This window comes from Rhinichthys klamathensis, unplaced genomic scaffold (assembly GCF_029890125.1).
Source record: "Rhinichthys klamathensis goyatoka isolate OS25496 unplaced genomic scaffold, OSU_Roscu_1.1 h1tg000121l_1, whole genome shotgun sequence".
Lineage (NCBI taxonomy): Eukaryota > Metazoa > Chordata > Actinopteri > Cypriniformes > Leuciscidae > Rhinichthys > Rhinichthys klamathensis.
Window position 1 is genome coordinate 3,642,546 of NW_026606658.1, and position 144,179 is coordinate 3,786,724.

At 37.7% G+C, this 144,179-nt stretch overlaps 4 protein-coding genes across 18 annotated transcripts; 3 read left to right on the forward strand and 1 right to left on the reverse strand.

Moving 5' to 3' along the window:
- Window positions 1–10,322: 10,322 nt before the first annotated feature.
- On the forward strand, window positions 10,323–82,575 carry svila (supervillin a). 13 transcript variants are annotated; one of them, XM_056255564.1, is made up of 44 exons: window positions 10,323–10,669; window positions 21,324–21,384; window positions 21,955–22,040; window positions 25,645–25,705; window positions 26,209–26,357; window positions 27,735–28,419; window positions 29,142–29,225; window positions 36,875–37,645; window positions 38,130–38,297; window positions 38,860–38,894; window positions 40,262–40,326; window positions 41,190–41,326; window positions 42,139–42,234; window positions 43,295–43,580; window positions 44,421–44,489; window positions 46,710–47,109; window positions 48,876–49,098; window positions 50,569–50,701; window positions 55,006–55,056; window positions 61,552–61,620; window positions 63,256–63,306; window positions 63,985–64,153; window positions 64,279–64,374; window positions 64,532–64,618; window positions 65,158–65,335; window positions 65,513–65,685; window positions 66,578–66,733; window positions 68,544–68,680; window positions 69,593–69,740; window positions 69,880–70,025; window positions 70,395–70,570; window positions 70,922–71,069; window positions 71,202–71,395; window positions 71,473–71,555; window positions 72,139–72,287; window positions 73,603–73,708; window positions 74,082–74,289; window positions 74,371–74,504; window positions 76,956–77,111; window positions 77,348–77,491; window positions 78,433–78,554; window positions 79,358–79,513; window positions 79,920–79,940; window positions 82,472–82,575. In XM_056255564.1, exons 1-44 carry the CDS (start codon window positions 10,615–10,617, stop codon window positions 82,556–82,558), a joined length of 6,909 nt encoding a protein of 2,302 aa, XP_056111539.1. In that variant the 5' UTR covers window positions 10,323–10,614; the 3' UTR covers window positions 82,559–82,575. The 13 variants fall into 13 exon arrangements, 12 of the variants coding, with proteins under 12 accessions (XP_056111539.1, XP_056111542.1, XP_056111541.1 ...); XR_008807486.1 differs by having other exon boundaries at window positions 10,324–10,669; window positions 79,878–79,940; window positions 82,472–82,498; XM_056255567.1 differs by lacking the exon at window positions 55,006–55,056.
- A 3,313-nt stretch (window positions 82,576–85,888) lies between these two features.
- On the forward strand, window positions 85,889–128,005 carry psme4b (proteasome activator subunit 4b). 2 transcript variants are annotated; one of them, XM_056255577.1, is made up of 47 exons: window positions 85,889–86,366; window positions 88,498–88,638; window positions 90,111–90,227; window positions 93,345–93,398; window positions 96,234–96,278; window positions 96,592–96,741; window positions 96,872–96,935; window positions 97,022–97,096; window positions 98,363–98,485; window positions 98,586–98,678; window positions 100,325–100,590; window positions 102,323–102,509; window positions 102,663–102,752; window positions 102,850–102,914; window positions 102,993–103,143; window positions 104,726–104,824; window positions 104,910–104,979; window positions 105,057–105,124; window positions 106,758–106,973; window positions 107,103–107,260; window positions 107,390–107,485; window positions 108,139–108,194; window positions 108,314–108,370; window positions 108,487–108,542; window positions 108,670–108,768; window positions 108,854–108,916; window positions 109,374–109,469; window positions 109,563–109,694; window positions 109,800–110,009; window positions 110,320–110,456; window positions 110,540–110,593; window positions 110,693–110,822; window positions 114,210–114,291; window positions 114,432–114,585; window positions 114,679–114,745; window positions 114,830–114,955; window positions 115,646–115,798; window positions 115,898–116,002; window positions 117,440–117,531; window positions 117,635–117,766; window positions 117,856–118,150; window positions 118,270–118,398; window positions 125,016–125,171; window positions 125,271–125,433; window positions 126,358–126,491; window positions 126,608–126,747; window positions 126,983–128,005. In XM_056255577.1, exons 1-46 carry the CDS (start codon window positions 86,170–86,172, stop codon window positions 126,740–126,742), a joined length of 5,538 nt encoding a protein of 1,845 aa, XP_056111552.1. In that variant the 5' UTR covers window positions 85,889–86,169; the 3' UTR covers window positions 126,743–126,747; window positions 126,983–128,005. The 2 variants fall into 2 exon arrangements, with proteins under 2 accessions (XP_056111552.1, XP_056111553.1); XM_056255578.1 differs by lacking the exon at window positions 93,345–93,398 and having other exon boundaries at window positions 85,890–86,366.
- Window positions 128,006–130,007: 2,002 nt separating this feature from the next.
- Window positions 130,008–132,260, reverse strand: chac2 (ChaC, cation transport regulator homolog 2 (E. coli)). 2 transcript variants are annotated; one of them, XM_056255580.1, is made up of 3 exons: window positions 131,986–132,258; window positions 131,815–131,850; window positions 130,008–130,458 (listed from the first exon to the last, which is right to left on the reverse strand). In XM_056255580.1, exons 1-3 carry the CDS (start codon window positions 132,118–132,120, stop codon window positions 130,084–130,086), a joined length of 546 nt encoding a protein of 181 aa, XP_056111555.1. In that variant the 5' UTR covers window positions 132,121–132,258; the 3' UTR covers window positions 130,008–130,083. The 2 variants fall into 2 exon arrangements, with proteins under 2 accessions (XP_056111555.1, XP_056111556.1); XM_056255581.1 differs by lacking the exon at window positions 131,815–131,850 and having other exon boundaries at window positions 131,986–132,260.
- A 1,342-nt stretch (window positions 132,261–133,602) lies between these two features.
- asb3 (ankyrin repeat and SOCS box containing 3) lies at window positions 133,603–142,179 on the forward strand. Its single transcript, XM_056255579.1, has 9 exons — window positions 133,603–134,187; window positions 136,122–136,280; window positions 136,395–136,507; window positions 136,929–137,061; window positions 139,238–139,415; window positions 139,639–139,845; window positions 139,943–140,212; window positions 140,381–140,514; window positions 141,921–142,179. Exons 1-9 carry the CDS (start codon window positions 133,989–133,991, stop codon window positions 142,076–142,078), a joined length of 1,551 nt encoding a protein of 516 aa, XP_056111554.1. The 5' UTR covers window positions 133,603–133,988; the 3' UTR covers window positions 142,079–142,179.
- Window positions 142,180–144,179: the final 2,000 nt, after the last annotated feature.

A 144,179-nucleotide genomic window follows, 5' to 3' on the forward strand; every position in this document is an offset into this window, starting at 1 on the left:
TTTGAGTTCTTGATGAATTGGCCAGCTTTTTGTTATCCCTTTGTGCCCCTGGTTTGGGCCAGCCGTTGTAGCTTTGGCAAGGTCCAATGTCTGTTTTCTGCCTGCTACCCTAAAACTCTCTTGCATCTTACCGGTCATAAAGAGTTAACCTCTAACAAAAACACTCTGTGGTATCAAAGCTGCTCTGCAACCACATCATGGTTTTGGGCACATTGTCCTGTCACGTGTTTCTCAGTTCACTGGGCTGTCTTGTCCTTCCCAGACCATCCCATTTGGCATGCCTGTCTAGTGACTACAGTCTTTGTAGGATGGATCATCTCTGATCCTAGATTTCACTCTGGTGTCCATGTGCAAAGAGAGAAATGCTAAAGGGAGAGAGCATGTTGAGAGGTAAAGTGCTTCTAGATTATACATATCGATCTTACTCTGTTTCCATGCTGTCATATTTTTGAAATCTTGTCTAATCTTGATAAGTTATGCAGATAATGCTTTTCCAGAGATCTCTTTCTTGTTCTGTTTATCGTTGTTTCTTATTTTTTTAAACATGTCAGTGAGGATAAAGTTGTGTGTTCTAAAGCCTCATATGGTTTTGCAAATTTTAATGGATGCATATGAAAGAATGATCTTTTGTGTGTTGGAGTTTAACTTGTAATTGTTCCCACTCCCCTATAAATATGCATTGTCACTCAAACTTGCTTTGCCTAATACTATATTTAATAAGGTATTATAAGATTAATAAGATGTGACAGAGAAATGTTTATTCAGGGCTCCAAGGTTGCCTGCAAAAATACATTGTCGTTAGTATTTTGAATTGTGTAAGAGTGCCCTGCTTTGAGCCAAGAACATAACGCAGAATAACCTGCTGATTTCATAGTGATGATTCCTGTTTGTGTGAACACAATTGATTATGCAAGAATAATTCTGTTGATTTAGGAGTGGTTTGAGTGTGTGTGGTCATTACATTTAGTTATTTTCTGGTTTATGGGTAAAGCATGCAAAAACAGTATAGTAATTGGACTAAAAGTGAAAACACAACTCCTCAAAATAGAAAACCAGTAACCGGAAAACTGTCCTGCCACTTGTCATGGTAAAAATGTTTACATATATGGACAAAACTGAACTTCACTGATATGTCTTGGCTTTTGCCCAACTGAATTCATTATCAGTTTAATTGCTGTTTGAGGACTTTATTATTTATCTAAATGAGGACATACTTTTTATTTGTATAGTTTATAAATGAATGAGGCATTTATATAGCGCTTTCATATGTACTACTGTACACCCAAAGCGCTTTACAATCATATCAGGGGTTCTCTCCTCAACCAGCACCAGTTTATATAGTTTTAATATGTATATATTTTTAATTTATTTTCACTTTTACAAAAATATTACAAAAAGTATATGAACAATTATGTCTCCAAAGGAATGTTTTGTTTTATTTAGCTAGACAATGCAAGTATTTGCTGGAGAGGCTGTTGACTAATTCTGTCCAAAGTTAACTTTCCTCAAAGGTTACTGATAAATTGTTTACTTGACCTATTTGCACAAGTGAAGACAATAAGGAAAAAGAAAAGGAAAAATAGTTGAATTTGCGTGCGTGTGTGAGGGTTTGAGAAGGGGCACTAGGTGGAGCTCTGTATTCTTTCAGGTGATGATCTCAGCCATATTCAGCATTTCTCTGTGTTATTTGTGTGATATCTCTATCTCTCACTCTCATTTGCTATCCCTTGTTTCTCCTCACTCTTACAGATTGCAGTGATCTTAAACAGTCATGATCTGTTTTATCTCACGCTGACACCTAGACTCTGTCCTGCACACTGTCATCACGTTAACTCCAGAGATCCCTCTCTCTGTTTAGTGTACAGATCATTAGAACAGTAGTTTTGTTTTGAGAGGAAACAACTTGGACACCTTCCTTTCACAATGTGTTACACGTTTGCTTTGATCTAAGAGGCAGTAGAATAAAAAAGTTTTTTTTGTACAGCAGTTAGTCCCAGTCTAGGGATTTAGACCTACTGTAAAGAAAATCGGCCAGGGAAATGAAACACCCAATATTTGGCCACTTTCAGATTAACAACAAACAGCAGTTTATCTTTTCACTTGGTCAGTTTCAAATTCTACTCACAGCTTTATCAGTAAAATTTTTGAGCAAATGTTAAAATGAAAATAACTTGTTTTATTCAATCAGTATGTGCTACTGTTCAAATGTAAGTTTGGGTGCATGAATATGTATAAAAAAAATATTCAGCAAGGATTATTAAAGTACATTGATAGAGACAAATAAAACATTTATAATAGACACAGACATTTATAATATACCAAATTCCAAAATTTCAAATGCTGCTCTTTTTAACCTTCTTAACCCATGGTTTTCATATCCCTGCTTAATAATTTTGTGGAAAGCGTGATATATTTATTTCAGAAATCTTCGTTTTATTACTGCGATCTGCATTCATTCTTTTGCTGGCTCGCACATCACATCAGTGTGTCAAACTTCACTTTGTCCTTGAGCTTTTATATCACATGATCACTTTTCCACTACTCTCCTCCCTGTCTGTGAGGCCTGCTATGGCATGGCTGTGGTGGGAAAGCACCGTGCTATATTTGAATACCTCTGATGTCTGTCATCATAGATCTTTAGTTGCCACACAGTACTCCTGTAGAGGGGGTGTGACTGACAGTGAAGGGGTGTGGGTGTGTGTGTGTACCAATACTACATGGCCCTCTGCTGTCCTCCCTTCTTCCTGTTGCTTGTTCACTCTCTGACCTTCTCCAGAGCTGATACATCTCCTCTGATGAGCAGCGAATACATCCATCCTTAATATTACTCTGTATTTAACCCTTTCACTTTTGAAACGCAGTGACTGTAGTCCACTTTTCCCAGTGAGGTGCATCTGAAAACCGTTACTGCTATAGTAAGTAGTTTGGACATATATATTTTATATTCTTATATTGAACTAAGTATGTGTTTGAAATTTGAGACTTTTAGAATGGTGAAATATAAAAAAGCATGGAATTTGAATGAATTGTGTCCTTTTATAAGATTCAGTGTGTGTACATTTTAATGAACCCAGAATCCCAGTATCTGGTTTCTCTTTACTGTAAGTAAAGTGGGTCAGTATCAGTGACAGAGTGCAGAGAGACAGTGTCCATTAAGACTGAGTGAGCTTTGATATGAGACGGACACAGAAATACAGCAGAAAGTGCTTACAGACTGCAGAACTGAGTGGTCTTGAATCCTAAAGGGAATTTGTTACCTCCCATTACTGACAAATTTCTAAAACTTCATTCTGGGCAAATCATTTGTATTTTGGACTGTGTGAAGTTGCTGCTATAAATGCATTTTAAATATCATAGTGGGCAGGTCAATACTGTATTTTGCTTGTTCCACTGGGTGTCATTGCACATCCCATCTGAACAATATAGGTTAAGTCTGAAAGCTGAAAAATTTATATGGAGGTACGAAGCCATCAGGGCACATAGGAATCCAATCCGATTTGTTCTTCTATTGTGTGTGCAGTTGGTGGAAAGAAACAGAAATAGTCTCTGATGGAGTAAATGTATTTATAAATTTGAATTTTTACAGAGGAATACATGTTGTAGTCACTAAATAATATTTGCTTAAAGCTCACTTGAATGCCCTCTAGATCACTAGACATCATGTGCATTGAAAGCCTGTTTCAGTAGGAGGTGCTTTTGTACATAACCACTATTTGTGAATCATTGACCTTAGATTATAGATGCAGCCATATTGTTTTTCTGACCAGTGACCACTTTCTGTTGTGTATCCTTTAATGGTGTGTGTGTGCCTGTATATGTGTGCGGGCAGTAAGCCTAAATAACGATGCCTCATGCTTTACAGCTGTTCAGTGACCCCACCTGCTCTCTCTCCATCACTTCTCTGACCAAAATAGACCCACACAAATGGCAGATACACATTACAAACAATATTTTTTGTACAACATGAGGTCAGAAGAGGAAATTAGGCTTTTAGGCTTATACCCATGCAGTCAAATGTGATTAGGATGTGAAAACGCATTTTGTACTGCTGGATAAGCTTTTAAGCTATGTAAATATCTCCACACCGCAATATCATTTTCCATTGAGTATTTGTGTCTGTAGTCTTTAATAGCATGACTTGCGTGTTAGCTGTAAATTAGCTGCCTTATGCTAAATATACTCACTCTAGCTTAATAAGCTCAACTGGCTAACAATGACTTATCTGGCTTAAGGATAATTCTCTGTGCTTTCTATCACTGTATAACAAAATTCACATGCGTGATGTGTCACAACAGTGTTAAGCTCAGAGCATTGCTGAAATGTCAAGTTTGTATTCAAAAGATATTGAACGCAAAGAACAGAACACAGGATTGCTGAGATGCTTTTTAGAATGTTGAACTATTTTTAACTTGACAGCTTCTTAAAAATAATGCTTATTCTGTTGAATGCAGCTGGGTAATATTTTTGTGGAAAAAATATTAAGCAGCCCCTGAATTCCTTGATGAATAGAAAAAAACAAGATAAAAAGAAAAGAAAAAAAAAACAGGATTTGAAATGGAAATCTTTTGTAACACAATGCAGTGTCTTTAGACTATCACTTTATCAATTCAGTGTGTCCTTGCTGAATAAAAGTATTGTCTGCTCTGACCCCAAACTTTTGAACAATAATGTACATTATAGCACACAACTTTTTGGGTGAGTGTGGTCTTCTGTATATGAATTTACGGTATATACTTAAACTTGTTTATATTTTCTGTAAAGTAGAGTTGAAAACCCTGGCTGAAACTGTTGGCTTCATTTAGAAGATGACTTGTCATTGGTGCCCTAGATACCCAGTGAAGGTTATGCACTGAACGCATGCACGCACACACACACACACACACACACGCACACACACACACACACACGCACTACACGCGCACACACACACGCACTACACGCGCACACACACACGCACTGCGCACACACACACGCACGCACTGCGCACACACACACGCACTACACACACACACACGCACTACACACACACACACGCACTACACACACACACACGCACTACACACACACACGCACTACACACACACACAGAGACAGTAAAACCTCCTATTCCTTAACACATAAGGTGCATCCACATCAATGACACCGCACAGCCGTTCAGACATAGGAAGGTAAGAAGAGGTGACCCAGAGTCAGCCACTCAGAAAGCACATTCCCTTTTTAGGATAGAGAATGTGTGTGTGTTTGTGTGAGTGGTAATTTTAGGTAAATGTGATGTGGAATGAGTGGACAGTAGGCTTGCTGTGATAGTCGGTGTTAAACAGCCCCCCACTGTCATTAACATATTGTTTTTACAGTAATCAAAATCATTTAGTTTAGTTAGAGAACAGACATGCGATTAACAACTAAACGAGTCTGCTCAATTAGTGAGACGCGTCTGTTAACCGATGGGAAAATTTCCTAACCGTCACATCCCCAGTGGACAGTTTTCTGACCTCCTTGCATAGTACTGACCCTAATCAGGTGAGCAATGAGTGGTTGAAACCAGACTCCATGAGCGTTTACCAGTCACCTCCCAATCTCAGGACTTCGATCATATATTAAGCACTGTAGAAGTCATACTGGTTAAATGGAGCAGAATGCCTCTATGGGTCATCGGTTCATTCCTTTGTTACAGTCTGAGATTTCATTCTGCTACATCAATTACAGGGGTGAAGTGAAACACTGAGTAACTGATGCAGCGTGATTCCTTTGCATATTATTCACATTCCACCTAATGATTCAGGTTTCTAGCATAAACATAAATTGAATCTTAATGTGCCTGAGGATTCCTGCCATTAATCAGTTGATTCAGTTTTATATAGATGTTCATTAAGTTTAGTACCTGGAATGGCTTTCATCAAATGGGCTCCTTTAGATCTGTAAACTGTGGTAAGGTTATTCTACTTTATTTCTGAATGTATAGCTGGGAAAAAATATATATACACAGTATTTCTAAAACTGGACTCTCTTAGGAAAAAGACAGATACTAATCTAAAGAGATGCAGTTAAACTTTATTTTTAAAATCCAGTGCAAGATAAGGCAGCACCTTGTGACATACATTATGCAGAATATTTCAGACTTGTCTGGTTTCATTTAGAAGATAAGTTAGATCTATTAGAAAACCAAAAGTCAGAATAGCTTAAACTTCCTTGCCAGGATTTGTTTTTCTGGCATGAGACACTCTGAAAGTTGATATGTGTGGAAGTCAGAGCCAAGCTGAACATGAGTTATAGTATGTTAACTTTATCAAGAGAGCCCAGACACGCATGCAGCCTCTTTGGTTTAGTTCTCTGCTAGTCATATTTGACCCTTTCCATCTTATTAATTGTTAAAACTGATCTTTTTTTCTGTCTTTTCCCATATGTTACCATTTCTGAAAGCAGATTTCCGTAAATTTTTGCTGAGACTTTTGCCATTTACTGTTTGATAAATGGTAAATGCTGAAGCTAAAGTTCTACAAACTACAAACTGTGGCCTGCTTTTTTTATTTTTTTTTTATGAAATTTTCTGATACACAGGAAAATATCATGAGATTTTTAATATCTGGATTTAAGCTTAGACCCTTTACATGGGCTTTTGGATTAATTTGTCTCATAATTCCTCTTTATTTCTGTTTGCTTGAGTTTGTCACCATTTATCACTTTAATCTTTATTTACAACTGTAGCGAGCAGATGGTGTTAAACCAAGCCCAACAGTTTGAGCTGTAAATACTGAGCACATGCATGCGATGGTGTCATTAGATGGTGTGTTTTGGATTTAAGGGCTGATGTCATATTTGTGGTATTTGACATCTGAGTAAGCAGACTGGTCTCTGAGGATCTAGGCCTAGTAGATTACATTATGTGTAATGACAAGGCAGTGCACATGCCCTTCTCGAGAGTCACATGGTGATGTCATCCCTATTCAGCCTTTAGTTAGATCCCGACAAGAACTCAAGTGCTGATTATTTTGGATATTAGTTCAGTCTCTGGAATGTCTTTGATTTCCTGATCATGGTCTTAATCTTATCTCCATCAGATACTGATGCACCCTATCTTGAATTGGCCTATACTTATGTCAAGAACAACAGCAGCTGGTTTTTCTGGCCACTTGACACACTCATTGACACATTCTTGATTGTTGATGGGTCTCAGTCTCAGGCCATCCTTAAGGCTGTGTGTTTGTGTATGAGGATGATAAGTATTGCAGTGGAAACATTGCAGTCAGGATAATAGGCCAGAAATAGTGCAGGGCAAATGCCATTCTGCATGTACATGAGTGTTCAAATGCCCTGCTTGCTCGATTGCACACTGAGGTTATTTCTCTCTGCTGCTGTGTACTCTCCCTACATTCCACACTGGCCTCATTCTCTAATGTCTCGCCGCCTTTACACTGCCTCCCTGGGTCCTTTCTTTTGTGTTCCCCTTATAGTCCATTTATAATGTTAGTCATTTGGGCTACATTCACACAGCAGCAGATTATGTTTGTCATCCCTGATTTGGAGAGTGTATTTGACGCATCTGTAAATAAATACATTTGCCAGTCCCCAAAACTGACTGTGTCAATTTAGCCTCTGTTATTTTTTTGTGATATGTTCATGGTTGTTGTGTCCTGCAGTGGACTGGCCATCCGTCCAGGGTGTTTCCTTGGCTAAGGATCCAGCATCATAGTTATCTTACATAGGATAAGCATTTGGAAATTGTTTTTTTTTTCACATTTGCTTTGTCACAGATTTTTGAATGAACATTAAAGGTACAATATGTAGGAATTTTTCGCCACAAGAGGGCGCAGTTACTAACAATAACAAAGGCGAAGCTTGATGACGCTATGAGGGAGAGTTGAACGATGGGAGATGTCGTTTTCACCATCCAGAGATGTTATGGAATTAATGAATCATGATCACGGATGAGGTAATTTATTTGTTTTTGTATTACCTGTACGTCTGATCACAATATTTTATGTCACCATAATGAATTAACTGCAAGGAACGCGAAATGTTATGCTATATTATCCTGTTACAGCTATTTGTCAAATGATTTGTTGGGTTAATGCTGCGCAGTTTTACATGTTTATGGTTAATGCCGTGTTGTTTTACGTGTTCAAATCAATCGTACTCAAAGTAAATTTGAACGAACATTTGCAAGTAATGGCTAAATATTGTTTAACAACACATATCCGATTGTATTTAATTGCACTGCCATAATCTCGGTCAAAACACAAGTGATAAAAAGCATTACCAAAGTACAAAGAGCAATATAACTGAATTTTCATCAGCTTAACGATCACTTGATAGTTTTTGAGGTGAATCAACATATGCATAATGATTGATCTGTCACGTCATATAGGCCTATGAATCTCGCATTGTTTATAAGTGATATTATTGACAGTTGCATGTTTTGCAAGGAAACACAGATACATCCTTTTGTTTTATGTACATTTGCTCACCTGTCTAATAAAGTATATGCAAGAGCGGTGTTGCTCCAAATTAGTCGCGGACGTGGAGCTCTCGGCATCTCGAAAACGCCACGCTGATATTGATCCTCATTTTAGTTCTCCTTTTTTGTCCCAAAGTCTGCTTGCCATGGTCCATAATGTTTGAACGAAACAAGAACAGTGTGCAGCTAAACGTTACGCACTACACAGTTGTCCACGTCTGTCGCCATGGTTACGTCATTTTTCCGGGACGGCCACTTATTTAAAATTGGAATTTCTCTGAATTAAAAAATCTTTGGAGACTTTTGGGATATTGTAAGTACACAACTGCAGGAAATATATCACACTGTGCAAGTGAATTTTGGATATTTTATTACAAAATTCCTACATATTGTACCTTTAAATTTTTGCTACGTAACCTAGTTTCCATAAATGCTCTGGTAACTCTTTTGCGTTGTGAACCACTTTGGTATGTTCATGCATGGCTTATAATAGAGAGGAGAATTATGATATTACAGGCAATATTTAAAAGGCCCTTTGATCTTTTTTTCAAGTTGCTTTAACTAAAGTTACAAAAGTTTAGCTTAAATCTTTATTATATTATAATCTATGGTTCCAAAGTTTGGGGTCCGTAAGTTTTTGATTTAGAAAGAAATTAATTCTTTAATTTAAATGAATACAGCAAGGATACATTCAATTGATCAAAAGTGACAGTAAGGGGATTTATAATATTAGAAAAAATCTTTTTTTTAAATAAATGCTTATTTTTTAACTTGGAAAAAATGTATCTTGTGTATCACAAATTTCCACAAAAATATTAAGCAACACAAACTGTTTTCAAGTCAACATTGATAATTATATTAAAAAAAAATCTGTTTCTTGGGCACCAAATCATCAAATTAGAGTGATTTCTGAAGGATCATGTGACACTAAAGACAGTAATGACTGCTGAAAATTCAGCTTTGCCATCACAGAAATAAATGACGTACATTTTAAAATACATTTAAATGGAGTTATTTTAAATTGCAATTATAATATAATAATATTAAATGCTTTAGCTCTCTTCCACTATCCATTATTTGACCATTATATTTTCTCTCTTTATACTATTAATCCAGCAGACTTCAGCAGTCAATGTCTTCCTCATCAAACGGGTGACTTTATTACATGAGAATTTCTGAGTTTGGCTGCTGGTATGGATATTTTCTCATCTAACAGATGCACACGGTCAGAGTCATTCTTTTGAAATTCACCAGTAATCCTGAGAAGAAATTCAAGCAATGAAGGTCCCCCCCCCCCCCCCCCCCCCCCTCCCGTACACTACAGGGACCAGGATAGTAAAAATGAAAAATCGAAACCTATTTAACACGCAGCATCATCTGTTGATATTGGTAAAACAGAACGGGAAAGACCTGATGTGTCCATAATTCAAGTGATTTTTCTAGTCCACACATCGTCTATTATTTTGTCCCTCCTTTGAGTACTTAGCACAACAATATGACTTGGCAAGTTATGTTCTCCATGGCAGAGATCTTGCTTTTCCACTCTCTCCTTCTCTAAGTACCACGAATATGTCATTGCCAAGAGACGATTGGAATTTCTTGTTCCTTTGAGGCAATTATCTTCTCTTACTTTCTCACCCTTTCAGCTGTCCTAAAAGCTAAACACACATCCACTGTATGCAGCTGCTAGTGCACACAACCGCTACTGTTTGACTGTTGCTGTCCTCCATCTCTTTCCCCTTTCTTTATATCTTTCTCTCTCTCTCCCTCATCCCCCAGCCTCAGTATTGTTAATCTGATTAGCAGTGAGTAGCATTAGCACCGTAGTTACCTTGCTAGCATTTAGCAGTAGCCATGCAGACAGCGAGAGGCTCTCCGTCAGCAGAGTGTCATAGTGTTGGAGAGATACTGTTCTCCTCCTCCCCTCGCAGCATTTCTCTCTCTCTCTTTCTCTCCACCTCCCTTCTCTGGCTGTCCCAGGACTGCTGCAGCTAACTCTGCATCACCTTGCAGTTCAGACACTGCTGCCTTTCTGCAGTCCTCTCTCTCTTTCTCCTATTTTTCCTCCTCTCTTAGGTCCTTCACTATCCCCCCCCCCCGACCTTTCTGGTCACTTTCTTTTCTTATCAGTCATCCACTCCTTGTTTTATTCTATCAATATGTACCGGAACCCCTGGATCTTCAACTATATCAACCATGTCAAGTTGTGCCAAGGTGAGTAAATGGCAGTTGGGGTGGGACAGAACAGGACAGGCCCACCACGTCTCTGTTAATGCTACTTGGGTTTTAATGGTGCTAGAGCCTCCAAGGACAGAAGTATTCAGAACAAGGGACTCGCTGACTAAAAAAGAGAACTGAGGCATTTTGAAGCAGAGCAAGTGTCGTCGCTTTTGCATACTGTGGTTTAGATATTGAATCTTTTCAATAGTTTAAATTCTGTAGTTGGGTCTGTTAGTCAGTTTAAGAGAGTTTGACGCACAGTATTGCCTTTTAATGGTTTTGTTTTGGACTGTGCACTTGCGCAACGACACTTGCTTTTCCATTTATCCTGTCTGTTCTTAGTTAAATGCATTTTCACATTTATAACAGGTGTTTGTGTCCAGCAATCCACTCTTAGACATACATTTTATGCATCAAATTAATTTATAGTTTATTAAAATGTTCAATTTGCTTTCATTTATAGTGGAAGTATCCTAGTCAGTGTTTGGACTGCTTTAAATGTAAATGGGTTAATGTGTAAATGTGTGAATGGGTTTTAGAGATTCCCCTTCACCTAATTCCCCCTTTCCTGGAGTGCAGACACCAGCTGTCTTTTTTAAGACTCTTAAGATCTCCCTCTCTGTCTGTGTATGTGCTGTTATGTGCTAAATAACAGTTTAACTCTTTTGAAGGGCATTGAAGAATGTTCAGAGTTGATCTGGTATTAAAACATAAAGCACCATTTAAAAATCATGATTTAAGTGATGCCATACATATGCACAATGGCACACTTCCTGTGTCCACATTGGCTAATCCTATTCCTCTTGAAGACTAATCCTTTATTAGCTGAGACAAGTGCTAACACCTCACTGCCACATTTTGGCTCAGTGTTTTCCTATTTTTAGGTTTCATCCTGTAAGTGTGTTTTGAATTCATGACTAGCATGTACTACTTGCTGACTTTCATGTAGTTTTATCACTTGAAGTGATTTGGGGTCGTATGTATTTTTTTTTTTTTAAGAAATTAATACTTTTTCAGGAACATTTAAATGTACATTTAATCATTTAGCAGATGCTTTAATCCAAAGTATTGCTCTTAAAAAAGCAATAAATTGCCAGTAATACAAAGTTTCAGTCATCGTTCAAGAAAAAGCAAGGATGCATTAAACTTTTCAAAAGCAGCAGTAAAGAAATGTCTAATATTATGAAATATTTCTATTTGAAAAAAAGTCATGATTTCCACAAAAATATTAAGCAACACAACCAGTTTCAATATTGATAATAAAAAGAAATGTATCGTGAGCACCAAATCAGCATATTAGAATGATTTTTGAAGAATCATGTGACCCTGAAGTCTGGAGTAATGGCTGCTGAAATCACAGGAATAAATTGTTTTAAAATATAATAAAATAGAAATTGTAATATTATTTCATTGCAGTTTTTTTACAGTATTTTTGATCAAATAAATGCAGTCTTGGTGAGCATACTGTAAAAAATGATTTCCATGATTTGTTAACACAACATATTTTATTTTGTCAAATCAACTTAGATTCACTAATGTTGTTCAGATAACAAAACATTTTTAGTTTAGGTTGATTAAACTAATGGCTTGGTGGCAATGCACTGATATAAAATAAAAACATGAGTTGATTGTACTAATAGATAGTTCACTCTGAGTCTTAATTTTCCCTGCGCATGCGCCGGACGCCCGAGTGTAAACAACAGACGACACTTGAAAGAGAAGGCGCGATTTTCTCTTCAGCTTCTTCAGAAGCAAGGAAACAAGACTGTTTATGGTAAGTAATTTTAAAATGCAATGTATTTATAGACTGGTTTTGTCTAAGGGTAATGAAATTTATTTCCTAGGCAGCGAAAAATCAGAAGATGGTTTAAATCTGAATGAATGAATGAATGAAATCTTTATTTCGAACAATTAATAAAAATAATAATAAAATAAATAAATAAAGACAGCAATACGTATGAAGTATCCATACAAATAATTAAACACAAAAACAATAAAAAATATATATATATATATTTTTTTAGCATAATAATCAACCTGTTCGAAAAGGGATAGGTAGAAGCCCTATCTAACGTTATAAGAAATCTAACGTTATAAGTAAGTTAATAATTTTGCCTCAGAAATTCCAGAAGTTTCCATTGAAGTTGTTTAAAAGTTAGTGTGTTTCTTATGTCATCTTTTACGTTACGGTTTAGTTAGGCTGTTAGTGAAGCGATTCAACCTTAAAATAATCCCGATAAATAATAGTTTAATTATTTTTCATTTTCGTCGTGATTAAACGAATGCGTATTGGCCGTGCTGCTAACGTTAACGCATTCAGGTTAAGTTGACGTTTCCTTTAAGAGAAGGAAACGGCAATAACGTTAAGTAATAGAGATTGAACTGTTATACTTATGTTTCTGAAGCAATAAGTGTTCAAATGAATCTTTTTATGTAATATTTCAGACTTGTTGAGCTTTGAACATGTTTGCCAATTAACGTTACACGACGTATCTTGGACCAGACCTGGGGAAGGAGCCATTTGCTTCTCTGCAAACTTAGGCTGTTTATGGTAAGTAATTTTAAAATTCAATAATATGTCTCTATCACAACTGGTTTTGTCGTATTAATTTAATGTATAGGCGGGGAAAGGTCCGAAAATAGTTTAAATTTATTATAATTGTGCCGATTTAATTTTTTCTAACCACCTTACAGCACACACAAATATTTATTTGCAGTGTTGTGTGTAACGCGTTACAAAGTAACGCGTTACAGTAACGTAACTACTTTTTCGGGTAAAAAGTAGTGTAACGCGTTACTACAGAAAATTTGGTAACGAAACGTAGTTCCTTTTTCATTTCCGCACAACGTTACTTTTCCCATGGACAGATTTGACAGCAACACACTGTCTCCTCTGCTGCGCGCTTGCAATAGTCACAAGCTCCACATGGAACGTGACAGAGGCTGGTAGCAGAGCAATCAATTCTGTGAATTACACTGCGCAAACCAAAAGTAATACTCCCACCGGATGAAGAAGGGTTGGCTCTCCACAGAACATAAAATATTAATTGTATTGAATTTTTCGTGTTCGCATTTATGAGGAAAGAAACAATGTTATGGACGTAACAGTTCTTCGGACTTGACCGCTCTGAAAGCGGCACTAAAAGACTGCTTTAAATCTTTCACAGAGACCTCAAACATGCATTTAAAACACCAAATATTAAGGATTGGCATATCAAGCAAAATAATATTCGATGATTGCTCGAAAATCGTACCTCGACCCCCACATGCTTACAGTAAGACGGGGTTCGCTCAAATCCCGCTCCGATATTAAATTTCTCTGTATAGACCTGCGTGTTGTAGCCTAGTCATTAAAGAAAACGATTTAGTTTCATATTTCTGTTTAAATAAAATAATTTATTTTTTAATTTCATCAATGTTGATTATATGAAAAGTGAAAACCATGAGTAAGAGCATAAGATGCGCAATCGGGAGACAAATAGAGTGGGCAGACATGATTTTGACCACTTCATTAAGTTTGTTTTTTTAGAAAGCCTTTCTTTAAAGTGAATTTCGTTTTGTATTAATTGTATCTTAATTTTAATCAATGTTTCATCAACCAATTGTCTTTAATAAATAAGCAGTAAATATAGCAGGCAATATAATCAGGACTTCTCAGGAGCTCCGTGCCAGCGCGTGGACTGAGCTCGTCTCATAAATGAACCGAAACTTAGCGCAAGCTACTTGCCTCAAAGATCTGAGAAATATATAGAAAGCTTGAAATGTGTACTTTAAAACAAAACTATTCAAAACGAGAGAAAACAGACTCTCTGCATGTAATCCATATGAAATGTGCATTTCTCTCTGGCGCGTTCACTACTGTGAAGATCGCGAGTCAGCATCGTCAACTTTATCTTTGCAGCCGACACTGACTGACAAAGAAAACACTTGTTTATTAATAAACAATTGAAATGTCTCCTTGCTATATTTGATATTCGATATTCATAATCATTTCTTTTGCCGGTTCTTTGTGACATTTTTCATGAACGCGTCACCACCGCTCAATAGTTAATATTGTGCTTTGGTGTTCAGTTTATACAGGTTTTTCAAATGTTATTTAAATAAACATATTTTATTTTTCTATCTCAAAATCTTTCTTTTTTTTCTAGTTTTTCAATAAGTAGAGTTCATAGTAGAATTTTATGTAGGCCTACACATTTAGGAACAGATATTGGGTTCTGCCCAAAGTCAAGCAACATAAAAGTAACGTAAAAGTAACGAGTAACATAAAAAGTTACTTTCCAAAGGGGAAGTAAAGTAACGGATTACTTTTTTAAGAAGTAACGAGTAACGAGAAAACACTACTTTTTAAAAGTAACTTCCCCAACACTGTTTATTTGTAATCTTCTCTTTTATAGAACATTTTATAGAACATTAGAAATAGAAATAGAACATTTTATAGAACATCAGAGCCTGATTCAGTCTCTTGAAGATGATGTGAGTATATGTGAATTTAATTTAGAATTAGAAAAATGGTTCCAGTGTCACATGCCTGATTAATTAAAATTTCTATGCAACGCAACTTGATTTTGGCCTCGGTGCTCAAGGTCCGAGGCTATTGGCCCCCTCCCGGCACGCTGTTTGCCCTGGGTTGCACTGGCCTCACAGTGGAAAAGTGGCTTATGACTACTAGTTTTTATTTAAAGGGTTATTTCACCCAAAAATGAAAATAATGTCATTAATGACTCTCCCTCATGTCGCTCCAAGCCCGTAAGACCTCCGTTCATCTTCGGAACACAGTTTAAGATATTTTAGATTTAGTCCGAGAGTTTTCTGTCCCTCCATTGAAAATGTATGTACGGTATACTGTCCTTGTCCAGAAAGGAAATAAAGACATCATCAAAGTAGTCCATGTGACATCAGTGGGTTAGTTAGAATGTGTTGAAGCATCGAAAATACATTTTGGTCCAAAAATAACAAAAACTACGACTTTATTCAGCATTGTATTGTCTTCCAGTTCTGTTGAGGATCCGCGTTCAGTGCCGCCGCTGACGTAAGACGCTGCTGACGTGTGTCTGGTCCGTCTGTGTATTCGGGTTCAAATAAATATGGCTGGGCAAAAAAATGCAAGTCTTCCTCTGTGTGGAAATCCTTAGACATGTTTGCGAAGATTGTTTTGTTTCCAGCGTGCGTCTCCCTCAGACTGTAAACGAAGCTCGGGCGCACCAGACACACGTCAGCAGCGTCTTACGTCAGCGGCGTCACTGAACGCGGATCCACAACAGAACCAGAATACACACACACACACACACACACCAGACACACGTCAGCAGCGTCTTACGTCAGCAGCGGCACTGAACGCGGATTGACAACAGAACTGGAAGACAATACAATGCTGAATAAAGTCGTAGTTTGTGTTATTTTTGGACCAAAATGTATTTTCGATGCTTCAAAACATTCTAACTAACCCACTGATGTCACATGGACTACTTTGATGATGTCTTTATTTCCTTTCTGGACAAGGACAGTATACATACATTTTCAATGGAGGGACAGAAAGCTTTCGGACTAAATCTAAAATATCTTAAACTGTGTTCCGGAGATGAACGGAGGTCTTAGGGCTTGGAGCGACATGAGGCTGAGTCATTAATGACATCATTTTCATTTTTGGGTGAACTAACCCTTTAAAACAATGTTATTCATTGCAGAGCTCAAACCAACGTAGAAGAGCAGTTGTCCTTCGTTGGCTTCCTTACTTCCTCAAAGAGGAACCCTCCAAGTTCATCAAAATTTGTGAGGTATGTAAATATCATGTTTGTTTTAATAATGCCTTTAATAAGGCCAATGCCTTTTCTTTTTTTCAGGGGAGGGGGTCTACCCCAGGTAGACTGTAAAGTTCTTTGGAGTAACTGAAATAGTTTTAAGCTATTTAAACTGACGTGGCCAAGACCTACATTTATTAAAGCATTATTGGTTTGATATATTTAAAACATTAAAGAACATTTACCATTAATTGTACTATAGATTATTCACATACCCTTATTCTAATGGAAACACACCTCTGTTTAAAACTCATTCATTGTTAACCTACAAAGGCTTTGTAAATTTGTGATTCATAGTAATTTCCTTGTTCTCTTATTAGCCAACTGATGAGGAAGAGGTGGTGAAGGGGATGAATGTTGGACTCTTGGTGGTCACAGAGGCGAACACTGCAAACCTCCTCCCAAAGGAAATAATCGATGTGGCTGTGGTGTTAGAGGAGGTGATTGTGCTTGATGGCTTAACGGACGTGTCAAATGCCTTTGCTATACTAATGGGGCTTCTTTATGCTCTGAACATCACTTACCCCAAGGAGGTCAAATATACATTTGAAGTACTCCAAAAAGTGGTGGCGAGGTATGTTCGGCCAGAGTTCATGGAGTAAGGAACAAACTGTTCAGTGTTTAGTGGAAGAGGATTTTACTCTCCCCTACTCAACACTCACTGACATTCTGACATGTTTTTATTCGTCTGTTTTGAAAACAAAATCTCACAAATATAACTCTTTGCTAGCTCTGAAGTTGGATATCATTGAACACAATGATTTTCTCCTTTTCATTAATGTAAGTGTTTATTTTTTCTTCTTTCATTGCACTCGCTCATCCATTCACATTTCACTTCACATACACTCACTCATTGAATTACATATAAAAACAGTGTTTGCAACAGTGTTTTTTGGAGATTTTGAGTTCAAATGAAATATCCTTGTAACTAAACTGTTGTAAGCTTAATATTCATTATTAAATGTTATGAATTGGTGTAAGTCTTTGAAAATGTGGAATAGATGAAGAAAACTGTTTCGCAGGGTTAGTTCACCCAAAAATGAAAATTGTCATTACTCGCGCTCATGTCGTTCCAAACCTGTAAGATATTCATTCGTCTTTGGAACACAAATTAAGATATTTTAATGAAATCTGAGAGCTTTTTGTGCATCCATTGACAGCCTATGCAACTATCACTTTCAAACCCCAGAAAGGTAATAAAGACATCATTGAAGTAATCCATGTGACTCCAGTGGATTAACCTCAAGTTTAGGAAGTGATGTGAGTGCTTTATTTGCACACAAAAATAAAAATATTTACAAAATATGAATCTATCAATCTCCAACGCACGTTCACAATTTTTTTGTGCAAACATTGGGGTTGGCCAATACCTTTTCTTTTTTTCAGGGGAGGGGGTCTACCCCAGGTAGACTGTAAAGTTCTTTGGAGTAACTGAAATAATTTTAAGCTATTTTAAACTGACGTGGCCAAGACCTACATTTATTAAAGCATTACTGTTTTAAAATAATTGAATCACAATAAGTGAATCACAAAGCACTCACATCGCTTCATAAACTTGAGGTTAATCCACTGGAGTCACATGGATTACTTCAATGATGTCTTTATTACCTTTCTGGGGTTTGAAAGTGATAGTTGCATAGGCTGTCAATGGATGGACAAAAAGCTCTCAGATTTCATTAAAATATCTTAATTTGTGTTCCAAAGACGAATGAATATCTTTCAGGTTTGGAATGACATGAGCGCGAGTAATGACAATTTTCATTTTTGGGTGAACTAACCCTTTTAATACTGTTTGAGAAATAAAATATTGTTTTGAGAAAATGATTTTCATGCGTCATGTTCATTAAATGGGTTTTTGTTTTTAATTCTATTGCACTCAATTCAAGCTGATTTTAATATCATCACACTGACATTTGTTTATTCTCGCACATGCTTGACAGTTATAGCATGCTTGTATTGTTGCTTTAATGTGTTTTTATGTTTTTATTCAAGCAGCAGTTAATTATATCATACTAATGTATACTATAATACAATTATAATTTAATAAGTATAATTTATACTTGTCAGACAATTCAATTAATTCATATTTTTGTGAATGTTATAATAAATGTTAAAGTTATGGTTTATTTGTGCTGTTATTCCAGAATAATTTCTTTTAACAAAAAAGCTTTTGTTGTTTTAAGTTGTGTTGAAGTTGATTTAACTCATAATTTTAAGGCAACCGGTTAAACTTCTTAGTTCATTGTTACAACAAACTATATGTAGTTAAGATTAAGTTGAGTGAACTTAAAATTGTAAGTTAACTTAATCCCTTTAATTGCTTGACTAAGTTGATACAATATTTAATCTTAAGTTAGGACAACAAAATCGCTTGTTGTAAAAACTCACATTTTTAGTTTCAATTAACTCAAAATTTTAAGGCAACCAGGTAACTTACTTTTTTTTGTCAAACTAACAAATCATTTTTTACAGGCTTCTTTCAAAAACGTTGAAAATCTTACTGATCCCAAACTTTTGAATAATTTATTGTTAATAAATATCAAAGTATTTTATTATTGATAAATATTACAAAATAAAATGCATGTAATGTATTAAATATTACATATTAATTTAAATCTAATTACATAGTTTATTAATACAATAAATATTAAATAAAATGTATATTTTTAACTTATTTTAAGTTACTTTATTTACTTGCATTGTGGTAAACGTTTTCTAAATGTTCCTTGATAAACTTTTCAATCGTTGTAAGCTTTGGATTTATGATCTTGGTCATATGACCAAGATTGTTTATGGTCATATGACCAAAGTACAGGCTTTGACTTGCTTCAACTGTATCACGTCCATGTGCTTTATCTCCGACTAATGCCAGATATCAATGACTGAATCCTATATTTATGCAAGTTTATCAGTCACCATATTATTTGATACTGACTGTGCTGGAAAACAGGTGTGTGATATGCTGGAACATAAAAATGAACCTGAACAGGTTTCAGAGCAGTGCGATCAGCTTTAATGTGATGGTTGTTGTAGATCAGAGAGGTATTTTGGTGTGTCACAGGGCTGTGGAATAACACGCATGCCATTTCAAGTGCTGTAAATGTCACACTTGACTGTGTCTGATTAGCATCTGTACTTAAGAGGGCACAGAGCCAATGTTTTCTGGATGTCTGTTAGCGGTGGGTGCTCTCAACAAGACCATGCAATGCACATAATGAGTGCTTAGGAAAATTTGAGTGATCAATCTACTTTATCTGCATTACTAACTGTCAGTTTGTTTGATGGTTTTGTGTTTTTGTTCCTGCTTCTGCATGGGAAACATTGTCATTAACTTTTCATTTACTCAGTAGTGTTAATTTACTGTAAGGACATTGGAAAATCTGTCAACGATTTGTTTTCAACGCTGTGTCATTAATCACTTAGTTTGCCTGAAGAGCAATAGCTTTGTAGTTGAATTATCCCAGATGCAACAATAAACATCAGTAACAAATGGTACACGAAGTGCAGGGTAACAGAGTGATTTCTGTCATTTGTTGTGAATTCACAGTTTTAAAAAAACAACAATTTCTATTAGGCATAACGGCACAAATCCCCACATTATTTTGCCTCCACCCAGTTTCATAAGTTCCTTCCAAAATGTTCCTGTTCTCTTTCATTCCACCTTCAGTTGATGTTGTCTCATCTGCAGGCCCTTTGACTGAAGTAAGAGGAGATTTTTATGCGCTGGGGAATGTTTTTAGCAGATACTCATCCCAGCTGTGAAAACTCGCTCTGTACCAAACCAGAGTCCATCAGTTGGCACTTTTATTCACTTTCTCTTCTCAAATAGTGTTTGTGGAGAGGAGGAAATGACATCTAACCACAGTCCTTAATTTGGATTAAAATATTTGAATATCAAATTTTTAAGATGTCAGAAAGGTTGTTTAGTCTGGATGAATGTGTGTGGTAAGGCTATTGATCTGTGGGTAAAGTGGAAACACATGTTCTGGTCTTCCGATCCCTCTGTGAGGCTCAGATGTCAGATCTCCATGTGCTTATTCAGATGATAACAACAGTATTAGTCATTTCTTTGCATTACTCATGTGAATAATAACAAAACATTGTTAAATGAATCCCTTTAGAGTAATATTTTTTTTTTCTTTTTTTGAAGGGATGCTTGTATATTGGTTATCGGCGATTATTGGATTTGATATATTTTTATTTTATTATATTAAATAAGTATTTTATTTTTATATTTATTTTATTATTTTATTCTATTTTTTTATTTTACTATTTTTCCCCCTAGATCACAATTTATTTTGCATTCACAACTATTTTTATTTATAATAATAATAATAATAATAATAATGATAATAATAAGGGTATTGATTTATATTATCCCTTTATTTACCTTTTAAAATATACGTAATGTAAAATGAACATTTATTATTAGTATTTGGCATAATTCATTATCACTGTATTGCTACATTCTTTTTATTGCCTTACACTTGATGATAATGGAGGTCTGTGAGTGTGTTTTGTGCATCATTTTATGGATGCAGAATAATTTCAGAGATACAGATGACTTTGCGCATTACATGGTAGTCACTTTGACTAACAAAGCTGTTGAAACGACATTCAGCACATGGGCCCAGGCAGTTGACTCTGTGCATACAGATGTATGTGTGCATACAGAAATAAGTCTGTTCACCTATGGACACAGCACCATGTTGACATCCATGAAATGGATACTATTGTTTTCGTTCCTGCCCTTCACATGGGGCCTTTGAAACATCTTTCGCTGATCAGTCCTGTCACCAGCAGGAGTATTTGTTGTCTGAAGGCTGTGCTTTCTTTTGTGTGCACAGGCTTCACAGGAGAAACAGCCCCTAAAGTTGACAGTACCAAACTACAACGGAGAGCTCTTAGGTAAGATCCTTATTTTTATGCAAATATGTAGAATGTTTATGTAACTTGGGTTTGATTTACTGTACAATTTCCATGGGAAATATCCACACCAACAGTATCTCAGTCTTTGAAAGTCTTGTATAAGTTTTGAACAATTTAAGAGGACTATGTTATTATGTGTACCTGTTGTGTACAGATGTAGTCATGCTTTTTAAAATGGTGTATTCACTTGAACAACTTGGGATGTGTCTACACTTTTAGATAAATGTGTGATATTTACTCTCCCAGCTAATTATATATATTTTTTGCCCTTTTCTTGTATGCTTTGAGCCTGTGACCTTATTTCCTGTCAGGAAAATATTTTCTCTTAAAAAAAAATAAAAAAAAATCCAGTTATAAAAAGAAAATTAAGTGAGGATATTGCATTTCACATTTTCTTTGGGATGGAAGTTGGAACTGTGATATCTGCCAAGATTCAGATGCCTTTTCAGGTTCTGCTTTTACAAAAGCAGGCAATACTGAGACCTCTTCTGTTTCTGTTGTATTATATGCAAAATATATTGAAATTTAAATTTGGTTCACTCTGTCCAGCTTCCAGAAAGAGTTCTCGTTTGAGGAGAAAGACGAGGGAACCAACAAAGAAGTAGATGTCAGTCTGCTGGGAAATACACCCAAGGGTAAGTACAAATTACATCAACACTACAGTTGCGTGGTGTTTTATCATGGCTATTATATACTAGTTTAGTACTTACACAGTGAAGACTCTCACTAAACTAGCAGTCAGGAGCTCTGTCATATACTTGGCAAGATTCAGTTGACTTCTGCACTTTTAATGGAGGTGTTTTATGGTCAAGAATTTTAATACAAAGGTTCAATCTCAAAGAGAATTTGAACACTAAATGATCATTGTGGTTCTTAGGCCCACTTAATTTTAGGAGGGCTGTCCCTGATATACTGTATTTACATGAGACATTTTGTATTCACGTTAGATGACAACTGTCTACTAAAATGGCAAGTAACAAAGTATGTAATAGTGCCTTGATCAAAGTTCTTACAAGTTGCTTCAAGACTGTATGTTGTTTCACTTAGCATTGTCTTGATGAGTGCTGGACACATGTGTTAGGGGGGATGGGACACTGATGACCTATATTTGGTCTACATGGGGCCACCTGTTGTTGTCTTGCTTATTAGCCCTGAAAATGTGATAGTTGTGTGAAAGAGAGTGGGCGAACAGGATTCTGTGGGGCTCTCGCATGAGCAGCCTGCTTCTGGTAAGCCCCAAAAGACATTTTTGTCTTTTAGTTATTATTAACGAAGTTGTTACGTTTACCCAGTGGAACAGGGATGACGTCAGAAACAGGAAGACTAATTCACCAGTGGTTTCTATGAGATTTTCCTATGGGGTTTTATAATGGGGGTTTTTCAATTCATAAGTAAAATTAAGTCTGTAGTAAACATGACTTGATACTTTGACGTTTTGTTTTACAACTTAATCTGCACACACTCCCTTATCTAGTTACTTATTAGAAACATTAAAAAAAATAAACATAACTGCTTCAAAATTTGTGTTTTCAGAATGGGTGTGTATAATTTACGTTGTAGAACAAAACGTCACAGTATTGTCCGCTTCGGTTTGCCACAGACCTTATTTAAATATAGAAAAACCCATAGAAAAATCTCTAGGGAATCATTGGCGAATTAGTTTTCCAGGTTTTGATGTAATCCTTGCACCACTCTATAGGCTAGAACACATCGTCAGTCTCTGATTAGACTGTTGTTTTTTATTGACTTTAATGATGTCATAACACTTAAAGAAAACAAAATTTACCATATTTGTCTTATTGTGAATGATTCATTGTGCATTTTATTCAAAAGAAAAACTTTGGCTTAGTTTCTCTTTGTAATCTTCAATTAAAATGTAATAACTTTGTTTCACTTAAATTGTTGTCCTTTTTTTGCTGATGTCACTTATTGGATATTTACCTAATAGCAAAATTGTCAAAAAATACATTTTCTAACAAACTTACATTTGGTTTGGCTCCATTCTAGTACATAACACTTTTCACCATCCAATTAATTCCTGATGGATGAAATCAAGTCACTCTGAGAAATATTTTTTGTTATGATAAAACGGATTGTGGTTGGCAATCCACATTGAATCGTGAAATCTGATCAAAGGCTAACAATGTGAATCTCTCTCTCTTTTGTTTATTTATCAATTAATTTATTTGTTTATTTGATGAGGTAACAGTAGGTGTTCCCATTTCAGAAAATGGTTTTTACTGCCATAGATACCATGGCAATACAGTGAGTCTCATGAAAAAAAAAATACAGTAGGCCTAGTAGTTGTTGCAGCGTCTAGCATGCCACTCTGTTGTTTCTAGCAAGCCATTGCGATATGCATATCGCGATATGTATATTTGCGATATTTCGATAATTTCAACATATCACGCAGCCCTAATTAGCAGTGGAGTTGAGGACGTCAGCTCCCATCATTCCAAGCTCCTTCACAGTGTCATCAAGCTATACGCCTGTTTGAACGTGACCTCTAGCGTCTCAAATTACATTTTGTGCCTTTAAGCTAAGCAATTAGTTGTAAGATGCACTTTAGCCTTACTGGACTATGTGAAAGGGAAAGGGAAAAAAAGGAAATCCTTTTCATTGCACCACCCAGATATTTGCTTTGAATACCAAAGAGACCAGGGGCCTGTACCATGATGGTAGTTGAACAAACTCAGGGTTGCAGGATTAGTTTTGAGTTGAAAAGACCAAACCAATCCAACCAGGCTTTGTTGGTACCATGATGCTGATCATCAACTTTCTGTCAACTGAGGCTTTGATCCTGACTTAAGGAGTTTAGGTGTGACATCAGTAGCGAACAGCCAATCACGCTGAGAAAGAGTGAAACTCATTCAAAACTGAATTGAAATTCATTTCTTGCGAGAGAAGCATTTTTATAAAATTCACTTATTAAATAAAAGTATTAAAATATTAAGAATTTAAACAAATTTACACAGTAAGAAGAAAATAGCTGTCAATGAAAGAGGACAACTAAAAGAAAAAGTATCGCTACTGTATATCAGTGCAAGTAAAAGTTGTGAAGTTAGTTTATACAGTTGATGAAGGTATAGAGAGAATTGAACATTTAAGCTCACGTCATTATTTTATAGCTTCATCTATTGATTCTAAAGCGCATTTATATTACCTTTTTATATATTTATTCATTTAAACTCTGCGTAATAATTGATGAACTAAAATTGTACATGTGTGATCGATTGAGGGTATAATAATTACATAAATAATATCTAAATCATAAAAATGTATTATTCTAAACAAGCATTACTAAAAGCCAGACGATTTTGTCCTTTAAAATCCTTTGCTATGTAGTGACCTTTTAATTTGGAGTAGAAACAGGTGGAGTGATTTTATGGCATCAGACATGTCACTTTCCTCACAGCTGATTGGCCCAAGTTCGGTTTGCAACCTCTTACCTGGAACATTACCTGGCCCAGACCAGGTTATCCGTGGAGCGTTATGGTGATGAACACTGCTTAAAGCCAGACCACTTTCATGGTGCCTAAAACCCAGGGTTGGCGCTAACTAAACTGAAATGTACCTGGCTAGCCACCTAAACCGGCTTCATGGTATAGGCCCCAGGCTAAGGAAGCACTGTTAGTGTGTCGTGTACACATTAGCCCATGATGAGTCCCCTCTCAATCACTTCACTGGTCACTATAGTGACAGGACATAGTTGAGTGTCATATTCCCATGCTGCTGAAACAACACTCACTGAGGATGCACCTATGATTGGCTAACTTTTGTGGAAATGCAGCCATTCTCCTAGCTAATGTCAGACGACTTAAGTGTAAGCAGCTTTTGTTTCAGATAACACACTGGACTTCTGTCACCTCAACTATTATTGGAAATGTGTCACTGAAAGGACATAGCAGTGTACTGTACTTACTAGGCTGGAGGGTTAGTGTAATACATCAGATACATCATGAAACCTGACTTGGTATTAAATACAGAAAAGCTCAATTGTGTAAAAATTGGATTACTATCCAGTCTTTAGATTGTGCTCATGTTGGGTGAAACATTGTGCATCTTACAGTATACAGTAAGCTCTGATTGCTTTGCTTACATTTCTGAGTTGAAATATCACAAATACGTGATATAAAGTACAATATGTTTCACTATTTGTAATGGTTTGATTTATCCTATTTATCCTCCCTCTTTTGTCTCATTCTTTTACCCATCCATCACTTTTCTTTTTCTCTTTAGTCTCAGAATTAAGGAAACGTTTTGAGAGTATAAGCACGAGTCAGAGTTGGGACATGAACAGGTGAGAAGTTAAATCAGTCTTACAAAGCATGCACAGCCAAAGTTCAGTTATTGCTGGTGTTTGGTGAGAATAACATAATCACAAAATTGCCTGCATGCTGTTATTGCCAAAATACACTTTAATTTTCCTCCCACTACACAACTTCTCAAGCTTTATGCTCTTCATCAGACTTAAAGTAGCATACATGCCCCAAAATAATTAAATGTATAATAAACATTTTTGAAGGATCATGTGACACTGAAGACTGGAGTAATGGCTGCTGAAAGTTCAGCTTTGCATTCACAGGAACAAATTGCATTTTAAAATATATTCAGATAGAAAGTTATTTTAAATTGCAGTGATTTTTCAAAATATTACTTTTATTTTTACTCTATTTTTAATTCCAAATTAATGATGCCTTGTTAAAAGACAAAAGACTACTTTCAGAAACATTAAAAATATATGTAATTATATGTTTTTCCTAGATTGAGAAATATCCTTAACACTAGCACTCCTGTTTATAGGAAAGAACGAATTGCACGGCGTCTGGAGGGAATCGATGGTGATGTTCTCCAAAATCTCCCAGGCTGTGGCGGTCTAGTAACCAATCGAATGCTAGAGGAGGACACTCCTAGATATACCCGTGCAGCAGACACCTGTGACCCCTGTACAGGTGAGAAATGTGCTTATTTTTTAATAGATTTGTTCACTCCTCTATAACAGTGAGAAATGAAACTCAATGAGAAATGACATACACTAAACATCTTAAGACTCGTACACACCGGGACGAATATCGGCCCGCGTTATTCGGCAGCGTTTTTCAACGCGTTTTTTGTTCACACCCAAGCGATTTTCGCTGACGATGAGCCGAGTGAACATGCAAATTCATTCCCTGACATTAGATGGCGCCCATTTGCTCTGCAATACCACTCCATAACATTCTCTTTTATCAAGGTTTTTGTGGTCGCTGTCGCGTTTGTCATATAGTTCTTTATGTTCCGAGACCAGCAGCTCTACATTCATCTTGCCTTGCATCTTCCTCGTCTTATTTCTTCCTGGCAGTGTAGACGCTACTTGGCGTATATCTTCTTTGCCGTTACGTATATGTGTGCTCGGCAAGACCGTTTTGTGTTTGAGCACCCCCAAGTTGTGTTTTACTGTAACTTCAGAAGCTCCAGACACGTGAGCAAAAGCGCCAATCTCATTGGTCGGATAGTTTTTGACGCGGCGCGTCAAACTAAAAAAACGAACCCGAGGCGTTTTTAAAAAAATGACGCTTTTACGCGTGGCGTTTTTCGTGTTGGTGTGCACACTCACATTGGCGCCCTTTGTTTAGTCACGAGGCATTAAACGTTGGCGAATATCGCGCGTGAAATTCGTCCCGTGTGAACAGGCCTTTAGGGTGTACTCACACATGGCGATCTGAAACGTGCCCGAGCGCATGTGATCGCTCCGTAGGCCCGGAGCACGGAACGGCTACTATTCGTGTGCGCTACTATCATTATTACGACAGCAAACATCTTCCATTATTACTTAGTACACTTTTTAATTAATTTGAGTATTTTGTGTCTGGTTCTCACCTTGTTGACGAACAGGATTTGTAGTTTGCGAGTATAGCTGCAAATTCCTCCATAGTCTTCTGCCGCCGTAATAATATGATATGTGATATGTGATACGCTGATATGTGCAGCACAATAAAGTAAAAATCACTGCGCGGCATAAATGATAAATCCATTAGATAAGTCTATTTGCGAAAAACGCTTTTCTTCAAAAGAAAAAGTTGTAACGTAAATGACGTAAGTGTGTTCCGGCCCGGAACGTTGAGTGCAATGTGAGTGCAGGCCAGCGGGGCAGTGTGGAGGGGGGACAATCGCACTCAGTACAAGATAACTGTGCCTAGTGTGAGTACACCCTTAATAATAATTAAATGGTGCATATCAACACACATGATGATAGGTTTGGGTTGATTAGCTGGTGTTTGGTTACTTAAAGTTAAAGATTTGGGCAAATTGATTTAGTGTAAACTGCCTTCTTTTCTCTCTCATCGCAGTTTCTCTTCAGCACTATAGCAAAAATGACCCAAACTTCCCAAATCCGCACAGTGCAGAGGTTCAGTCCAGAACCTACACAGTCCAACCGGAGTCTGTCTACAGCACTAGCTCCACTCATGTGGCAGAGCTGGACTCTAAAGCTGAAAGGATTGCTCGCTACAAGGCAGAACGGCGCCGTCAACTAGCAGAGCGCTATGGCATCTCTCTGGATCAGGAGACAGAAACCGACTATTCCGCTCGCTACTCCAGAACCTCCAGAGAGCCCGACAGCTCAGACCGACAACACAGGTCAAGTGTAGAAGGAGAAGACAGAGTGGAGCAAAATGCTTACACCACCAGCCATCATGTAGATAGGGCCAGCTCTCACATTCACACCGATCCAAAATACAGCAGAGAACGCACAGACTCCATCTCTGAGCGCGAAAGGATGATGAATCTGGAGAACCAGAGGAGGGCCCTAGAGCGGAATAGATTGCATGAAAGTGGAGGGGTTGCACCTGACCCATCTGCATATATGGATGTGTCTGGGTCTGCCAGGGTTCCAGGGAGGGAACCAGGGGCGATGGGGGTTCCCAGCTCGCCTAATACAGGTCGAAGGGTCATGATGCCATCTCCCAAACAGGAAGCATCTCCTGGTGATCTTTTTATTGAGCAGCAGGCTCAAAACATCCTTCAAAGACACAGGTGAGTCTTAACATGTTAGCTGTTTCTTCTTCTTTTTTTGTCTCTCCATCTTACAGTCACCAAGTAGAATCTTGATATGTCAGTATCTTAATTTTCTTCTATTATTCTTTCCGTTTTTAAAGAATGTTGGCTGGTATTCCCCTGAATCTGTCTTTCACAGGTGTTTTCCCCAAAAGAAAGCCGTCAGTTTGCAGGATTTGGCTTGCATACTGTTAGGAATGTTTCTACTACTCCTTAAAGATGGGTGGGCTCTATTCAGTATGAAACATTAGCATTGACCTTTACTGTCATTTGGCAGCTGTTTCTTTATGGCATGGGTCAATGCTTTGTGTGATGCTTTGGATTTAAAGTGCTTGCCAAATTAAGCAACAAAAGATTCCAGCCAAATTTAAATTCCTGGCATGAAGTCAAGCCAAAAAATTACAAATGAATATGATAAAGAATGATATTCAGGAAAGACCCAGAGCCCATTCATAATGTCAGTATAAAGTTAGATTGGCTAGTTAATATCAACAAATGAGGACTTGGCCTTTTAAAACCCAGTTCCCAGCAAGCCAGACTTCATTTTCATAATTTATTTGAGGGCCTACTTTCTTTTCAGGAACCTGGTTTCTCAAGTTTTTTCCCCCTCTTTTTTTTAAGCCCCCGAACCACCCCCTCCCCCTCCCTACGCATAAACAGTTGAGTAGTTCACTATTTTGGGTGTTTCTCAACTGATTTAGCTCCCGTAGCCAGTCAGCCAACCAATGGTCACTTCAGACTGATTCAGAAGGAGACACCCTCTCTCCAATCAACTGGCCTTCCAGGTACCATACATTTGGGATTTATGGGTGTGTTTGACACCCTTCACTTAACAGTGGTCCCACCTAACTTCATGGCCCTATCTCAAACCCTCCTCTAGTCCTGTCCTATGAAAGTCCTTGTTGGATTTTGAGGTGAGAGTGACAATATGATAGGAGTCATGTGTTTTCTAGTGGTTTATTGGATTATTAACTATTTGGGAAAAAAAGTCTGGTCCACTTTGCACGTTATTCTAGCTAGGGACCACACTTAGCTTGGAAGACTGAGACAAAGTTGTAAATTAAGCAACTAGTAGTTATTAAGTGATCATTGTAGCAACCTGGTTTTACAAAGAGCTAATAAAAACTTGTGCAAACTAACTCCTGGAAATTGTTAGTCATGCAACGTCAGCCAGCTCTTGCCTTTTTTGTAAGTAAAATGCATCAGACAGTTGTGCTGTATGATGATGAAATCAATTCCATTTTAATTATTCTCTCTTGCCGTAGTCTTGGCGTTGTTTTCAAAGCATGGATTTTTGATTCCGGTCTAAAGGCCAGTGACAAGAAAACTATAAAAGGTGTAATTTGTTTTTTATATATAATACCGTTTAAAGAGTTTGGGGTTGAAGAAATTCATTCTGATCAATTTAATGCACATATATTTTACAGTTTTTACTTTATTTTTTTTATCTAATGAATGCAGCTTTGGTGAAAATGTAAGCATTTTAAAACTTTCAAAAACATTTAAAAAAAAAATCTTACCGACCCCAGACTTGGATTAAAGAAAGTGAATATGCAGAGATGTTGTGATATGTATTATTTTTGTTATACATTGCTCAAAATCTGAGGTGGTACCTCAAATAGGGCCTAAATATTTTCAGTCACAGGGGGGTTGGCTTTCAAGAAAAGGTTGGAAACCCCTGGTTTAGTCTGTCAGGTTGCTTGGAACCAGCAAGGTAAAGGGCTTAGGGAGTGGTTTTGAGTTGGGCTCATCATCTCAGTAACAAAATGGCCATCCTCGCACACATTTCTACCACTCATCCCATCCACACTGTTAATGAGTGCTGTGGGTTTGAATTTGATCATTGAACATTCAGACCCTTTTGTTGCAGTGTACCTTTAACTTTTTCTAATATACTTTATTCACAGTCCACTGTCCAATGAGTCCAATGTGTGTGGTTTATCCCTACATGGCAGGTTTGGTTCTCATATTGCTTTTCAGTACCTTGTTGAATCAAGCGTGACTTGAGTTTGTGTTTGTGATACTGTGGTGAGAAAATTGTTGAGCTATGAGTCACCAAACTTGACAAGAATGTAAATGTAGATAATTCGGCCTGCATTAGCTCAATATGTCAAATGGAGAGCATGATAACTTGATCAGTCATGCAAAACACCAGAGCCACATTTTCTGGGAATCATTTCACACACAATTTGTGTTCCCATTTCTCACCAGTTTTCTCTCTATTTTTGCCCCTATTCTCTCATTCTAACTTTCTATTCTTTTATGTTCCTCCCCAGACTTTACTAGTCTAGTGGTTTATTTACTGTGGGCTTTTTCCTCCTCTGCAATTCCTTGTCACTTAATGTCTGCTGACATTGACAAACCCAGGCATAGATAAAAGAGTTGTATAGAGTGAAAATAGAGTAGCATAGGCTCTCCATCTCCACCTCATCCCCTGATTCTGCAGAGTATTTGCACAAGTATAACCTTCTAAAAATAAAAGTACAAAACTACAGTTTCCTTTTGTTATAGTGATCAAGTCTGGGATGTAGATGCTTTTTAAGTTAATCTAATTTATCTTTATTTATTTATTTGTCTGTTAGGTTCCCCGGCCTTTGGATGTTTCTTGCAAATGTTTAAAATGTTAATGTTCGTAGCTTTAAAGGGGTCATGAACTGAGAAATCAAATTTTCCTTGAGCTTTTGACATATAAGAGGTCATCATACTAAAAGAATATCCTGTAAGTTTCAGAACTGGAAACGTCCTTGTTAGTCCAAAGAAGCAAATGACGCATTGGTGAAAGAGAGCCTCTGCAGAAGAAAATCAATGCCTACTTCATCAATGCAACTTTGGCCCTGCCCACTCGCGCGTTAGTGAGATGAGGAGAGAAGAGTGATACAGGATCACTGGAATAAAAATAACATTACCTTCAAAAGGATCCTAATGGTAGAAAAGTGTTTTTTTATTTTCAACAATGTGAATGTCTCAGTTGAGCATTATTTATATGTATTCAGTATATTTCACGGTGGATTCTTTGGTAAATCAGTGGCAATTTCGGCGCAGGCTTTGCAAACAGACTTTTACGATATGGACTCGACAGTAATGCGACCACATGTAAGTAATTGTTCATTTTAATGCCTGATCTGTGACCAGTGATTCCTGATATTTAATGATTCATGTAGCCTACTGTCCTTGTGTCAGTAAATCAAACCAGCAGTGACTAAACGGTCAACTTCACATTGTTTCTCTTAGTATGATGAAAATAATCTTTTATTTAAACTGTGATTAAGTTATATATAGAAAGTGATCAAAGAACACTTCCTTTAAAATCGCTGAAGCTCTCAAACCGCTCAAGTTTATCAGTGACTGAGTTCTGGACTCTCGCCAAAACTCCCGTTATAACAATCCCTTTTATCTATGAGCCATTCCACCGAATGGGTGACATTTGCTTGTTGTAACTCTCCAAATTAAACTTGATTTTTTATCTTTTTTCAACACTGAATCTAATACTACACATATTTAACTATTCAAAATGTGTATTGGTCAATCTCAGCCAACTTTTTTTTTTTTTTTTTACAAGGTTTAAGCAGAAGATGGACACATATTTTCTCAGTCCTGTTACCGAAACTCATGTGCCATTTAAAAAGCATGTTTAAAAGCATGTCAATTAATTCCTTTGTTTTCCCCACAAGAAAGTGTTTATTTTAAAGAAATTGTTGGTTATATGTTTAAATAATTGATATTTGTGGAAAAAAATCACTATTTATTAAGGCAAGGTGTATTTTAATAAAAAACACAAAGCCATTTTTTTCATTTTAAAGAAGACCAAACCCTCAAGTTTACAATTGTTTTAATAATTTAATTTATTAAACTATTGTATAAATGATGGACCAAACAAAACTGATAAAAACACTGGTTTAACTTTATTTTTTTAGAAAAAAGAAAAAAAATAGTAACAGGAATGAACACATTGTAACAGGAATGAACACTTGGTAACAGGAATGAACGTCCATATGTGTGTGTATTAGAGAGAGTCTACATGACTGTGTGTGCATAAGATTTCTGTGTTGAAGTGATGTACTATGTGCTAGAAGTACTTCACAGAGAAGGAGGTGGAAAGAGAAAGAAGGAGAGAGAGAAGAAGAGAGATGGAGGGAGAAAGAGGGAAGTTAAGACAAAAAAGGGGGAAAAGAGAGGGTTGCGGTTTCGCTCCTTCCATTGCAATATGCCATAGGTGTGTGTTTCTGGCACCTGCATAGTATGGGTTTTCTCCATTTTCTACAAAATATAAGAAAGACAAAGACACAACGTTTAAGTTACCTCGTGGTGGACTGGCTTCCTGGAAGTATGGTGTTCACATTATAAAACTAATGCTAATGTCTACAATATAAGTATTGCAACCTTAAAACTCATAATTCAGGTGAATAGTATTATATAAACTAATATTTACAGTATTAAATCAACAAAACAGAGGACTCTACTCACTCCTGTTACTTTAACTCACTCCTGTTATTTATTCATATAAGCAACAGGACTGAAAGTAACAGGATTGAGTTTTTAAGCAAAAAGTTATCAAATACATGCCATATGGTCACATAGCATACATGCTAACAGTATGAGGACACTGAGCAATTTCTAGTGACTTACCAAAAGTTCATATTTTTAAAATAAACAAATAAAATCTAAGAAATAATTTAGGTAACAGGACAGTATGTTGAGATTTACCTTCTCAGTCATAGTTACAATTTCATCAAATATACAGAAATTAAAATGAGAGGACTTACTTATGGTCTTCCCATTGCCTTCAGAAGATCCAGATGATCCAACTTCCTGTTGAAAATGTGTCTTGTGGAATATTCCAAATTTTTCAGAGGGGGGGATGTGTTAGGATAACAGGACTGAGTGAAAACCCGGGGACAGGACTAAAAATTGTATTTTATCTAAAATATTAGATAAAATATTTTTTTCTCATGAAAAAAAAAACATTTTAAAGCATAGATTGGATATAAAGTCACACAACAATGCAAACAAATTAAGATTTCTGAAGGATTTTAATCATCATATTTCATGGTAAATTTTAGAGATAAAGAGTGGGGACATGCAGAAAATGCTATTTTTTTAGTGTTCCATGTAGTTTTTATTAATGTTTTTAATTATACATTTTAAATTTGTAGTTAGCTTAATGTGCAGGACATTTTGCTTAATAATAAAATGTCTTTTAGAGTTAAATTTCATGCAATTTTATACATTTAATGTCCTGAGGACAGAAATGTCACCCTTTCGGTAGAATGGCTCCTATATTCTTTGGTTATAATCAACAAATCTCTTATTAACATTGTGTTTTCACTGTTAGGAATGATAAGTATTCGTTAGAGCCCAGAAATCGTGTTGCAATGACGATATCACTGCATTCATGCGCTCAACATGTCTGTGATCGGCTACATTGTTGCTCATCACTGCAACAATCTAAATATAATGCCATAGATCTAAGTATAATGCTATAATCAACTTTTCACGATTAGTTAAAGGACAACTCCGGTGCAAAATGAACCTCGGGTGTAATAACACATTGGTACAGACTAAATCGTTCCCTGAGATTTGTTTTCATGATAATCGAATGTAAAGAGTTTTATCTCTAAAAACAGTTTAGCTTATAACGCTAGTATATTGGGCATCGAGTAAGCAAAAAGAGATCGCTAGTTAATACCACTAACAAGGCTCAAATTAGCCCCACACTAACACGGCAGCATAATGAGGGTTCTTACATGCAAATCGAAGCATTGAGAACTTTGTAAGTGTATAGACAGTTTAATAAGAAGATACGTTACACAGACAGTACAGCTAGCGCATACAGACAGGACCCATCTTGGAAAACAGTCTCGATCAGTCAAACCACGAACACGGTGATACGTGAGCTGAACTGTGACTTGGAATCTCATATGGTCCGTTGTTTCCGGAAGAAAGCACTGAGCCCATAAGAGAAGCACTGAACGCAACAGAGAAAATAAAAAAAAATATATAATTTATCTTATCTTCAATATCTACACGTACTGTTCGCTCACCTTCGTGGTTCGATTGATCGAGGCTGTTTTCCAAGATGGCTGCTGTCTGTATGCGCTAACTGTACTGTCTGTGTAAAGTATCTTCTTATTAAACTGTCTATACACTTACAAAGTTCTCAATGCTTCGGTTTGCATGTAAGGACACTCATTATGCTGCCGTGTTAGTGTGGGGCTAATTTGAGCCTTGTTAATGGTATTAACTAGCGATCTCTTTTTGCTTACTCGATGCCCAATATACTAGCGTTATAAGCTAAACTGTTTTTAGAGATAAAACTCTTTATATTCGATTATCATGAAAACAAATCTCAGGGAACGATTTAGTCTGTACCAATGTGTTATTACACCCGAGGTTCATTTTGCACCGGAGTTGTCCTTTAACCTTGAAAGCTGTAATAATAAAAACGTGCTAAAAGTTTTCGAGTTCCGCTTGTAATACTAGCTATTTTATATGCAAAGATGTCAGCCAATCACAGCAATGGGCGTTTACACTGAAGTCTCACTGCAGACACGACCCTTAAAACGGAGCGTTCAAATCAGAAGGCTAAAATCAGGGTTGGAAAAATGCCTTTTATTTCTAAATTACAAAAATCATAATAACATAAGTTCACCCCAGGAAACATTATAAAACAATGCAGTTCATGACCCCTTTCAACAGAAATGATCTTCTGTCTTTATATTTGCATTTACCGCACAGCTACATTTCTTTTCAACCACTTTTTTTTTCCTTTTCATGAACCATATCCCAAACATAATTTTTGGCTGCATTTTGTTACAGCCATTTTTCTAATTTAGTCTTGAAAATGCAGTCCACTTAGATGAGGTTAAAAACAGTTCACATGACTCAACAATTACAGTGCAGAGCATGGTTTCACTTAAACAGGGTTCCAGAGGAGCCCAGCAAGAGTGCATGTTACCACATGTAAAACTGTAGTGTAAGTGTATAGATGGCAGCCGTCAAGCTTGGGTCAGGAGAAACAGACTTTAGCAGCTAGTGGAGTGTGGGATACAACTCATACAAAAGGATGTGATGTGTAGATGGTTGGGTTGCTTAAAAAGTCTGTTTTTAACAGTATTGTAGCTCTCAGCTAATGGAATTTGAGCTTTTAATTGGGTGAATGGGTGGAAAAGAAGAGGTAGACACAGAGAGTAACTCTGAAATAAACAGATGTCTTTTAAAAGTATTATAGGAGATTTTCTTTTCTCACTTCACTGGTAGTGCATTAACTGCAAAAGGTTTTGGATGAGAGAGTCTTTTGCCTCCCCCTGCTTAGAGCATTGATTCTGCTGACCTAAACCTAAAGAGCCAGTCATCACAAACTAAGCTACCATAGTTTATCAGCAAACCTCACCCAGCATGTAATAAAACGCTGTGTAGTGTGAAATTAACTGGGTGTTAGGGTGCCCATAGCTAGAAATCTATACGATAATATACAGGGAAGAAACCGCCTTTATGTATCAAAATGTTGAAAATGGTTTGAGGATCATAAATATACTTATACAAAATCCTCGAAGCAGAATCTGTTGAATTTTGTCGTCAGAATGAGAGTTTTCAAACTGCGGTCCGGGATGCCGCAAGGTGATTGGGGTCCACAGAAAATTTGGGAGAAAAAAATATTTACAAATATTTGTTTTAAGCTGAAATTATTTCTCTTTTGGTTTATACATCAAGGACAACGGATTATATTTTTCCCATGTGATATTTTAATTTAATTTGGCCTTGATATAATATGAATATAAATAATAAAAAAACAAATATCAAAGCTAATTTAGCAAACAACATGTTTTCTTTATTTTTCCTCACACAGTGTAAATGGCTCATTATACATGAAAATATAGCTGATTTATATTATAATAATTGGGTCCCTTGCATAGAAGAACATCATATTTAAGGATCTTTCGCATCAAGTAGTAAGAAAAACCCTGAACCAAAGAACTAACCTTTGTTTATAATGTTTTGATTACAACCCCACTTTTAAGATTGTTTCAAGATGGTTATTTGTTTTAACATGATGTATGTTCTATGTTTCATATCACGGTTGTTTTGTTTTGCTACTTGATTTTCTTTTTTTACAGTGAGCGAAACAATTTTTCACATGGTTCTACTTATTTCGACCACTGAGAACATCCACTTTGACACACTTTTAGTGTCTTTTTATTCCAAATACTGTCAAGGTTGCTTTTAACCACATTCTAATAAGCACAAACCATATTGAGATGCTTCAACTGGTTCTGTGGCTTAAGGGTTGTTTTGGTTGGATCAGACTCTTTCTCTTTCACTTACTTCCAGGCCCATGAAACAGTTCTATTTTTTATTTATTTATTTTATTTTATTTAAAATTATTTTATTTATTCATTTTATTCTAAGTAACCAACCCTTTTCTCTTCTTCTGAAGAATCCGAGTTAGGGAGAGACTGGCCCGTGACGAGCCATTTCACAGGGGTCAAACAACAGAGGCATACCAGGCATACCCTCAATATCACCCACACACTCGGACCCTCCATGATGCTCCAGCCAAGCAGCGGCTGACCCACCCTGGGAAAGAGGAACGCCATGACCTGGGGTGCCAGAGCTACTTTTCTATGGGTAGTGAACCTGGTTCCAGGCATAAACTAGAGATTCAGGAAGTACTTGAAGAAGTGGAGGGAAAACAGAATGTGAGGACAGAGGGGCTACTGCGGAGCAGGAAGGCCGTTTTACCCTCTGAGATTCGACATAAAGAACGGAGCACAGAAGACTCGTGCCATGGAGGTGCTGACAACATGGAGGTAAATCCAGGCATCAGTGGGCACAGGAGCGAGGGTGTTGTAGATGACCCCAGAGGGTGGCGTGGAGGTCGGTCAAGGCAGGAAGTTTACACAGAGCATGTGTCCCGTCTTCAGGCTGAAGAGTCTATGCAAGCAAGAGCTCGAGAGGCCCATAAGTGGGCTGACGCTAGCTGCTACGCCCCAGTTCAGACCTCCAGAGGGAGATGTATGCCAAATTCATCCAAACCCCTGGATGTTAGAAATGTCCAAAAGACAGCTTTTCAAGAGAACCCCATCCAGGACCCAGTCAGAGAGGCTGTGCCCAATGGCGATCACCTATCCCATGATGCCAGGGTTTCAGTGGCCAAACTTCGCCACACCTATCTGGAAAGTGTTGCGAGTCCCCGGAAAGCCGAACTGTAGGTGGTGGTACATTATTATGATGTATCGACTTACTAACCTGTCTAACATTGACGATTAACAATCAAAATCTCATAATGTAATTGCTCTGAGAATTAAATGAAGGAAAATACCGTAATATTACAGAGGAATCGCTCATTCAGAGTTAACCAGCAGATTTGAATGCTCTATTCCTTTAGCTATCATGCTGCTCAGCTTGACTAGTGTGCACTGTCAATAATAATTAACCATCTCTTCCTGTCTTTTGTCTCACCTTTGCTTGGCATCCTTGCCTTTCTAGAGACAATGTTGGATGTTTATGCTAAATGTGCTGACAGAATAATTCTTAACCACTTTTGATGTTTGTTTTCAGTTGTTCATTTAACCCACTATGAGGATGCTCAGATGAATAGTTCATCAAGCTCTGGTGTTTTGCTCTGTCATGCCTATGCACCTGCCATTCTTCAATGCTGCCTCATTCAGTCCTGCTTTGTGACATAATAGGGCAGAAGAGCTGCCTGTGGTTACAGAGGCACCCTGGAGAAGTGAGAGGGTCAAAGATCGGTTATCTCGTCGCCCTTTGCGGTATATTTGTCCCACTGAGAATAGAAAGACATCTGAGAGGTTTAGAACTCAGCCAATCACATCAACTGAGCGTGAACAGTTGGACCGGTAGGCCTCATGAGTAGATTTATGCACGTTATTGTGGATTTAGCCTGGAGTGCACATTAAAATTACACTTGATGTAGTCTAATAAATTGTTTTTGGTAATAACCCAGAAAACGTTGGCTTGTGTCATGTCTAGTACTTTTATTTTTCTAATGGCACTGTATTTACAAATTCACTGATTAAAGTTAGCTTTTGGCTTACTATCTCTAATGCTATATAATACACACGCTGTATAATGTTTTTATGTGTAGTGGATTCTAATCCAAATGTTTGGTCAGTGGTTTTTATGAAAGGTTCTTTGTATTTTTTTTTCCTCTCTTGTTTCTGTGGCATGTGGCGAAATCTATAATTCTGTCTAACGCTGTGGATTAAGCGGTTCTGATGTGTTTTCTGCACCTTCCCACTAGCTGCTGTGTTTTCCTGATTCCTCTTTTCCTAAATATGCTGCTGCATTTGTTGCAATTTTTTTCCTAATCAGCTGGTTGATACAATTAAACAGATCGGTAAGGATTGGAAAATTATTATAAGAGTTTAATTGTAAGACTTTACTTTTTGTTCTCTTTAGGTCTTGTCCAAGCCCTGAATCACTAAGCCCTGAGGGTAAGTCTTTTTGCTTGCATACACTACAAAATCGTTTTTTCAGCATGTTTTCCTATTATGACTTTTTAAAATGGAAAGTCACTCTAGCAAGCTTTAGATGCTGTCTTAGATTTATTATGTGATGGTGCAGGATGATGCAATAACATTACATAACTTTTGCATTTGTTTCATATCTGTGCACCACTGTTGTATAAATAGACATTGTTAATATTACATACAATAAGTTCCTGTTAATCTGAGTCTAAACTGACTGGGAAACATTTTCACTTGGAAAAGCTTATGGAGACATGGCACTGTGACTTTAAAGATAACTCTGCCAAACTGCTTCTGTTTAGTGAATCCATGAATACTCCAGAGAGCAACAGACCTACTTTCTGGGGCCTCTGGATCTGTTAAAACTACTGCTTTGCTTTTCTAACCATACTGTATGTGTAAGCAATGTCAACTTGCATCGCAATGTAGTGTTCACCGAAACAAACATCTATACCGTTCAAAAGTTTGGGCTCCATAAGATTTTATTTGAATGTTTATTGCAAGTCTTTTCTGCTCACCAAGGCTGCATTTATTTGATAAAAAAATTCAGTAAAAACCCCAATATTGTGAAATTGTATAACAATTTAAAATAACTGTTTTCTATTTTAATATAATATAAATGTGATTTATTCCTGTAATGGCAAAGCTGAATTTTCAGCATCATTACTCCAGTCTTCAGTGTCACATGATCCTTCAGAAATGCAAAATATGCTGATTTGGTGCTCAAACATTGTAGAAAACATTTTTAGGATTTTTTGAAAGGACAGCATTTATTTGAAATTGCAATCTTTTGTAACATTCTAAATATTTTTACTCACTTCTATCAATCTATTTAATGCTTCCTTGTTGAATAAAAGTATTAATTTCTTGAAAAATAAAATAAAAATAATATTGACCCCAGACCTTTGAACAGTTGTTACTCAATGTGCTGCCTCAATGAATATGTAAAAAAAAAACATTCAAGGATCATATTACTGTTTTCCTTGATATTTTTATATAAACAGTTAAGTGTAGTAGTGTATATTAACTGATTCAGCATTGTAAGTGGACCTCTGGCTAAAAGTAAAAGGATGAATTTATAAGACCCCTTTTAGTGTTGCAGTAGTCACGCTAGGCTTTGTTAGAAAATATATCAATGTAATACATTGCATGTATTGCATTTATTTTGCACTGTTGTGCCTTTAAGGTTAACCTCAGAGCAGAGGAGAAGCAGAAACTTGCTTGCGTAACATTTCTACCATGTGTTTAGTATTGTGTTGTCCTCTGAAAGTCATGGGGTTTCATGAAATGGTTCTCATGAAAAAGCTTGACTCATCTCTACTTTGTTTTTCCAGTGGATGAAGAGAAGCTAGATGACAGAGCAAAGCTGAGTGTCGCTGCCAAACGCTCTCTCTTCAGGGTATGTGGTGCTTAAGTATGTCTGTACTTCTGTTCCAAACCCTGAAGAGTGCTTCTGCTCTTTCTGCTGGGGATTTATTTGAAACTCTCTTCGTTGGTATCAACACCATCAATGGTCACTCATGCATACCACTCATATATCGCCCCTTACGTAAAGCACACATTAAAAATAGCCTTTGGATTCAGAACATGTTATGGTGCCTAACAATGGAGGTTATGCGCAACAAACTTCTGTATTGTGTAAAACATGTCACATCACTTCCGGTCCAGGCCTTTTGTATGTGCTTTGTTAAATATAGAACTGTTTTACTCAAGATACCCTAAAAAGTGAGCAAAGAGGAGCATAACACATGTCCATCGCATATGCAGATTGATATCTAAACGTTTTTTTTTTTTTTTTTCACAAACATTTAATTTGAATAAAATGCCACCAATAAAAATAACTAGGTCTCAGTACTAGTACTCAGTTCGTATTTCTGTTAATGGTCTTATTCATTTTGCATTCCAAGTGTGTGAAAGAGGACACACCTCAGTCAATTTACCCCACTATTATCAACATTCCTTCAATATGACATTTAAAACTCCAGAAGAAAATGTGACCAAAAACACAATTTAGTGAGTCCAGTAAAAACTTGAGTAGAAGGAATTTTTGATTTGATATCCTGTATGTGTGTATATATATATATATATATATATATATATATATATATACATACATACATACATACATACATACATACATATACATATACATATACATATACGTATATGTATATGTATGTATATATATATATAATTTATATTTATTTATTAAAGTTTGTTATTGTGTAAAACTATTTCTTATGAAGTCTTACTATTTCTTAGGAGCTGGAGAAGACTTCAGATGGTTCAGTTCTGAAGGCATGGAGCCGTAATCCTGCCGTTGAGCGGAGGTTGAGGAGAGGTCAGGATCGCTCCCGCACTCAGCCGGTCACCTCAGAGGAAGTGGTCATTGCTGCTACGTAAGTTCATACTGTATGTGACCCGTTAGATCTTTCAAGTGAGGCAGTTTTTTAAGTTAGAGGGGGAAAACTCAAATGTTTACATTTGTTAGGTTCCACATTTACAGTCAACATGAAAATTTGGCAAGATAAATTACCATTCAAAAGTTTGGTGTCTGTAAGATTTTTAATGTTTTGAAAGAAGTCTCTTATGTTCACCAAGGCTGCATTTATTTAATCAAAAATACAGTAAAAACAGTAATATTGTTAAATACTATTACAATTTAAAATATCTGTTTCTATTTTAAATATATTTTAAAAATCTGTTATGTCAAAGCTGAATTTTCAGCAGTTACTCCAGTCTTCAGTGTCACATGATCCTTTAGAAATGATTAATTTAGTGCTCAAGAAACGTATATATTAATATTTTTGTTGAAACCATGATGAACCACATAAACAACTGTTTTTTGGGATTTGTCAATGATTAGAAAATTCGAAAGAACAGCATTTATTTGAAATAGAAACGTTTTGTAACAATATAAGTTTTTACTGACACTTTTGATCAATTTAATGTGTCCTCGCTGAATAAAAGTGTACATATCTTTCAAAAGATAAGAAATCTGACCCCAAAATGAAAAGCATCATACAACATGAATCTATAAACAAATTAATATGGATGTACATTCTTCTCAATGCTATTTTTTCCTTCATACGTCTATCCCTTCCTTTTACTTCATGTGGTGTGTATGTATTTCTGATCTGTTTTCTTCAGTTTCCTTCAGTTTTTTTCCTTTTTCTCTGTTTCTTTTCCTCCTTCTCTGTGTGGTTTAAAGTGTCCCTGGCCACTTGTCACAGTCCGCGACTGTACAAACCTCTGTAGCGCGTGTTCCTAGTCACACTATACTCAACAGCTCTGTGACCAAATTCAGGTACTCAGAACACGCATATAAACACTCACATGAGCGTGTGTGTTATACAGGCATAGTCACACTTACAAGTACTAATGATTGTCACTGAAAGCATGCTGAGAGAATCTCTGTAGATCCATGCACCATGAGAAAAGTGTAGTCTTTGCTGAATAAAAGTATTAATTTATATAAAAAAAATCTTACTGTCCCCCAAATTTTGAAGGGTAGTATATATATTTAAGTTTTAAAAATGTGCTTGTCAAAGGATTGTGGTTTATGTAGGAAGACAGACGTAATTAAGAAGCAGCACCCTCTTCTGGTACTGTCAGGCCAACACAGAACATTTGTCTAACATTAAGTCATGCTTAAATTTACCATTAGAATTAAGAGTGAGAATTTAGTTAGCACACCCACTATTTAATGACTACAAATAAACTGATTCTGATCTTCACTGACTTGTGTTGAACTACAGTATTGGTTAAGCATCTAGATAGTACTTTATATTATATTAGCCACGGATTTGTATACATAAGGGAATTGTTAGTAAGGCTTTGTAAAGTCATGAAATAATAAAAATCCATCTCAACTAGGTCTGAATGGCTTGAAAAAGTATGAGACATTGCTGGGAGGGATTCAAGTCATGCCACTTGTTTATTTTTGCTTCATCAGACACATGTTGAGCATATAAAACAGCATGACATGTTTGTCTGCACATGCTACTATAATGTTAATGCAAAGAGAATTAATTATGCATGAAAATGTTTAACAGTCCATTTATCCACACAAATGAATACATGTCTATGGAATGAACAACACATCCAAAATGTTGCCAATTTTTCTTTGTGGTTACATTTATACTGCTTTATTCAAATTGTTACATGAATCACAATTGCTTGTATAGTCTATCCATGCATGTGTTTTTAATCTATAATATGTAACTTGATAACATGGTGTTGTTTCTTTATTATTATCTTTATTGCACATTGTAAATAGTCATGCCGCCTAGCCCAGGTGATGTAATGAATTTCATATGAAACGCATTGAGTGTTCCTGAGCAGTCTGTTGTGGATGTGTCATACAGCTTGCAGGCATCGTCTCAGCAAACCTCCATGGTGAGGGAACAGGCCAGAGAGGTTCGGCTGGCTGAAGAGGCGGCAGAGACAGATCAAGTTCGCCATGCATCCCCAGGGGAGGATGGCCAAGAGGAACCAGACCTTTCCACGCTCACTCTGGCAGAGAAGATGGCACTCTTCAATCGCCTAGCACAGCCTTCCAACCACGGCCCTCGGGCCAGAGGAGACACTCGTGCGCGCAGAAACAACACTCGGTACCAGACTCAGCCAATCACACTTGGAGAGGTTGAACAGGTACGTACCATGTCTCTCCCTTCATTGAATAATTAAACCATGCTTATTCATGTTTCAAATGAGAATTGCATCAGTTTAGTACTTTACTCCATGTCATTTAAATCATGAATCATGACTGGTCATGAAATTAAGCACATATGAGTGTGGTGTTTGGGTGTGGACATGCTTTTTGGCCATATAGTGGATGTCTATTGAATACTGGAGGTAAAGAGAAAAGACAAAAAATAAATAAACAAACAAGCAAACAAACAATGAAGCTACAAAGCCAGTCAGACAGAAACCGACATAGCTCAACAAATGCATATCCTGTAAGAGAAAGGATGTTTAGTAGAAGTCATAGGCTGCATTCAAAATCAGATGCAGCACTACAGTTTTTTTAAATACTTCATTACGATTATATTCAATATAGTATGAATGTGTAGTATGAATGTAATCCAGACGCACTACATGCGTCCACATTCACAAATCCTCTCCTGTGGCCTAATGGGATAGTAAAGTGTCCACTGGACGCCCTTCAGAATCTTTGGCAAAGTAGTAGGTCATCCGAATACTTTTCCCCTAAAAAAGAGTCCAATCTTATTAGACACACTTTATTTTAAATTTGACTATAAAAGGAAAAAAAATCGGAGGGATAAAATGACAGCCTAACCCTACCGCTTAACCATTGACAAATGTCTTTCCACAAACTTTTGATAGCTGATGGTTTAAAAAAAAAAAAATTTTGTCGATTGAACAATTAGCAGCCAGGTACACAATGTACACAGGTTCTCTCTCTCTCACACACACAGACACGCACATGATTGAGCTTTGAGCATTTAAAGGGGTTTATTTCTGATGCAGGATGGTTCTGGTTCTGAGATGTTTGACGAGGAATCGGAGTTCTCAGAGGATCTGAGTGATCTGGAACATGTGAGGATGCCTGAGTCCTCTAGAATCATATGATGCTTTATAGAACCCAAGGTTTTACACTGCCTGCAGTAAAACCATTGTCCTGTGTTTTAGAAGCAGTTGTTCTAATGCTTCAGCATATATGTCCCTATGTGCCAGTAGGCTGAATTCAGGAATTTCTTATAAGCATCTTGCTTAAATGTAAATCCTACAATCCCAAAGAAGTCTTTTAAAGGCCTGTTCACACCAAGAACAATAACTATTACAATAACTACACTAAAACATAACACTGTGTTTGAGATCTGTCTTTAAAGCAGAATGGATTCTGATTGGCTTTCAATAGTCTTTATCATTCATCAGCTGGATTTTTTTTTTTTTTTTTTTTAAAGTGAATCCAAAATAATTTCTCTGTGTTATCATTATAGTCGTGGTGTGGACTTTTCTTTTAAATCTAGAATGATTTTTAAAATTGTATCTTATCGTTATTGTTACAGTTATCATCCTTGGTGTGCTGCTATATGAATGTATTTCCAGATTGCCGGTAGCTCGAGTACAGGCTTCAGTCTTTGTTCTTTTGAAATAACAGTCATAATGTTTTGTCTTTGATAATCACATATTGATAATTTGGAAGATGCTGTTTTATTTATATATCAGGGGAAAAAACGTACAAAGGCTGTCACTGGGGCGGTACCCTTTCAAAAGGTACTAATATGTACTATTTAGGGGTAAATAACTGCCCAAGTGACAGTGTATGTGTGAATGTGTGTATATATATATGGTGTACATATATATACTTTGTAACTTATTAATTGGAACAGTAATCAAGGCTTATATACATTTGGATATCTGTGATGGATGACCACTATTGAGTGGAATCTCTAAACGCAAACAGGTGTCCTCTCAGGACCAATTTCACATGTAATTAGATTAAACACATTTTGGGTATGCTTTAAAATGTTGAATTGTGAAAGCGAAATGGACTGATAAGAAAATGCTACATTGTAACAATTTACGTCTCGGTTTCAGAACAAAGCAAACAATCTACAGGTCTGAAAATGCCCTAAATGAAAGAACTAAAAGAGTTTTCTTATGTACAATCATATATTTTTTTCGGTTTGCATCAATCAAGTAAACAAATAAAAATGTAAAGTAAAAAGAGAAAATCAATCAAAACAAGTACTTTTAATTTTCAAAGAATTTGTCTGCTACATTAAATAATAATGGGCATTACCACATAGCTAAAAATATACACCAGCAAAAAAACTATTACTGTATCGTGATGTCAAATGTTGATCATACTGCCCACCCCTATGCATTATTGTTCCCTTCTATTTTTACTATCATATTAATATTTTGAGTGTTATCATGTGAATATTTATCATAGATTTTGAGTGTTTTTAAAGGTACACTGTGTAACTTTTTTTTTTTCTCCAAATTTACAACTTTTATTTAATAAGCGAGTACATTATGAATGCATCTTTGAAACGGTTTTTGTCTTATGAATCACTACGGTACGGCCTATAAGTGTTTATATTCGGACTATTTTAGGCCGAGCGGGACACCAACCGCTGCGGAGTAGCCCAGTATTGTGACTTGTCATACACATAAACAGAGAGAAGTAGCTCTGGCTTCAATGTTCTTCTGCAACAAGGCAAGTGCAGTTTTGTTTATTAACCGCTAGAGCTCCAAAAGTTACAGTGTACCTTTAAGCTAACAGGACAAATGAGTCAGCGTAATTTGCTAAATGATTACTTCAGTTGGAAGTCGGTGATCTTGTTCTGAATGCACAGCTCTGCCTAAAGCCCTGCTGACACAGTAGAGTTGACATATTATCGATTGAGTCTGTGACTCAATGTGTCTGTTTCTGAGGGCATGATGGGAACAGTTTGGTTCAGTGCATAAAGGGCATGGTTTTGTGAATGGTTGTGTTAGTGGCTGGCTGATTTGATGCTTGCCTTTCAGCTACAGGAAATGCACTAAGTCAGCCTCTGATTAGTCAGCATGATCGACACGTGTGCTGATGAACTGTTGATGAATGTGCTGTTTCCTGCCCCTTGCTGACTCAATTTTTATTCTCACCCCATCTCTTTCACCTTCCCCTCAATCTACCATCTTGCTCTTATCTTTCTTTTTCTTTCTCACACGGTTTACTCTCAAATCCTTCCATCTTTCCCTTCTACTCTATTTCCTATAATACCATCTGCTCCTGTCCTCCATCACTCTTTTGTTGTCCTCTTGTAGCTGCAGCCTGCGGGTGGAGCTCGTTTTGCGTCCACCTCTACCTCGGCTCTGAGATCCTCCACTGTTTCAACTGAACATGCTGGGGACATCCACTTGACCATGTCCAATGTATCTGGCCCTGCCTACTATGAGAAGACCCTCTCCCCACCTCACCATCCTCAACCTGCCCAAGAGATCCAGTCACACCAGAGTCCAGATGTGTCCCTGGTGACCCAAGGAGAAAGACTGGTATTGAACATGGGGAAGAGGAAGCTGCCCTCTCCAGAGACCATGAAACGGACACCACACGCTCAGCCAGCCAAAGACTGGGAGGAGCTTAAAGGGCACAATAAGGTGCTGGTGACCTCTCAGGACCTCTCAGAAACAGATGGAGAGCACAAGTCAAAGGCAGCCATGTCAGGTAGAGGAATATTGGTGGTGTATTTGATTTGTGTTTTAAGTGCCATCTTTCCTCGTAGACCTGTTTCTGTGTGTCTGTACTGTTATTTTATGCACTCATTTTTTTCATTTTCCTATTTAATAATAAGAAAAAATGCTCTCCGTAAGAGCAGTGTGAATATTTACTGGTAAATAGTGACATATACAGAGATGTGTGTACGGGTTGGTGACACAGACACATCATCCAATATTATATTATATTATATTATATTATATTATATTATATTATATTATATTATATTATATTATATTATATTATATTATATTATATTATATTATATTATATTATATTATATTATATTATATTATTCTCACTTATAAGATGAGCCCCTAAATAGGGCAGAAAGCCCCCTGGGATAAGGGTCAGGTCCCAGCAATAATCTGATATTTGCTCAATATGTTAAATAAATCTGATGTCATTATTAATAATTTACACTGCCAAGTATGACTTTGGGGTCAGTGAGATGTTTTTGAAATAAATTAATACTTAAGAATGCATGAAATTGTACAAAAGTGACAGTAAAGACATGTATAATGTAACAAAAGATGTCTATGTCAAATAAGTGCTGTTTTAAACTTTTTTTATTCATCTGAGAATCCTGAAAAAAATGTCACTGTTTCCACAAAAAATATTGAGCAGCACAACAGTTTTTTGAGCACCAAATCAGCATATTAGAATGATTTCTGAAGGATCATGTGACCCTGAATATACTGGAGTAATGATGCTGAAAATTCAGCTTTGCTTGTTAAAATAAAAGTTATTTTAAATTGTAATAATATTTACCAATATTAATGTTTTTACTGTATTTTTGATCAAATAAATGCAGCCTTAGTGAGTATAAGAGACTTTTCAAAAACAGCATATAACTGTTGTCTATTCTTTGAAAAAGTGTCTTTAATTAAAAAGAATAAATCAAACATTCAAATTAAAATGGTCTCAATCACAATCAAGGGGGGAAAACATGTAAAAGATGAGTTATATGGAATTAGTAAATGCTAATTCCAGTTAAGTATTTAAAATTACACCATACCCTGTGGAGGCTTTTTCTGCATCTTACCCCAAGTGTCAAACTTTACCTTTTAAAATATAATAATAATAATAATAATAATGTGCCTGCAAATCCCCATAAAAAAAAATACTTTGAAAACATTTAGATTTAGTTACATGTGGCTAAGAGGAAATTAAAGTTCATCTAACCCAATCGTACTCTACAATTCAGACAATCATGTACACTGTACCGTACTTTGTTTTATCAGGGATGGCTTGTTATGATGGTTTCCTCCAGAGACAGCTGTACATGTGCTCTGTGCTGATATCAATGTGACTACAAAACAGATAGGTGTGGATAGGATGTGATGTCCGTCTCTTCTGTTGCGTCTTCCTGTTTTGTGTCTGTCATGCAGGCTGATGGTTTTAAAGATCCCCCCTTTAAAAAGACAGAAAGATGTCTGTGTAAGCCACATGTTGCACATCATTGGCAACAAAGCTTCCCTTTATGCTTAGAAACTGACACTCACTTCCTGTGTAGCAGTTCTTATTCATCACAGTGTTCATTACTGTGTGTGTATTCGCATGCTTACGTGAGCGTCATCTCTTGACAGGACTGAATGTGTGTGAGAGAGTTTTGCTGTGTTTTGGGTGTCTGTGGTGGCTCCGCCTGTCACTGAGCTGTTATTGATGGTATCACTGGAGCTGCTCTAACCCTTTCCTGTGTCTGTGTTCAACAGATCTTCCTGTGCACACAGCCACAGTACGTGCAGCGCCAGCTGTATCGCAGGGCTTATCCTCATTACGGAGTGACTCTCTTGCACAACACACACACGCAGAGTCAGCCGGACCCCTCCTAGAGGACGACAGGAGAGAAGAAGAGCAGGAGACAGACTTTAAATCAGAGGAGGGAGACCAGCTCTCAGACATCATGTCTGCCAGACAGATGTCCATCAAAGACAGGTCAGTGTATGAAAGTGTGAAATATCCCTAATGATATTTCTGAAAAGTTTGTGATTTGTTTTTTATATGGAAGTCAGCTAGAAGAATGTCGTATTATTGTTTTGTCCTTGGAATAGGAAAATGTATTTTAAACTATAGATGTTGAAAACAAATATTCCTCCATTTTTGTATAAAGCAGGACATTGTAAATTGTATATTTTTTGAGGGTGCCGGAGTCTTTTCAAACTGTGTTCCACTGACTATTTGTGGAAAGTAGGTTGCTCTGTGTGTCTTTTGAATATATGTCAAATAAATATAGTTGCATTGTCCTTTCCATTTAGAGTGAGAGCTAGGATAAAAAATTACATTAGAAATGGAAACGTATCAGATGCTCAAAGTCCTTATACAATTTTTGACTTAAGACTAGTTCATTGTTAATAGAAATGATACCGTCTGACTGCATCCTTGTGTTGTGGTCTGACATTAAGCATACAGATGAAGAGAGACAGATATTCCATTTCAGTGTAACTCTATATGGTGTTGTGTATTTTCATTGATTGGTTTGTTTTAGTCAGATCTGGACTGCTGTGTACGGTTAGAGATCAAAGTATTGTGTAACTGATGGGCAGCTGTCTGTTGCCATAGGAAGCAAGCTGACGCAAGCTGGTTAAATTGATTAATAATGACATAATGAAAACCACTCATCTGTATGCAGATACAAATATGTACCCACACTTGAAATGAGTTGGCTTAAATGTGTGTGAATAAGCATGAAAAATGCCTATGCGTTGTTTTTGTTTATTTTTCAACAGAGATAGATGTGCAATATAATTTTCTGTTTGTCATGTTTGGTTATACAATCATAATCAAAAGTTTTAACACACCCAATTGTTTTTTTTAAATATACCATAATTTTTTACCTTTTTTTTTTAAATAATAGCAAAGTTATTAAAATGATGAAATTACATAAATACTCTTAATAAACTTAAAAATCTAAACTTAACCCTTGTGCGTCAATTAAAAAAAGTTACACATAGGTCCATTAATGACAAAAATGTCCATGTCAAAAAAGTGTCATTTTAAGCTTGGGGCACAGACTTTAGTTCAATGTAACTTAATCAAAACAAATTGGTAATCGAATTACTGTCGTTTAACGAATGACAGTTTCTTCTTCAGTTAGCTTCTTCAAATTAGACGTTATTTGTGAGGTGTCCTCCTGGGTTGCTTTTCCAGCAGTTCCCATGCATGTTTGGCTCTTGTTAGCTGTTTTTATTTTCACTATTCTGTCTTTTTCATCCATTAAAATGTAAATGAATATTTTTGTGAAGAAATTCGTAAGTAGGATAAATTCAAATGCATCTACAAAATTAATTTCAAGCATTTAAAATTGTAAATAATTTTTATTAGATCATAAACTCAAATGTGTTCACAAGGCAACACATTTAATAATTAAGATGGCTGCAAGAGTTCATAAGATTCTGTCTTTTGCAGGCTGGCCCTCTTGAAGAAGAGTGGAGAAGAAGACTGGAGGAACAGGATAAATAAAAAACAGGATGTGGTGCAGGTTGCTGTGTCTGAAAGACACGCCCAGCTATGGGAAGTGGAGCAGAGCTTCAAGAAGAAGGTAACCTCTGAACCTTGAACTGTCTCACCTGACTGTACAGGTCATAGGTCACGGTTCATTGTCTAATTTTGTATGCCATGTGTATTCAACAGCTGTTGTTAGGTTGATGAATAGCATCTTGTATTATCAGCTCAGAGCAAATATCATGCAACTGGTTAATTGTGTGATTTTAGTCATTTTATTTGCATTTGTTGCATAGTTTAGCATTTCAGAAGAGTTCATCCTTTAGCATAGAATTGGCCTTTGTGCAGTTGAGTAACTCTAAACAGAGAAGGGTGTGTGCTATCTAGGGCTGGGCATTATGACGGTATATATCGTGTCCACGGTATAAACCGAGAGATTTTACTATATAGTTTATTTCGCCATATGTAAATATATCCTCGTAGCACAGCACTACTTAAAGGGGTCATATAATGGTACATGCACTTTTACAAGTTGATTGTACTGCAATGTGTGTTGGCAGTGCCTGCACACAACCATCATTTAATGATAAAAATCCATCCAGTGGTTTTGTTTTAATCTCCTTATATGGATTCCCCTGTCTCAAATCGAGCCGTTTCACCGTGTGACGCCCCTCCCACGGTTGTTGATTGACAGCAGTTTCCACACAGACTCGCCCTGAGCGAGCTCTCATCATAGTCCGTCATTGTTGATACACTGGAGCAGAATGGTCTCTAAGCGATTGTGTTGTTCTGTTCTTGGGTGCAATAACAAACACAGAAATCATTTTGATGTTCCTAAATTTGAACCGCTGAAGACGCAGTGGCTGAGTTTTGTTTACGATGGGAATATTTTTGCGCGAATAATTTATCGTAGACTTCTTTATAAACGAGGGTCAGTATAAAGCTGGTTTTGCTAAGAAGCTGCTCCTGAAAAAATAATCGGTACCAACTATTTATGTTCCCTCTGCACCTCCAGAAGAAGGGAGTGTAAAGTTGTATTAACCTTTATATTAATCTTTGCAAATCACGGGAACAAGGTTTTCATGACCATTAGTTGTAACGTCAATCTGTCAATGAACTAACGTATACATCAGTAAACACAGCGTTCGTATCTCACTACTCTACCCTGCCAGTGCATACAAAGATAGATCAAAGTGACATTACGTTAACCAACCATTCAGAAACGTCCTGTTCGAGTTTTAATTGTCGAACTTCTTTGCGGCCGTCATCTTGTTCCGGGTGCGACTCTGGTTCAAACTGATACGATTGCACAGATGTGTCCTCAAGAGACTCCAAGAGACTGCCATTCTTTCTCCAAAATATACCCTCAACTGTTGTCAAGGCAACACTTCACGTGCGCTGTCTAAACACCCACAGAATAGAGGGGCGGGGTTTATTATTTAAAGGCATATGCACTGAAACAGCGTGCTGAAAACAGAGCTGATTTTGACCAGGTAAAATTAGTGTTTTCTTAAAATACTAATGAGAATCTTTAATACAAGTATATTACAAAGTTTTTATTTAGACCCTAAACATTCATATTAACTTGTACAAAAATGGCATTATATGACCCCTTTAAAGTTGTATACACGTAAGAGTGATAAAGAAACATGCATGAATGAGAAAATAAAGAGTGGGACGTGCTTGATGTTGAGCGCAATAAGATGTGAAAAGGAACTCCATGCGGTTGGTGCTCGCGTAGCCAGACTTTTGGCCAACGACCGCCCAGAGGCCACCTGACTGACTTGTAAAGCAATCAATCACAGTTTGTTTTTTTCCTTATGTTTAGGGGCATGAAAATGTAACGTCGATGTCAATAACAGACTCTTGGGCGTATTTTAAAGAGTCTATGCCGTGAACTTTACGTACTTCACATACTTTTGAAAATCCAGCGTTTAGTTGATCTTGATAAGCGCTCATTGTCACAGTTGTAAACACACGGCTTGCTTCCATAAGGGGGTTTGGGGTCACATCATCTTTGTGTTCAGGTGGACCATTAAAGAACGCGATACACGTGTCCCTGTAGAATTCAACCAATAAGATGAAGACTTTGAATCTCCTCAAGGGTTTCCAATTTTGTGTGCCATTTGCACCAGACATTCAGCCAACGGTCCGTTGCCGTGACGTCTAAGGCTGAGACTAACATACACTAAAAGCGTGCGCACAGAAAGCCGCCTCTCTCAGACAAGATGCGAAAGAGAATTTAATTTGCGATCGCATGCTATTGCGTTCAAATTGTCATATAGATGTACAATAATGTCAGAATGCCCGTGAAGTATTCACGTAAACAGTCGGTTATGTCTTACATTGACGTAAATAATTGGGTGAAAACCGGATGCGTGTCAGTAAATTGGATCCTGCATTCTGTCTTAAAAGGAGCTGTCTGTCTGTCTTTTGTTGTTTGATTAACATTGAGACAAAGAGAAAATGGTTGTTCTTATTTTTAATTACAAAAATAAAATAAAAATAGAGATATCGTTATCGTGAAATAAAATTGTTCATACCGTGAAATACGATTTTGGTCATATTGCCCAACCCTAGTGCTCTCCATTATTTTTGTCTTCTTCGTTTCTTTATGTTCTGTCCTTTTCTATTTGCATTTTTTGGTCATATTCACAATGTTATTTATTTCTCAAGAACACTAATTTGCACTAATTCTGTTTGCTCAGTGCAAGCTGCCCCACATTTAATTTAAATGGTGTAGACTTTTTCATTGTTAATCATGTTTGGAAATGATCAAATTAGACAAATTTTTGCACCCTTGATTTATAGTGACTGACATCAGAAAATAATTTTAAAAGTCACAGCACGAATGTTAGTCCCAGAGCATTAATGGGTGATCCTTTTGCTTTTTTGTTTTTGGTAGGGCTATTAGAGGGGCGTTGGTGGTCATGCATGTGTACATCTTTGTAGCAATAGAATCTGGATTATTAGTATGTTTGAGACAGTATGTGTTCTTAACTTGCATGAATCTGTCTTTCTGCCACTCCACCTCTTTACTGCATGTTTTTGTGTTTTTATTGTTATAATATAATTTATTGTAATAAAAAATGTTTAAAATCTTTGCATGCTTCATAGTAATTCTCTAGTGCAATGGGGAATGGGGTGAGGTTTCACGTGCCATTCTCTGTTTGGATTTATTCTGAAGACTGTTTCAGTCACTTCATTGCAGGTTGCGTAAGTGTTGTAATGTGGTAACATCACTTATCATATGCTAGTTCAGAGAAGGGAATTAGCTATCGTTATAACCAATATTTAGCTGATGATCTGGCAGATCAGTTTTTGTAAAATCACAATTTCTTAAGCAATGAGGGTGACAGAGAAACTTTTAAAGTCAAAATCCACACAGTCTATCTTATTGTGAATGATTTATCTATCTTTATCTATTTTTTTTATTTTTGACCACGCAATGAATTTTGCATTCAAATATAATTCGATCTTCTGTGGAAATGATAGACTTCTCTTTGGTGATGTATGCCAGACTTCTCCAGTTATTTAGTCGACTGCAAGTGTAACGGAGGCCACTTAGTAAAGAGCTGTGCAGGTAAACCTCACTCCCCTTGCCTCGAGAGGCACGCTAGCGACTGACACTACAGGCTGCGGTCTTTAGCGTCTTTGTTAGCATGGCTGCCTCCCTTGCCGGTTCATGCCGGATAGCGTCTTCGTTAGCATGGCTGCCTTCCTTGCCAGTGAGACTGGTTAGAATCCCACTCGAAGCGGTGCGAGTAGGACCGGTTAAGTTGGTGCCATGACCCGAATGGGAGTGAGGTTTAGGGGGGTGAATGTAATGAAGGCCAGCTAGTAAAGGGCTGTGCAGGTAAACCTCACTCCTCTAATCTCAAGAGTCACACTAGCGACTGACACTAGAGGCTGCGGTCTTTAGCGTCCTTGTTAGAATGGCCGCCTCCCATGCCGGTGACACTGGTTTGAATCCCGCTCAAAACGGTGCGAGTAGAACCATTTACACAAGCTTGCATGCAGATATGCCTCCATCCAATCAAAAAGCAATGGATAGAACATTAGAACCTGCCCTGCATTTCTTTCTTTGCTTATCTGTTTCACTCTGATATACGTCACATTTCATAAAAAAAATCTGTCGCTTCCTACTTCTGTTTTATTGTGACTTTAAAGACATTTTTACATCTAAATACCTTTTACATTTTTTTATACTGCGTTAACAAATGAGATTGCGATAATATCAAGAATCACAGTGTTTTATGTTTATAATCAATGCAGTTAGCCACTGCAAACTGCATTATGAAATATTTATTTCTCACAGTAACCATATTCACTGTTAATTTTAATTTCCAAGCTTTAAGTACGGGGTCATTTCTTCCCTGTTCATTTTACCCCTTTTTCTAGGATGATGGGATGATGATGATAGATGACTTTGCTGTGTCTGATCAACTCTGGGTAAGGCTGTTAGCCGTTAGCCACCATGCTAACAGGCTTAGCACGGGTTTTGCCAGTGTACGAGGGTTATGGTTTTGTGTTTGTATTTAATTAATCCTTGACCTTGTAATCATGGTGATGTCTGTGTGCTGTCCTGGTTTTCGGACCTTGTCATCAACTCAGGATGAGCCAGTTGTTTGTGGTGGTTTTTATTTGCTTGGTCCTCTTACATAACTACCATGGTGACGGTATGAATTTTGAAATGCCAAGAAGTATTTTTTTTGTTTTATTTTAACAGCCATTTTGGTGACTTTGTCATTTTACCCTGTGGTGACGGTTATGGTGTGGTTAATTGCCTTGTTCAACCACTCTTTTAGATAAGGCTACAGCCTTTTAGTTAGCTTTAGTCACTTAGATTTAAATGTTACTCCCAATTTTAGTTTCTACTGATCTGCCTCCTCTGGGACCGTATCAGTCAAACATTTAAAATTTAAACGATGAGCCTGTGAATTTGTAATATATTTATTTATAGTACTGTATCTGCCCACCAATTTCTTTTGCACTTTTCATTGTGGTTTCTTTTGAAGCTGCTTGATTGACAATAGTTAGTTTGGAGAAAGATTTGAGTATACTCAGATTCAGGGTGGTTGTGCGAGGCTGGTGGTTGAGTGTTGTACTCTAGATTTGACCATAGCATTCTAGCAAATTACTTTGATGTCATATGGTTCTCTTTCATCATCTCGTTTCGAGATCCACCTATGGGAAGGGCATCCGTACCTGACCTCTGCAGAAGCATCCAATTGCTCCAAGTCTGGCTAACAGACAGAAGCGCGCAGCCAATGCCAGGTGAGGCCACACCCCCTTACCTACGGGCATATCACAGCTGGGCGCGCTGCTATTCCTCAGTTGACATTCGCTTCTCGCGATCTCTGCATTGACACAGTTCGGTTGGATTAACGTTACGCTGCTCACTTTCGAGTCTTCAGGAGGACATATCGCCAGATCAGCCTCCGCCTGACGTGAGTGACAGTCGTTTCTTCAGCCTATCCGCTGTGTTTTTTGCATCCGGAGCCGCCCGAGCTCTCGCTGTCCTTCACCTGCTCCTCCTTTACATGGCTGCCCGCCACGGATTTTTCCGAGTTCTTCACCGCTGGCCCACCCATGGCTATGTGACCGTCTAAACAGCCGCTTCCCCCGGGGATCAGCCTATCACGACGAGCCTGCCCGGCCGCGTGTGGTGCTCTCATCGCCGCTATAAGGACCCTCTCGTTCTGCGCGGTCTGCTTGGGCTTAACACGCTCAAGCTTTGGAGAACCCGGGGAATTGCGGTCATTGTAATTGCTGCCCATGTAGCTTTTACTAAGCCGGCTTTTAGTTGCACGACACAGCGCGCCGTGCTCGGCTTTTCTGACTCGGAGGAGAGACACGGTGATGATGACGCGCTACCGGGGGACTCCCGGAGCGCCACCTCTCTAAAATATTTGAGCTGACATCAGCCCAATCCGCATTCCCTGAAGAGGACATCTTCGCGGGAAAACCTCACTCTCGTTGACGAACCGGTCGGTTCCGGCGACGGGGATGACGCGGTCCTTTTAGCGTTCCCTAGGCTAGCGTTCACGCGGCTTTGCCTCCGTCCATCCTCCTGGAAGTTTGTGAGCGAGCGGCCGTTCGTCTCAACATTGTGTGGCCAGCTCCACAGAGCGCCACCGACCAGGATAGGAATATGTACGACGGGTAAACGCTGGGACCACCGCCCAGTCTGAACGGCCGGAGCGTCCCGCTAGACTGTTAACACGGTCTCACGGGCCTTGATTTGTTACGATTACGTGTTGAGGTTTTCAATTTATGCCTTCCTAGGAAGGCGGTCCCGAACGCAAGCGGCCTGCCTGTTGTTCGACCATTGGGAGTAACGTTAACTAACAGGGTCTCTCACCTACGGTCGGTTAATCCCTTCTCGTGGCTGCCCAGCCCGTATGTTAGTGGACGTTGTGTGTGGGTTTCCCGCTCCCCCCCACAACAACAAGTTACAGGGGAGGGGGCTGTCGTGAGGAAAAGTACATAGCAGTGTTACCACACCGCACGCACTTGGTTCCCCTCACCCAGTTATTAAAGGCTTCGGCCCCAGTGTTTCCCAACACAAAACACACACATTACTAAACAACACATTTAATAACGAATCAAATGAATTCGTGCAGATTTATATATCTGCCAGCGGCAACATAGAGAGCAAATCTCTCTGATCCCATGCATGTCGCCCTGAGTCCGTCCACAAGAGGTCGCCATTGCCTCATAAATCAACCAACTGGGCTCACACAGCTCAGTTGCGGCTGTCCAGCCGATGTGTTTTTAGTGGACGTTGTGTGTGTAAGGCCCCTGTGTTCCCCAACACAAAACACACACATAACTAAATAACACTTAAAAAAAAAAAAAAAAAAAAAAAACGCATTAAATGAATCCGTTACAGAGAGAGTATCTCTCTCCGCGGATATTATTTTTCTGCCTGCACTTGAGACTGCCCAGTTCATGTGTTCAGGAGATATGTGTTTTTCCCACTTTTGGGGGCACCTTGTGAGGGAAAGTTCAGCACAATGGACACCACACTATGTTTCCCTCACTCTGTCAATAAAGGCTTTGGCCCCAGTGTTTGCCCAACACAAAACACACAAAGCTACGAATCAAATGAATTCGTTTTGGAGAGAAGACCTCTCTCCGCAAAGAAAACTTCTCACTGCAGAGAGAGGAAATCCCTCCAAACCCCTGCATGTTGCCTCTAGTGTTCCCACTAGATGGCGCCTTTGCATCACAAATGAACCAGCTGGGCCCATACAGCTCCGCTCCGGCCCGAGCGGGGGCGCTCGCGAGTCACAAAGCGGCTTGGCAAGCCGTTTCAGCGCCCGAGTGGGTTTTTGCGTACTGTAACCCAGGGTTACAAGCTGCAGTTTGCAATAAAACCTACGCATTTCAACGGCGTTCTCTCTTCTCACACAGAAGAAAATGCCTCACACATTCTGAAAGAGGAAATTTCCTCCCTCCTAACAAGGGAGCGATTCAGATGGTGCCACCCAATCTGATAAACCATGGTTTTTATTCCTGGTATTTTCATGTTCCAAAAGGCGTGGCGCCCCCCCGCCCTATATTGGACCTTCGAGTGTTGAACAAACATTTGAGGAAATTCAATTTCAGAATGTGACACAAGCCTCTCTCGCCTGTGCCATAAAGCAGAACGACTAGTCGATCTGAAAGATGCTTTCTTTCACATAAGCATCTACCCTCCACACAGGAAATATCTTCGTTTCGCCTACCAAGGCGTTTGTTACGAATTCACAGTTCTTCCGTTCGGGCGCAATTTGAGTCCCCGAACTTTCTGTCTGTGTGTGGAGGTGGGCGTGGCGCCCCTGAGACTATCAGGGCTGAGAATTCTGACTTACTGGCTCATCATAGCCAAATCAAAGGAGAAGGTGTCGCTGGACACCGGCCGGGTGCTCGCGCACATCACATCCCTCGGGTTCAAGGTGAATGCGAGCGAAAACTGACTTCCAGTCAGAATGTCATTTTCCTGGGCTTGGAATTGAACTCAGTCTCCATGCGAGCGCGTCTCTCTCAAGAGCGCGTTCGCTCGCTGATGGACTGTCTGTCTCAGTTCAGTGAAGGGGCGAGAGTACAATATCGCACATGCCTCAGGCTGCAGGATCTCATGGCTTCATCTATCCAAGTTGTGCCATTGGTCTCCTGAGAATGAGAACGTTCATGAAATGGGTTTTGTACACTACATTTCAGCCCGATTTGCGATCTCTGCCGCTCGGTAACGATGACGCGCGCCTGCTCGGCGGCCTTGCGCCATTGGGAGAGCGAGAACTTTTACGCACGGGGAACCCCCCTCGGGACGGTACGATGCGAAAAGTTTTGACGACAGATGCGTCCTTAACAGGCTGGGGAACCACCCAGGAAGGCAGAACGGTGAACGGTCTGTGGCTGAGCAGACTACGTTCAGCGCACATTAACTATTTAGAGCTTTTACTATTTGGAAAGCTCTGAATCATTTTCTGCCTTGCCTGCAGGGACATCCTGTTCTACTACGGTGCGATAATACCACGGTAGTGGCTTATATCAACCGTCAGGGTGGCATGCGCTCGTCAAAACTCCACGCTCTAGCTTACAGGCTTTTGGTGTGGAGCAGACAGGTTTTTCTGTCATTACGCGTGACTCATGTCCCGGGCATTCGGAACAGAGGCGCGGATCTGCTATCGAGGGGAAACCCAATCCACGGGGATTGGCGTCTTCACCCGCAGATAGTGGAGAGGTTATGGATGAGATTGGACAGGCAGCCGTAGATCTTTTCGCCTCGCGTGAAAATCACCATTGTCCTATGTTCTTCTCGCTAAAGGACATGGACGCGCCCCTCGGGGCAGACGCACTGGCCCACCCATGGCCCAAAGTGCTGTTGTATGCTTTTCCTCCCCTGTGCCTGATAATTTTCACTCTGGCCAGGGTGAGAGAGCACGGCCTGTCTCTCACTCTGATAGCACCCAGGTGGCCCAAAGCCCCATGGCTGGCAGAGATAATCCCTCTGTTATACGCCGAGCCATGGCGCCTCCCCCCTCGCACGGACATACTGTCCCAAGCCAACGGGGAGATTTACCACCCCCACCCGGACAGGGTGGCTCTCTGGGCCTGGCCCGTGAGAGGACGAACCAAAATGCACTGGGGCTCCCGCTGCGTGTAATCGCCACTACTCAGAAGGCCAGGGCCGTTTCCGCGCGATCCCTATATGGCTGTAAGTGGCAAGTGTTCGAAGGGTGGTATGATGGGCGTGGTTTCACATCTTATCAGTGCTCGGTGCCTGATATTTTGTGTTTCCTGCAAGACCTCATGGAAAGAGGCAGGTCCTTTTCCACTATTAAGGTCTACCTGGCTGCGATTTCAGCCTGTCATGTGGGTTTTGGGGCTCCACCGTCAGGCAGCACCCTCTAACCCGCAGATTTATGGAGGGTGCACGCCGCTCTTTGCTGGTCATCAGGAGATCTGTTGAATCTGTCCCAGAGTGGGACCTCTCCATGGTGCTGGAAGCGCGGTCTCTGTATCCTTTTGAGCCTCTGGGGAGTATTTCCCTTAAGCTGCTGTCCCTCAAGACAGCTTTGCTCTCGGCCTTGGCATCTGCTAAACGGGTCAGTGAGCTACATGCACTCTCGGTTCACCCCTCGTGCGCCAAATTCTCCCTAAGTGGAGATAAGGTTTTCCTTAAGCCTAACCCGGCCTTCATGCCGAAATGCTTCCCTGCGTTCACGTCGGAGGTTTTGGAGCTATCCGCTTTCACCCTCCACCCTTTGCCTCCCCGGAGGATCAGGGACTGAATGCTCTGTGTCCCGTCCGTGCTCTGCAAGCATAATGACCAGGACCAGTGCTTTCCGCAAGAGCGACCAGCTCTTTGTTTCAAGGGCTCCCCTGCACAAGGGGAGTCCCATTTCAAAGCAATGCCTCTCACATTGGCTTGTGGACGCTATACTATGGCTTATGAAGCAAAGGGAGTGCAGCCCCAAGGGGCATCAGAGCTCATTCCACAAGGGGCTTAGCCGCCTCTTGGGCTTTGTTCAGGGGAGTGCCACTGCAGGACATCTGCTCCGCGGCCAGCTGGGCCTCTCCTCATACCTTTGAGCGTTACTACCGGTTGGATGTCACCAGAACTTCGGTGGCACACTCGGTCCTAGGGGTAGGGTCCTCTTAGCCCTTTCCCACAGCCCCGTTTGGTTAACCAACGAGGAGTGAATGGGCCGGCTGGCCATGTTCATTCCTGTCACCAAGCATTCGCATTCCTTCTTGGGTTTAGCTATGTGCATTGGTGGTGCGGGGGCCATTATCATGTATGTGTCTCATGCATGTTTCATGCCCTGCTTGTCCACAGCAGTTAGCGTGGCGGAAAACTTGCAGGGTCATGTTTGTGGGACGTGTCAGGCACTGCCTCTCTGAGGTGACCGTCCTTCTCTGGCCTTCAGAACCTCACTGTGAGTGTATTGGGCAATCGGGGAGCTGTCCATGTCTCTCCCATAGGTAGATCTCGAAACGAGATGATGAAAGAGAACAATAGGTTACTGTCGTAACCCCGGTTCTCTGAAACATCGAGTGGAGAGATCCACCAGCCTTGCCCCGCTTGCCGCATGAGAAGCGAATATACTTACTGAGGAATAGCAGCACGCCCAGCTGTGATATGCCCGTAGGTAAGGGGGTGTGGCCTCACCTGGCATTGGCTGCGCGCTTCTGTCTGTTAGCCAGACTTGGTGCAATTGGATGCTTCTGCAGAGGTCAGGTACGGATGCCCTTCCCATAGGTGGATCTCTCCACTCGATGTTTCAGAGAACCGGGGTTACGACAGTAACCTATTGTTATTTAGAGGTGGCATTGTGTCTAAGACTAGACCAATGTCACCTGCCTGATGTCTGTCCCTGAACTTCCTCTTCTTTCCTTCCTGCTTTGTCATATGTCTCTCCATCTTTTGTCTTGATTCCCCTTTCTGTCCTGTAGGATCCTGTCTTTTCCTCCTCCTTTTCATGTGCATCTGAACCACTGGATCAAATAGCAATCCTCCCCAAGGTGAGCAAAAACACCTACCCAATGTAAGCTCTCCTCCACATTCCAGCCTCTGATACTGACAGCCTGTCTTTCTTTTTTTCCAGTGTTATTTTTCACACTGTACAAAATCCTATCAAATTTATGGTAAAAACTGTTAGGTTTCCATAAATCCATCACACAAAATACAGGATAGTGTTTAAATAAATTTTAAAGGGGTGGTTGATTATGATTTCACTTTTCTAACTTTAGTTAGTGTGTAATGTTGCTGTTTGAGCATAAACAACATCTGCGAAATTACAACGCTCAAAGTTCAAAGCAAAGGGAGATATTTTCTTTTAAAGAAATTGCTCTTTAAGGACTACAACAAACGGCTTGTAGGGACTACACAACATTCCTACCGGGTTAGTGACATCGCTAACCCTAAAATTTACATAAACCCCGCCCCCGGGAACATGATTTATAGATTATCATGACAGAATATGCTAATCAATGACCAGAAGATAACTACACATAAGCTACATAAATTCATCAACTAACCATTCAGAAATGTTGTCAATTCTTCTTGAGTCTCTCCATCTTTGTCTGACTCCGGTTTGAACATAAAAGGCTAACAGTTTTTGAAATTTTCAGGACACAAGCTGTTGTAGCTCCGCCCCCTGTGGTGGGAGCAGCAGCTCATTTGCATTTAAAGGGACAGATACAAAAACGCTGTGTTTTTGCTCACCCTCAAAAAGTGACAATTTTAACATGCTATATAAAATTATCTGTGGGGTATTTTGAGCTAAAACTTCACATACACACTCTGGGGACTTATTTGACATCTTATGAAAAAGGCATTGTACCAACCCTTTAAAGATAACAATTGTGATGTCAAACACAGATGTGTGGGAACATCCTTTTACTATTTAAAAAAAAAAGAAATAGTATAATAGTATGAGTACACATGCTTTTTGCTTTACATAAACAATTGTTACCATTTCACTGTATATTTTATATTATGTGTGTGTGTGTGTGTATATATATATATATATATATATATATATATATATATATATACAAGAAATTGTCAAGAAGACAAGAACAAAGCAGTCGAGAGTTCTTATCAAATTAAATATGGATATAAAATTAACAGAACAATACAACATAACTGCAATTTTGTGCATATTTAATTTGATAAGAACTCTCGACTGCTTTGTTCTTGTCTTAACAATTTCTTGTCGTCTTCCATGAAGTGACTGAAGTTCAGTCCATAAAGAATCTGTTTTCTTTATTTTAATACATTTAAAACCTTTACTCTTGGAAACTCTTGATATTAAAATGGCTTTGTATGTAAATGTGAATGTTTTTATATACTTTGCTTAAACCTTGAAACCTTTATATTATAATGAAATCCTTCTATCTATCTTTATTATCATGACCAAATGATAGGATGCTTACAATCCTGTATAATTAAAGACAACAATGATTAACTGTAAATCTAAATGAGTCTTTTAACTGGTCAGTGGTGAGATCTCAAGTGAAGCATCACCTTCCTCTGTCTATTAATATAGCCTCTCAAGTCTAGAATGCATCCTCTCATCTTTCATCCTTTCTTTCCATTCTTTTCTCATCCCTCTCTCTTCCCGTCTGTCTTCCTGCTCTTCCCTCCGTGTGAAGGCTACCCCCCTGCCCGTGCAGGTGGATGAGCGTCACCCCTGGAGACGGAAGGTGCTTCTCACCCCCAAACACACATCCACTATTCCTCCATAACACAACACTGAGACTGTTGTTGTAATGTATGTAAATGTATGGTCAGTGTGTTTGTAGGATTTTTTTTTTGTGTGTGTGTGTGTCTTTTTTTGGAGTCAGTTACTAGCTATTTTGGCTATATACAGTATATACACAGTTTATTTTAGGCTTTTGGATTATTTTTGTTTGCAGGTTAATGTTAGGAAAATTATAATTTACACTTCACAATTGTTTTTTTTTTACTGTTTTTATTAAATCTCTTATGAGATGTTGTTTCTCTCACTACTTTTACAATTTTAATATTTATCAACTGAGCATCCCTTTTTTTTAGATTAAAATCGTAAAGATATTTAAATGGTTACACTTTATTTTAAGGTGTCCGTGTTACAGTGTAATTATACATCTTAGTACTGAGTAATAATAATTAACTACATGAACTTACTATGGGGTTAGAATTGGGATTAGTTGCATGTAATTATGCACAATTTATAGTAATTACTATAGTAACTACATGTAACGTGCAACACGGACACTGTAAAATAGTGTTACCATTTAAACTTGAAGAATGTTACTGGCGGAAGTGTGAAAAAAGTTGCCCTGACAATGATATAAATACTTGCTCAGATGCTTAATTTAGTTTCTCCTTTGGCATCTCAGAGGATGGGAAATGAGATGGTGGAAAGCCAGCGGAGTGATCGAGTAGAGATGTCTATTCAGGAACGCAAGCAGCTCATCACCTCACAAGAGGATGCGTGGAAGGTCAAAGGTTACAGAGCAGCCAATGACTCCACTCAGTTTACAGTGGCTGGCCGAATGGTTAAAAAAGGTCAGTGAAAAATGCACACATTCATATTTTATTACTTTACTGCATTGACACAATTGAGCTTTTGTACTGTGTGGATAAACAATGTGCAGTTAAGAACAATTTCCCCTATGTTTTCTCTTTCCAAGGCCTGGCAGCACCTTCTGCTCTTACAAATCCAGTGCTGTCCCCTCTGTCCTCTAAAAACAAGAATGCCTCCCATACAATCTCAAAGCCACACGAAGGTGAGAAGCCATACATGTATTCAGCTTGTGTCATTTCCTGGTCCCACTCCCCTTTCTTCCAATCAGATTTCCTTTCCTCTTTCTTCTATGTCGGTCAATATATGTTTTTATATGCATATCATACATATTTATATCACTACTGCATTTTCTTCTGTAGAGATTGAAGTCAAACAGGACATGAAGCTGGAGTCAGACATGAAGCTGGAAAAGTTGGAGTCATTCCTTGGTCGTCTCAATGGTAAAGGTGAGTACGATAAGAACATGTGTATTGCACCTTAGAGAGAACATATTTTCTCCGATATCTGTCACGGTTGGTTTTGGTTTCTGTTCAAGTTCATGCTTGGATGTCTTTTATTTTGTAATCAGACATAGTCATGTTTCCATGTCATGTGATTCCTTGTTTCCTCATGCGCTCTTGTCATGTGCTTCCATCGGTTCGTGTGTTGTGTTCTCATTGGTTTATTGGTTCATTGTGTTCAGGTGTTCCTTGTTTAGTGAGTAGTCCATGTGTATAATTAGCCCTCATGTTCCCATTGTCTCTCTCTAGCTTGGTTTCCTTTACCCTTGTTTGTTGAATTTATGTCCATGTTCCAATTTGTTTCATGTTCATACTCAAGCCTAGTCAAGCCACGTCTGTTTATTTTTGTATTTGTTCAAGTTTTGTTAATAAAAACTGCACTTGGGTTCTCACTACGCTCGACTCAGTGGACTTTTTCGTTACAATATCAACTTATTATTTTATTCAGTTTATTTTTAATGCATGTATTCCTATACATTTCTTAGTTGCAGGTCTTCAGGAGGCCACAATCGCAGTCACAGAGAAGTCTGTTAAAGAGGTCATGACTCTGGATGATGAGACCTTCGATAAGTTTTATCGACACACAGAGGATATAGCCAAGATTACCAGCAGAGTGGAAATCAATGACGATTTTGATGCCATCTTTGGAGTGGAGCTGCCCAGGTAAAACCAAAAAAAGTGTGACTATTACAGTAGAGGAGTTTAATATAATCTCTCTAGCATTAACTAACCAGCCATTTTTGTTTTATTGACAATCAAATTATCTATTTACAGCTTGCAATTAAACAAGCGTGAGATTGAGGAACTATCCCTGAAACGTTGTTTGACATGTTTTTTTAGGTTGACCTCAGAGATGGTGCAACACAAGCGGGCGGTACGGCCAACCAGAAATGTTCAGTCATCCAGAAACCCTCTGAAAATGCTGGCTGTTCGGGAGGACATCAGACATGAATACACAGAACAGAGGCTAAACATCGGCCTTCTGGAGAGCAAGAGGATGAAACAGGAAAAGAGTGAGTGAATGAAGGAGGTGGAGTAGTTAGTTTATGAACACTTTTTTTTTTTTAATATGCACATTTTAATTTATTGCCAATATTTACACATTTATAATCAGGGGTGCACATAAATGGTGCGCATGCGTGTTGAAAATAAACTGCTCTGTAGAAAACGTGAAGGGAAGCGCTTTTGAGTACCAACATTTTTGGTTACATGGACACGTTTACTGACTGGAGTAGGATTTTTCTCCATCTCTGGTAAGATAGCAATCATGATAAGTGTGTGCATTAATCATTAGGAGTGCCCCACGATTCGGCATGCATGTGATTTGCGGATTAGATGCTAAGTTTAACCATCATAGAGTGAAAGTTTATCATTTGGACGTGTTTCGTCTTGCCAATTTACACTCCAAACAATTTTAAATGGGGAAGAAGAGGCAAAAATTGGGACTCGCGTGCTGTTATCTGAGAGAGAGCGAGAGAGACGGGATTCGAACACTGAATTTATTCCTCTTTCGCGTTTACTTGCACTTGAATGGCCACTAAAAAAAGAATGATGTCAATTAGCATAACAGCATAATTGTTTTATTTACAAGAAATACAACTAATAAAACTTTTATTTGAAACTAACAGCAACTTTTAATTAGAAATATCTTTATAGAAAAAAGTAAAGTTACTGCTCGTGGATTCAGATGAGTCAGTGAAATAAAGAAATAATTTAATACTTTTATTCAGCAAGGATGCATTAAATTGATTAAATTAAATCGATGCTTTAAATAAATTGACTGTAGAATGTTATAAGATACCTATTTCAAATACTGTAGTTAATGATTGTGGTATGCTATAGCTCATACTTTTGCACTTTCTCATTTTCTCTCTCTCTCTCTCGTTATTGTCCTCTCTTTCATAGTGAATAAGAACAGCGGTTTCTCTGAGGTTGCTCTTGCTGGGTTGGCGAGTAAGGAAAACTTCAGCAGTGTGAGTCTGCGAAGTGTGAACGCCTCTGAGCAGAGCTCCAACAACAGTGCCATGCCATATAAAAAACTCATGCTCATTCAGGTCAAAGGTGAGTGACAGTGACAACTACATCTGTTTGTGATCTGCAATGTTTGAGCTCAATGACAGGATGGAGGACTCTTTTTACAGATGGCACTGCAGACTAATGGCTTGTTTCCTCCGAGCGGTACACAATTATTTTTGTTTCGATTGTCAGAAGTTGTGAATGGTACCAAATATCCCGTACCGTATCACTTTTTGGAACCCTTCCGTTGGTGTACCTAGCACAGTAGTCCGGTACCTAAAGGATGGAGCTAGACTCACTGCAGAACGTTGATTGGTTGACAGAGAATCGTCACTTGTGCATGTTTTTTCGGCTGTTTTTCCCTGCAGCCTTTGCTCAAACAAAGCTGTCTTGTGACAAACAGCCACATGCCGAGAAGCAAGAACAAGATCTGCTGTATGTCGTTTTCTTCTTCGCACAAGAATGACGTTGATCTCTACACCACATCTATCAAGTAAGGGTATGTTTGCCGGTGGAAACGCAAGCCTGATCAGGGTTTACCCTCCCAAATCATATACTGTACTGTACCGCTCGGTGGAAACGAGCCATTAGAGGTCAATAATATTCATCATCCATTCTGACCTTGTTTTGGCACAGTTTTATTCACAACTATTTTTGATTATGAAGAATAATGGTCTCTGATTAGAAGCCAGCCATATAGGCTACATGCACAGTCATTTTTTGGGATTGACAACCGCATTTACTTAAAGTTGTGTCTCGAAATGTATGAATGTGTCTGTATGAATGTGCAACGGGAGTCAAGCCCATATTAATACTAATTATAGGGAGAGTGTGTAATATCATAGATGGCACCATCAATAAAACTGAAAAGTTTTATCACTCCAGTCTGCATTCTGCGGCTCTCGTCATGACATTCTTTTCTTGCATGGATGTTAAATTGTTTCAAAAAGTGATTTTCGCCATAGCTATAAGCCAATGGTTTTCGTTTATAACTTTGAGTGACAATGTCGTATTTAATTTATTTTTCATTTTATATTTGTTATATCCAATCTCTCTTTCAGTAGGGGAAATTTAAATGTGAGATTCTGGAAACGAGATCTAAAATTAGCGGGATGGTCGGGGAAAAATAAATTTCTGAACAGAGAAAGAAATATTAAGCGGGAGAGCGGGTGGGTGCGGAATAGAACCTAGCGGGATGAAAAAACAGTCCTGCACAGATCTCTACTCTAGTCCAAATATAGACACTGAACTGACAACCATTTTCTGTTGCTATGTGAACGTGGCCATAGTGTGTGCTGTATCTGTGTGTTCCTGTAGAGATGGCTGGGAGACAGCCATGAATAGTGTTGTTTACTTAAAAGTAAATGGGAGAACTTATGTTGCATAAGATGCTGCTGTGGGGGCTGTTGTTGTAGGGGCTGTTGTTGTAGGATGTAGAATGGCTGTGGATACCAATTCCTCATAAGGCATCCCTCTCAATCTAACCCCACCTGCATGTTCCCAAAACAACATTCTACACTTCCCTTAATCAAAACAGAGAGAAACAAACCAGATAGACTTAATGGAGAGAGCAACATGTGAGCAGTCTAAGAACAACAGCATTGTCTAACTGTTGTAATGTTCTGCTTACCAGGACGTTCTGATTTTATCTGTTGTCAGATCACAATTTATAACATTTACAATATAACATCTTGTGTTTTATATCATAACATAATTATCTTCTGAGTTTGAAATTTAACCGAGATAATGCTGTACAATCAAAACAAATCACTTTGTGTTTTTGCTCCTGACATCAGGGGATTTAGCATGTGACTCACATTGTTATTGTCCCGATTTGTCTGTGCATTTTAATTAGGTCGTCGGCACGTTCAGACCAGACTGGTTGAGCCCAGAGCTTCCTCCTTGAACAGTGGTGACTGCTTCCTCTTGATTACACCCCATCATTGCTTCATCTGGATTGGAGAATTTGCTAATGTTATTGAGAAGGCCAAAGTGAGTGTCATGCATGTACCAACAAACGCACATCACACTATCACTTTAACGTTGTTTAATCTCCAGCTGTTAGCAGTGTTGCTTTTGTTAACTAAAACAAATTAATTAAAACTAATTATTAAATATAACTATTAATTAACTATTAAAAAGTGTTTCATATTAATTGAAATTCCTTAAATAAAATATAAATATTAGATGAAAGTTAAAAAAAAAAATGTTGCCCGAACAACAAACTGAAATAAAATTAGTCGAAGTGCTAAAATCACTAAAACTGACATAAAAATAAATTAAAGCTAAATAAAATATTAAAAAAACAAAAAGAACAAAATAAAATCTAAACCAAAATTAAAATGGAAAATATAAAAATTATTAATTCAAACTATTAATTAATAACATAATAGTATATAAATAATACTAAAGTAACACTGGCTGTTACTTTATGTACTAGATGTCAATATTAGTCCCCTATATCAAAATTGTGTTTTCTGGTTCTCAATTGGATTTTGTTACAGTTAAACATGTCATATCCTGTACTCTGCCTTGGTGTGTTCAGTACTATTCATATATCGGTGAGTCCCCCACGTGCAGGAAGTAAACAGAATTAACCACAAAGGAAATGTTATATTTTTGTAAAGGAAGCAGGAGGTGAATTGTAAAAGCTCCTGTGTCTCTCTCACACACACAACTTTCTTTGTTCAATCCAGACTGCAGGTCATTGAACTCTGAGTTTGACCTACATCTTACCTTACTATGTGATGCTCATTGTCTTAAACGTATATATATAATTTTTTTTTATGGATTAATGCAAATGTGAGGATTTTTGTGATCAGTGTGAGAATATTATGTATTATATTATATTATGCTTTGTGGTGCAAATGCAAATTAAATGTGCTTGTATCTTCAATCATGCAGGCTGCAGAGTTGTCCACGTTCATTCAGACCAAGCATGACCTGGGATGCAGAGCGTCATATGTGCAGACCATCGAGGAAGGTGCCAACACTCACACTCCGGCTGCCAAAGAGTTCTGGAAGATTCTCGGTGGCCAAGCCAGTTATCAAGGTGAGATATTATGTAGTTCCTCATCTGATGAAAATTCCGCAGCATTTGACTGAACAATTTTATTTGTTTACACAAGCATAATACTAAGGAATACTGCAGTTTAATGACCTTTACTTACATGGTCCTCTGTACCCTACAGCCGCTGGCACTCCAGAAGAAGATGAGTTCTATGAGACTGCCGTCGTAGAAACCAACTGCATCTATAGGCTTATGGAGGATAAACTTATTCCTGAAGATGACTACTGGGGTCGAGTTCCTCGCTGCACCATGCTTAATTCTAAAGAAGTACTTGAAAATCATACATGCATACATACATAATTATTGACTAATTTAATCTTATTTACACTTTAATCAAAATACAGTCTACATACAATTTTGCATGATTGAAGTAACAAGAAAGATAGATAACTTGCTTTAGAATGTAATTTTTGGTATGATTTAAAATATATATATAACCAGATATATATATATATATATATATATATATATATATATATATCAGACTACTCGGGCCAATATCTGAAAATTGCATATCAATATGGTCGGCAATATATTGTGCATCTCTGCTGAATGCTATAGTATATAATTCAAACTAAAGTAATAGAAAGGCTTATTCATTTGTAAACCAACATTTTATTCTTGTTTGACATCTAGGTGCTGGTGTTGGATTTTGGTAGTGAGGTCTACGTATGGCATGGTAAGGAGGTGACGCTGGCTCAGAGAAAAGTGGCTTTTCAGCTGGCAAAGCACCTGTGGAATGGCACCTTTGACTACACCAACTGTGATATTAATCCTCTTGACCCTGGAGAGTGCAACAAACTTATACCCAGGTACAAATCAGAGCTGAGTATGTGCTGAGGCTCTGCTGATGCGTGTTGTTCTATCATAGATCATGTTTTGGCACTTGTGACCTTTAAAAGCTCGTTCAAAGAGGCCTCTCAGGTCAGAAGTGTATCGTTGCTTAACTTACTACACCTGTCAAAACAATAGCTTAGTATCTCAGTGTTCGTATAAGCAGACTTGGGTTACCAGCAGGCCTGATGCGTCACTCCTAAAATAAATGAGTGCTGTGTTCATGTCTCATGGGTTTGTTCTGTTCTCACAAAGTTATATCCTTGCTTTTTATGAAATCTATATGAAATTAAAATAATTATTGTCTTTGCTGAACCTGTTATTAATAGGAAAGGCCAGGGACGACCAGACTGGGCTGTGTTTGGCAGGTTAACTCAGCACAATGAGACTACTCTTTTTAAAGAGAAGTTTTTGGACTGGAGTGACACCAAGAAATCCTCTAAGAAGAATGGTGACTCGACTTTAGTTGAAAACAAGGTACATTTTTCACAGAATAAGTTGTATCTGTACCTCTTTTCTGAAAAGCAAGTATTAATACATTAGATACTCCTGATTATATTTAAAAATATAGTTAATCTTGAAATGCAATTGGTTTGTTAATTTCTTTAGGAGCTTCGGAGCGGAGAATGTCGGCCCTATGATGCGTCACTGATGTTGTCAACAGTATGGACGCCAGTCAAGACCGTTCTGGATGGAGTCGATGTGGGACGAGGTTATGGACTGGTGGAAGGTGATGAGCGGCGTAATTTTGAGATCAGCACATTATCTGTTGATGTCTGGCACATTCTAGAGTTTGACTACAGGTAGGATGAATTATTTTTATGGTAAAACTATTAAATGAATGGATTTTTATGTACAAACATTCTCTTGCTTGTTTTAGTCGATTACCTAAACTGAGCATTGGCCAGTTCCATGAGGGGGACACGTACGTGGTCAAATGGAAGTACATGATCAGCACAGCAGGTGAGTTGTATGTTGAAGGTGTGCGTAGCAGTGTTGTTTTTGTTAACTAAAACTATTCAAAATAGTTTTATCAAGAAGAGAGAGAGAGAGATTTTAGATTAAAAAATAAATAAACTTGCTTTGGCAACTAAATGAAATTACTTAAATCGCTAAAACTGAAATAAAAATAAATTAAATTGAGAATTATAAAAAGCTAATAAAAATGACAAAAGCACAACAAAATTACTCAAACTTAAGCTAAAATTAGAATGTACAAATAAACGTTGATTAGAAATGTTAATAAATACTAGTAGTTTATAAATAATACTAAAAATAACTCTGATGCACAGGAGAGAGGACTGTCTGTCACTTCAATCCCCTGGACACTTTATTTCCACCATTTTAATATTTTATGCTCATTATAAAGTAAACTGCTTTTCCAAGGTCTGATTCCACACTGTCTCCCCACCATACAATTATCTATAAACAGCCATAAACCAGCAACTCTCACATGATCACTGTGTAAAACCATAAGATACAGTGTGTCTGAACATGTTGTTTCTGGGCTGTTAGTTTGCCTAATTCTCTGCTTTTTTTTGTGCAGTTGGCAAGAGGCTGCATTCAGAACGGATCATCGGTCCAGGGAAGGAGAAATGTTGTTATTTCTTCTGGCAGGGTCGTAACTCCACGGTGAATGAAAAGGGAACCTCAGCACTGATGACTGTAGAGCTGGATGAGGAGAGAGGTGCTCAGGTACTTGCTATGGATTATTTAATACTTATTATTTTATTAAAAACAAAAAGGATGTTATTAAGCATTTCCTGCACTACCATTTAAAGGTTTTAAGTCTGTAAGATTTTTTATGTTATTTTTTTTTATATATATATATAGTTTAATAAAAATAGTTTTTCTATTTTAATATATTTTAAAATATTATGTATTCCTGCGATGGCAAAGCTGAATTACTCCAGTCTTCAGTGTCACATGATCCTTCAGAAATCATCCTAATATGCTGATTTGCTGCTCAAGAAACATTTCTTATTATTATCAGTGTTGAAAACAGTTGTGCTGCTTAATATTGTTGTGGACACTGGGATACTTTATTCTTTGAATTGAAAGCTCAAAAAATAGCATTTATTTGAAATGGATAATATATACATTTATAATGTTATAACGAAATATATACATTTATAATGTTTCGTTATAACATTATAAACATTATAAATGTTTTTTAAAATGTAACATATGTAACATCATGTTGTTACTGTTTTACACACTTTACTTTAGTTAGTGTGTAATGTTGCTGTTTGAGCTTAAACAACATCTGTAAAGTTACAACGCTCAAAGTTCAAAGCAAAGGGAGATATTTTCTTTTACAGAAATTGCTTTTTAAGGACTACAACAAACGGCTGGTTTGTTGTCATTCCTACCGGGTTAGTGACATCACTAACCCTAAAATTTACATAAACCCGCGCCCGGGAACACGATTTATAGATTATCATGACAGAATATGCTTATCAATGACTAGATGATAACTACACATTAGCTACATCAATTCATCAACTAACCATTCAGAAATGTCCTGTTGCTTCTACATGTTGTCACTTTTTCTTGAGTCTCTCCATCATTGTCTGACTCCGGTTTGAATATAAAAAACTATTTATGGACGTTTTTGAAATTTTCAGTGCATGTGTGTGTGAGGTAAAAGGGCACAAGCTGTTGTAGCTCCACCCTCAGTGCAGAGCAGCAGCTCATTTGCATTTAAAGGGACAGACACAAAAACGGTGTGTTTTTGCTCACCCTCAAAAAGTGACAATTTTAACATGCTATATAAAATTATATGTGGGGTATTTTGCTAAAACTTTGCATACACACTCTGGGGACATCAGAGACTTATTTGACATCTTATGAAAAGGGCATTATACCACCCCTTTAAAAAACATCTTAATGACCTTAAACCTTTTGAACGGTAGTGTCCTTTTTATCAGTTCAGCTGTAATGTAAAAATCTAAAATATTAGCATAAAAACAATAAATGGTCTGTTTAACATGATTTGTGTGTTTTGCAGGTCCAGGTACAGCAGGGAAAGGAGCCTCCTTGTTTCCTGCAGTGCTTCAATGGAGGAATGATTGTTCATGCTGGAAAGAGAGAAGAGGAGGAAGAAAATACACAAAGTAATCTCTTTTGCTAACTTTGCCACATTTTTAGTTTACATTTATTTTTCCATAACCCTTTTAGTTTAGTTAAATCAAAAGACAAATACATAAAGTCATATTTTGAACATATGGACTGAGAGACTGCTCACTACCCAGCCAATGGGTGGAGCAGTGGCGGTTCTAGCTTGTATGGCATCCAGTTCCCCTTCTCTAGACCTAATCGGTGGAGCTAGAAAGTCCAACCTAACCATAACCTTATCCCTAAACCTAATTAAGTTAAGCCCCACCCCTTAGATCCACAGAGGTGGAGCTGGATTAGGTCCAGCTCCACCCATTTGGCTCTGCAGTGAGGACCACTTGTATGGATTGACCCGATTTCCTTCATGTGCAGATGACTGGCGCTTATTCTGTGTGAGAGGAGAGAAACCCATAGAGGGCCATCTGCTGGAGGTGGTGTGCCACTGTAGCAGCCTACGGTCTCGCACCTCTTTGATCCTCCTGAACATCCCTAAAGCCAGCATGTACCTGTGGCACGGCTGCAAGGCTCAGATGCACACACGTGATGTGGGCTGTGCCGCTGCAAACAAAATAAAAGAGCAGTGAGTCAACTCATACTAACAAACCAACGGCACTTGATATCAAATGTGGCTGACCCCTAACATAGACGTTCTGGTTTTCAGGTGTCCTCTGGAGGCGGGGCTTCACAGCAGCAGTAAAGTGTCCATCCAGGAGTGTGATGAGGGAGCTGAACCACAAGGCTTCTGGGAGGCCTTGGGAAGGAGAGATCGAAAGGCATATGACTGCATGCTGCAGGGTGAGTTAAAGGGTTAGATCATCCAAAAATGAAATTTCTGTAATTAATTACTCACCCTCATGACGTTCCAAACCCATAAGACCTTTGTTAATCTTCGGAACACAAATTAAGATATTTTTGATGAAATCCGAGAGGTTTCTGAACCAGCCATAGACTGCAATGTCATTGCAACTTTCAATGCACAGAAAGGTAGTAAAGACATTGTTAAAATAATCCATGTGACTACAGTGGTTCAACCTTGATGTTATGAAGCAACGAGAATACTTTTTGTGCGCAAAAACGAACAAAAATAACGACTTTATTCAGCCATTTTCTTCTCTTCTGTGTCAGTCTCCTAAGCTGATCACGTAGTAAACCGTGCAACGCAAATAAAGTTATTGACTACGTTTACATGTGCACCAATAATGCGTTTATTTCTACTAATCAGAGTAGGGTATTAATCGCAGTAAGATATTTACATGACACAAGCAGAACTCTTCACTCCAGTTTACATGCAATTTTAATTGTTCTTATTATTGGCTAATAAGTTAAGTATGGTTATACCACTCTCAGATAGGCAATTAAGGTGTTTATTGCAATTTAAAATTGGCATACGCCACAGTTTAATGCGATTGTTTCCTATTATGAGCTTAATCGCATTAGTTTGATCGAAGTATTGCATTTGCATGAGGTAAAGTTTAATCGCAATATTGCCAAAATCCCATTATAATCGCATAATGAGGGTGCATGTACTGTGGGCTGACGAGTGTCTCCTAAAAGAAAGGATAGATTCTGAACTGCCAAAACGAGTAACCAGCAATTCCATCTCACTTCCTGTATACCTACATAACAATGTAACACATTTGCATAATACCAGCCTATGGTCTTCATGGCTTCGTTTCCGACACTGGCTGTAAGTGGTAGACCAATCACAACAGACTGGGCCATCTGACCAATCAGAGCAGATGAAGCTCTCGGAAAGGAGGGGTTTAGAGAGACTGAATCTTAGAACTAACAGTTTTCAGACTCTCTGAGAAATTAGATGATTTGCAATGTATATTATGAGGAAATTAAAGGATTTTTTTTATACCTTGGATGCATGTAATCCTATTGTAGAAATAGCATAATAGAGGCACTTGAAATTCAATTTGATCAAATTCAAGGTCATAAAAAGTCTTGTATTGTATTAAATGGTACAACAGATGTCTTAAATATTATTTTCAGAGGTCTTAAATTTGTAGCCTGAAAACAGGAATCGCGATAAGGCTTTGATTTATTTAAATAAATGTGAGCGCCGCTACTTTACTTTATTTACTTACTTTATTTTATTTATAAAATAAAATAAACTACTGCTAGTTTCAAAGTAAAAGCGTGGCTCACGGTTTCAGAGGAGTTCGCAACCATTGCATACTGCACATTTATGTCAAGCGATTGCTTATGATTTATTGTTGATGATTTATGATCATGTTTATTTTGGTGTTTATATTGTAATATGTTTCAGATGGTTGTAGGGCTGGACAATAATTCAATATCAATATATATCGCGATATTTTATTTTTTTCAATAACGGTGATATGATTTTTAAACATTTTCAATATTTCAATATACATAACAGGCAAGGGCTATGTTTACATGCAACCAGATAATCCATTAGTAATCGGATTGACGGCTCGATTGGACTGAAAAGCCTTCATTTAAACACCTTAATCGATCCAATTGAGCTCGATCCGAATACATTTTTGATCCAATTGAGAGCAGTGGTTTATTCCTTTTCTAATACGATCGAGAGGCACGCTGCTTCTTTATTTAAATCTACCCTACTTTGTCAGTAATTTGTTAGTGAGAAACATATTAGACTACCTTTATAAAAAATATTGCTTAAGTTAACAGACCTGTGTGTGTGTGTTTTATATCACTAGTGCAGTGTCTGTTCTTGGAGCATATAAGCTCTGCTCGCGTGAGCCGCGCCGCTTCCCGCTCGCGCTGTTCTGTAGTTTATTAAAAGTTTATTAATTCTGAACGTGTCGCGTCTCGCCTGTCTATCTTTATTGCACCAAATACGACACTGCACTCCCTTGTGAAGTCGTTTGGATGAACGGTTCTCGAAATAATCAAAATGCAAACGGACAGACAGACATATAGAGATTCCGAAGCTTCGAATATTCGATGTTCATTACTACCGAAGCTTCAAAGCTCAAAAAATGGTATTCAGACCAGCCCTAACTTAAATACATATATACTATATGTCCTGAGTATTTTAAACTTGCATTTACCATGTTTTGCAATTTAATGTGTGCCTATTTATGTTAAAGAATCTGATGTATATGATTTATTTTGAGAGTTAGGGTGTGTTTGTTTTGACATACAATATTTTATTTGTGCAGGTCTTAAAAAATAACTTTAAAGGTCTTACTTTTTTTTTAAAAAACTCTGCAGATACCCTGGATTTATGTGTTTTGTATTGTTTCTCAGATCCGGGAAAGTTCAACTTCACTCCTCGGCTGTTCCAGTTAAGCAGTGCTTCAGGAGAGTTTGTGGCAGTGGAATTTGTATATCCATCCAGAGAACCAAATTTGGTCAACTCGATGCCTTTCCTTCAAGAGGATTTGTATACAGTTTCTCAGCCAGGTTTTTGACAAATTCATGTTCGCTAAACACTGTTAATAGTTCTGTTTGGTGTGTAACTTGCTTGTTAACTGTTAGCTATTCTGGATGGGTGTCAGTTGCATTTTATTTAGGCTTTCCTACACTCGTTACATGCATAATGTATTAAGGAAATTTGATTCTTCACACTCATTGAAAAATCATGAGGTATGGTTGTGGCAGTATCATGATGTTGCTTCTTCTGTTTGATTGTCTTTTAGCCCTGTTTTTGGTGGATAATCACCATGAAGTTTACCTGTGGCAGGGCTGGTGGCCTCAGGACAGTGAGAGCACGGGCTCAGCGCGCATACGATGGGACTCCGACAGGAAGTGTGCCATGGAAACTGTACTCCAATATAGCAAAGGTGGCTTAAAAAAATACATGCTTGTCTTTAATGATCTTTTTAGGAAAGAAACGAGTGATATTGTGTAATGCTATACTTGTCTAAACATTTAGTCAGCTTAAACCCTGTCCCATTCTTACAACTGACTGCAAGCTCTTGTCATATCTGCCTCCATTCAATCAACAAGCAATGGAGAGAACCAAGTTCCCATCCTAGATGTTTTTGTCTTCAGTAATCTATTTCACTCAGGTTTTTTCAGATGATACTGCCATTCTTGGTCTTCTGCATAAGGATAAGGACATTCAACATTATACTGCTGAGATTGACAACGATATGATTAACAATGAGCCTATTAGACAGGTTGCTTCGTACAAATACTTATTGATAATAAATGTAAAAAGTACATTTTTGAAGTTGCTCAGAGGGTCATGTTGCTGCATTATCATGCCTGTAATGAATCCATCTTACTGTATGGTATAGCGGCCTGGTTTGGTAATCTACTCTTAGATCTCAGTTGAACCGTTTGGTGCATACGGCAATGAAGTTGGTTGGTCTGGGGGTTTATCCCGCATGTTGAGTCTATATTCAACTAAATTGTTTTCAAACAGGCAAGGAAAATGACTGGACCCTTCTCATGTGCTTTATCCAGAATTCGAACCACTTCCATCTGGTTGAAGTTTTCGTACCCCAAAGTTTAGATACCTCTATAAAAAGTTTAACACTAACAGTCTTGTAGCCAAAGGACACGACTGTGTGATAGTTAATGATGTGGGTATCTTGTTATGCAGCTTCATCTGTATTGCCCAAAACAAATTTCCCTTGAAAGGGACAAATAAAGTAAAGTATAGATGTAAGTCTGAATAAGAAAGAGATTGTCTGCTGCTACTACTGTTACATCATGATTTTAAACTCTCTAGTTTCCTGTCGCAATAACAAGATTGGTTTTACTTTTGTATTTTTAGAAAAAAATGAGAAAAAAACTCCCAAAGCATACCTGATCCACGCAGGGCTTGAGCCCCTTACCTTCACTAACATGTTTCCCAGCTGGGAACACAGAGAGGACATCGCTGAGATCACAGAGAAGGTGAGAGAGAAAGTTAAATGCACATACCAAGTTTTTTTTTTTTTTTTTTTGGAGTTATAATAATATGGTTCAATGAACACAATATCTGCAAGCACTTTATTACACTGTTAGTAGTACTCACCTACAGGTGAGTACCACTGTCGTCATTCTGTCATCATTTACCCACCCTCATGTCTTTACAAACCCATTGAACTTAGAACTTTTGTTCTTTAATTTAGGCTTTTATTCACATGTAAACATTGATCAGTGAACATAAACAGAAGCTCAACTAAACCTGCTTGACACGTGAGAACAAACCTCATTGGTTCTTGCGGAAGCTCACACGTGCTGCGTTACACAAGAATAAACCTCATTGGCTCACACATCAAGCGAAAATGTTTGTGCTTCCATTTACCGTATCTGATGTGTGAGTTGATGAAAGTTTTTGTGTGATTAAAGGCCTAAATTAAATCTGTTAATCATAAAGCGATCATGTCTCTTCAGAAAATTGAACTTCTGACTAAACCGCTCAATTCATATGGATTACTTTTACAATCTCTTTATGAACTTTTTGAAGCGAAAAAGTGGTAGTTGCATAGACTGTCAATGGAGGGACAGAAATCTCTCAGATTTCATTACAAATATCTTAATTTGTGTCCTGAAGATGAACTAAAGTCTTACGGATTTAGAACGACATGAGGGTGAGTAAATGATGACAGAATTTTCTATTTTTATGTGAATTAACCCTTTAAGATACTTTAGCTGCTGGTGTCATGGGGGACATCAATAAACATCATCTTTATTTTGTGTTCTGTGATTTATAGGAGGCTGAAGTATGTAATCAGATCATTCTTGTTGAAGACGTCTTGACTAGACTCTGCAAGACCATTTACCCGTTGGCGGATATACAAGCCCGTCCCCTACCAGAAGGTGTTGACCCTCTACGTCTTGAGATCTACCTATCAGATGAGGACTTTGAGGTGAGAAAAATCACATTAACACTGAGGTTTCACTCAGTTGATTATTACGGTAGTGTTTAAGGTTCATTTGTTATTTTCTAAGTTGTGTAAATAAGCCTAACTTTATCGTTCTGGGCGCATTAAAGAATTGTACGATTTTCAGACATTGGACACTGATATTACTGAACTGTATCTGTTCTGTAAAATCTGTCTGCCTGTGTTTGCTCATATGTTCTATCTTCTCAGTTCTATCTAGTTTTATTTCTCCATTTTTCCCTTCATCGATTTCATATTTCTCTTTCTGCTCCCTCTGTCGTCTTTAAGCTGCCTCTCTTAACCTGTCTCTCCCTGCATCTTTCTGCTTTTCCCTTTTATGCTGGTGTAGTCTTGCATCTGACTGAGGTAAATTTTTCCCTTCACATGGCAGGGTGTAGGGGCTTCTGGGAAGGTGAGTTTTGTTTTATGAGGAACACTGTTTTTTTTTCCCCACTAATGCTGCATCCTCACTGTGTGAACTGCATCACCATGTGCTTGTGTATCACATCCTTATTTAGCTGTGTTGGTCACCGTTCACCACTGATAGTTCACACACTGATAGGTCTCACTTTAAGATTTATAGTGTAACGTAAATATTTTATGCGGGATAATGTACACTATGGTTCAAGTGTTTTTTTTTAAATAAATGAATACTTTTATTTAGAAAGGATGCATTAAATTGATTAAAAGTGACAGAAATATTTTGTAACATTTATAAATGTATTAACTATTTCAAATCTTTTTTTTTTTTTTTACTTTCAATTCAACAAACAATTCTGAAAAGATTTTTCACTGTTTCCACAAAAATATTCAGTAGCACAACTGTTTTCAACTGTGATAAGAAATGTTTCTTGAGCACCAAATCATCGTATTAGAATAATTCCTGAAGGATCATGTGACATTGAAGACTGGAGTAATGATGGTGAAAATTCAGCTTTGCCATCACAGGAATAAATTATATTTTATTAAAATATACTATTACAAATGTTTTAAAAAATAAATATATATATTTATATATATATATATATACATGGTGCATGCAGAATTATTAGGCACGTTGATTTTCTGATCATATTTTTTTTCCAGGCACATTTTGCCAATTCCAAACCACATTACTCTTAATAACTACTATTAATTTTGTATTTAATCACTTATAAGTGATATATAATTGTTCATGAAGGCTGGAAATGAAAAAACGCCTTATATTCAGGTGTGCTGAATTATTAGGCATGTTTTCTTTTACAGATAAAATAAGCCAAAAAAGAGATTTAACTCTCAAGAGTCACTTTCAATCTGTCTGTTTATAAAGCCTATAAAAAACAGTCTTCATGTATATATACTTCAGCTTGTGATTCTTATTAAGAGGGGGTCGTTTTTTAGGATTCTTTACCTAACTAACCTAAGTCTCTGAGATCCTGATACCTTGCACTTCTGGAGACTGCAGGTAGGTTGCAGTTCTTGAAAATGGTGGCGCTGGAGACTAAAGGGTTCCTGATGGTTTCATCTTAATTCTTTTGCAGTTAACATGCATCTTTTCTTCTCCACCTGTATTTGTCTGAACCTGCTGACCCAATGAGCATTTCACTGTCCAATGGTAATGCCTTAACTACAATTTGTAGTATTGCATTAGTATTGCATCCTTCTCATGGGCATTTAATAATTTTTGACTTTTCAGTCTGAGTTAAATCTCTTTTTTGGCTTATTTTATCTGTAAAAGAAAACGTGCCTAATAATTCAGCACACCTGAATATAAGGCGTTTTTCATTTCCAGCCTTCATGAACACGTATATCACTTATAAATGATTAAATACAAAATTAATAGTAGTTATTAAGATTAATGTGGCTTGGAATTGGTAAAATGTGCCTGTAAAAAAAATATAATCAGAAAATCAACGTGCCTAAAAATTCTGCACGCACTGTATATGTAACAAGGTCAGATGTTGTGGGAAGGAGGAGGCGGGAACCGGCGAACACTCAACACATTTTAATAACAAAATAAAACAAATACAAAATGAAAGTAAAGATGGTAGCCCCTCATGGATGACTGCCGCCACACATAATAAATCAAAACATCAAATAACATATACTTTTACTTTTACTACCCAAACTTTTGTTTAAGTGCTGTCAAATCGATTAATTGCATCTGACATAAAGGTGTGTTTATATTTTAATATATATATATATATATATATGTATGTGTGTGTATACGTGTGTAAAGTGTATATATACACATACAAATACACACACATATTACATAAACCCATACTTTTGTCAATGCAATTAATCATGATTAATCGATTTGACAGCACATTTGAGAGAGAAAAATCTTTTATATGATTTTTTTTTCTCAAATAAATGCAGCCTTTGTGCTTGGTGAGCATAACAGACTTCTTTCAAAAACATTACAAAAATCTTACTGACACCAGACTGTATATGTTCTCCAGTTTTAACATGCACTGATAGTAAAATTAGTAAGCCCGTAATTATTTTTATGTTATGGCCAATTACCAGTAAATGGCTAATCTATACTATTTTGTCTAAATAAAATAAACTAATAAAATATTTTAAATCCTGCATGTGAATGTAGGTATCACAACATTATAATGTACTGTGTAAAAATTGGAAATTCCTTTTGAAACGAGTATGAACAATTAAATATCCAACATTGACGGATACCTTATTTTAATATCAGCTTATAGCAAATATGGTGTTAATAAATTGTGCATTCCTACTTTAAATGCTTTGTACTCTAATGGATGTTTCCATTTTTGGATTGGTGAATGGCAGTAACCAATATCCTACAGCTGTTGTGTTTGTGTGTGATTATTTATCCATTTTTCAGCATTTCAGAGTCCTGAGTGTGATTTAACACTTGTATGTCATCTGTGTGTTTTTATTAAATCCTTCTCCCTAAATGTATATATGTGTATATGTTCTCTACAGAAAGCATTGGAGATGACAAGAAGTGAATATGAGGCACTGCCAGGATGGAAGCAAGTGAATGTGAAGAAAGCCAAAGGATTGTTTTAGAGGAAATCTGACTGCAAGTGAAGACCTTCTCATTCCTTTTGATCAAGACGGGACAAGCGCAAGTGAATATCTTCCTGTGTCAAACCACACAGGGAAGTGAAATGGAGCTGAAGGAAGAAGAAAAGACTGAGATTGGCAAGGGTTTACCAGCCTCTTGTAGCACATTTCTTTCCCATTTTCTCCATTTTTGTTTTTATCTGTGAATTTTTTGTTTTGAGTGCTTCCAGCTTGTTTTCCTCCCGTTTTTATTTTTCTGCATTGCTCTGTCCACATGGTCGTTCACCGTCCAACACGCACAAGGCAGCCCTCGGCTTAACACAAAACCCCAATAAATTCAAAAAAAGCCTTTTAGTTATTATCTGAATGTAAGAAAGCTCAAAAGAGCACTTTATGCAAGTACGTTCATATCTGCTCTCATAAATGACCTCAAGATGTGTTTAACCTTCCAGACAGATGCTTGAACTTGAGAACCCTATGTGTGTGTACATGGGAGATTGTTTGTAAATCTATACAGTGTGTGTAAACAGGATTGAATGAAATCGTGGAATAAGAGAAAATGTCTTTCAATTCTGCGTTGTATAGTGCCTTGCCTTCATGTACAGTTTATATAAAGACAGATGCTAGTCTGCATTTTAAAAATATATTTGTGATATAAATAAATATTGGTACAAATAAACACTGTATTATGTAGATAATAAATACTTTGTCTCTTGCTTAATCTGCTATTTTAAATCACTTTTCATTTAAAATGAATAGTTACACTATTTTGTTTTTTTTCTACGGGTCCCCTAAATTGACATAATGGAAAGAAAAATGATAGTCCAATACTTTACGTTCACTCGAAAAAGTTTCTCAGTGGTGCAAGCGTTTATCATTGGAACGCAAAAGTTTAAAACAAAGTCTTTCCTATTTTTACATCACCATGTCCATGTCACTTTAAGCACTCTGTGATTTTCCACGGGCAATATGTGCTACAAACATAGTTTGGAAAGAATTAAAAGCCCTTGAGTAGAAGACCTGTTTATTTAAACTATTTAACTAAATGTTTTCTTGTGGTAATCTTAATTTCCAACTTGGAGTTCTTGTTCTCAAATACATTCATTTGCTACTTACATAGTCATAAAGTATCTACTCAATGAAAAAAAAAAAAAAAAAAAACTTTAGATATTCATACACAAAGACCAGCAGAGGGCACTGTTGTTCCACAAGTGAGTGTGTAGTAGACTTTTGCATTCTTTTTTTTATTCTTCAATTTAACATATTTCTGTTTAAAACCTTGGTTCACATGAACAAAAATACATTTCCAATTGTTCTAGAATAAATAAATTGTCATTTTAATTTCACCAAAACATCTCAACAGCTAAATTTTGTCAAGTTTCCTTCTATCGATCACTGTTTTTATATTAGGAATGCAAATGATCAATGGCACAAACTGAAAGTAGTTACAAAAAAAACAAATGAGCTCTGCCATGTAAGTCCACAAGAGCACAATTGGGACACCGGGAGTGAAGGCTTTGAATTTGTTGGGTCAAGTGGGATTTAAAAGTCACATGATCCAATCAAAGTCAGGGCTAAACATGTTGTATGACCAAGGAGTCGCTTCCTGTCTGTCTTATTGAGCATTGAGGACATATCTACATCTAACAATTTGGATTTAAGCACATAGTCATTGTTGCAAATAAGTTGTATCAACACTTTTGCTGGTCACTGGTCATTTCAGGTGCTGTATTCTCTGTTACATCTGACACAGCACCATATTTTAGAGACTTGCAAGTGGGCCTTTTAATCCAGAATCTCATTAACAAACACCCATGATCAGGCCATGCAAATCTGCTTTACCTGGAATGAAATAACCCTCCAGGCAAAGGATCTGATTGGCTGAATGCTAAAAGGTCATTGCATCTGATTAGCTGGAATTTCTGTATGGAATTTTCCAATTGGTTGGGAAAGACGTAGGGTGTGTGGTTGATAGGTAAATAAATGACCTTGAGGAATCTGTTGTGCAAAGGAGCTGTGGGAATGTGACATCTATTTATTTTCTCTGCCATGTATATGCTCATTTTTCATTGACTGGAGGTCTCCATCGAGATTAAATATCTGTGAGAAACTGAAAATCACTTGAGAGCTGAACACAAAATGAAACTTGAGACAAATTGAATTAAATTGTGATACTGAAGGCCCACTGAGATACAGAAATGCACACATCTCTACAACTGAGCACTCATTCAAATGCTTGATCAAATTAAGAAAGAGCTGCTGAAGGGTGAATGCACAGAACACTCCTCCCTTCGTCTGCCATGACACTAGGTCAAGTGAATAGTGCACTGGGTCAGTGCACAAGGAAATAACCAAAGCGGATTTAAGTTATCTCGTTAATATCACTGCCTTGGATAAACCGTTTAAACAAAGTGAAGGGACCAGTATACAAACAAAGCTTGTGTCATGCGTAAATGTTCACAGAATTTCTTTGGTAAAATGACATGTTTATTTTAGAAACAGAACAAGAAAAGATATGTGTTTTCCCAACTATACAGTGACACTCTCTAAAACTTTAGTTATTTTTGATACATACTCTATACACTAGGAGGTAATGTAAAAAATGCAAAAAAAAATTCTGATATCGAAGACTCAAAATAGTATACTATAACCCCCCTTCTTAAAATATAAATGCAGCTATATATTTTTATATTAAAAAAAACATTAATACTATGTGGAAAAAATGTACAATTTGATTTTTTTTTATATCAATTTAGATTAGATTATATATAGATATTTAAAAAACTATTATTGCCAGGTTTTGTTTGCAGAATAGCTGAGGGAAGAGACAAAAATATTTAGGCCTACTACATTTCCAAATTTAAAAAGAAATAATCATTAATCAAAACTTTTACCCCAAAATGAAAATTTACTCACCCTCATGTTGGTCCAAAACGGTATGAGTTTCTTTTTTTTCTGGTGAACACAAAAGAAGACATTTTAAATAATGTTTGTAAGACAGTCGACGGTAGACATTGACTTCCATAGTATTTCTTTCCCTACTATGGAAGTCAATGGCTACCGTCAACTGTTCGATTACCAACATTCTTTAAAATATCTTCTTTTGTGTTTAATAGAAGAAAGAAACTATTACATGTTTGGAACAACTAGACAAAATTTTCGTTTTTGGGTGACCTATCCCTTAATTTAATTTCACGCTTTTGAACATTTTCACGGGCCGTGTTGTGACTGCTGAATGTGCCGCTGAACACCAGTAGGGGGCGCGCCGCCCATGGCTCATTGTTGCACCCGCTGGTGTGTTATGTATGTGAGGTTGAGCGTGTGTTTATGTGAGTGTGTGTCTGTCCGTGTGACTCGTAATATGTGTCAAGAGAGTGAGGGGAGACTTCTCTATGTAGGTGACTGAAGCTAATGTGTTTAACATAAGAGGTCAGAAAGACAGATCTGTCGAAGTAACAAGTTTTGATCTGAATCCCGCTCCACAATAACGGCACTTGTGCGAAAGTAGAGGATTTTGTGAATAAAACAAAGATTTGTCAAGGGAACTTCTGTCAAGAGGGGAAGGAAATAAGCCGGACACGTCAGAAGAGGATATTTATTTTGGGAATCGTAATATGAAAAAGGAGCAGGCCGAGATATTAGGTTTTGTCCCTCAAAAAGAGATCGTCTACAACAAACTTCTCCCGTACGCAGATAAACTAGACCGCGAATCCAATGATATTTTGGCCCAGATTAAAGGGAACTTGGGTCGGGCTGTCCAGTTCCGTGAGTTATGGCCAGGAGTTTTATTTTGGACCCGGAAACTATCCACGTGAGTATATTCAAGACTAAAAAAAAAGCTTTGATGTGGCAATTGAACCTGGTTTGTTAATAAACAGCAGGGACAGCTGAGTGACTCCGGTAGCTTGTAGCCGTTAGCTCGCGAGCTAAAGGCTAAGCGCTACCTGAGTCACTCAGCTGTCCTTGCTTATACGTAAACATCACATATCCACCTGCTAGCACTCCATAATGACCTTTCATAATATCGAGTGTAATATTTCGTTGGTCTAGTTTGTCAGAGTGACCTCAGTCGATAAAAAAAAGTCGGGAAATGTGGGACTGTTGGAAGCTCATTTCTAAGCTAATCAGCTAACGGAGGCTAACATTAGTGCTGGATAAGCAGCTGCCACATGCATCACTGCAACTAGTGGTTGGATATGGAGTCTTTAAAAAGATACTTTATCTGAATGCATTTTAATATGTTTCTTATTAACAATTGAAGTGATTCATGGTCAGTTTTCACCGTGTTGAACAACAGACAGAAGGATTTGGGACCTTATTTTATGGTTAACTTAAGACCCTGATTAAAGGTCAGATAAAGGGTATATTGTTCTATTAAAATGCCGCATGCTTACGTTTTATGTTTCATTTTTTGACGATATCATAATGAAATAAATTGTAATGAATTGTTCATCTGTGTCATTATTTAATGACACTTAAAGTCTTTCATGAGTTTCTTGTGCATGCTGCATAACATTTAGCCTAAATGGGACTCTTCGTATGATTAGTGTATGATCACACGTATAAGTGTATTACTACAGTGGCTTTGCTCCTACACTGACTGCTGTAGAGTCCTTGTAGAGTTTGTATTATTATACAAAATACTTGACAGAGTATCTCTGCTTAAATGGGCAATATGTTTACAAACCTAATTTCGTATCCATTTGGCCTCTTACCTCATCATCAGATTAAATTCAAGGCCGTGAAAATGTGTTTCATAAAGGGCTTTGTATTTGCAGCGAGGGCGGGCATGTTGTTTAAGTGGATATAATCTACAGTTTAGTGAGTCATTCGACCCGATTCAGTGAATAAGTGAGTGGTCCGTGTTTGATTCTGACCGATGACTCCTCTGCTTCATTATTGATTCGTCAATGTGATTCATCAATGAGCCCATGATCGTTTTTGAGTGCAGAGCGAGCAGAAGGCGAAAATGTTGTCTGTTAGGCCTATTTATGCATAGTTAATATTAATATACACCCAAATGTGCAGTAAGGCTAATAATAAGAAATCAACACATTAGAATGATTTCTAAAGTATCATGTGACACTGAAGACTGGCGTAGGCTGCTGAAAATTCAGCTTTGCCACCACAGGAATAAAATGCTTTTTAAAGTTTATTACAATATAATATTATTTTAAATAATATTTCACAATATTACTAATATTACTGAATTTTTGTATTTGAGTATGAGACTTGCATTACAAGTTTTTTTTATAGACCTCAAAATTTTAACGGTTATGTATTGTGTATATAGATTCTATCTATCTATACATACACACGCACACCTGCTCTAGCATACATATTGTTTGCCATGGCTCTACAGTTTAATAGTTAAAAAGGACATTTTTGTATGCCATACAACAAAAAGGCTCAAATGGGAATAAGTGCGAGCTTTTATCATTTAGTTGAGTGTTTTCAAAGGCTCTCGTCTCTTATATAATCTATTTTGATGACCCGTTGCAATCATTTTTTTGCCATGCTAGCCTGACTCAGCTTTATTCAGACACACAGCGCTCTCTGTTTTTCTCATGATCATGCCTTCGTGCGTACATGGTTAGTGATAAGGTCAGAATTGCTCCAACAGATAACTGATGGCCATCTGTGCTTCCCTCCCAAACAAAGGTTTTTTCCCCCAATGCTTTCTGAACGTTCCCTGTAATGTGTTGTTGTAGTGTGGTGGATGCTCACTTTCATATTTTGTTGTTTATCACTGCTTTATTGTGATGATTTTAAGATAAAACTTAAAATGATGTAGCCTAATTATTTGTTTTAGAAATAGTGTGCCTTCTGTAGACTACGTACGGTACTCTAGAGAATATGCAAGTTTTTGTTTTGTGAATCGTGCTTTTCCTCTCCTGTTCTCTGTTTTCCACTCGTATGACATGATCTCTGCCCCTTGATAGGTACCTTCGGCTGTACGGAAGGAAGTTCAGCAAGGAGGACCATGTGCTCTTCATCAAGCTTCTGTACGAGCTGGTCACCATCCCCAACCTGGAGATCAGCATGATGCAGAGCTTTGCACGACTCCTTATCAACTTACTGAAGTATGTGAAAGTGTCCCCAACAAACACCTGACCATTGTCATAATTGAACACAAGCCTCAGACCATGATTAATCAGGGCTCTACAGTGCAACCAAATCAGTCGCATTTCCGATTGAAAACTGTGAAAAAGTATTTAGGAGCACCAGTGCGACTGACCTGATCAGGCCCGGTTCTATGGGGGTGCACCCTCAGTTGAAACTAATAACAGCATATTGGCCAAACAGATTTTGCAAATGCGCCAGTGCAATTTGTGTTTGCACACTGAAAAGCGTGATGAGAGAACGTGTTTTTGCAGCGTTGAGCAATGTAGTCAATCACAGACATATCTGTTGATTTCTTGAGACACATTGGCCAATCAGGTGTTTAAGTTAAAATCCACTCACCGCTCAAAACGCTGGAGTTTGTTTGGTGCTGAGTTATGCAAGCTCGTGAATCCTCTCATTATAACAAACAAAGTACAGACACGATGTAAATAAGAGATTCATGGTGCAGTGTAAACAACTTCATTGATTATAAGGGAAGTTTGTGAGATCGCGATCAACTAAGACGAATGACAGCTTTTTAATGATTATAAAGGGAATTTGCAAATGTAATATTGATTTTATACAACAATTCAATAAACATGAAGTTTATATTAAGTGACTTGCTGCTGCGAATATCTCCGAGTAAACACGGATGTTTCGTTTATGAATGAATCTGCGTTTTCAAACGAATCTAATAAGTCAATGTTTCAATGACCCATTCATAAACAGTCGCTTGCTTTGTTCCTGAATGAATCAGCCGTTTAAACGAATCAATTGAATTAATGATTCAGTCACAAAGACAGTGACTTGCTGCCCCGTACTGGCGGTTTTGGTTTCATTTTTTTAAACGATCATTTCAGTTATTTAAATCATTTAATATTTCTATATTCAAAACCTTCTATTTAAAACATTAATCTCTTAGCATTGTTATCATGCATTTAAATGCATTCATGCCACTTCTGAACTTTATTAAGCAGTCTGTAAATATACCTACCGTAAATGCCACTTTTGTTCTTCTACTTTGTTCACCTCTGCAGTACAAAGATGAATTTTGTTGATACTGTTTTCATTTGATTGGTAACTTATTCTTCCTGATTGTGTATTATTATTTTAACTCAATTTATAAATATAAATGTATGAATTTGACATAAAAGATGACACATTTAATAAGGTTAGAAAAAATGCCCTTACAAAGGATAAAAAATGCCCCGGCAAGTCATTTTAAGGAGTAAAATATCGGCTCATTATGGGAAGGTTGATTTCTGTCATTGATCAGAAGGTGCTCATACATTTTTGACTGTGCTCCTAAATTTATTATTTTTTTAAAAGAAAAAGAAATGTACGTGTAGAGCCCTGTTAATGCATATTTGTTTTGTACTAATGTTTTAAATTGACAGCCCTAGTTATGTAATTTTTTTCTGTTTTCTGAAAACTCTTTTCTAATGTACAGAAAGAAAGAACTGCTGTCCCGGGATGATTTGGAGTTGCCTTGGAGGCCTTTGTACGATCTCTATGAGAGTATCCTGTACTCCAAAACAGAGCATCTTGGTCTTAACTGGTTCCCAAAGTAAGTCCCTCTCTCTTTTTTCATCTTTCTATCTCTCACTGATTCTAGTTTGTTGTGAACTTTGCTTACAAGTCTAATGTCCATGGAACAACATTTTATATGTGACTGGATACTCTTTTTATAGCATGGTACCTGGTGATCAGGCCCACTTGGAATCTGTTTTACACATTCCTGACCCACAATTGAAAGTTTGTTTATTAGATATTTTAGCTAATTTGATTCTGAGTTCAGCTACCAGTTAAAGTGTAGTAATCTACCTTATTTAAACCTATTCAGCAGGAAAAAAAACATAACAAAAAATATGCAAACAAGTAGGGGTGGGCGATATGGCAAACATATCATATCACGATTTTTTTTGGGAAAATCACGATTCACGATTTTATCACGATTCTCTTTCATGTTGGTTTTACTATTTTGCAAGTGACTGAGCATTACAGCCAAACTAATTTCCCTATTTTAAAAACAAAGCCTTACAAGGTAACAAAATATGATACTTTTAAAGTTCTCAGTCAAGAGCAATGAGTGATTTTTCTCTTTGTTTTGTTGTTTTATTAACATAAAAGATTACTTGACCCCAAAATGAAAATTGTCATTTACTCTCAAGTTGTTTTAAACCCGAATAAGTTTCTTTCTTCTGTTGAAAATAAAAGTTATTTTGAAGAATGTGGGTAACCAAACAGTTGCTAGTCCCCAGTGACTTCTATAGTATATTTTTTCCTATGGAAATCAATGGGGACCAGCAACTGTTTGGATAGCCACATTCTTCAAAATATATTCTTTTTTTGTTGTTCAGCACAAGAAAGAAATGAATACAGGTTTGGAACAACATTAGAGTGAGTAAATAATTTCTGAATTTTCATTTTTGGGTGAACTATCCCTTCAAGGACAAGCGGCAGCATGTTTACTATTGGGCTAATGTCACTTTAAAGGACAAGTTCGGTATTTTACACTTAAAGCCCTGTTTTAAGATCGTTTCTGATGAAATAGAACGGTTAAGATTGAAATTTGGATACATGCTGCTGGCCCGAGAATTTTCGGTTTCTGTCCCCCCCACCTCCACAATGGTTGCATAGGTGCACTGGAACAATCCTTCATAAAACGCATTAAACTTTAGATGCTTTCCAACAGGTTTTATCGTAGTTTTTGTCCAAGTCAAGTCAATGGAGTTGGACAAAAACTACGATAAAACCTGTTGGAAAGCATAATTTGCAGCGATTTTTGTGTGAGCATATCAGTGAACACCCCAGACCACTCGGTGAGTTTCACGTCTTTGTAAACTAAAGTTTAATGCGTTTTATGAAGGATTGTTCCAGTGCACCTATGCAACCATTGTGGAGGTGGGGTGGTGCAACCACAGAAACCGAAAATTCTCGGGACAGCAGCATGTGTCCACATTTTATCTTAACCGTTCTATTTCATCAGAAACGATCTTAAAACAGGGCTTTAAGTGTAAAATACCGAACTTGTCCTTTAAAGGAACACTCCGACTTTTTGGGACTTTAGCCTATTCACCGTATCCCCCAGAGTTAGATAAGTTCATACATACCTTTTTCATCTCCGTGCGTGCTATAAGTCTGTTTGACGCACCCACCGCTAGCCTAGCTTAGCACAAAGACTGGATGTAAATGGTTGCAGCTAGCATACTAATCCAAATAAGTGACAAAATAACGCAAACATTTTCCTATTTACATGTTGTGATTTGTATAGTCACAGAGTGTACAAAAAACTACATCACATGAGACACAGACATATTTTAACAGTATAAATACTGGGAACTATATTCTCTGAAGGCGAAGCACTGCTACTTGGGCGGAGTGATAACCGCAGCACCTGAGACGTACCGTACCCAAACTCTGAACGAACTCTCTGCTCCTCACCACGGCGCGTCTCAGGTGCTGCGGTTATTACTCCGCCCAAGTAGCAGTGCTTCGCCTTCAGAGAATATAGTTCCCAGTATTTATACTGTTAAAATATGTCTGTGTCTCATGTGACGTAGTTTTTTGTACACTCTGTGACTATACAAATCACAACATGTAAATAGGAAAATGTTTGCGTTATTTTGTCACTTATTTGGATTAGTATGCTAGCTGCAACCATTTACATCCAGTCTTTGTGCTAAGCTAGGCTAGCGGTGGGTGCGTCAAACAGACTTATAGCACGCACGGAGATGAAAAAGGTATGTATGGACTTATCTAACTCTGGGGGATAAGGTGAATAGGCTAAAGTCCCAAAAAGTCGGAGTGTTCCTTTAAGACCGACACGCATATGACAGGCATCCTATTTTCTCTCAAATGTGTGCTTTCACTTTAGACATATAACCAGCTGTGTTTATGTAAACCTTGTGTGTATTTGACAGTATTAGCGCAATAAGGCTTGAAAGATAACTTAGTCCAGTAATCAGGTGCTGTTTGACATTTTAGTGTGTGCTTCGGGTGTACGTGCTCAGAAAAGCGCATGTTAGTTAGAACCACGCAACAGCACGCGAATGAAATGTTTAACCGGCAAAGCTTTAATGCACAGGCAAATAATGAACTTTTATTAACTGCAGTGTCCCGTGAGTGTAACTCTACCACTGCGTTAACATGTGATGTGAATACGTCGCGTTGTAGACTACAGTATGTTGAGACGGAGGCGCCAGAATTGAACTGATAGAATGCACTGTACTACGATATTTCTTTAAAAGCAGATCGTGGAGGCATTTTAATCGTCCACGATCAAAAACCGTGATATCGCACACCCCTACATACAAGTATATTTCATATCATATTTGCAGAGATGGAAAGTGTTTTCTGTATGGTGAACATGGATATCACACATGGTTCATTGTACAGGGCAAGTTGAGATCATGGGGGGAAAAGACTTGTCAGTGCAACGTTTGGTTCAAGGAAAAAGAGGACCCTGACGCTGCCTAAGATTTAGCAATTTGCTTGTATTATTTTTATCTTTCCAAATTTTAGTTCGAGCCTTTTAATGAGCACTGCTGACTCTCATAACACAACCATATCCATTTAACACACAGTATTCTTAGAAGAACCTGTCAAACAATTACAACTGTAAGATTTATGCTATTGGTATGTGTAGCGTTGGCTTATGCATTTTTCCTTTTCTCACATTCAGTTATCGAGCAGAAGCCTCAACTAAACAAAAAATGCTTAGTATTGTGCGGAAGCGGTAAGCACAGCCCGTGTTTCACATGTTGCACTGTACTTTTCCAAGGGCAGTCGCTCATGTTTAATTGCATGTGTCCAAAATTAAAAGCAAATCAACCATCTAAATGACAAATCCCACCACAGCTTACACCTGGGTTTGTACTTATAATCTTTGTTCTTTTAGTTGCCTAGTCGTATCCACTTAATAACATGCTTCACAAACAGACCAGGAAATGGTGCTCCCTTTAAAGTTTCTAATAATTCATCTTTGTCTGTCAAACACAATTCCTGGTGGCTCAGAGGTGTCAGTCCGTTCTTTATATTTAGGCTACAGATTTCTCCTGACAAACTGTAGCTGCACAATGACAAAAACCTTTTTTTTTTTTTTTTTTTTGTTCTTCAGCACACCCCCTCCAGGAATGGGCTAGACTCATTGCTGTGACTTTATTCTATTAATCTAAGAATCTTTTAATTGTTTTCACAGGTGGGAGCGAAGGGTTTATATTAAAGAAAATGCAGGGCTGTGTTTCCCAAAAGCATCGTAAGCCTTTAGAATACAACAGTTGTGTTCCGGAAGTAAAAACTACATTCATTTTCTCCATAGGCAAATCGTTTTTTAACAATAACTTATAAACCTTTAAAGACAGACGTACTGTGAGCTACGAGGTTGTTTTGTTAGCCATCCATTTGCATTATTTCAATTTATTTTTTTAATTATCATGTTTAACAGCTGAATTCATGGTGAAAAACCTCATTACCCATGATGCTGTACAGAAAATTCCACCAAATAGAGTTGTGGCGAGCAAATCCTGCCAAAAAGCTTGCTTGCACCACAAATGATGTAGTCAAGTTGGTCTATCAGAGTACTTAAATATTTGTACCTTCATACATGCATATATTGCAATAAACTTAATGTATTGTCAACAACTTTAAATGAATAGTTTTATATTTCATCATCGATTTTAATTTGATTTTATCATTTGGGATTCTAGTTCTTTTCCTCACTAAAGCTGTCTTATACCTTTGTTTTTTTTGGTCAGATTTTCAAAAAATGTTTTGCAATGTTGTGATTCACCTCGTAGCTGGTTGGTTTGGTTCATGGCTTATGACGCTTAAAAAATACTTAAAAAAAAAAAAAAACACTATGGGAAAAATGAATTAAAAAATTTACTTTTGGAGCCAACACTGCTGAAATAGTGGATGGGCCCTAATGCACTCTATAGAGATCACTGGTACCAATGGTATAGTGGGACAGTTCACATAAAACACAAAAGAAGATATTTTAAAGTTTGGGAACCAAACAACATTGGAGCCCTTTGACTTCTACACAAAAAAAAAACACATTTTATTATCTCCTTTTGTGTTTTCCAAAGAAGAAAGAATGTCATACTACATTTTGGGTGAAGCTCACAATGCTTTTGGGAAATGTAACACAGTCTGGTGTCAGTCGTGTTTCTTTTAGGTCAGGCTGTAAATGTGGGTCGGATCACTTTGGCTTGCTGTTTTAGAGGACAAGGTCACACAACTTTTGCCAATTTTCCCCTTGGGTTCTGGAATCATTGTGTTCTATTTTAATATCGTCCAAAATGATAGTGCACTGAATGTGGGAGGTGTTTGTTTACACTTGCACTGAGAGGAAGATCAACAGCTGCTAAGTTTCACTGGGGGTGTATTTTTAGAACTAGGGATGTGGAAGACAATATTTTAATTATCAACTAGTCAGTGGGTTATCTGAACCATTTGTTGACTAGCTTGTTTAAAGGGATAGTCCACAAAACTGAAATTCTTTCATTAATATTTACTCTGTCTCATGTTGTTGCAAATCTGTACGACTTTATTCCTGTGGAAGAACAGACACACACAAAAAGATTTTTGGAAGAATTTTGTGAACCAAACAACGTTGTAATTTCCATTGAATGGATTAATTTCGAGATATTTCTCAAAATATATATTTTTTGTGCCAGTGAATAAAGTCAGTCATACAGGTTTGGATTGACTTGCAGGTGAGGAAATGATGACTGAATTTCGTTTTTGGGTGAACTATCCTTTTTAAGTGAGCAATGAATAAGATCCAGTAGACCCCAATCAGATGCATTTTAAGGAGGCGTTCATCATATAGGATGTGTTCTTGCATTCAAAAAAGCAGCTGGATCGACCACATAAGACTGGAACAGATTGCAGATTGAACAAATCATAACTTTACTAGCTATCTTAAAAATGCAACCTTCATAATCCAAAACAGTAAAAAAATGGCACAGAATGAATTCAAAAACACAGATCCCTTCAATAGGGTTACTGATAGATATCGAACAAATAATTTGGCTAAATATTTATAACATTTTATAGTAAAATACTATCATAGTCCTCACAAAAATACTATGGACTTAAAAGCACCACAGCCCAAAATACCAAAGCTAAAACTAGCTATCCTAATGAACTAGTCAACCGTCCTGACCTTTCCCTATTTACAGCATTTAATAACATTATTGTATTCTTAAAGTCATAACCCACAGCTAAAATTTTATACAACTTGGCCAACTTTAACAAGGTAAATATGTATTTAGGATTAGCTTTGAATTGGCTGTTAATGCAGTGTGACTGTACTCTGCGATTTTGAGCTCAGTTATAAAAAGTACATGAGGAGAACCTGATAACCTGGCATTTTGCACTCATGTGCCCAGGCGCTGGTGTTGGGAATCTCTCATTTACACTTTCACAAAACGAACCGTAGTTGGGTTTCTGCTTTGCACGTGGTCTAATTGCATCTTTTGCTTCAACCTCAAATGAGCCTTGTCTTCATATTATATTAATGCACTTATTTTTTTCTTTCTGTTTCTCCCATGTTTTCTCCCTCTAGCTCGGTTGAGAATGTGTTGAAGACACTAGTAAAGAGCTGCAGACTGTGAGTTCTCTTTCAATCCTCTGTCATTCACTAATGTACAACCCCTTTCACAAAAGAATTGCACATTGTGTTAATCCCCTTTCCGTTGTGCTGTTGAAAGATGTAATCAGGCGTTGTTAGTCAAGCCCACAGCTTTCACGGAGCCGATTACAGCTCTCTTAACACATTATACCATTTTGTTCATATAACAAGCACTTTTCATCGTTTTGCAAGAGCTCACATAACAAATAAATAACCGTGGATCTGAGAAAATGGCATGTGATTTTGTTCTCATAATGATTGTTTGTTTGTGTGTGTGTGTGTGTGTGTGTAGTTATTTCCCTGAGTCTGCCACACAGGAGATGCTTGATGAGTGGCGACCGTTACTGTGTCCGTTTGATGTCACTATGCAGAAGGCCATCGGGTACTTTGAGCTCTTCTTGCCCACCATCATGTCCCCAGAACAGCATCACAAAGGCTTCAAGTAAGACCCTCTTTTGCAACCTAGTAATGAAATAAGAGGATTGCAGTCTATTTACAAATTACTCGTCATTCATAAAGTGCAGCCAACAAGTATGACCCTGGGGTAATGGGAGTATTTGTGCATGTTTTAGGTTATGGTTTGATGAACTGATGGATCTCTGGGTCTCAGTGCAAAACCTGCCCGCTTGGGAGGGTGTAAGTACTTCTCATTCGTGAATTCATTTGTTAAGTGCAAAATATTATGTCACCATCGGCTTTTTTATCCTCTGTTTCCCTTGCAGAATCTAGTGAATCTTTTTGCACGTCTGGCTAATGACAACATTGGCTATGTGAACTGGGATCCATACATTCCCAAGGTACTGTCCTGCTTATATACACTACGTTTATATTTTTTGGGGTCGAAAGAAGTCTCTTATGCTCACCAAGGCAATCATTTACTCAATACAGTTCAAACGGTAATGAAATATAATTACTTTTCAAATTAACGGGTTTCTGAATATCTTTTAAATTGTATTTTATTCCTGTGATGGCGAAGCTGAATTTTCAGCATCATTACCCCAGTCTTCAAGGTCACATGATCCTTCAGAAATCTTTCTAATATGCTGATTTGGTGCTCAAGAAACATAATCAATAGCTGTTTCCATCCACCTACTTTTATGTGCGTTTTGGGATATCGCATTTAAAAAAAGGCTGGATGGAAACGCCAAGATGCACATAAATTGTAAAAATGCGTATAAAAAATGTATGCGCTCAATTGAGGCGGATACCTTTTTTTTTATTCAATAAGAAGACATGCGTATAAACTATGATGGAAACACATTTACCAAATAAATCCCTTGATGAACAACGAAAAACTGTTGACTTTACCTCAACAGTGGATGTGATTGGAAAACTAAACTAACCAGTGGAGCAATTTTATTGCACAGCATCTCAAATGTTGGCTTGATCATTCTGAAATGCCTGAACCAAAGTCTGTCATCAGAATGATTTGGTATAATGACCTCCCAGAAGCATCTCACATGATTGCCTTCCCAAACACCAGGCATCCGAATGCAAGATAACATGACCGTGTTTATTGCATTTTGTCTGCGTGCTCTGAGACGCAAGTCATTTATGATGTAAGAAAAAAGAGCCACAATGGCTTCCCTTATTGCAGCAACTTCCATTTTTATAACAGATATTTTGTGCCAGTTTCTCAGGAAATTACGTTTTTGTTCCATTTTTATTACAGATATTTTGTGCCAATTTCTCCGGAAATTATGGTTTTGTTCTCTTAAACTCATGGGATGGAAATAGTGCTTTATTCGCAAATGTTTAATGCGATTTTCCAATTTTGCACAAGTTAAATTCACAATATTGAATGGAAACATAGTTATTGTTAAAGACAGTTTTGCTGCTAAATGTTTTTGTAGAAACCGTGATACATTTTTTTAGGATTCTTTGCCTAATAAAAAGTTCAAAAGAATAGCATTTATTTGAAATCCTTGTTTAATAAAAGTATTAATTTATTTCCAAGAAAAAAAAAAAAAATCTTACTGACCCCAAACTTTTGAGCCTTACTATAGATGATAATCTAAAGACATTGGAGCATTGTATACTAATACTTTGTTGTCTGGTTTCAGATCTTTACCAGGATCCTACGTAGCTTTAATCTGCCTGTTGGCACCAGCCAAATGGTCGTTCCCAGATACTTGACCAACTCCTATGATATCGGTCACGTGGTCCTCTGGATTTCCTCCATGCTGGTAAGCTTCATGAGTCACACTCCTATAAATAGGTTAATTATTAAAGGGCGCATTTATTTTACAGATCACATTCTATAATAATCTTCGTCATCTTTTTCAGGGCGGCCTACAGAACCAGGCCCAGAAACAGCTTAATGGGCTCTTCAGTAGTATAGCATCCTTCTACCACCCTTCAAATAACGGACGCTGGCTGGTAAGAACAATAGAACATTATGTTGCAATGTGAAATCTTGCTCCCCTTTTCCCCACCAATGTCCAGCCCACAATCCAGTCTAGAACGATCTATGGTGTGTGTTGTCAGCTGAGCTTTGTTTGCGTGCATGTGTGATATGCAGTGACAGATGGTCCTCAGGCAGAGTGAGGTCACTCAACATTCAAACTTCTAAAACACCAGTAACAACTTTCTAGTTATCGACCACCTGTCATCCTTGACATGCATCCTTTTCCTGCACTCATGACTCAGTAAAGTGTCATACAATATCATGTGTAGTTAGCAAAGTTAATTATTTAACCCCCAGTGGCAATAAAGCCTTTCCTCTTTGAAACCAGATGTTAGTCAAGAGTGTTGATGTGAGAAGAAAGTAGTATTACTAAGCCATTTTATGCCTTCGTTGTGTAACATTTATTATACTTGGTTTGTAAGCTCTCCATAAATTACACAAATACATGCATATCCTGTGATGCATTTGTACTCCGCATTGCCGTTCATATTTGTACTCCACATTGAAAATATATATGAACACGCAGTTGCATCTTTAATAACTTTTTAGGCTTATTTTGCCGTGTTTTTATATGCTCTTTTGGTTATGGGGCCGTAAAGACCGGTTGCACTCACAGTGTGGATGAATCGCATATGGGCCGAAGACTCAAGATCTATAGAACTTATGCGATGCAGAAACTCTTACACTCATTTTTTATCCATTAATGCATCTCTCACTTGCTGTATGCGATCTCACTGTTTGAAGTGCTTGTCATATGAAATCAATGCGTGCTGTTGTGAACAATTAAGTGAAACGTCTTCTCGTAGGATAAGGACATGCAGTTTCATGAATAATTTGAGACACAAATGAGTCATCAATGTACTATAATGGTGTAAGAAAACGTCACATCCTGCGACATTGACATGAAGATGAATTTAATCCTGGAAGATGAAAATAGCTCAAAAAAGCAAACTAGTTTTCTCTTAAGATTAATAACATTGTTTTATATGATGTGCAATACGCGTAACTCAGAAAATTTAGTTTTGTTAATTATTAATTGTGTGAAATGACAAAAGTCACATTTTTAGCTAAACTGTTTCTACAGTCATTTAAACATTTTCCTTAAATCTTTGTACCAGCATAAACTTTGGCAGACAGTTGTGGTATTTGAAGAAGTGAAAAGCCCAGTGCAAATGTTTATTTTTCAGATGCTAGTGTATGAATTTCACATGAAGTCCAGTTTAGGTTTCAAAATGACCAAGAAGAATCCCATTTTTCTAGAAAACCTTTAGTCTATTGTTCTGAAGGCTGTTCCTTGCATGAGTAGCACTACTGTCTACGAAGAAGGCAGCAAACCAGGACTGAGCTAATTGAACAGAAATTGAACCGTACATGCCAAATGTTACTTTCATCTTCAACAGTGAAGCAAATACTTTGGGGTGCTGCTGACATTTTAGACAAGGTTTCAAAGAATAAGCTTAATTTACAAGCTTATTACTATTCATTTTAATTTACTATTAATTATTGCTACAGAAAACATGGGACGAAACTTTAGCTGAAAATCTTATTGAAATTGTTACAATATTCAACCTTTCTTAGTGATTCCAAGCTCATGTGTTTGTCTTATTTTCTTCTCCAGATGAAGCTAATGAAGCTTCTACAGCGTCTGCCTGCCAGTGTGGTTCGACGTCTACATCGGGAGCGCTATAAGAAACCCTGCTGGATCACCCCTGTTCCCACCAGTCACAGACTCACTGACCAGGATGTGACGGACTTTGTGGAGAGCATGAAGCAGCCGGTTCTGATGGCCATGTTCAGCAAGACGGGCAGCATGGACGCAGCTCAGGCCCTGCAGAACCTCGCTCTGATGAGACCAGAGCTGGTCATCCCACCTGTGCTGGAGAAGTGAGTGTGTGGAACTGCTGGAGATGTTCAGGGCATGTAGGCGCTAATATCAGGAAAATAGCACTGACTAATTTACATAAAAAGGTTGCGTTGAAAAGAATGACGATGACTTAAAGGTGCAGTGTGGGATTTTTAGCGGCATCTAGTGGTGAAACTTGCAAATTGCAAACAGCAAGTCACTCGCGGCCTATCCCTCGGTTTTCAAACTCGAATGAGAAGCTACGGTGGCCGACGTAAGACAAAATATGTCGTCGTCTGAGTCAGCAGCAGAGAGTAGTAAGTCAAGCAATGAGGTTTCTTTAGCGCTGTTTGTTCGCTTTCGGCTACGGTAGAAACATACCTTCAGACCTTCATAGAAGGGGATTCCCGCGCCTATGTAGATATAAATGTCTCATTCTAAGGTAATAAAAACATAACGGTTCATTAAGTAAGGTCTTTATACACCACTGAAAACATAGTTATGGATTTTATATTGCATCTCTGTCAATAGATCCTCAGAAATATTACACAATGCACCTTACATAATATAATAATAGTAATCAGCTAATTGTCTCACGAACGTAACCAGCACATTCTCCCCACAAAGCAAACCCATAATACAGCGAGGGAGAAGAACCACATGAAACTATGCAACTATATATTTTTTCTAACAGGGTAGTAAAAGTTTAGCTGGCTAATATGAGCTGTTACTGTGGCTGAGCTGGTTAAAGCGTTAAGCCTTGTTTAAACTCGACGCGTCCGCATGAGCCCAAAGGTGCGTGCGGCAAAAATAACGTGATTGTGACAGCGCGCGCGCCTCCGCATCCCCTAGACACCACTTACTACACACAATAGGCTTTTTTTCTCTGATTTTGGAAACTCGATCGACTTAAAATGCTTCCAAGATCGACGGGTTGGTGATTCCTGTAACTGTTTTACGGTCAATGACAAGAGTAGCCTACTAATCAGCTGTCTCACGAACTTAACCAGCACATTTATCCCCACATAGCAAAGCCATAACACAGCGAGGGAGAAGAATTAAGTTACATGAAACAATCCAACTACATATTTACACCACTGACAAGGGAAAAGTCACTACTCACGGTGTTTATGACTAGCTTCTTCTAGCTTCCTCCTCCTAGAAACGCGCTCTGTAACGCTGTTTGTTCGCTGTCTGCTACGGTAGAAACATGACGTCACAATATGGCGACCTTCATAGAAGGGGATTCCCGCGCCTATGTAGATATAAATGCCTCATTCTAAGGTAATAAAAACATTACGGTTTATTAAGTAAGTTCTTTATACACCACTGAACACATAGTTATGGATGTCATATTGCATTTCTGTTAATAGATACTCAAAAATGTTACACATTGCACCTTTAAATGCTATACCAGCAAAGATATACGCACATACAAAATCAACTCTTAATCTTTTTTTAATCTATTCTCTTAAATGTATTAGTATATGTATTATGATAATGCAGAGCTGATTAAATGTTAAAATGTTTACTTTTGTATCTTTAAATAGTTATTGGAGATGACTTGCAGTAAAAAAATCAATAAGCGAAAGTCTTAATGTTTTATCAGCCCTTAGAGTTGCTTCTTTTATTCACTGTCAGGATTTACAAATCCAATCTTTGTAAATAGGCTTTGTAAGCAGTTGTCTTGTAAAGAAGGAGCTGGACTGTTCCCAAAGGGGGAACAAACTAAAAGCCACAGAGTGTAATGTGTGAATGTGCTGCCCCCTGCAGGACGTATCCTGCTATGGAGACACTGACGGAGCCGCACCAGCTTACTGCCACTCTCAGCTGCATGATTGGCATGGCCCGCAGTCTTCTCAGTGGAGGCCGACATTATCCCGAAGGTCCTGCGCACGTCTTGCCCCTGCTAATGAGAGCACTACCTGGTGTTGACCCTAATGACTTCAGCAAATGCATGGTGGGTAAACTGTGAAATAAACATTAACAATGGTGTTCATGAAACAACTGATAAAATAAAGCACTCAAAATATGACAATTTTAATTCCTTGTTGTTGCTTTCTCAGATGTGAATTTATTCATATTTGTCTTGAATTTCTTTCTTTTTTCTTAGATCACGTTCCAGTTCATTGCTACTTTCACTACTCTAGTGCCTTTAGTGGACTGTTCATCAGCCCTCCATGAGAAGAATGACTTGACAGAGGTACGGCTCTGAAAATATTATATAAAAACACCTATTACAGAGTTTTTACATTATTATTCTTTCTGTATTTGATCCTAATGTCTTTTGCTTTTTTTAGATGGAGAGAGAGTTGTGTTCGGCTTCTGCTGAGTTTGAAGACTTTGTTCTGCAGTTTATGGACAGGTGAGTCATTTAGTCTTGTGTGCGTCAGTATAAAACACTGTATTGCTGTGTCTTATGCCCTATTTTATGTGTCTGTAGGTGTTTTGCATTGATTGACAGCAGCACTCTGGAGCAGACGCGCGAGGAGACGGAGACAGAGAAAATGACTCATTTAGAGAGTCTGGTGGAGCTGGGCCTTTCATCCACTTTCAGCACCATTCTGACACAGTGCTCCATGGAGATATTCAAGGTTTTTTATTATATTTAATAGGATTTTTACATTTACATTTTTTACATATCTTAACGTATCTTAGTAATTAGACTAATTTTGCTAATCTTACCAATTTTAAAATGGATTTAAAAAAATTAAAATAGCATTTGTCAACAGATGTCTCAAGCTCTGTTTTTAACATTCTTGGCTTATAATAATCTGCGGCTCAGTGAGTAATCTGAAATTTAGAAAATAATTGAGTTGTCCGATGGAATCAGTCACTCTATGATGACTACTTCATAGACTGATTCACGAGTTGTCTCAACAGACTGCATTGTTGTATTTGTATATAGTCAGTGATGAAAGCACAATGTAAAGTTGTTTTGATGGTCTATATACAGGGCTGCCAACTCTCACTCGTTCAGCGTGAGACTCACGCAATTGGCACTGCTCTCATGCTCTCACTTCACAAATCCATTTTCTCACACAGTGGAAAATCCCGAAGCAAAGAGGACACTGACACCAACAGTCAAGACAGAGCAGGTTACTTTTGATATGAAACAGTCTCAGCTTTCAAATTCTATCAATTTTATTATGAAATTCAAACAATAAATACTGTTTTGATGCTCTTAAATGTGACTTGACACAGATTGCTGTAGCGCCTCAGTTCAAGTGGCACGTGAACCGATCATCTCTTTCTTTTTACTGCTAGTTAATACTAAATAAACATGAATGAACATTATATAATGTCAAGGTATGTTGAAAGATGCAGTACAACCTACCGAAAGGTATGTCTCATGTAATTGACCAATCAGTGTTTCAACTGGTTTCAAGAGGTCAGTAAAATAGCTGGAGAACAATGTCATGGACATTTACCTCAGGAAAGCCATTTAATGACCATAGCATGTTAGTTAGCTATAAAAATTAACTAGAGAGGAGTATTTCGCTAAATATATGCACTATATTATATAATTATTGTATTTTTACTCAAAAAACATTATTATTATTATGAAAACAGCATTATATTAATTTGAGCTGTTAATTTTAACCTTTAATAATAATACCAGCTGACAAGGCTCCCTGAATGTGTACAGCATTAGTTGAGAGATTTTTTTTTTTTTTTTTCTGTGAAAAATTAACATGTAGCTACTGTACCTGATATTTATTCAAATGAATCGACATTGAATCAAGATCGGAATCCAAACGCAAGCTTATGAATTGAAATCGTGAAATTTGTGTCAAGCACTAATAAAAACAGTAGCCGACCAGTCATTGTACCATGTATACATTGTCACATGTTGTCACCAAGCTTAATGAAATTCTGTTTAGTTACCAAATACTTTGACAATCACAATACACTTATTGTGATGTAAGTTTGTTTTTTAAAACCCCCACCACCACTCCAAGCTAAACCTCAAAGTTGGCAGCCCTGCTAGAAAGTATTGTGTGACACTACTGTTCAAAAGATTGGAGTCAGGATTTTTTTTATTTTTATTATTCTTTTTAAAGAAATTAATGCTTTATTCAGCGATGCATTAAATATTATCAAAAGTGACAGTAAAGGCATTTGTAATGTTGCGCAAGATTTCTATTTCAAATAAACTCTGTTATCTGTCTATAGGTTGCTCTTGAGAAAGTCTTCAATTTTGCCACCACCAACATCTTTGAGACTCGTGTCGCAGGCAGGATGGTGGCAGACATGTGCAGAGCATCTGCTAAGGTAATACTTCCCCTTTCCCCATTTGTGCAGACAGATACACAACTGTGAGACCGCATTGATTCAACTGTCCTCTGCTTTGTTTCAGTGTCACCCTGCTGAGTCTCTCAGGCTGTTTGTACCACACTGCTGTAACGCCATTACTCATCTAACTGCCAGTGCGTACAAGAAAATAACTCTGTTTGTGTCATGTTGAGTGTGTCACCATCCTTACTTGAGTTTTGGTGTATTTCAGATGAAGATGTTTTGAATGAGGAAGAACTGGATAAAGAACTGCTCTGGAGCCTTCAGCTGCTGTCTGAGGTGAACACAACACTATATCATACCACTACACAAAAGATCTTAAGCTGTGTTCCAAAATCATGATGGATTCCTATCTAGGCAACATTTTTAGGCATCATAGCCTCTGTCCTGACACTTAGGCTATTCTAAACAGTTGGCATTAATACTATATACCTTGTTAACCCTCTGGGGTCCTTCGGCCCAAATGGACCCGAAGCATTTAAATATATATATTTTTAAAAATCATAGCTTTATCGGAATGGTCTGAAATTTGGTGACTTTATTGGTACTTGGTATATGAACACCCAAAAAAAGTGGGGACAGTATTTGAATAGTCTAAGTGGTTGTAAAAAAAAGTCACACTCAGGACCTTCGGGTCCAAATGGACCCGCATAGGAAATGAATGGGAAATTGGCAAAAATGTGAAAATACAGAGTTTTTTTGTGCGTACAATCTACAAATCAGCCACGATCCAGAAAAAAAGCACACAACAGTGAAGGGGTGAATCTATAAAACATCAAGAGTGCAAAACAGACACATCCACACACACACACACACAAACACACTTTTATACACATACACACTAATAAATTCAGATTACATATGGGTTTTGAATTTTTTATATGCTCAGTTTGTCCACCAGATGGCATCCATCTCATTTCAAAAATTGCTTTCATGAGGCCTAGGCTTGACTCTAAAATGAAATACAGCTTTAAAAAAAAAAAAAAATTCTATTATATTCAATGGGGAAAAAATGGGTCATAATTATTGCATTAATATTAATTCTAAATCATTTTTATTTTTGAAATTATCTCAAAACACCAAAAAAGAAAAGAAAGAATATTATAAAAAACAAGAAAAAATGATTTTTTTTTTATAAATATTAATCCCACCCATTTGGACCCGAAGGTCCTGAGTGTGACTCTGAAATGAAGGACCCCAGAGGGTTAAGATCATTTGGATCAGCATCACATTTACATATGTTCTTCATGGATAAGTGAATAAATCAATCATATAATGCATTGCAAAGTTTTCATCAAAATCTAAAAAATTACAAATACAAGTTATGTATGCATGTTATGTATGCTTGTGTTAAATACTAATGTGAAATAATCTAATTAAAGTACAATTTCACCCAATATTTCTGTAATATTTGTATTTTATGCTTATTAGATTAAGTCATTAGCATTGTCATTGGCATTACTCGCCTTCTTGTCATTCCAAACATGTGACTTACTTTCTTCTGCCGAATATAAAATATATTTTGAAGAATGTTGGTAACCAAATTGTTTCGGTTCCCAACGACTTCCATTGTATTTTTATCCATATAAAAGACTTCAATGGGAACAGAAAACCGTTTGGTTACCAATATTCTTCAAAATATATTTTATATTTGGCAGAAGAAAGTCATACAGCTTTGAAACAACACGAGGATGAGTAAATGATGACAGAATTTTCATTTTTGGGTGGACTTTCCATTTAAACTAGACTCAACTATCAAGTTTGTCTCACATGCACTTTCCATTAGGAGCATAATGGAGACAATGCCTATAAAAAGTGTTTCAAATCAGTCCCCTTACAAGACCAGATTAGTTTAGACACTTGACAAGGATTGTTGTGTCTCACATTGCCACCCCCTCTCACTGCTCTTCAGGTGACTCGTGTGGATGGGGAAAAGCTCCTCCCGTACCGCACACAGCTGGTTCAGACTCTGCAGCTGACCCTGCGCATGCGCTGTAAACAGGGCTACACTCTGGCCTGCAACCTGCTGCACCATATCCTGCGTTCCACAGCGCTCACCTACCCCACAGACTACTGCAGTGTGCCCGGCGGCTTCAACAAACCCCTGCAAGAGTACTTGCCCATCAAGGTACTGCGAATGTATCCAATTTTTGTGTAGACTTGTGTAAGTATGTAAGTCTTTTTTGTTTTCTCAAATGTATTGGATCATTGTAGATCCCATAAGTTTTCTCTTCCTCCTTTCTTGTTCTTATGGCAGGACTGGGGTCGTCCAGGGGATCTGTGGCATCTGGAGATCCAGTGGCACGTGCCCAGCGCAGAGGAGACAGCATTTGTGTTCTATGTTCTGGACCTGTTGCTGCAGCCCGAGCTCCAGCGCCTGCAGAGATATGCACAGGGAGAACAGGACATGAGCAGGTCAGAGGTCAAAAGTGCACTCTGTAATGATGTGACAAACAAAAAAAACATGCATTTCAGTATTGTATTGATGTTGAATTTTTTTCAATTGTTTTTGCTAATTCAGACTTATTTCTGCTTTTTAAACAGAGATGATGTTCTTCAGAGCCTGTGTATAGTCCAGCACTGTTTGCTGGGTGCTGGCAGCATGCTGCCCCCTCTTGATGGAACCATAGTCACAGGCCTGTAAGTCCTAAAACACACTGAGATATTGAACAATGTTCCTTCTAAGCAGTGGACGTGCAAAGAAATACACAGTTCTGATTAAATCATGATTATTTAATATTTTGTATTTAATTCTTAAAAGCAGGGGGAAAGTATATTTTAAAATGTTCATTCAAAGGTTTGAGGTCGGTAAGAATTTTTTTTTTTTTGCAAGAAAGTTGGTCAAAATAGACATTTAAAATGTTAGAAAGTCTTTTTATGTCAGGCAAATGTTGTTCTTTTGAACTTTTCATTCATCAAAGAATCCTGAAAGAAAATGTATCAAGGTTTCCACAAAATATTAAGCTGCACAACTGTTTTTAACATTGATAAGAAATGTTTCTTATGCACCAAATCAGCAAATTAGGATGATTTCTGAAGGATCATTTGACACTGAAGACTGGAGTAGCCTAATGGTTTATTCACAGGAATAAATTATATTTTTATACACATTAAAATCATGATTTCAAATGTCACAATAGTACTGTTTGTGCTGTATTTTTGATCAAATAAATGATGAGACTTCTTTCATCTTGATGAGACTTCTTTCAAAAACATGTAAAAAAATCTTACCGACCCGAACTGTAGAACTTAAGTATGAATATGATTTCTTTTTTTCATTCTCTTCTTTGTAGTGTTCCCAGCCTGCTTAGTTTGGAGGAAACAAAGCTGTACATTGGTGTTGACTATGGTAAGCCACAACTGAGCAAGTTCTTAGTGAAACTGCTTATGAAACCTGTTGTTTCATGTTGTTGTGATGAATGTACAGTTAAGACCCTTTCAGTAAGGCTTTGCTTTTTCTTTCTTCAGATAAGTCCAGAGAGAACTACCGTGAGGCCATCTGTAAAGTGATGAGACAGTTGCTTCGTGAGTGCTCCTCATTTACCACACCTACTTGCACACAAAACTCACTTAAACTGCACCATAATTACCCATAATTCTTGAGACAGTCAGCCCATGCATCTTCTAATTCTCTTTTGTAGATTACATTCTGGAGCGCTCAGAGGATGACACCAAATCCCTTTTCGCCATTATCAAGGTGAGCACAGTCGATATTTGAGCAACATGAATTGATCATTGTTTATAAGGCTGTTAATTGTATTGGATCATATAGCAATAATTAGCTGTTAAAGTCTCTTGGTTTAACAGTTGTTTGTCTCCCTCAGATCATCAGTGACTTAATGCACTTCAAAGGTTCCCACAAACACGAGTTTGACTCTCGTTGGAAGAGTTTCACCCTGGTGAAGAAGTCTATGGAGAATAGGGTGTGTAGTTGGGCCTGAGAAATCTCCTGTGGCATTTTATATTTGCAATGTATAATTGTCTTTCGAATCTTCTTATTCCCTCCAGCTTCATGGGAAGAAACAGCACATCCGAGCTCTTCTGATTGACAGAGTTCTTCTTCAGCATGAGGTAGGAGCCAATGCTAATAACCTGGCATAGGGAATTGGCACATAATAGATATTGTAGGGCTGTCACAATATCAGATTTTCTCTACACTATTATCGTGGCCAAAATATTTCACAAGAACATTATTATGGTGATATCTGCAATATTCGGAAATAAAAAAAACGATATATTTTTTTCAGTCAAATTCATCTTTAACTTTATCTTGTGTGTTCTGCTGTTTGGCCAATGCAGCAAATTTTGTAAACATTGCGCTGTTGTCTTTTATATCGGGTGGCAACCAACATTAAGGTGCAATACTGCCACCTACTGTGTTGGAGTCACTATCATATAGTTACTGGTGCTTTAACATGATCGATTTTTTTATTTTTTGAGTATTATGATTATTGTCAATACCAGTATATTGCAACACACCTAGTTGGACTTGGAAGTAAGAAATTTTCCCCCTGCTCTCCACTTTTAGATGCGAAAGTTGTTGGTCGAGGGGTGTGAATACAAGAGTGTCCATCAGGACCTGTTGAGGGACCTTTTGCGTCTTTCTACCAGCACCTACAGCCAGGTCTTGATTCCACATCCACCAAATTTTACATTAAAATAATCCTTTTTATTTTGTATGTACTCCTTAATGTCCATTTTATTTTTGGCCCCTCAGGTCCGCAGCAAGGCCCAGAATGTGTTGTTCACAGCTTTGGGCACCTATAACTTCTGCTGCAGAGACATTACTCCTCGTGTCCTGGAGCTACTGGAGCCCACACGAACTGATGTCACCCAGCAACAGTTCAAGGTCTGCAATCTATACTTTTCACTTTCTATAATTAGCACCTGCTGCATTTGTTAATTTATTTTATTGACTCAATACCATTTTTTTTAAAATCATATTTTGCTCTAGGGAGCGTTGTACTGCTTGCTTGGGAACCATAGTGGAGTGTGCCTTGCTAACTTGCATGACTGGGACTGCATCAGTCAGACATGGCCGGCCATAGTGCGTTCAGGCCTCAGCTCAGCTATGTCCCTAGAGAAGCCGTCCATCGTCAGACTCTTCGATGACCTCGCAGACAAAGTCCACCGACAGTACGAAACCATCGGCATCGATTTTACTGTGAGCAGCGTCACCTGTTTTGCTCATAAACATATATATTTTGCCACTGCGGTGTGTCATTCAGACTCTTAAGATTCAGACATATTTACTGTTCTGCAAAAATTTGAAGAAAAAAGATTTCCCCATCAGGGTTTCACAACAGGTTCAAGTTGGTGCTTCATAAATTGCAACACTATTGACAATAGACAATGGAACTTTTTGACTGCGAAAGTTTGCAGAAATTTTGCTATCACCTTTAGGCTATGTGTATGGTGTAAAACGACAGCAATCTTATTTTGTAAGACTCATGTTTCCCTTGATGAATCTGTAGGTACCTGAGAGTGCGGTTTTTCTTGGCCGGAGCATCACCGATTCAAGGCAACCCACTCCATACATTGGGACTCCCGTAGACCAGGAGCTGGAGCAAGGGCTGGCACTTCAACAAGACAAAAACCAGGATGCAGAGCAGTAAGTGCTACACGGATACAGACTCACAACGTTTACTACTCATTTAACATGGTGTGGTAAATCTTTGCTGTTCCCTCTTCCAGGAAATATGAAAAGCTTTTGAAAGATCTGTTGGAATGTCTAAATGACAGGGATCTGTAAGTATTAAATAGATGTTTAAAAGTGCTACATTTTTACAAAACTAGATGCATAAAAACATCACTCATTTGTGAATATGCTGTTTTGCGTGTCATCAGGCCTTGGAAGTTTGAGCACATTGCTATTGGCTTCCTGTCTCTACTGCTAAGAGATGACTATCCTCTCCCGGCTCCTGCGGTGCTCTTCTTTATACGGAGCCTCAACCACGATGCGCTAGTTGTTCGCAAGGTTGGTGGAATGCTGTTATTTTGTTAATTTTCTTCCGACCTTTTCCAATATACACTACCGTTCAAAGGTTTAGGGTCGGTAAGATTTGTAAAAAAAAAAATTTTTTTAAGTCTCTTACGTTTTATATTTAAATATATTTAAAAATTTTTATTAATTCCTGTGATGGCAAAGCTAAATTTTCAGCATCATTACTGAACACAATAACGTGTCACACAATCCTTCAGAAATCATTCTAAGGCCCCGTTCACACCGCAAGTCTTAATGCTCAATTCTGATTTTTTGCTCAGATCCGATTTTTTGTTTGGCTGTTCACATTACCTTTTAAAATGTGGCCTATATCAGATTCCAGTGTGAACTGTTTGCGGTTTCGAACTGACCCGCATGCGCAAAAGAACAATAACCGCGCGTTTCCATTAGGCTACAGATTTGCGCAAAAGTATTGCGATTTTTTTCTAAATCATTCCAACAATCATGGCAACGGACTAGCTATTATTATTATTAATGGAAGGAGACGTGGCGTGTTATCCAAGCATTAACGGCATGCTGTGAACGGCACATATGAGCTGTTTCTGGGTGTTTCTCCCTCATTTCTGCTCCAAGGTCTTGATTGTGGCATTTCTTTGAGGTTTAGAATCCAGTATTCCTGTATTTCTTTTATGAATTTAATAAAGAACTCTTGTCTCGTATTCTGTCCAAACGGTCCGTGTACTTTTGCGTCCATTCGTTTTTCCTTTTTTAACCCGTAATTGAAAAACGAAAAATGAGCGGTTGTTGTATTTTTAAAACGCAAAGTTGAACAACAAAATTTGAATTTGAACTGCACACACCAAATGCTGGGCAAAAGAAAGAAATATAGACGAATTTTCAGATTTTTGTTTATGACTTTTTGCCCCTTTATTAAACATTTTAAATATTCACAAATTAATATGCAACAAATGTCGATTTTATTGGTTTTCTAAGGCCAAATTAGAATCCGATGATACTTTTCCCGCAGTGCTGAATGAGAAGAGCCGTGTCTCTGGAACCATAGCACAGAGAGGTGATTTATAGGTGATAATAGGCTAATGATAATAAATGTGTCTGAAAAAATTAGCCATTTTAATTGTTTATTAATAAACTAGTGTTTTCAAAGCAGTGTCGGCTTCAAACATATCTCCATCTCCGCTGTAAAGCGGATGCACCTTTAGAGAGAAACCTTCATATGGATTACATAATCAGAAGGTATTTGCTTTCGATTCAAATTTGTTCGTTTAAAAGTGGACATTTCAAGCTTTATATAGGTAGGCTATATTTTGTTTCAGTTCATTTTTGAGACGTGTTCCGGTTCACGGAGATCATGAAAGCGCGCCTGATTGTTTTCTTTTATTTTACAAAAGAAGAACGTTTTCTTGTTATTGTGAGTTTACACAAATAAAAGTAGTAGGTAGTTGCGGATTATGTATTATTATTTTCTGTATGACCAGAAATGATAGAGTATTGTAAGTTATTTCCACTGTTGATAGGAGAATGCAAGTGTTCGTACCCGCGCCTCCGTGCCATGCAGTGCGCGCTCCACACTCCACACAAACACTTGATATGCGTCACAATCTTGTGTTTATTTGTGATAATCTTAGCCCTGTATTATTATTGTCTAACCTGTATTATGACTGACATTTGACGAATTGCTTTGTTCCTTTTTTGGATAAAAGCGTCTTCTAGATATGTAGCCTAATAAATGTAATAATAATGATGATAATTATTATTATTATTTGCGATTATAAATGAGTTCACTTAAGACAGTACCTAAATGTCGTTTTGTTTTTAAAAATTTAAGAAATTACAAAGAACTGATATTTACAAATCTGAGAGCGCGGATTAGGATATCGTGGGTATGCCTACAGTTTATTAATCCGTGGGCACGATTTGTTTAACCGATCGAGGGAACAGTTTAAGAATTCGTGAGTAGGTCTACGGTTTAAACTTGAGGGGACGGATTGCAAAACCGTCGTCACGGATTATTATTATTAAAAAAAAAAAATTCACAGACGCTCCATATTATCTACATGTTCCGGATCAACGTAAATAAAATGCAGAAATCAAATTTCTTATTTTTGTAAAAAAAATAAAAATAAAAAGCTTATGTCATTTATTTGATGTTCAATTAAATAAGCAATGTAGGCTATATAAGGAAAATAAGTTTGTATGTGAATATTTTTTCACCAGTCTAAAAACTAATAAAGAAGAAAGCATGTTTTTTGTTTTTCAATTAGGAGTTAAAGGAAAAACGAATGGACGCAAAAGTAGCCTGCACCGACCCCAGGAGTGGTGGGAATGTGATGTGAATAGCTTCACAGAGATGCTGTTTTTCGAAAACTTTTGGATGTTGAGGGCAACTTTTAATTATCTCTGTCAGAGATCGACTGACAGAATGTCTGACTCGCTGGCGCATAATTTGTGACAAATGTCGATGTAGATTGACGTAAAAGTCGCATCAAATCCGCCCTGGTTGTTCACACTGCGGCGGTATTGAAAAAAATCAGACCTGGATCTGATTCAGGACCACATATGGAAGTGGTCTTAATCTGATTTGAAAAAATCAGATCTGGGCCAGATTTGAGTGTTCACACTACTTCTGAGGAAGTCTGACCTGGTCACTTGACCCCCAAAAAATCGGATTTGGGCCACTTTTGCCTGCAGTCTGAACGGGGCCAATGAGGCCGTTTACATGACACACAACTTTTTATGTGTTTGGGCCGTTCATTTGCACGACTGGCTGATTTGGGGGCCTGAAAATGGGTTTCAAAGTGCAAGTTTTTGAAAACAATCACTTTTATCCTCTCCATGTAAACTACAAAAAGGCAAATTTGTGAAAATGGTGATGTCATGCATATTACGAGTTCAGTCTATAGTCGTGTAGTTTCTCTTTACAAAGTGACATCGCCAACTACTGGCCTGACGATCATAATACAGCATTTATAGTCGTTTTTTTTGTCGTGTGAACGGGGATCATTTTGAAAACGTTGTCGTCTATATGCGAAAACTTTTTAGCACATCGTTGTCGTGTTAACGTATCCTACTATGCTGATAAATTTCTTTTTATTGGTGAAAATTGTTGTGCTGCTTAATTTTTTGGGGGAATTTTTTTTTCCCAGAAATCTTTGATGAATAAAAAGAACAGTTAAAAAAAAAAAAATAATAATAATTTGAAACATTGTAAATGTTTTTTTTCTGTCACTTTTGATCAATTTAATGCATCTTGCTGAATAAAAGTATTATTTAAAAAAAACAAAAACAAATCTTACTTACCCCAAACTTTTGAATGGAAGTGAATGGTAGTCTGTTATATATTTAAAACCATTGTGTAAATTGTATATAAATTGGTTTTGCTTCCCATGCTCACTGGTATAGATGGCGATTGCCGCTGTGGCAGGCATACTGAAACAGCTGAAGAGACCACGCAAGAAAATACCTGTTACTCCTTGTGATATAAGTGAGTAAACATCCCTGTGAAAACAAATAAATAGTACAATGAAATGAGATGATTAAATTACTCTTCACATCCATCTGTTGGTCCATCTGCAAGGTTTCAGTATCTGTGGAAGGAGCAATTACACATGTGGTGCTTTGCAGGTAGTGTAACCGAGCCGGAGGGGCTGGTGGCAGGAGACAGGCCGGGGAACGACTGGCTGCAGTACCATGGTGACAGCCTGCCGAAAACCCAGCAGGACTGGGACAATTTCTGCTTTGTAGAAAAGACACACTGGGGATACTACTGCTGGCCAAAGTAAACCCTCTCAGCCTCTGATCACTGTATGATTCAGTCTAAATCTGTGCTTCCAGCCTTTTTTCCTCACTCTCTCTGTTCCTTTGCTCATAGGAAGTTGATGCTATATGCCCCTGAAGCAGAGCAGCCTAAGGATCTTGCTGCTGAGAACATGAATGAGGTATACAGGGACAGATCTCAACCGTACTTCCCTACACTTTGTTTTACTGATGAACTTGTAACTATGTATACTATTTTCCAACAGAGGGAACGCATCATCTATGACCATTTCACAGACCCAGTGTTTATCAAACAGCTCATCGAGTTCCTGTCCCTTGAGGACAGAAAGGGCAAAGACAAGTTCAATCCTCGTCGCTTCTGTCTCTTCAAGGTACCAGCATCCTAAGACAAATGTGTAAACTCTGCAAGTCAGAGACGTGAAGCGAACAGCATGAGACAATTTAAACAACGCATATTCACTCTCTCTTTCACATGTTTGACACCGTTTCATTCACAACCCAATAATTATCTTATGATGCTTTCCAGTGTATTGAGTTGACTTGTGTGATGCGTTTCATACCCGGCTCTAATTAAAATACGTTGAATGGCCTTGATGTATGCTGTAGAATTATTTTTAGATGTGCCTGTACATCCTGTTAACAAGCCACTGTTTGTCCTATATTTGCTTAGGGTCCTCTGCACTAGGGTGCATACATTAAGATAGTTGAAAGGATATTTTCAATGCCTACATAATTGACCTGGCTTCTATTTTTGTAGTTCTCGGCAAAGAGAAAAAATTTAAAATGTAGCATTTATTGGATCGTTATCATCCTGTTTATGTTCACTGATTTCAGCAGTTTTGTTGCAGTTTCCCCTTCTGTAATTCCCAAACCGAGAGGTCGCACAGAATTTGAGGATGCATTTAATAAATGATTCGTGTAGAGCAGTAAATACAATTGTGCTCCCAGCCTCATCTCTGCTAATCTCTGCACTTTAACCAGCTCATAATCCTGCCTCTCTCACCTGCCGTACGAATTATTACAAAATACAGATGGCTTGCTTTCTCATTCAACCCCCACAGGGACTTTTCCGGAACTACAGTGATGCCTTCCTGCCTGTTCTAAAGCCTCATATGGAGCGGCTGGCAGATGACTCTCATGAGAGCACCCAGCGCTGTGTGGCTGAGATCATCGCAGGCCTGGTTAGAGGCAGCAAGCACTGGAGCTTTGGCAAGGTGAGCCCCGCTGCAAGTTTGAGGGCTAAAATTAGGGAGCAACTGAGATGTTTAACCATATTCATGTTTGAAACCCCTCTCTCTCTCACACACACATAGGTGGAGGCATTATGGACATTCCTTATTCCTTTGATGCGAACAGCACTGTCCAAGATTACTGTTGAGACCTACGCTGACTGGGGTACCTGTGTGGCCACTGCCTGTGTATGTCATCTATCTTTACTATGTTGAAATTTATGCTACATAATTCACTACCTGAACCAACAGTAAATGATCGTGAAAACATTATAAATGGACTTCAGGGGCAAACGAGAAAAACTCTATATAAATATTATATATTTAAATATTAATATAATTTAGATTTAACATTTAAATTATCTAAATTCACATTTGAATATCTTTAAAGCACTGTTTCAAAGTCTAGGTCAATAATATTGCATTTATAAAAATAAATGAATGCTTTTATTCAGCAAGGTTACGTTAAATTGATCAAAAGTGACACTAAAGACTTTTACATTCTAACTTTTGAACTTTGTATTAATCAAAACATCCTGGAAAAAATATTTATTTTGCACAAACATTTTAAGTAGCACAATTGTTTTCAACATTGATACGAAATGTGTTTTTTTGAGCACCAAATCTGCATATTAGAATGATTTTTTTGAAGGATCATGTGAAAATTCAGCTTTGCCATTATTTGAATAAATAAAAATGCTAAATATATTAAAATAAAAAGTTTCAAATTGTAATACTTCAAAATATTACTGTTTTTACTGTATTTTTGCAGCCTTGGTGAGTATGTATGTATGAATGTATATGACCAAAAAAAAAAAAAAATATATATATATATATATATATATATATATATATATATATATATATATATATATATATATATATATATATAATTTTTTTTTTTTTTTTTTTTTTTTTTTTTTTACAAAATAGTTATTTATATATTTTGCTGTAGTGTGTCAGTAGGAAATATCAGTTTACATTTCCAAACATTCCTTTTGCCATTTATTTTAATAATCCAGTGAGTGATTCTTGTATGCACAAGGAGTCTGACAACAGCCGGTAAGGTTTCTTCAAGTCTCTTGAAGACGTTGCCACAGTTCTTCTGGATATTAGTCTGTCTCAGTTTTTTCTGTTTATTCATGTGAGCACAGACAGACTTGATGATGGTGAGATCAGATCTCTGTGTAGCACCGGTCCGGCTGTTGTTGTTAGCCTCCTTGTGCATACAAAAATTTCACTGGATTATTACAGTTAATGGCAAAAAAATTTAATTGTTGGAAATTTTTTTGTAAACTTATATTCCCTACTGACACACTACAGCAAAAGTTATAAATAACTGTCTCAAAGCTATTTCTGTTTTTGTGAAAATATCATTTCTAAGACTTTTGCACAGTACTGTGTGTATATATATAAATAAAACAATTGAGTATTCATTTGATGTGTGGGTGTGTGTATATATATATATATATATATATATATATATATATATATATACACACGTATATCAAACAATTGCTGTCCCTCCCTCTTTCTCTCTCTAATACATATAAAACAATTTATGTGATTCTTTAATTGCTATAGAAGCTATGAGAACAACTAACTGTTGGTGTTTGATGTTTTCAGGAGAGCCGAGATCCACGAAAGCTCCACTGGCTTCTCGAGATGCTGATGGAGTGTCCTCTCAGCGGGGAAGGTGGATCATTTGTAGATGCCTGGTAAGTGTATATTGTGTTTAGATTCACGGGCCAATTCTGACATCATTCAGACTTTAAATGCATACCTGATATTTACCCTGATCTCTCTCTCTCTCTCTCGTAGCCACCTGTATGTGCTGCAGGGTGGTCTGGCACAGCAGGAGTGGAGGGTCCCAGAGCTGCTACACAGATTGCTTAGTTACCTGGAGCCCAAACTCACTCAGGTTTATAAGAATGTGAGAGAGCGCATCGGCAGGTAGGTCTGCGGTTAGAGCCGTCACTGTTATCTAAAAATATACTAGCAGTTCCACTGATTCTTTGTTGTCATGATTTCTTTACTTGCAGTGTGCTGACGTACATTTTCATGATTGATGTCAACCTGCCGTGTACTCTGCCTACTAAGTCCCCACACATCGCTGAGTTTACCGAAAGGATCTTGTCTCAGCTGAAGCCCCTGATTGAGGGGGACGAAGAGATTCAGAACCACGTGGTGGAAGAGAACGGAGTGGGAGAGCAGGACGAGAGGACCCAGGCCATTAAACTCTTCAAAACAGTTCTGAAGTGGCTGATGGCCAGTGCGGGGCGCTCCTTCTCTACACCAGTACCTCAGCAACTACAGCTGCTGCCCCTGCTTTTTAAGGTTTCGGATACTCTCTCTCTATCTCTATCTTAGCGTATGCTCATCTTTTATCCATTTGTGTGGAGTGCTCTTAAGTGGAATGCTGACTTTCACTCTGTGCTGGTCTGTGCCATCTACAGATCGCTCCCGTAGAAAACGATGACAGCTATGATGAGCTGAAGAGAGATGCAAAGACGTGTCTGTCTCTCGTGTCTCAGGGTCTCCTCTATCCTCAGCAGATCCCTCTGGTACTGAAGGTGCTACATGAGGTGAGGCCTCAGCCGTGCCAGACACATAACAGGACAACAATTCAAGGCCGAATTTGACCTTGACTCATTTTTCACTCAAGTTGTTATCAGTGTTATTGTTAAATAAAAAAACTAAAACTATTGAAAAACGGTTGTCAGTAAATTGAAGTAACATGGAAATAAAATATTAATATTTGATTCAATCTTAAAAACACTAAATAAATAGTTGCAGTAGAAGTAGCTACTAAAATTACTGAAACTAAAACTGAAGTAAAAATTAAAGTTATACAGAAATATAAAAAAATGTATAGAAATGACAAATGCACATAAAAAAATCACTACAACTTACACTAAAATGAAGAACTGAAAATATGAAAATAAAAGCTAATTAAAAATATGAATAGTTATAATATCAAAAAAATACTGGTAATGTTAATAAAATGAAAAAACGTATTTGATATATTTTAATAAGAAAACAGACCAAAATGCTGTATTTTATGAACGTATCAATACGATGCCCCAAATGCTTATAACTATGGGTGTGGTTGACTTATTTTCACGGGAGTCGTCTCCTTAGATTCCCGAATCCTTGCCGAGTCCAACGATACCGAACATGCTAGGTTTCGCCTTACGATTTGTGATTAAGCGCTTAAAAAACATTTGCCAATATCTTCGAAACCGTTAGACCGAATGAGACGAAACCACCGTAGGAAGTTTGGAAACATAGGTCGTTGGCCATATGCTAATGTCCAAATGTCTAAATATTAAAGGGGTCATATAATGCCATTTTTGTACAAGCTAATATGATTCTTTAGGGTCTAAATTAAAAGTTTGTAATATACTTTAATTAAAAATTCTCATTAGTATTGTAAGAAAACACTTATTTTACCTGGTCAAAAACAGCTCTGTTTTCAGCACGCCGTTTCAGTGCATATGACTTTAAATGATAATGAGCTTTGCTCACCCCGCCTCTCTGTTCTGTGCGTACACGTTTGTAACACAATACCATAACGTGTTGTTCATTATAAACGTGGGATTATGAATTATATGGAGAACGTCGTACATAGAAAACATGCAGTAATGTACCCTGAGTGTAAACCTTAGACTCATTCATCGTGAAGCGATTTGCAAAGATATAAATATTAATATAAAGTTTAATAAAACGTTACACTCACTTCAGTTGTTCTAGAGGTTCAGCAGGAACACGAATATCTGGTACCGATTCTTTATTCATGATCAGCTTCTTAGCAAAACCAGCTTTATACTGATCCTCGTTTATAAAGCAGTCTGCTGAGAAATGATTCGCGCAAACATGAAAGCATTGACGTTGCTCGTGGGGAATATTCCCTTCGAAAACAGAACTCAGCCACTGCGTCTTCAGCGGTTCGGATTTAGGAACATTAAAATGACTGCTGTGTTCGTTATTACCCAAGAACAGAACACCACAATCGCTTAGACGCCATTCTGCTCATAGACAGTGCTCCAGCATATCAACAATGACCGCGCCGGTCCGCGTGGACTATGATTGACAGCTCTCACGAGCGAGGGCGGGTCTGTGTTGAAACGCGCCTATCAATCAACAATCGCGGGAGGGGCGTCCGTTTTATTGACGTCACAAAAACGAACGGCTCGATTTGAGGCAGGGGAAAACATATAAGGAGATTAAAACAAAACCACTGGATGGATTTTTATCATTATATGATGGTTGTGTACAGGCACTGCCAACACACATTTCAGTACAATCAACTTGAAAAAGTGCATGTACCATTATATGACCCCTTTAATAGTAAGTGGCAAGAAAATGCAAACAAAGTCAGGTGTGAGTCATTTTTTTTATGTAATTATACATATAAATGTCTATTACTCCAAAGCGAAATGAGATATTTTCACCAAATTTGACACATGTATGGGCTCACTCTGAGTACACAAAAAAAACGGTGGAACTGCGCCACTTGGTGGTGCTATAATTAAACAAAACATGAAATTGCCATTGACTTTAAAGCTGCAGTAGGGAGTTTTGAGAAAACGTTGACTTAGCCTGAAAATTTGAACAAGCACAACTTACAGGTCCCACCCCCTTGCTCTCTGCTGCGCTAACGCCCTCCCTCCACAGATCCTCCCCACAGCGGAGCCTGCCGTGAACGCGCAGGCTAGTAAGCAGGGCCGTATTAAACATCAACAATATGCTTTACATTGACTAAGGCCTGCCCATACTTTGACTACAAACTTGGTCCTCAAATCATTATGTATTTTGCAATACATGTAATGTAACTTTATAACGTTGCACCCTTAAGTTATAAATCGCTAGTAAGATAATATAACGGTAACTAACGTAACATATCGCTAGAATAATTACTTGAATTATATTATATATGTAAGCCTAATGTTAGATAAGGTTTGCTAGTACATTTGTAACGGGGGTTCAGTTGTTATGGGAAGAAGGAGGCGGGAACCGGCGAACGTTCAACAAGTTTAATAATAAATAAACGATTACAAAATGGAAGTATAAGCCAGCAGTCCCTCACGGACGACTGCTGGCACACAAAACAGAACATAAAATCACATGTAAAATCAGGCCTGTTCCTCTCTCCACTGTCGTCGCTCCTCCTTTATGCTTCCGCTTCTCCGTGAGAGATGCGAGACCGGTGCGTCTCACAGGTGTCGTTCATTATCACTCACGCCACCGGCCTCGCGCCGCTCTCTCGTCCCTGTCCATCGGCCTCGTCCTGCTCGCCATAATATTATTTCAGCAACATGACAAGCCAGTGAATTAGCAGGTTTCAATTGTTGCTTTGCACAGTGGTGACATTTTATCTACATGTCACGCGGCTCGAGTTTTGACACCGAGTCAATGGGCTCTGTCTAATTCTTTCTTTTTCGCTTGTTTATCGTCATCATTTTTTTTCCTTTTACCCGTCTTTGTTTTATGAGCAGGTGTCACTCGAGAAATTGGCAGTTTAGGTTGTTTCTCCGCCATTAGCACAGTTGCAGCACACCCGCAATCTTGAGTTTGGTTTGAACGACGGCTCGCGCTGTGCAAGAGAGGGGTGTGATCAGCGCGTACACGAGTGTGATTGACACTGCTAAGACATTCCTCCTGGCTCTGATTGGTTGTTTCTGACCGGGAGCGTGTATTTCTGCAAATTGCAATAGGACCACTGGGAGGAGCCAGAGGAGCTTGATTTTTTTCACAGATTATCGGTCTCATATTCTACTGTCAGGACATAATGACAGTTTTAACAAAAAATATTTGTTTACAAAAGTTACCTACAGCAGCTTTAATAGAGTTATGTGATATAAAATACTATACTTTATGAACGCATTAGCGTATCGTTACGAAACTTGGTATGAGTCATCGGCACCATGCCTTTACACAAATTTTCTGGGCAGCGCCACCTTGTGGTAAAAAAGTTACAACAAAATTTCCAAAAATGCTAATAACTTGAATAAATTTGCCTATTGTAATGACGCTGGTCTTAAAGGGTTAGTTTCCAAAAATGAAAATTCTGTCAGTAATTACTCACCCTGTTCCAACCCCCGTAAGACTTTCATTCATCTTCGGAACACAAATTAAGATATTTTTGATGAAATCTGAGAGCTGTCTCACTCCTTCATAGGCTTCTAGGTAATTTCATTCTGCCGGTCCAAAATAGTTAGTAAAAACATTGTTAAAATAGTGAAAACACTGTAAAGTGACTACAGTGGCTCAACCTTAAACTTATCAAGTGACGAGAATACTTTTTGTGCGCAAAAAACAAAACAAAACTAATGACTTTATTCAACTATTAATTTTCTTCTGTGAGGGCCACGACGCATGTGCGAGAACTGAGAAGATGATGCAGATGGGTCTCGATGTAGTGTTTAAAATGGTTCTAAAGTGTGCATTTCCTGGATGACCGAATCGTGAGAAACCAACGAGAAAACGTAAAAGTGTCTAACCAATGCTGCAAAATGAATGGCTTGCCTTTCACACTTTCCCATCAAATTATCATGAGCGTCATATTCTCAGTTCTCGCGCATGTGTCGTGGCGCTCTCGTGAACTCACGTCAGAGGCCCACACAGAAGAAAATTAATAGTTGAATAAAGTTGTTAGTTTTGTTTTTTGAGAACAAACAGTATTCTCGTCGCTTGATATACTTAAGGTTCAGCCACTGTAGTCACTTGGACTATTTTAACGATGTTTTTCCTAACTTTTCTGGGCCGGCAGATTAAATTATCTAGAAGCCTATGAAGGACTGAGACAGCTCTCAGATTTCATCAAAAATATCATAAATTGTGTTCCTTACGGGGTTGGAACGACATGAGGATGAGTAATTACTGACAGAACTTTTGGGTGAACTAACCCTTTAATGGATTCTTTGGGTTGTGCCGACATAGATACCAATTTTGCCGTAGTCAGCCAAACTTCCTGTCCGCCATGTTTATTTCCTTTTAAAACCTACTTTTTCGAACTTCTCCTAGACTGTTTGTCAGATTTTCACCCAAATCGAATCGTATCATCTCCAGATGGTGATGGAAATTTGCCGACAAAATGTTATGGATTTCGTGTCGATAGACGAAACCATTTTCGTATACCGCAGCAGCAAATTTGAGGCATGATGCCAAAATGACTATTCAGGCTTTATCTCTGCAATGCTTTGATATATTGACACCAAAAGTTTGTATGTGTTATTGTCACCTCACTCTGACCACACCACATCAATTTCATAATTGCGCCACCTATTGGTTGAAAGTGATAGTGTTGAATCATATTATAAGTGACTGTATATATGATTATTGCTTAATGTACATTTACATTTATTCATTTAGCTGACACTTTTTATCCAAAGCGACTTACAATTCCTATATTTCAGAGGTCGCACGCCTCTGGAGCAACTAGGGGTTAAGTGTCTTGCTCAGGGACACATTGGTGTCTCACAGTGGATTCGAACCCGGGTCTCTCACCACCCCTCTTAAAGTCCCCCTAAAATCCTCTTAAAGTGCCCCTATTATACTATTTTAAAGTTTCCAAATGTTGTTTTGGAGTCTCCTACAACAGGTTTACATGCATCAAAGGTCAAAAAACTGTTTGAATTTCCTCATAATATACATTTGCACATCACCACATTTTCAATGATTCTCAAACGACTAGTCAGATGAATCAGTCTCTCTAAATCCCTCCTTTCTGCGAGCTACTCTGCTCTGATTGGCCAGACAGCTCAGTCTGTTGTGATTGGGCACCGCGTACAGCGCGCGTCAAAAACAAAAACGCCCATTGCAATAACAACGTCAGCTCTGCTTGTCCTGAGGCTTCCTACACCGTAAACTAAACACAGTAACGAACAATGACATCGATTTTACCATATCAATCCGAGCGCAAATCCGAAGAGGAAACATTGGAAGAACTATTCATTCAACCCGAACCTCCATCGCAAGGACGACTCGAGCAGGACGTTACTCTACTCAGTTTGAGGTAGCCTACATTATGAAATGTTGCAACTGTAATTCCTCACCATCAACACTAACAAGGACATGTCCATCAATAAACCGATTATTTTACTTGTACTTATTTATTTACAGAGTATTTTTCAAATTTGTTGCGGTGAACACGTGGAAACTGTATCAATAACAGTGCATACATTAGCCGAGCTCTAGTGTGAATGACTGATGTAACGTAAACGTTGGTAAAACAAATCTTGCTCCATGCTTAATCTTTCCTCAAACTAGTGAGAACGACAGGCAATCTGCATTAATAGACACAGTTTAAGGTAATAGTGGCCCACAACAGATCAGCAGAAGTATTTCAGTTAGACAGTAATAATGTGAGTTAACCAGTTAGCAGGAGACCTAATGTTACACAATATAAAACTCAAAACTAAGTATTTTGAACTCCATCTTTCAAGAGCAAGCGTTTTGCGAATCCTGCACTGAACTCCGATATTTGAGAAGCAGTCGTCAGTAAAATAAAGTTAACACCGCAAAGGTTTAGGATTATACTGCTGTGGTATCGTGGTAAAGATTAATTTTACCCACTGATTCTTCACATGCTCGTCCTTGGGCAGTGAAAAAAACTGGCTTTACCTTCACATTGTAGAGCACAGCGTCTTCTCGACATGATGCTGTCCAGTATCCACAGGAATCAGCTGCCGGTTTGAGGGTGTTCAAGTTTTCCCTGGTGTCTGCGAGCACAATAAGTGGGCAGGAAATATGCTAATGTTTCGTCACAAAGAAAAGGCGTATGACTCGTTTGAAAATTCATTTAGTTGACTCAGTCGACTCTTACTTTTGAAAGACAATAACTTTATATACGGTTCACTTTCAGATTTAAAGCTTTGCATGTTTTCATTCACTCAGAGCTATGTTACACACTACATGAAAGGTCATTTTCAAAAATCCATAATAGGGGCTCTTTAAAATGTCTTTAATTGCTCATTGCTGCAGTTGGTCTGACACTTTCAGCCATGTTGGCATGTCTTGTCGTCTTTGCGCTTGGCCCTGCTAATTGCTGCTTGCAGCCATATTTGTAATTATTATGAAAAAAAATAATGACAATTTTATTATGTCATTTATCTATACATTTATTTTTTTTATAGTTCCTTACCCAGTTCTAGTGAGTACTGTTTGCTGTGGAATCATAAGATTCTTGTTATATTTTCAGATCGCTGGCAGCAGCTCTTGGCATGCACGATTCTCAGTGCTAACATACCTCCAGATAATGGTGTTCTATAATCTGTTCACCATACTGAGCACCGAGCAGGCTGTTCAGGATGTAAGAACACTGGTCATCAGGCTACTGGAGGATGAGCAGCTGGAGGTACCTTCTGGGCAACACTGAATAAATGATGATGCCAGCATGCCAGTTTATGCACCCTTGTTCATTAAACCTTCATCTCTTTGCATCTCTGTGCCTTAGGTGAGAGAGATGGCTGCCACCACTCTCAGCGGCTTCCTGCAGTGTAACTTCTTGGCAATGGATGCCTCCATGCAGACTCACTTTGAGGCTCTATGCAAAACCAGATTGCCCAAAAAGAGGAAAAGAGACTTGGGCTCTGTGGTGGATACCATTCCTTCAGTTGGTATGATCACACTTTAATCACATGCAGTGCTGTAACTGTTTGGGTCGTAACCGTGGCACAACAGTAGCTTTTATGCCCACAGAATTTAAGAGCCAAAATCATTTAAGTACAAGTCCGATCTGAGTCCAGTCTGTCTTATCCTGCTACAAAAAGGCACAAAACGCCTGTAAATAAAAACAATAAATTATTCTCTTTTTTTTAAGTTATATTTTTATTAGGGCTGTCAAATGATTAATCGTGATTAATCACATCCAAAATAAAAGTTTTTTTTTACATAATATATGTGGGTGCACTGTGCATAATTATTTTATATATATAAATACACACACATGCTTGTATATATTTAAGAAATATTTTCATGTATATACTGTATATAGATTTATATATAATTTATATTATATATAAATATTTTATATATAAATATTTTTTTTTCTTAAATATACATGCATGTGTGTGTATTTATATATATATATAGAAAATAATTATACACAGTGAGCCCACATATATTATGTAAAAAAAAAACTTTTATTTTGGATGTGATTAATCGTGATTAATCATTTGACAGCCTTAATTTTTATGTACATATTTTTTGATTAATTCCTGTGATGGCAAAGCTGATTTTTCAGCATCATTACTCTAGTCTTCAGTGTCACATGATCATTCAGGAATCATTCTAATTTGCTGATTTGGTGCTCAAGAAACATTTCTTCTATTCATCGATGTTGAAACATGTTGAGCTGCTTGATGTTTTTGTGGAAACCATGATGCATTTTTCTTTGATGAATAAAATGTTCAAAAGAACAGCATTTATTTGTATAAGAAATCTAAAGTAAAAGTCTTTACTGTCACTTTTGGTCAATTGATGACGATTTGGTCGTTGTGCAATACTTTTATTTGGAAAAAAATATGTTAATTTTTCCTCAGATCTGGTGCGGCGTCACGCTGGAGTGCTGGGACTCAGCGCTTGCATCCTATCCAGCCCGTATGATGTCCCGACCTGGATGCCTCAGCTCCTCATGGACCTCAGCGCTCACCTCAACGACACGCAGCCGATCGAGGTACACGGCTCGTCACTACAAACACAATTGCTTTCTGTCTCCCTCTCGTGCGCTTCGCTCTTAGGGCCCATTAAATCTAACAAAAATCAATACAAGCCTCTCTCCGTCTGATTTAGATGACTGTGAAAAAGACTCTGTCTAATTTCCGCCGCACTCATCACGACAACTGGCTGGAGCACAAGCAGCAGTTCACGGACGACCAGCTCGTGGTGCTCACAGACCTTCTCGTGTCACCTTGCTACTATGCATAGATTGGGTATGTTACAAAGACACTCATTTAAGCAAATCCTGAAGTTAATCCTGTGATGCCCAATAAATGCTGTCACGGTTGGCAGTTCACTAGGTTTTAAAACAGCCATACTGATTTTGACTCTGCTAATAATGTTCTGTCCTGTTGCCAAAGTAACTCATTAATGAATGCTGTTTTAGTCTATAAAAGCTGCTTAATTACGTGATTGTGACCTGATCATATTTTATCTGTTTCTTTTCAGGTTGAAACAATGTTTCTGCAGGTTTTAGTTATTTCTTTTTTTTTTTTTTTTTTACTTTATATTCAAATAAAATATCTTCTGCATTCATGGGGATGTGACGGGAGGACACAGACGCTCAGGATCTCAGCATCTGTAGCAGAACCTCTCGAACCCAGACCCAGGAGCCCACTAAACCATGAGTATGATGAGAGGAGGGCAGGAGGCACGTATAGGCATGAAGGAGTCGAATGGAGTACACATACACGAACATGTGTTTCAACGACTTAGAAATATACTCTGTACGTACTGTTTGTATGTATATATCTAGCCCATATTTTTGCATTTCAACTATACTTAATATTTAAGGTTTACCAGCGCAGGGATGTACTGCCTGCAGTCTGTAATGTTGTTGTACAGATAGATGATCCCCCCGACCCCTCCCCTCTAATCCTGGGTTGACATTAAAAGTGTGATGAAGGACAGAATGCCTATGGGTTGCCCCATAAATCCAACTCCAAAGCCCCCATCATGCTCTCTTGACTTGAGGTTCTCAGTGATCCGAGCATGTTTAGAATTGTCAAAACCACTTTTCCCCATTACACTGGGATATTTTTCATCGTTTAGCATTTTGTTTTTTCTTTAAACCTTTTACAGCTAGGAGCATGTGATTCTCGGTTGAGTGACATAGAGACAGCATCTTTTCGACTTAAATCTCCGTGGTAATCGGATGCGGCATGCACCTCTTTGGCTGTTGTTGCTCTACGCTAGACTGGCATCAGTAACTTGATGAAGTATATATTGGGGCTGAGCCCTCCTATTTTTTTATCATTACATGAGGACGCAAGTCTGAGTACTGTGACGTTATTGTAGGAAGGTTTGACATTGTCCTGTAGCTCTCTGCTCACTTGCCATCACAACAGGGTTTTGTTTTGTCCTATGTGTTTGTGTATTCATATGTGTATGTATGCATTTGTGTATTGTACATACGCATTTATCTATGCATAAACGAATGACACGTCTTCTAGCGAGAACGGCCTGACCAGATTTAGTGTGAGAATTGTTTGTGGAAGGCGGCGGGATATACATGCATGTTGGTTTGAGTGTGCATGTTTGTAGTTTGACCAAATTATGGCGGGGTGATGATGTTTTGAGCCATTATTTATTGGCAAGTGACCGATTCCAGGATTGTTTTTGTTCTTCTGTCACAGTTCACTCCAGCCTCAGTACAAAATCACTTAAGATTGTTCTCTCTGTCACACACAGCGCCAGGAAGGGCTTCAGGTTCTACCATGGTTAGTTCTGTTTTACATTTGGGAGTGTACATAACAGAAACATTATTTAGCTTAGTGCCAAAACTGCAGTGATTTTTCTCCTTTTTTTCTTTTTCTTTTTTTTTTTAGATGTTTGCTTCATTTTACTCTCAAGGCCAATAAATGAGTTGTTTTTAACAAATTAAAAATGCAAACATTCTTTTTCCCCACAATATTGCTACTTTTTTTTTTTTTTTTTTTTGCTGGGTCTCGCAATGTCAAAGTCCTTATTAACTAGTATAATTATTATAAACAAAAACTCTTGGAGACACTTAGCATTTGGACCATTGTAGTAAATTCATCAAAGATCAAGTACACGATGTTATCGGTACAACAACAGACATGTGGTAGAGTGGAGTTGTAACTATTCAGACAAAGTATCCTGAATAAATAAAGTGATTAACTTGGGTGAATCTCATAAATTCTGTTTGAAACATTCCAAAAGGTTTTCACCATATAGGCCTGGTAGGCCTTAGTTAAATTAGTTAACTAAATAATATTAGGGCTGTCAAACGATTAATCGCATCCAAAATAAAAGTTTGTGTTTACATAATATATGTGTGTGTACTGTATAATTATTTTTAATACATAAACAACCACACATGCATGTGTATTTAAGAAATATTTGCATGTATATACTGTATATAGACTGAATGTAGCCTATATATAATGTATATTTTAAATAAATATAAACCTTTCATATATAAATAACATTTTTCTTAAATATATATATGTGTGCATTTATATACAAAATAATTATACACAGTACACACACATATATTATGTAAACACAAACTTTTATTTTGGATGCGATTAATCGTGATTAATCGTTTGACAGCCCTAAATAATATAAAATAATACAATTTTATTAACAAGCCTTAGAAGAAGAAAAATACGCATCTTGAGAAAAAACAATGACACTGATATATTTTAAGATATGTGCAAATTGCTTTGAGTTAAAACAGCTCAAACATGAATTTTAGTCTTGGATTTTCTCTGTAGTCGAGATACTCTTTTACTTCCTTTTCTCGGCCTGATGGCAACTTATAAGCAACACCCCATTGTCTGTGAAACCGGCCAATGGTATTGTTTTTATAAAGGAAAAACAAAATTGAGTTTTTTCCCCCACTAATATTATAATCATAATTATAATGAACCCACACATACCAGAAAAATTGCCCATGTTACAGTAAAAGAGTGCAAAAAAAAAAAAGTATATTAATGTGAATTTGGTGGGAAAGCATAACTAAATGCCATTCAAATAATGTTACACGAAGCAAAAATAATTCTTAATGGTCTCAAGAACATGTTTCATGTTATCAAATTCATAAATTACATATGTGTATATATATTATTATCGTTTTGTTTTTTTAAGTGACGAACATGTTTATGAGATTCACCCTCCCATGGTTTATTTGAAGGTAAGGAACTTAGGAAGCTAGGAAATAAATAAGAAATGGCTTTGTAATATATTCAAGTTTCCTCAGCAGAATAACAACTTCTTTTGCATTTCCATGGACGCAATGACTTGTATATATTACAGCATACACTGAAATCCATTTAAGTACCTGATATGTATCTCAATGTTCAACACAAAAGACAAATAATGTGAAACGTCACGTCATAAAATCAAGTGTTCAGTAAAGAGACTGCCTTGGATAATTCTATTTAAAGAACAGAAAAGTACTGGTTATCTAATGCTTTACCAGGTAACGGTTTAGTTTGCATCAGCTCTCAGTTGATAAATGAGGGAAAAATTAACTAAATTCCTGAGTTCTTCAGAAGATCAAGGACAACATAGACAATAGCAGATCACTCCATCTCCTGCTCCTGAAGCTCCTTCACAAGGCGCTCCAAAGAGAACAGGTGATCATCGAAGTCATCAGGAACTAGTTGCCTGAGGGCATTGGCGAGCTCAAACAGGTAATCTGTATTCTTGCCACTGGGACCAACAGACTTCACAATCTGCTGAGCAATTGTCTCCAAAGGCGCTGGGCCAAGGTAATCTGGGTTGTTATAGGATCCGATGTAGAGCAACGTGTCCTGCATTGGTTGGTGTTCTTCATCTTTGGGATGAAACGTAACTGTGATCACCCCATACCCGCCTTTTTCTCTGTAGTCGAGATACTCTTTCACTTCCTTTTCTCGGCCTGATGGCAACTTATAAGCAACACCCCATACGCATCCCTACAGAAAAGAGGAGAGTGAACGAACACACACAGTTTGGATTATTCGTGCATGTATATCTAATGCTATCATTAAATGATAATATTACAAATATAATTTAAAAAGGCACTTCCCATGAAAATGGTACAAAACAGGGTCTGAAACTTTTAAATATTTATATTTTGAAATAAACGGTAAGTAAAAGTGTGCGTTTAAATCTCAGATGTTGATTGTCAACCTCAGGAGGTCAAAATAAAACAATTTATTTAAAAAGAATGAAAAAAAAAATTAAGTTAAAGACACAATGTATAAAAAGTTGTTTAATAATTAATCTATTTAAAAATCAATAGAGTAAGAACAAAACTAAAAAAATTTGGTGGGAAAGCATACTTAAATGTCATTAAAATAATACTACATGATGCAAAAATAATTTGTAATGGTCCAAAGAACATAAATGAGAAAATAGACTATTCATTGTATAAAAAACTGCATAATCACCATTTAAGGTGGGATACAGACATGTATTGGTTTTTAAAACTAGATACAGTCAGTGCCGGGTAGTAACTGATTATATTACATACGCTAATCAGATTCCAAAAATTAAATACTTGTAATTAGATTATATTGCATTTTAAAATATTCAGACCACAGTAACTTTTTTATTGATTACATGATTACTTAATATTCACAAATTGGCATTAAATTATTAAGAATTCATTGACTCCCTAATTATTCCTTTTCTTTTAAAATTTCCTTTCTAAAAAGCCTACTGCTTATGTTGAGAAAGTCTTCCAGTTTTATGGAATGGCACACAGACCGACTAGTCATGTGCCTAAATGCATTGAAAACTGCACACAGCATAAACAAATAAAATATTGTAAATTTTTTAGTTAGTGTTTGTTTTTATTTTATTTTGAATAAATAACCCTTTATTTATTCAACTAGGGTAAAATAAATAACTAGGGTTCATTCCCAACCCCTAATTTGGGAAACTGTGACATAATGTAATGTTTCAAAATTCAAAACAATGTTATAAACAAGTAAGGTCCAAAGTAATCTAAAAGTGGTCTGATTATATTACCTAAAATGTGTAATGTAATAGTTACTAACTACAATTTTTATCATGTAGGCTAATTTGCATTCAGTAATGGACTACAATTTGCAAGTAATCATCCCAGCACTGGATACATTTGAATGCTAGGGAATTATAACTCTATATAAATACCACTAGATAATGTTAATCAAATATCTAATGTCTAAAAAAAAAAATGCCTCCAATGCAATAGAAAAACAAGTCATGGGTGAAAAAGTAGAATGTCGGCATTTTATTGGCTTCAGTTCGGCCGTATAAAGGTAACGTTAGCAGTATTTCATTACCTCAGGATCCTCTATTAATGTCACCACTCGCCCAGGCTGAAATGAAATCAATAAGAAATAAGAGTGTTAATCGCCCTGTGTTAAGTGCTCTGTCATCCTTAAAGGTCACTATGACTGGGCACCTGCTGTTGATCAACTGATGACTTTGATAGGGAATAATCGGGACCATACCTTTCCAGGCACCCCGCGATGATCCGTACTTCCCTGCCAGAACCTGCGACTAAAACCTTTGACGAAACCCACTCGTTTCTCCTCGTACGGAAAGTCAACTTTCCAAATCAAAGATCCGTAACCAAAAACCCACATCTTTGCTGCTGCCTGCTCACGGTGTGTCTGCTGAACACATGCTCAACAGCCTCAACTTATATGTGGATGGACGTGTTTTTTTAGGGCCTGTGTGTGTGCCACTGACGAGTCTGGTTAGGTATGTTGACAGGGTTGGCATATCGTTAAATTAGGTGTTATTGGTATTACTGAAGATTACAAAAGAAACACATAACGTTACTTGTCAAGGGCAGATACAGTTCTAGCCGAAGATACCTCGCATCAAGTTTCCTCTCTTGACGTCGTTTGACGTCTAACGTAATTTACAAGCTGCCATAAAACAGCGTTAAAATCTGTACGCCATTAGTTGAAGGTATAAACCATAGACTAAACTGGATAATGGGAGATGTAATTTTTCAAAATAAAAGCCAGTTTACCGGCTTTAAAATTAAACCCTTAAAATAAATCACCATGGTAATCAGAATATCCACACACATATTTAAGTCAAGTCAAGTCACCTTTATTTATATAGCGCTTTTTACAATACAGATTGTATCAAAGCGCTTCACAGTGATAACATGAAAACAATATAACAAAGTTTGTTTCTAAAAGAAAATTGCGTCAACGTCCACCTTAAGTAAGGCAGATCAATAATATTATTGAATATTAAATGTCCCCAACTAAGCAAGCCAAAAGCCAAGGCAACAGTGGCAAGGAACCAAAACTCCATCAGGTGACAGAATGGAGAAAAAAACCTTGGGAGAAACCAGACTCAGTCGGGGGTCCAGTTCTCCTCTGGCCAACGAAGGAACAGTGCATGATTCGGGCAACATTACAAGTCAGTACAGTATTTAATACAGTATAGTAGTAATTTTCGAATTCTTACGCTAATAACAATAGCTGTTGTAATGGATTTGTGATGAAACCTATGCTATTTATAAGTTAAATATGTAGAGCTGTTAAAAATACAATACTGAATAAATCACGAAATTATCGTGATTTATTTATTTGTTTGTTTATTCATTCATCCATTCCTTTATTTTAATTAGTTACTTTTATATTACACAAATTAAAATGGTATTTCTAGGTTTTCTGACCGCTTGGCGCTTGTTCAATAGACAAGCAATGCTTTGCATCGCCTTTGTTTTATATGTTGCTGTCATATGTTATTTAATTATATCTAGTTAAATATTTGAATGATGACGTTGCTAGATACTGTCAGTCTCCCTTTCTGTTTTAAGGAGGTGTCCGGTTTCGGTTTAGTGGGTGGATCAATTGAAAATATGTAAAACGAAATATTGGAATCGTGTTTTTGTTTTGTTAATATAATACTATTACTATTATTATTATTTCCGCTTAATTATTTATAGACGGAACGCAAAGTAACACAATGTCTGTTCTAGCCGGAGGCCTGAATCAGCCCATCAGAAAACAGCATCGCCGGAAGTTTCGTTAAATTTATCCGGTCTGGCTTGTGGATTCTGTCATTATCAGAGCCATAGAGAGACAACGGCTCTGGTCATTATTAATTTATGTGTTTACAGATGTTTAGAACCGCAACATGATTTCACTTGATCTTTTTGTTGTCTTGTGGACATCTTAAAGATTCAAAGTGGGGAAATGAACTAGACTACTAGCATACTTGGAGTGGTTAACTCGTTATTTTGCAATCAAAGCACCGTTATCTGCCCTGCTTATCATGTAACCTAGTGTGCACTTGACTTCACTGTATTATAGAGATTTAACCTGTGACACTGCAGTATAAGGCAGGTGTAATTCAAGATCTGGAACTGTCAACGTGCACTCAGTTAAGAGCCACTGTGTGTAAATGATATAGCTGCTAACGTTAGTATGAACTATTTCAGTAATGTTTGAGGGGTAAAGTTAGTGTTGTGCGGAGGGAAAAATCGATGGACTTCACGGAGTGCTATGGAGACACCTGTTCAGCCGTCGCGCTGGCAGCCCGGGAGGGGAAGGGTCGGCGGGTGCAGAAGCTCATCCAGAGAGGCTTCGCGGTGGACGTGAAAGATAACCGGGGCTGGAACGCCTTGCATGAGGCCGCGGCGGCTGGATCAGCGGGGTGTGTGCGGCTACTCCTCCCTGCAGCCGGTAAGAGCTTACATACAGAGGCGCTTCTGAAGTGCCAATTATGTCTCTTTACGCAGACTGTTTAATGCTGCTTATATCTGGCATAAATTCATTTACACAGCCATTTTAATAGTATACTTTTATACTAGGGCCTAATGTGGGTCAGAGCAGACAGAGTTTAGTCTGGCTTTTAGGCAACATTACGTTTTTTACACAGAATTTTGAGCAGGCACTGAGCCGCCTTAAATCAGCTGAGTAAAGATGCATTATGGACCATCAAATAGAGTTACTTGTTTAGGCAATGAAGGGATAGTACATAGAAATGGAAATTCTAGCTTCATTTAGGCTACCTGTAGTGATTCCAAATCTGTATGAATCTCTTTCTTGCATAAATCACAAAAGGAAATATTGGGCAAAATGTGTAAGCTGCTCTTTTCCATTAAGTAAAAACGATTGGGGACTGGGGTTGTCAATCTTGATAAATTACATACATGTATGAAAACATTTATCTGTGCAACTTGAGAACCATATTCTAAGCTTTGAATGAGAAACCATTTCTGTTTTATAGTCCTTCAAATCTTCCCCTCATGAGAGAGACAGTATTTTCTTGTTTCTTCAGTTCCAGTGCTGGTTTAAGTACTGTATTTTTGTTTTTGTATGGCAGGGTAGCTTTCAAATCTCATTCATGTGATTTAAATATGCACATATTCAGATTTAGTTAAAGAACTGTACCTTGAAGACCAACTATCAGAGCTCTTTTGACACACTAGTATAATGTATAACTATTAAACTGTTCAAGATATGTTTTCTTTAACTCCCTATGCCAATGCATTGATGAAGTCAACGTTTGGATGTGCCAAAACTTTCTTCAGTTAAACAAAGACAAAACTGAAGTCATTGCGTTTGGAAACAAAGATGAAGTTCTCAAGGTGGATGCATACCTTGACGCTAGGGGTCTAACAACTAAAAATCAAGTCAGGAATCTTGGTGTGTCTCTAGAGTCAGACCTTAGTTTCAGTATGTCAAAGCAATAACTAAATCAGCATACTATCATCTGAAAAATATTGCAAGAATTAGATGCTTTGTTTCCAATCAAGACTTAGAGAAACTTGTGCATGCTTTTATCACCAGCAGGGTGGATTATTGTAATGGACTCCTCACTGGCCTTCCTAAAAAACCATAAGACAGTTGCAGCTCATACAGAACGCTTCTGCCAGGATTCTGAGCAGAACCAGAAAATATGAACATATCACACCAGTCCTCAGGTCTTTACACTGGCTCCCAGTTACATTTAGGATTGATTTTAAAGTAGTATTACTGGTATATAAATCATTCAATGGGCTAGGACCTCAATATATTGCAGATATGCTCACTGAATATAAACCTAACAGATCACTCAGATTATTAGGATCACATCAGCTAGAAATACCAAGGGTTCGCTCTAAGCATGGAGAGTCTGCTTTTAGCTATTATGCCAGCCGCAGCTGGAACCAGCTTCCAGAGGAGATCAGATGTGCTCCTACAGTAGTCACATTCAAATCCAGACTCAAAACACATCTGTTTAGCTATGCATTTACTGAATGAGCACTGTGCCACTGTCCGTCCGACTGTTTTTACTGTACTGGTTTTGTCTTTGTTTGTTTTCTAATTTATTTATTTTTATAATCTCTGGAAGAGATTTTGAAGGTCCCTGGGCTAGAGGTCCAGTGGCACCGTAAACCGGCTCAATCTCTTCCATCTCAGATAGGGGTGGACCAGTACTACTTTATTTGATTTTTTTATTCTAAACTGTTTTAATTATTCTTATTTGTTTTGATTATTTTAATTTCTTCTATGTAAAGCACTTTGAATTGCCATTGTGTATGAAATGTGCTATATAAATAAACTTGCCTTGCCTTGCCTTGCCTTTAATGTGCAGGTCATTAATTGTATCTCAATCTTCCTCTTTACTTTAGTGAATTGTGAAGATTATGTCAACACTTTGACACATAACTCAGAGACTCCTGTTTACTTTGCTGCGAGGAATGGACACCTCCGGGCGGTGAAGTGGCTAATCAAAGGTGGTGCGGACATTAACAGGACAACCAATGAGCTCTCCTGTCCCCTCTTTGCAGGTAAACCCAAAAGTACCTAGGATCCTAGGTCATCTCGGATCATGTTTACCATGTGTATTTTCCCTCTTTGGAGTCTTGTTATATATTTGTCTTTTTTTTTTTTTTTGTTCCTAGCTGTAGATTGTGGGTACAAAAATGTTGTGGAGCTGCTAGTGCGAAATGGAGCAGAAGTCAATGGGACTCACTCTGTGTCAGGCTGGTCTTGTCTCCATCAAGCCGTTTACAAGGTTATAGCTTTAAACTACAATTCTAATTTATGATTTATGAAGCTTTTATGTTTTGGAAACTTTGAAATTTGGACAAATACTACATTCACCTACCTTATATATAAGTTCTGCAGCTCTTCTTACTGACCGTGAAGTGTAAGGGCTTATCAGCAAATTGTTATCATTAAAAAACAACTACTTATTTAGAACATCAATCAAATTATTATTTATGTTGCCCGTTATTACTCTTTTGCATTTATACCTCTATCAATAAGTTTTATACTTCTAGGCTAAATGTTTAATTAATCTTCAAAAAATGAAAGCCCAGGGCCATTGTGTGTGTTCTAATTTAATCAAGCTTTTAAATCCTACATCTGAGGCAGTTATCAAAATCTTTCATCAAGAAGTTGAATAAATAAATATCTGTAAATAACACTTCCAGGGCCATACTGAGATTGCGAGGTTCCTGGTGAGCATGTGCTCTCTGGAGGCAGTGGATGACTATGGGATCACACCATTATTTGTTGCTGCACAATATGGACATCACCAATGCTTAGAGATTCTTGCAAATGCCGGTGAGAACACTTCTTTAATGATTAATCCTGTATGAAGTATGAACTGCATGTAGCCAGTCATGTGCTTCTATTTTTGTACACTAAATGCTTTGGTCAATGTTCAGTGTCAACTCTTGCAACATTAGAGCTATCACTACTGTATCCACCGTGGTATTTACAGTGACACATTCTCCTGAGACAGATAAGCAGTTTGATGTAAGGGTAAATAAAAGAAAAAAATTGTTCAGATCTATGAATGTATTCAATGATTGCAGAACAAATTCAATATAGACATACAGAGACCTGAATACAGTCCACTATGATGAGCACATTTTTAATTTATTAATTAAAATTCATGTTCACACATTTTGGGTGGTTAGGAGGGGTGGCATAACGTTAAAAAAAAAAGTATCATGTCAAAAATATGTCTTCATAGTGGGAAAAAAGCCTCATTAAAAGTTTGGCTGCTTGCTTTGCTGCTTATTAATATTTATTTAAAAAATTAAATAACTTTATACTTCCATTCAGCAAGGATGCATTTAATTGATCAAAAGTGACAGTAAAGATAGAAGATTTATAATGTTACAAAACATTTCTATTTCAGATTATTTCAGCATATTGGTAATGCAATAAAAGTTGGTATTTTTATAGAATACCATCATTTTATTATTGTTGTATTAGCCCTACAGTTCCAGCATTAAAATAATATTTAAAACTGTAACATTTTACATGGGTAACATTTAAAACTATTTAAAAAAAAAAATTCCTCACAATTCTGACTTTTTTGTCACAGTTGAAAGTTTATATCTCCAAATTCTGACTTTATAACTCGCAATTGTGAGTTTATATCTCAATTCTGAGGGGAAAAATTCAAAATTGCGGGATATAAACTCTTTCTTTGATTCCGTGGCTCCCTGCTACTGCAGAACTGTTATTTTCTGCCACCTGATAGACTCTGCTCACAAAACACATCATCGCTGTTAGCAAATATCAAACTGGTCTATCATAAGCAGCAGCAGCAGACAGAGAAGTCTCAAATCCGTGGCCAGGGAAAGGCTAAGCCTTGCCCAGCCGTACACTCGCTACACTCTTAACACTACACTATGATTATTGTTCTTATTCTGTTCATTGGTTATTTTATTCATGGATGGATTTTGTTGTTTACATGAAACTGTTGGCTGACAGTAAATCACATTTAAATAATCTTAATTGCCAACTTATTTTTATCCCATGTTTTGTAAAATCTGTAGGGAAATTGTTTTACTTTTTACTTGACATTTTATAGTCATCAAATTATCTTGAAAATCATATAGAAGTTTATAAAAGTCATATGAAACCAACATTAATACAAAGAGTACATTCTTACTTGTTCTAAGTTGTTCTAAGAACTTGACATGAACTATATTTTTCGTTATGGTGAACACCCTTATTTAACTTAAATGGTTATTAAATAGAAATTAAAGAAAGAAAGCCACACCAAACACAACACGCTCCTGGATGAACACCTTTGTTATATTTCTGGAACAACATAGCAGCAGAACCTGATTTCACCAAATAATACATGTTCTTGGATCAACATCTTTGTTGATCCTGGAACAACATTCCAATCAACCAGTCAGATTTGAGGGAGAGGTTTAGTTTGTCAGGTTTAGGCTTACAACCAGGGTTTGGTTGCCTGGATGCCAGTCGCCAGTCGTAATCATCCACGTCACCAAAGAGCACTTGGGTTGAATTAGTTTACAACAAAGAATGGCTGCCGCTGGAGAATTTAGATGTGTAGATTCAGCCATCTACGCTTATAGAGAGATGTAGACAGCGCATTAATTTTAAAAGAGGAACAGAGAACCGCGATCAAAGCATTTGTCGATCCAATTGAGTGCAGAGGCATTTTCTTTCCTGGTTCGGTTGAAACGCCCCATAATCACAGCCCAATAGAGCAGTATCAGACTCACATTCTGACTAGAATCTGAGTATGATGACGTCAGGCTAAGGGTTTGATGCTTCTACATCAATTTTCACCTATCATTTTCCTCTGATTTTAGGGATAACTTATGGGTAGGTTTAGGGATAGGGATAGGGAGATGGTTATGGTTATGATTACATTTTCAGAACAACAAAATATGTTGACCCAGGAACGTGACTACGTAACTCAGCAAAATCAGGAAGTGTACCTAAGTACAGGTTGTCGTTGTCACAGGGGCGAATGTGAACTGCCAAGCAAACGATCTGGCCACACCGCTGCTCATTGCCGCTCAGGAGGGCCACGTACGGTGTGTGGAGGTTTTACTGGCCCATGGAGCTGACCCTAACCTGTACTGCAATGAGGACTGCTGGCAGCTTCCCATCCATGCTGCGGCCCAGTTCAGTCGGCTAAGGTACGGCAGCTTTGGTCAATTACATACTGGGTCTGTTTAGAGCTTACGAAGACCTCATTTTAAAAAACAATCCACAATGTGACATTTACTTAGTATAATATAAATAACATTGGAAAGCTAACCTTTTGTACTTTTTAAATGAGAGCGTAACTTTGGCCTTTTATGAAATCATTTTTGCTACACTGGATTAATTTGGCCGCTCATCTCTTGTCTTTCTGTGCAGTATTTTAGAGAAGCTGATTCCGGTAACGAAGCGAGAATGTGACCGGGGAGAAGGAAAGGTCAGTCCAGTTTACTTGGCAGTACTTAGCGGGCAAGCGGACAGCCTTCGGGTCTTGCTAAAGAAGGGCTACAGTCCAGACGCCCAGAGCTGTCGACAGTTTGGATACAGCTGCCCTTTGGACATGGCTCTGTGGTGCAACTCTTGGAAGTATGACATAGATGTACACTCATGTCCTGCTTTTCATTTTAAACACAATCAGTTGGACAGTATGACTTTTTCTCCTCCCCCCCCGTTTGTCTCTCAGTTTGGACAGCGAGTGTCACCAGACTCGTGAGATCACTCTGATGCTCTTGGCAGCAGGGGCCCATGTGAGCATGGGCATATATGCCTTTGCGTTACAGGGCCATGTACCAGAGCACCTGCCCTTGATCCTGGAGCACGCTGGGCTCCCTCAGGGTGACCGACTCGGAGAGCTGGCCAATAGAGCCCTTGCTGAGCTGCAGAGCGCCTCTTTTTGGCTCCCCCTGCTGCTCAAAGCAGGAATGGACCCCATGCTGCTCCTACTGGACAAAATGTAAGCAAAACATTGCGGTTGTTGTGTCACGGGTTTTTTTTTATTTTAATCATGAGTGGGTTCACCATGCATGGCTTTTAATAAATAATCGTGCTTTATTAACGTCAGAGTTCAAAACCACTGTGTTAAGCTCTTCTCTTCTGCCTGTTATGCTGTAATTGGGTGCAGGCTTGAAGAAGCTGAGAACAGAGTGCTTAATTTCTTTCTGGAGTTCATTAATTGGAAGACTCTGCCCTCCGCAATGCTTCAGATTCTCTCTCACCGTCGAACAGATGGCACCTGGACGCCACGGAAGCATTTCGGTATGAACTGTACACTTGTGTACAGTATGTGTGGGTTTTATGACTTTGATCAGGTGTTTTTCAACAATAGATTGCATGTGTACTGTACATTCACCATTATTTTGTTGGTAAAGTGAAATTAAGCTAAATAGTGAATTTATTTGTCCATTAAGTTTCCTGAAGAGTTTCTGTATTACAGTTGAAGACATGCTGATATTCATTCCTTTCATTCACACAGCTGTCATGTAAAAGGTCTGCGAAGTTTAAAAGCTCAAAGTGCACGACAAATAAAGTTATTGTCTCCTAAAAGAAAGGATCGATTCTGAACTGCTGAAACGAATCATCAGTTATTCACTTCTGAAACAAATCTACTTAGGTCTGTAACAAATTTTCATAATGCCAGGTTATGGTCTTCATCGGCTGCCCGCAAGCAACGTCTACTTTGACCCGTCCTCAAACACTGTAGTTGTAGCTGAGAAGCATCATGTTGTAGCAGCATGTGGACAGGTTGAGAAGTTGCTGTTTTCTTTGCTGGAAATATAATTTGCATGCACTTTATTGGATGAGGACTGTTCATATCACTATGTATACAAGTGCCGAGGAAGCCTCATGAGTTGAATTTCAGATATGATAATGTGAGTTTAGTTTCCAGCACGCGCTGATAGACCAATCACAACAGACACGACCATCTGACAAATCAGAGCAGAGGAAGCTCTCGAAAAGGCAGGGTTTAGAGAGACTGAATCCTTTATTGAACCATTTCAGACACTGGGAGGAAAGAGGCAACGCTTATTTTGTCCTTGGATGCATGTAAACCTATTGTAGGAGACCTTCAAAACAAAAGTAGGAATTTTTAAGTTCAGTTCATTTTTTTGTAATCCGTTCAAACTGTTTTGATGAAACAATTCAAAACCCACTAATTAGTTTGCATAATGTTTATGTATTAAAATGTTTAGCGAGAAACTAAGAAGAATTAAGTTTTTACTATTTAAGTAATTTACAGATGAGCAAATGCATATATAAATATATACACGCATATACATTTTTTTTAATTTGTAAAAATGTATTCCTGTGCTAGTCTTCAGTGACACCTGCTCCTTCCGAAATCATTCTAATATACTGATTTGGTGCTCAAGAAATATTTCTCATTATTATCAATGTTGAAAACAATTTTTTCCAGGATTCTTTGATGAATAGAAAGTTAAAAAGAACAGCATAGATTTGAAAGTGCAATCTTTTGTAAAATAATGCTTAACTGTGTCACTTTTAATCAATGTAATTTGCTGCATGAAAGTATTAATTTATTTCATAAATTTATTTTTGAAAAAAATATATAACCATATTGTCCAATCCTACTGCATTCTATATATGTATCATCTGATGTGGTAAGTGGCCACAGCTCAGTAACCCTTTGCTCTTGGTTCCAGAATCGGTCCCTGCCCTCACTCATCTGTGCAGGCTGGCAGTGCAGGCATCAGTGGGCAGCGATGCTCTGTCTAAGACCTCCTTTATCCAACAGCTGCCCGTCCCCACACTGCTTCAGGACTACCTACAGTTCAGCGACGTCTCGGGCTTGCTCACATAGCAGCCTGACTGTCATCCGTGGCTAATTAAGTTATCTTGACTTGTTCCACTGCAGTATTTTGTACATAATGTTAATAAAATTTTAATGACTGCTCAAATGAAGCTGGACTCTGGCTCTTTTCATTACCTTGCTATTTAGAAAATGTGGGAGGACAAATGAAGAATTTCACCAATTTATCTTCACTGTTCTGTTTCCTTCTTACACAGCTGGCCTTCATACTGAGTTGATGTTGAAATTCACCTCTGCTCCGTGTCTTTGGTCTGCCTCGTTATCTTCTCTCTCTCTCAGCGGCTCTACTCTGTCTGCCTCCAAGGTCACTCTGCCTCAAAGACGCATACTCTCTTCGAATGTTAATTGCCCAACGCAGTCACACTCATTCAGAGATGCTACTATCTGCCTTTGGTCATACTATTTATTTAACATTTTATGTTACCTTTTAGGAATGCCCATAGCACGCCATCAAAAGCTCGCTGTTAATTTAAAATCATCCGTGTCGCTGCGGCGTGATGCTCTCAGTCCCCTGCTGCTTTCAGAATAGAGTCATACCTTTATGAATAGACGGTTAATCTGTTTCACACAGACATCGATGTTCCAGCATTTGTATTATTTTCTAAACCCCACGTATGCTGGCTAACTGTCTTCACCTCTTTAACATTAATTACGGAAAGACCACGTGATGCTTGCATTATTGCATTAACAAAAAAAATACGGTTATATAACACCAAGGTGTTCCTTATTTCCAAGCCGTTTCTTTTGGAATACCATGTGCAAACAGCAGGGGGAGAACACGGATAACTGACAGTCTTACCCCACGCTACTGTAGCTACCTAGCAGCCTGACTACATGAAAGAGGAGCCATTTCTGCTCCCTCCCTGATATTTTGAATTCAGTGCAAACCGAAGGCTGTGTCTCAGCAACTCTGTTCCTTGTTCTAGACAATCAGGCCACCTCTCTGTGGGAGACTCTGGAAAGGCCTGGCATCAGTAATCATGTGCATTACGCTTTTCTTGTGCTGCAGGTAAGCTCAGGTCCAACGATTCGGCTGTGATTAGCAATCAGGCTTTTGAAATTCAGCCAAAGGACTGACTGACTTTGTCGTTCTTTCACACACACATTCTTTTTTATATGCGTTAAGTATTTAAAATCGAATTTCTAAATTTTCCAACTTCATATTTGAACAGATATTTTTTTATATTATATATCATATATTTTTAGGGAAATATTTCTAATATAGAGGGTAAAAATATTTGTCATTGTTTTTCGAACCACATTTTTGAAGAGACATTTTTAGAAATATATATTTAAAATGTTTCAAGGTTTATTATATATACATAATACACGTAAGCAAAATATAATTTCTCATTATTTGTCAAACATAATTTTTGAAGAGATGATTTATGTGTTTTATATAATATATATTTGAAAAAAGTCTATAATATAAACTGTGTATATGTACCTAACAATATTTGTCATTGTTTTTCAAACCTTATTTTTGAAGAGACATTTTTAGAGAAATATTAAACATTTTTAAAGGTTTATTATACATATATATAACAAGTATACGCAAAAATATAATTTCTCATTATTTGTCAAACATAATTTTTGAAGAGATGATTTTTTTAATAATATATGTTTTTAGATAAATATATGAAACAATTATATATACACACACACTATACACATCATTTTTGAAGATATATCTTTTTATATAATATATTTTAAATATATATATTAAGTGTATATACATGTATGTATGTAGTATGTATCGAATATATGTACTGTATCGTAATATATATATTTTTGAGCGTGTACCATCTGGTGTCTACTGGTGTACAATTTTACAGAAATGTTAAAACACAGCCTCTAATAACCACTTTGATTTGTCTCCCTAATTAAAATGTGACCGCAGCACTGAGGAACGAAGTCTAGAATAGAGCACGTACATAATTGATGCAACATAATCTAAAATGTATCAGTCCTGAAATGTGGTACACGTTCTATAAAAAGCCAGTGTGACGTGCAGCCCTAAGCCAGTCCCGGTTGGAGCTGGAAGCCTGAATTGTTCAACAGCCACCACCCTTCATACTGTGAATTTTGTTGA

Bases quoted from the DNA above. Each gene is read 5' to 3' on its own strand.
- asb3 (XM_056255579.1), top strand. From the start codon at position 133,989: ATGGACTTCACGGAGTGCTATGGAGACACCTGTTCAGCCGTCGCGCTG. The intron at 139,846-139,942 runs GTATGACATAGA...TTTGTCTCTCAG, and splicing joins CTGTGGTGCAACTCTTGGAA to TTTGGACAGCGAGTGTCACC. The intron at 140,515-141,920 runs GTATGAACTGTA...TCTTGGTTCCAG, and splicing joins GACGCCACGGAAGCATTTCG to AATCGGTCCCTGCCCTCACT.
- svila (XM_056255564.1), top strand. From the start codon at position 10,615: ATGTACCGGAACCCCTGGATCTTCAACTATATCAACCATGTCAAGTTG. The intron at 64,154-64,278 runs GTCAGTGAAAAA...TCTCTTTCCAAG, and splicing joins TGGCCGAATGGTTAAAAAAG to GCCTGGCAGCACCTTCTGCT. The intron at 78,555-79,357 runs GTGAGAGAGAAA...TGTGATTTATAG, and splicing joins TCGCTGAGATCACAGAGAAG to GAGGCTGAAGTATGTAATCA.
- psme4b (XM_056255577.1), top strand. From the start codon at position 86,170: ATGAAAAAGGAGCAGGCCGAGATATTAGGTTTTGTCCCTCAAAAAGAG. The intron at 105,125-106,757 runs GTGAACACAACA...ACTGCTCTTCAG, and splicing joins GCCTTCAGCTGCTGTCTGAG to GTGACTCGTGTGGATGGGGA. The intron at 114,956-115,645 runs GTACCAGCATCC...CAACCCCCACAG, and splicing joins GTCGCTTCTGTCTCTTCAAG to GGACTTTTCCGGAACTACAG.
- chac2 (XM_056255580.1), bottom strand. From the start codon at position 132,120: ATGTGGGTTTTTGGTTACGGATCTTTGATTTGGAAAGTTGACTTTCCG. The intron at 131,851-131,985 runs GTATGGTCCCGA...ATTTCATTTCAG, and splicing joins ATCGCGGGGTGCCTGGAAAG to CCTGGGCGAGTGGTGACATT. The intron at 130,459-131,814 runs GTAATGAAATAC...TCTTTTCTGTAG, and splicing joins CATTAATAGAGGATCCTGAG to GGATGCGTATGGGGTGTTGC.